Source organism: Agelaius phoeniceus, chromosome 5 (genome assembly GCF_051311805.1).
Source record: "Agelaius phoeniceus isolate bAgePho1 chromosome 5, bAgePho1.hap1, whole genome shotgun sequence".
Classification (NCBI taxonomy): domain Eukaryota; kingdom Metazoa; phylum Chordata; class Aves; order Passeriformes; family Icteridae; genus Agelaius; species Agelaius phoeniceus.
This window is the reverse complement of record NC_135269.1, coordinates 16,274,699-16,390,734: the sequence shown is the minus strand read 5'-3', so window position 1 is coordinate 16,390,734 and position 116,036 is coordinate 16,274,699. Positions and strand designations below refer to the sequence as shown.

Genomic DNA, 116,036 nt, shown 5'->3' with positions numbered 1-116,036 from the left:
CTGTCCTCTGCCAAACTGGAATTCCCTTTCATCACAGTATGAGCTCTGTCCTATGATTTACGCTGAATTCCTGGTCTGTTTCTTCCATCTTTGAACAAGTTTGAGCATTATTCAAGCAAACAAAGAGATGAATGACTGTTTTGATGTTAGGTTGAAGAAAGTCTAAGTGTTCTGGCATGGAGAATTTCCAGTTTTGACAATGCTCTAGGCAAAACAGGAGCTTAATTCCTTACAGAAAGAGCTGTATTTATGATTGTGTATGTCCCCTGTAGTGTGCTGTAAAGAAAGCTTGATCTCACATTAATGAGAGAGACTGTAGAAAACTAAAGTGCAGCTCTGGTCAGAAGTGTAAGAAACAATAAATTACGAGATTCCTCCTCTCAAACGTGAACTGTTAACTTTCAACACAGGAGAATGAGGAGAGGGAGACTAGGGAAGGGAGAAATCATGTTCAATCTTAGGAAGCTTAACAACCTGGCCAAATTTCACAGTAATGTTAACAGCAATTAATTCAAATCCATTTGTCAAGGACATTCAGAAGATAAAGTTTATCCCGGTGTTATGGTCTTACAATCCTACTCAACTAATCTAAGTGAACTAAAGTTAATGAGTCACAGACTGAGTGAAAGAGTACAGGAAGACTTGGCGTCGATCTGATTATATGCGCACTTGCATAAGAAACACGGCCAAGAGGAAAGTACTGTTTTGCAGCCCTACCCAGTGATCCAGAGCCCTTGCTGTCCTCGAACCAGGCTGTCCCCGGGGACAGCGCTGGAGGCACAGCAGTGATGAGAAGGGCAGATGGGAGGGAAATGCAGAAACTAGCGGCGAAGGCAAAGGCTGAAGGGACGAAGGAAGGTCACCGTGGTGGCTGCTGCCTGGAACTTGACATAGCTCTCTGTCTAAAACAAATAAATCCGAAAGATAGGCGAAGGCGTGAGTACCAGTTCTGATACTGGGCGAGAACCGCGTAGCTCCGCGGAGAGCGGTGTACCCAAACCAGCAGTGCCATGTCAGAGGTTGCCCCTGTCCTTGAGCCCGTGCCCGGGGCAGCTGCGAGCCCGGCCCGGCCCCGAGCGGGCGCTCCCGGTGCCGCAGTGCCGGCGGAGCGCACCGCGCTGTGCGGAGCCGAATCAGCGCCTGCAGCGATGCCGGGCGCGGAAAAGTCCCGGACACTTCCCGGGATCTGTCAACTCTCTCCCATTTCGCTTCGGGAAACAACATCTGCTTATTCACGGTGCCCCGCAGTGGAAACGGGACACGGACGCAGTGTTATTCCCGCCGCGCCCTGCCACGTTCCGCAGTGCTCCTGTCACGGTTTCCTACACTCGGACACCTGGCTGACGCTGCGGCCGGGCGGGCCGGGCAGCCGCTGCCCCGGGGGTGAGCCCGGGCGGGGTCCGGGGCGGTCGGAGCCCCCCGGGGTGAGCCCGGGCCGGGGGCGGTCGGAGCCCCCCGGGGTGAGGGCTGGGGGGCGGGGCCGCGCGTGTGGCTCCGGTTGTCCCCGACGGCCACCGGGGAGCGCGCGCTGGCCGCGGGCGCGCGCACCGGCCCTCACCGCCCCCGACGGGGAAGCGGCGTTGATTGGCAGTCACGAGGAGCCAATAGACGGCGGTGGAGCGGGAGTTTGCCCGCGCTCTCGGCCAATGGGAAGGCGGCTGGGCGGGCGCCAGGGGGCGGGCGGGGGCGGCGGCGCCGAGCGGAGCGCAGGGGTCGGGTCGGTTCCGCCGCGCTCTCGCCGTCTCGTCACCCCCACCCCCGCCGGGCACGGGCGACGGGCAGGTCCCGGCGCTGCAGGTGAGGGCCGCTCCGCGCCCCGGGGCCCCGCCTTCGGGAGAGACTCGAGCTGGCGGCCGGGTTGGGATCCCCGTCGGAGCCGTTGGGCAATGGCGGGCGGTGGGTCCGGGCGGGGGGAGTCGCCGGTGCCGCGGCCGCGCCGGCGGCGCTGCCCGTGCTGGGGTCAGGCCGAGCGGGCCGGGCCGGGGCACGACCCCCGGGGAGCCCGCTGGGTGCGGGTCGCCCACCCCACGGCGCTGCGGCGAGCGCGGGGAAGGTGAAGCTCTCCTTGCACGGCGCCAGGCGGGGAAGGGCAGGGCTGGGGCTTGCGAGGGATGACGACACTGGCTCGGTTCCTGTAGGAGGGGAGAGCTCCCTGCTCGGGGAAGTTTAGTGACCCACTCGGTGGCGGCTTTGGTTTGGGGAGAAAAGAAAGGCGAGGATGGAGTCCTAAACTTGAGCAGCTGGGTTTTGACTCGAGGCTTTGAAATCCCGGCGCCCCGGATGGTGGCAGGTAACGATGCTGGTTTGGTGGGAGATGTTTTACGGGGGAGAGTGAGCTTTTAGGCAGCTCAGTCCCTCCTGAGTACTGGTAATGACCCAGCTCAGTCAAGCTTCTTGGTCTTGCCGTTGCCGCCTTCTATCGTGACTTTGCCTTTTTTGGCTTATGGAAAAAATCTCCTCATGTCCCAGAGCGAAATGTGTGTGTGAGAGACAGACATCTCTTTATGTGCACTGAGGCTACCTGGTTAGAGAAGAACAGGATGGGTACAGTGTCTGCCTGGCTCGCTGTATCTGTCCTTCTCAGCTGTCTCTGCTGCGAGTGACTCAGAAGCTGATAGATTTAGTCATCCTTTTGCCTGAGCACTAAAGGAAGCCAGAAAGACGCAAGTGCCATACACTGTCCTTTGTAAACTGAACATTTTTTAAACTAAACGCAATCTTGCAGTTTTAAATGCTTGAACTACTTTATTAAAATCGTAGATTAGCTAGGATAATTTAAAGCTAGTTCACGTTTCCTGTACCTGTTTGTGTAAGTTTGATCATTTGATACACACTGGGGTAAAAAAAATAAGCCATGGATGTGCAAGGCACTTTTGTTTCTGTTGTGCTCCACAACCTCCTGCTGAAAAGGCTGTCACGAGACTGTTCTCTCTTGCTATTGGGGAATGGGTGAGGGATTCCCTTCTGCTAATTGGGATTTAATGCCAGCATCTGTTCAGCTCTTCTTTAAAGCCGAAAACCTTTCCCTTTTAAAAGTTAAAATGATAGTAGTGCATTATTATAAGAGCCAGTGTGAAGGCTGCATTATGTAAGCAACTGAGTTTTCATTCTGGTTTTAGTGCGATAAAAGGATCATTCTCAAACTAAAAGAGTTTGACAGCTGTGTTTCAGTTGGTCAAAACTTGTTAATTGCATTCTTTACTATTAAGGTTATTAACACTGAACGCTCATGTGCTCTCTGTTTTATACCTGTACCTGCCTGAAATTATATTTTGTCAAACTTGCAATTTGCCTTCAAAGATAGTAGTTATATTCTGCCAATTATGGCTGAATCAGCTTAAACAGGAGCATATATTAGCATAAGGAGCATGTCTGCTGAGCACAGTGCAGCATCATTTTAGAGATCCCTGATCTCTGTTCACCATAGCTTCAGTGTGGTGAGCAAAAGAGGTGTGCAGGTGCCACCTTGCTGTGACTATTCTGTGCTGAAGTGCTCCAAACTCCCTTTGGGAAGTAGTTTACAAATCTGGATCAATTTTTTCCTTTTTTATGCCTTTGAAATACCATCATAATAAAATGGCTTTTTGATTGTGGTCTAGATCATCATGGTCTATGAATGTTTTTAAACAGTGCCTTCAGAAAATACCTGGATGATATATCTTTCTAGTGGGTAGATGTCTGCTTTCTTTTTTTGTGACAAGCCACTTGAATGTTGGTCTGGAATCAGTGAACCTGTTATTTTTACCAGGTGACATGTTTGGATGATTTAGTGTCGGGAATGAGAAGTTTTGTTCTCGTGGTCTGTTTGTGGAGCATATGGACGCCTTTTCCTGCTCTAGAGCTGAGTGGGCTACGTGCTTAAAGATATCCACATGTCAATTCTGTGCTTCCCTGATGGTGGTTAAAATGAGCCTGGAGGTGACTGTGGGTTGAGTGGGTAGCCTATAAATGAAGGCTAAGAAAATTCTGTGTTCATTGCAGGAATTGGATGAAATGCTTAGTAGTGCTGCCAGTCAAAAATTGCCTGTGCTTGTACAAATCTATGTTGTAATGAAAAGTAGCTAAAAGGTAGCTTTCTGTTTCAGACTTGGTGTCTGGTTTTCTTACTGTAGCAGCTCCTGGAAAAACTGCATCTTCTCATGCATTAAGCCAGAAGAATAGATGCAGACTGAAGGTGGTTTTTGGTTTGGTTTGGTTTTTTTTTAATATATGTTTTAAACATCCATATAAACTAATACATGAGTGCCTTTTTAGTTCTTAGAATCTCTGCTTTAAAAAAAAAATACTATGATTTAATGACTTTCTTGTTGCCTGAGGCCTGGAATGAAATGTCTAATGCCTGAATTTAAGACTAGTCTGTGAGATTAACAACTTCTTTGTAACATGGGATTTAATTCAAACTCTGTCATAATCCCCAGAACTTCAGGAGGTGACACCGTTCTTTTCAGCTAAACCCAGTTATTGATTTTTGACTTAATGAAACGATGAACTATTCCCAGGAGATGAAAAGGAAGAAGTAGGAACTACAAGAGTGATGTAACTGTGCTGAGGTAAACTGAGCCAAGTGTTCTGTGATTGAATAGAATGCTATGTTTAATATGAATGTTATGTGGCTCACTGGGGTTGAGAAGAATAACCTGGAGCTGCTGTACCCTGTGGTTGGTTCACAATCTCCATAGTCCAATATGTCACAAGACTTGAATGTTGTTCCTTTATGTGTTATCCTTTAAGGTGCCTTGCTTAGGGAAGGGGAATAATCCAAATTTCTCTAATGGTATTGGTCTAGAATCTGTCTTGATGAGTGCTCCTTGGAGTGTGAGGGATTCTGCTTAAGCCACTGGTGCACTTGCTTAGAGTCCTGTGGATCTTGGTGGACAGGATGTGTCAATATTTGAGGAGGTTCCCAGCCCTAATTAGTAAATAAGGGTAGAACTAACATGGCTATTGTAACGCTGCACAGTAATGAGCTCCAAGGCAAAAAGAAAATGTCTCTCAGGCTTTAAGTAAGGTGGTTTGGCTCAAGTTTTTAGATTATGCAAATATTTTAAAACTGTTCTGGCTTACACAAGGTATTGTAAACATTTTGATAGTATTGGAAACCTGTATCTCAAACTGTTTGGCTTTGGGCCAGTGCTTATTGTTAATCTTTTCTGCTTGAGTAGGACTCTGCTTTAAAGAACTAATTCCAAGGCATCTAAAGACCAAAAATTTTAAACAACATTCTTTGCCTTTTATCACATACCCTAGAGCAGTGAATGACAGACTACAGTATGAACAGCTGAAATGGTGTGAATGAGAAATCTCTATGGTATTATTAAATATTTCTTTGACAGAGTTTTACTGAAACCAAAAAGGATGGATTTTATGTCATCTTTTGACATAAATGTAACCTAGTACATGCCCTGAAAATGGGCACCACTCAGACTTTAAGTGACACTGTGGATATGAAAGTATGTTCTAAGTATCTTCTTATGCCTGTTGTGATTAATGCATCATGGAATCCTGCTGTACTTGCAAGCTCTTAGCTTTTGATATAAAGTAATAAGTCATTTGCTACTAATAAAACTGGCTGCCCTTGGTGTTACTGTACTGTTCATCCTGAAGTCCTTGTTGCAGAAGTGTGATATTCTTTCTGTCTTATTTTACTGTGTCTTTGTGCATGAGTAGCACAAACAAGGCTCATAAGTCTGACTTTCATGTATGATTGTACATTAATCTCTCCCACATACCAGGTAGATCTATTGCCACCTGGTGATTGTAGCAACAAAATATGTATGTTGACTGGGCTCCAGAAGGCCTAGCAGAGTTTTTGTGCCTGGCATCTCACAGCCAGGGTTTTGGGTTACAAAACAAGCTTGCACAGAACTTCTTACCTAGCATAGCAATAGCAGGTGAATATCAAAATAAGAGGTTTTTTTTAAATATTTTTTTTATTCTCGATAGCAGAAGAGCAGCCATACTTGATTAACTTTAAAGTAATATGACAAAGAATATAATGAGCTGGGATTTTTTTCTAATTTCTAACTTAATAGGTTAAATAAAAGGTGCAGGGTGAATATGCTTAATATGCCCTTTTTAAAACGGATAATGTGAAGTACAGATTTCAATAAATAATCTGCAGTGAGTCAAAGGACAAATGGGACGTGGTTTTGGTTTGACTTAAACCTCTCATCCTTTCCCTTAATTAAGGCTTTCTTGGCAATTTGACAGATACCTCCCTCCCTGCTGAGTGGAACAATGCTGCTTTCTTTTTGGGAGAAATGATAAATGGATAGTAAACAGGTGAAGATCTGTTAAATGAACTCTGTATTTAATGGAACCACATGTATGCAACATCAACTTGTAGGCATGCTTACTTCCACAGTTCTTGAATAATATTCTCAAAAACATTTTTTCCAAAGTATTCAGGTTCTCTTCATCCCTTAATAATATTCTCAAAACCAGTTTTTCCAAAGTGTTCAGGTTCTCTTCATCCCTTAATAGCTAGAGATAAAAGCTTCAAAACTCATTTTTCAATTACCTGAAATAATCTAAGTACTCAAAGTAATCTGACATCTGGTCAACATATAATTGTGCTTAATTTCTAGGTGCTGCTGAACAGCTTGCTTTAAGGTCCAGAGGGAATTCATTTGAAGGAAATTACTCCTAAGTTCTTGATGTGTTGAGTGAGGTTACGATTCCATTCCAAAATGTGAACACTGTTCATGCTGTTTTGTGTAGGAGAAACTGGGTAACCATTTCCTTTACACAACTTTTCATTAGTTTTTGTGTGTTAGAGAGCTTCATATAAAGAATGCTGTCAGTCTAGTGTCATTCAGATACAGGTAGAAATAAATTGAGTGGTTAGCTTTCCCTCTTTTATGCAATTAAATTCTTAGAAACTGTTACACTCACACCTGGGAGTATTGCCTTCTCACTGATTATTATGTTAGTGCTCTGAGAGTTGAGTTTTTCGTTGTTTTCAAAAGTTGGTGCAACTGAAAGTAGTAACAACCAGCACATACGGATAAAGAATGATCAACCAAATAACTTCTGATTTGTAGTGCCACTTCCCAAAGCACAATTCCATGCTGTCTTAAGCAAACAGAGTTCTAAAGGGGAAGTTAAATGAAAAAAAGTTTTATTCTGTTCCTGTGCCATTGATGGCCTATGGTGAGATGACCACGGTTGGATGCCAGCTGCCCACCAAACAACTCTGTCACTCTCTTTAACTGGATAGGGCAGAGAAACTATAACAAAAGGCTCACAAGTTGAGATAAGGACAGAGAGAGATCATGCTCCAGTTACAATAATGGGCAAAACATACTTGATTCAGGGAAAAAAAACTCATTTTAAATCAAATCAGAGTAGGGTAGTGAGGAATAAACCCAAATCTTAAAACACCTTCAACCAATCCTCCCCTTTTTCACAGGCTCAGCTTCACTCCTGATTTTTCTGCCTGATTGGCACAGGGTGATAAGGAATGGGGGTTGAAGTCAGTTCTTCACACATTTATCTCAGCTACTCTTTGCTCCTCACACTCTTTCTCTCCTCCCACAGGACACAGCTCTCCACAAACTTCTCCAACATGAGTTCTGTCAAGCTGCAGTTCTTCACAAACTGCTCTCGTGTAGGTCCTTTGCAGGGAGTCGGTCCTTCAGGAACAGCCTACTCCAGTGTGGGTCCCCTACAGGGTCACAGGTCCTGCCAGGAGCCTGTTCCAGCCTGGGCTACCCATGGGGGGTCACAGTCCCCCTTGGGTTTTCATGGCTCCACTGTGGGGTCCTCCATGGGCTGCAAATTTGGCTGTATCCTCAGGAGCATGTTTTGGAGATGGCTTTAATGAATAGGCAGTTTTGGCATGTGGATCGTGCATTAGCATTCTATAGACATTTTAAGATGATATTATTTGATTAAACAGACTTTAATTGCTGCTTCTCTTAAAAGATGTAATTAGGTTGATTATCCAGTTGCTAATAGTATGCAGAAGAAATGCAAAGGAATGATTAATAAACTTAATCCAGGAAAGAAGCATTTGTAATCATCTGATCTTTTCTGAAAAACACCATCCCTAGGACTTGTGTGAATGAATTTGATACATCCACAGAGAAAATTTCCCCTTTAGGTAAAATGAGTCTACCACAACCCTGTTAGGTGCCCAGTTAGCTAATTAGTCCTGCTGCCCCTAACAGGGTAATCTCTCTGATTTATAGTCAGATAATATATACTTCTAGCTGCCTACCTAACAGCAGTTTATTTATATCCTAAAATTCATTGAGGACGTTCAGCTGAGTGTTCTGCTCCATTTCAGAATTCCTCAAACTTGTTGCTTAAAATATTAGTTCATATTTATGAGATAGGGAAATTGAATTTTGTCTTGGTACAGCCCAATGTGAATTGCAAATTAGGATCTTTAGGTTGTACTCATTTCAGCAAACAGTCTAGAAAGGTTTATCAGTACTGATTTTGTTCTTATTTTATATTTCCTCAGGCTTTTTTTAAATCTGTCTGGGCAGTAGATCAGTCACGATTCCTGATCTGTTCACAGGTCATCAATAATAATGGTAAATAGCTTAGCAGTAGCTTGATTAACACATCCAGCTTTGTAATATTTCTTGACTCTGTCTTTTCAGGGCTTAAAACAAATGTAACATCAGACTGAGCTTGTATTGTTCTGTGTCTTGATCAGAATAACTAAACCATCACTCAGGATGGTATCCTCATAAAAAAGAAAGTGATGCTAAGGGTTTGGTTGTATAGTATTTTTCTTTTTACTATGCAATAATAATTATCAACTTGGTATGCTCAGATGGAATCTCACTTGTTCTGTTTTAATTGATTTATCCTGGTTCTGGCCAGGACAGGTTAATTTATGCAGTAGGCAGAAGGGGCATGGCCAGGACCTGGAGGTTATTCTGTATCACATCAGGTAATTTTCCAGGGATGGGGGGGGAAGGCTCCCTTCAGGAGCATGAAGGAGGGAGTGTCCGGGCATTGCTGGGGTGTTTCTTTGTTCTGAGCCTGCTAGAGCATCCCAAATTGCATTTTAAAATTCTTGAACAAAACCTGGTTTGGGCTCCTAAGTCCTTTTAATTTCTAATTTGAAGGCTGAAATCATACCACTCAGATAAGATTATTTGTCAGCATTCATCTTCTGCCTTGTTACTACATTAAAGTGAGTGATAGCATTGTTGTGAAGGTTGTTACAGTAAGGATAATAAAGAAGCTTTAAATATGTTTGCAGTCTACCAATACAACTATATATGTGTTCATTCATACCAATACAACTATATATGTGTTCATTCTGAACTTCCCCTCTTTTCCACTTCACATAGAGGTGTTTCTGCCGGTAGTGTGGTTTTCTTCTTCTAATGTGGCTTTGGGGACAGCTATTAAAAAAAGTTTTGTGTAATTATCTCTTATTCTCATATAGTAATATTAAAATAATGCTGAAGTAATATTGTTTTATCAGGTTGCCGAAGCTGAGCTTCTCAGGACAGGATGACTTCTAGTTCTGTCACCCATTCTCTTTTGGGGGTATGGATGCATGGAGTTCCTTCATGGGGAATGCAATGTGCTATTGGAGTTAGGACACTGTCACCCATCAAATCCCATACAAATTTAGCAGTTGGGAAGGTGAAACATGCAACATACGTGGGTGGGACCAGGGGGCCCCACAAGCACGTGCCATTCTCCTTCCCACAGCAGCTCATTGCAGAAGGAGCTGTGTGTATGGTGTGTTGTGTAGTGTGCATTAGTGGCCTCTGGTGGATACCACTTAGTGCTGGTGTGGTGCAGAGACTCTGTGGAGTGTTAAGTGTTCTTTAAAGTTGCTAATATTTAAAATGAATACTGAATATTATTGCAGAAGTGTCACCACTCCTTTCTTGACCAGTCCTCTCTTCCTACATAACCACATACAAGCTTTTCAGCTGTGTGATATGTACAGTGAAGTTTCAGTGTTTTTAAATGGGCTTGATTTATGTTCCCAAAGGCAATAATCTCTTGTATGCCTGCTGCTTACACATAAACAATGAAAAAATCTTTTTGCCTTTCTTTCAGGGTGCCAGCCTTTTCTGAAGGGTATCTTGTGTGTGGTCTGTGTACTTACCTATTCTTTGTGTTAGCATAATGTCTTGTGGCTTGTTAGACTGGCTCCAAAGTTTGTTGCTGCTTCTACTCGCAGTGATAAGTTACTTCAAAACCAGTGATAGTCTGTGTTGTGACTAAAACAGGAAATCAGTTTTTCACTGTTATTCAGCTATTTATTCTTGCTATGTGCCTCGTGGTGGTGGTGTTTATCTGGCTGTGCTGTGTTTGGGGTCAATTCTTTGGTCCAGCAAGAAACTTTTTATTTTTGCAGAGTCATTTTCAGCTGGATAAAGCTTAGCACCTGACTTCCCAAAAAGAATCGATGGCATAGGGATAGGTCAGGAGGGATGACTGGGGATGTGGCACAAACAATATCAGTCACTGTCAGTGGAATGAATTTGTGCCAGAACAAAGTGAATAGCTGCGTATTGAGCTATGGAGTGCAGTGAAGGATTTCTGTAAAGTTGACCTGTAAAGTGAATGTTGAATGTAAACAGATGCTTTTATAATCAGATGCATGCCAAAGGTGGTCAGGTGTAATAAAGGAAGGGAATGGAATGGATATAAATGCAATATTGCTGTTTGCCCTGGCAGCTCACGCTGTGCTACCTGAACTGCTGAAATACAGCCCAGAAAGATGTGACTCTTCTTCACTCACACTCTACCCTTACACTGTCTACAGTTAAGAGAATTGCAGATATGCTTTACCTTGTTTCTTGAATTTTACCAATTTTAAATGCATGGGTGAATAGAAAATAAGTATAAAGTTATATTAAATTAATCAATTTAAAGGTAAACTTCTGGGTGTTTTCTGGATTTTTTTGCTTAAAATATTTTGGAGTGGAAGAAGACAATTGAAATACTTTTTAAACTTAAACAAGTTCCAAGTGGAAAGGAGCCAAGAGTCCTTGCCTTTTTACCTTTAGAATATTCACTTGTAAATAATGTAGATGTTTCTAAAGTTTAATGCTGATATTTTATTCTTATGTAATGAAATATAGTATTTACAGAAAAAAAAGTGAATGCTTAATAATTGTTTTGAAACTCCTAGGAGATGATTTAGATTAATCTGTTGGCACATTATTGTTAAACCAAGTGTTGAAGAAATAGCTTTGAATTTCAATTCAATATTTAATTTCCAAAATTGATGTAATTTTGTGGAAAGAATCAAGTGTGTTTTTATAATGTTAATATCTTCTTTCCTTTTTTTTTTTTTTTTCATTCTCCTAGGGTAAAATCTGGGTGTACAAAAACCCCATGCCATTGCTATCATTTCCTGGACTGAAAAACTGCTGCTTCTATACCCTATTAAAACCTCTTTGGGTTTGTGTTTTTGGGTGTTTGTTTTTTGTGCTTTTTGGTTTTGTGAGGTGGTTTTGTTAATTTGGTGGATTTTGTTTGGGTCTTGTTGGTTTGGAGGTCTTTTTTGGGTTGATTGATTGGTTGGGTTTGGTTTTGGTTTTTTTTAGAATTATTGGAATTTGAGAAGTAGATTTAGTTAGGTTACTTTGTTCTGCGATACTGTCCAATCTACTTTCTTGGCTATTCTGAGTGCACTACTACACCACCAGATTTATTTTTCTTTCAGCAGGTGCTTAGATTGGCCAGCAGAGAACATCTTAGAACAGTATTGCAGAACATTTTGTGGTTTTCTTTGTTTAATTGTTGTCTGCACTGGTAAAGGTGCCTGGGATATCCATGAATGTCTTGTCTCTTCATTGAGCTAGAACCAAATTTATTAGTTATGTTCGTACACAAAAATTTGAAGAAATTAAAGGACAGTCCATATAGTTTTAGGTGCTCTGTATGTGAACCTTAAAATTTATTTGAAATGAGATTTGATCATAAAATTGGTTTGAATTTGGCTAAGAAATTCTTTGTCCAAAGTAGTATATGTGCAGCTGCTTCTGCTTTGGCTTGTTGCATCCCTAGATCAGAGAGCAACATGTGGTTTAGTCTGTATCAATTGACTCCATTTTTAGCTCTTGGTTTAGAATAGGCTATTCCATAGTTTTTGGTAGAATGTAAATCCCATGGTGTGTGGTGCCATGAGTAAAATCTGTGCTGTGCAATGTTAATCCTTGTCAGGTCAGTCCCAAACAGATCCATAACTGATAAACACAAATAGATGAAACAAGTATCATACAGTGATTCTGAATTTATTTTGGGCTGTGCAAGATAACCTGTAGTTTCTATGCTTTATACTTTGATTAGTCTGATAAAACATGATGTGGTTTCTGTTTCTAGAGAGATACACTTTGCTGGGATTTTTTTACTAGCCCTGTACAGAAACTAAAACTCTGATTGGAGATCTCCCCTTTATCCCTCCTCCCCTTTCTTGCAAAAGAGGCTGGATAGGAAGCACCTTTGTTTCTACTTGTTGTTAGGCATTGCAGAAACACTTTTGTAATTAAGGAAAAGTAGTACTAAATTTAGCATGTAATTAATGTGTTGCTGAGCAAAATTACTAGTTTTACAGTAATAATTTTAGAAGCTTTTATGTCACTGCAAAGGTGTCTTATTGCACATCAAGAAAGAAATGAACAGGTTTGGAAGTTTTAAAGTACATCTAAAGGTATTTTATTTGGTTTGTGGGGTTTTTTTGCATTTGCAGTATTTATTTCACATATGGATTATTTCATACATACAGATAAAATACTATGTTTTCTGAGTGATTATTGCTATCCCAGTAAAATATCTTTTGATGTTATTTGATATGAGTTGTGAATCATGTTAGTATTTCAGTTTTGAAGTTCATAGTGTGTTTGGGTTTTTTGTAATTTTCAGGGTTGTGTAAAGCATCTAATTTATCTATACTCACTGGGATGCAATTTATTAGGTAGGAAAAATACCATCAAAATCTGTTGTACAAATTGGCTCTTTAGAGCTGAAGATTTTATAAACACACTTCTCAAAATATGTTTTGAATTTGCCAAGGAAAAATGTATCACATTAATCCTTCAATTTTTTTTATTGCAGCGAATAGTTAGAGAACAAAGTTATGTAATCTCATTTCAGGGAAAAAAAAGCTTTTATGAAAATCTTATGAAACGCTCTTTGTAATGCAATACCAATTAACTTGTGCAGTGTTCAACCCTGCAAATGGGGAGAAATAAGCAATGTAGAACTTATAGCTCTTGTTAAATTGCTTTGTCAACTGTTGTTGCAATCCTCCAGGAATCTCCACATTGCTTCCCAGAATGAATTAAATTTGAGCTACTTTTTCTAGTTATGCAGCTGAAGCGGCTCAAGAGAACTATTGGAATATGCAAAGAATAGCATATTGCACCTAGGCTTTGACAATAGAATTTATGTTGCTGTGAATACTGAAAGAGCTCCTGGAAGTCCAACCACATAAGCTTGAAAAGACATTTATAGCTTGTTTCCCAGTTGGTTTTCTGTCCTAAGAGGGGGTGGGAAGATCATCTCAGGTGAAAGACAAGTACAAGTAGGGATTTGGCATATATATGTCAAATATATAAAATGAAAATGCAATGGAGTTTTGTCTAAAGCTAGGCTGCTGAAACTTAAATATTCAAGCAAGAACTTAGGTATTTGAAAATTCATTTAAGAATTTGTTATTGGATTCCTTCTGGTTTTCTCTGGAATTCAGAATGTGATACAGAATTACTTGTTATCTGTGTTAGGCTGAGTAAGCCTTATGGAAGTAACTTGCCTCCAAATCCTGAAATCATTGAATATATTCTGGAATATTACTGCTGAAATGCCTTAACTAGAGGAATGTAAAATATGAATTTTGAGGTTTCCAAAATTTGGATAAGCTTTCAGTGCCTTTATCTTATAGGCAAAAGTTCTGGCTTTGTACTTGGATATATTGGATCCCTTGAGCCTGAAGTTTTTCTCATAGCTAAAAGGACCCTTCCTGTGTAATTGTGTCATGATTACTTTGTATCAGTGACATTAGGAGGAACTTTTTTTCAACTTGTCTGTGCTGGCGCTGTCTTCCTTTGACTTTCACGTTTCCAGACACCAGAAAATGGGCAGTGGTGATGCATTTTGATTGTTAGTTGGAACCATGGGGGAGTTAGTAAAAGTAATTTTAAAGCTAATTTTGCTAGGACTTAGTCACAGCTGTGAGCCAGCACTAAACCTGTTCAAATGGCCTTCTTTATTGCTGCACTATTTTTAGGTTGAAAAGGCTATCTTTAGAAACGTCTTTATTTGGTGAATGTTGTAGGGATATAGTTCACATACTCTCCCACAAGCATCCAGGGAGAACTTTGAAAAAACTGTAGGACTCTTCTGATATTGCATAACAGTCATGCTGCAGTTCTAAATTGTTCCAGTTGGTACCAGGCATCTTTACTGAGAGCCTCAGAGTGAAGACCAACAGAAGATTTGTGTGGCAACTACTGTATCTTCTTTTAGAAAAAGTTCTTACAGCTGAACTGCAGGTGGATGTTAGTTCTAACAAAATGTTGGCTAGACCGGTTTGGTGTCGTTAAAATTCTTCAATTTGTGTATCAATAAGAATAGGCACACAAGTACTTCTGAAAGAACAGCTGCCTTCTTTTGAAAGGAGTTTTAGGTGTCAGTGGTAGAAATGCAAGTCTGAAATAGTTTGGATTTAGAGCCATGCCAGTGGATGTTACAATAAAAATATGTTCATGTGATAAGGAGCAGATAGTTATACCAGGATGTACCATGGCCAGGACAAAGACTAATTGTTGAGTATGTGTGTACCAAATGAGTGTTTTTTCTAGCCTAATTACCTGAGTATCTGCAGTTTATGTCATGCAGAATGGACCACAGTGAAAGACCTATGTCATTACATGAATTAAGTATAGTGTGAACTTTTTGTGTTGTACCAGTACCATAAAATTTTTCTTCGCATGTTAGAATTCATAGTTAAAGGATTAGTGAATGGCTTTGGCTGCAGCATTCATCTGTGTAGCCTTGTACTTCAGCATAAGAAAAAAGAAAAATGGACTACAGTTGTGTGTGTGCAGAAGGTAAAAAAGCAAATGAAATGTAACTGGCCATGAGAATGACCCTCTAGGTTTTGTCTTTCAGGAGTAATGTCTTGTGAATTGGTAGATAATTGATTGTAGAGTCCTCACCACTGAACACTTTGAAGCTGTGACTGGACAGGGTGCTGGGTGATCTCAGCAAGGCTCCCTTTCCCATGAAAGACTGGACTAGACAGGTCAGGCTGCTGCACAGTTCTGTGATCATTATAACTGGACAAATACTCTGCTGAAATATTTCTTGTGAGATCTGATTACTGTAGAGAAGTGTGGCTTTTGAACACTCTTTGAAGAGATATTGAGTAATCCAGCCTCATCTGCTCCCAGGACTAGTTTTCAGGATCCTGTGACCCTCACCATAATCCTCATCTTTTCCCACTTTCATCAGTTATTGTGTCAAACTCCCAATTAAAATCTGGCATTAAAAATGCAAACAGATCTAATGTTTATCTTCTGTGGGCCTGAAAAGTAATGGATTTTTTTCCTGATGAAAACAAAGTCTGCTAGACTGTCCTCTGTCACAGTTAACTAGATTATCAATTATCAGACTCAAATGAGCAGAATTTCCAATGCTAAAGTGTCACTGGTCCATGACAGGATCAATAAACTTTAGCCTTCCTTGGTTTGAAATTGGCATTTTCAGCTGGAATTATGGCTACAGGCTTCTTAAGGTAGTGTGATAAATACAAAGTAGATATGAAGGGGTTTTCCCATGAAATATACTGAATATTCAAATTCTTCGTAGCTCTTACAAGGGGAAAAGGTAGGCAATTTGTTGGAAGGTGCCAAGAGTTGGACATTTCATTTTCAGTTTCATAAATCACAGGATAGAGAATAAATGCATGTTGTCTAATGAATCAATGTTATTAAGCTCTTGAATACTCTACATAGCACATTCTTTACCAATGCTATTTTTTAGAAGTAAAATATAACTGGTTTTAAAGTGTATTATCTATTTTTATAATTTTGGGTGACTGATGCATCAACTAGATATTTTGCCTTGGTGAAGCAGCTCTTTTATCCTTCAGATATGGACAGTTGCACAGATTTTTTTCAGTATAAAATGAATTTCAAGTTAAACACAAAAGGAAAAAAAGAAACCTCTGTAGGAGTATTTGTCTGTTTATCCTTCAGATATTGTACCACAGGTTAATAATATTTAATGACAAGAAAACCCTTACAGCTACACTCACCATCTCTCTTTTGTGCCTTTAGTCTTCTCTTTTTAAATTACACAACTGTCTTAAACATGACTTTGCCTGTTCTGAGATAACCGTAGTAGATACTCCAAAGTATATTTTAAAAATATTTTTTACAGTTGTTCTTTCATGTGCTCTCTACCCTTAAGCTTTAGGAGTAAGGACAAAACAACTTTGAAACAGCTGTGGTCTGAGCCATGATTGTGTGAAGGTTCTTTGTGACCCTGACTCTTCAGCTGTTGTGCTGCCTTTATTAGGAACGAGTGTTAATGAGCTCATGGCTGGAGTTACTGGAGGGAGTCTCTGTGGGTTTGAGAAACTTCTCACCTTCTCCAGAAAGCTTGAAGTGACCAAGGAGTTGCCATGGGTACTGTTTATTACTAGAGGGGGCATTAGCTTTGTGGGTTTAGGAGATTTCCTGGAGGTGGGCCTACTTTTTCTCACAATGTTTATATATAGAGGCTTTAAGCCTTCAGAACCAGAAGTGAGAAGTGTCTGTACTTGAGTTTCACAGGTGTTCTCAGCTGAAATGCTCTTGACTTGAATTTTAACGCTAAAGAGTGTGATTATGAAAAGCATCATATGTGTTGCTTGTAAAATATTATCAATAATATCTTTCTGTATGCAATTTCAGTCATGTTCTCTTAATTGTCTAATGCTTTTCCCTGCAGTATTTCCAAGTCTTATATATCTATTTTATTCTACCATAAGATATAGTTCAATGTGGAATTTATTATTCATTGAATAAGCACATCACTTGGTTTTCTTATTCTTGGGGAAATAGAAATCTTATTTTCAGTTAAACTTGAAAGGTATTTTTCTATAATTGAAGCTTTCATCTTGCAGCTGTTTCCGCTGTTGAATCATTTAATCCTTTTTTTGATTCCTTTGCTGCTCAGCCTCTTAACTTACGAGCCATGTGGAGATACGGCTTTATAATGGCAGTCACACGTGGACAGGTGACTCATTTCAGTAACCACAAACTATTTTATAGAGCACTGGCTGAGATATTATTGTTAGCAGGGACACAGAGCCCTGCCCACAGTGTCATGGTGCAGTTCTGTCTGTCTGCACTGTCACTCCACCCTGGCCTTGGACAGGCCCTGGGGATATCCCAGCTGTCAGCTCAAATACAAACCTTGGGAGGCAAATGTGGGATGGAATCTAGTGAGACATTCAAGCTGAACTCAGAAGCACGAGATCACTTGCTAGTGATAGTGAAATCCCTTGGAGATGGACCCTGGTAGTGCCTTTTATAAGATGGCTGAAAATCTCAATGTGTTAAACAGTTTTAGCTTAAACTCTAGTTTATGTATGGGTTTATATATTTGTGTGCATATAGACCATTACATATATGGTTTATGCACAAAGTACATATTAGAAATCCAGCTCAAGCTCTTCCTTTTGAGCATGTACAAGTTGGATATTGTAATTCAGAATTATTTTATTACATGATACTGACTTTGGTCTATTGAGATTGCTTCATGATATTATGCATCATGCAAAAATATCATCTGAATTCTATTTTCACTTAAAAGATGATGTTGCATTTGAATATAATGACTCCAGACTTTCTGGAGTCTAACATTAAGCAGTTTTGTGATCATGTGTAGAATGATTTGCAGTAAACTAAATAGCTTAAGAAATTTGATCACTTTATTCTTAAGCTATTTGTGCCTGCTTTCTCAGCTGTGAGTGTGGGTGTTACTGACGTATGAGTTAAATTCAAAAAGAAAAAAAGGTGTGTTATTGTACCTTTAGTAGCAATTGATTGAGAATCCTTGTGTAACCATTTAAAATGCTGAAGTTAGCAGCATATATGACAAAAAAGGCAGTTGTGCAATTCCTGCTTTTACTAAGACTTTGTTTCAATACTGTGATCAACTTTAGTCTTATTTGATATTAGTCTTGTGTGCTTGAATTTTCAACAGCTGGGTTTTTCAGACTCTGGCCTTGAGAGAGCACTAAATTGAACTTGGTTGGGGTTATCTACCTTTCTTTTTTCTGTCTTCTGATTGTTTCCCATATGCAGGTTACATGCTGCTGTTTCAGTGCTCCACACTCAGTGATGGCACAGCTTTATTAACTGCAAAAACACAATGGTGATGGTGTGAGCAAGGACTGTCAGCTCGTGGGGCCTCTTGTCCCACTTTCCTTGAACTTCAGTCCAATTTAGGTTGCAGAGTCGATGGGTGACCTACTTGTACTTTGGTCAAGCATTAAAATAAAATGACATAAAAAGCTTTCCTTTTCCTGAAAAGTGGCAGCAGGGTAGGAAAGCCTACAGTTTGTGAGGTTAGTTGACCAAATTTAAGCATTCATTTCACATTCTTATGTTTAGGGATTCTACATTTGAGTGATTTGTGTGTATGAGAGCTGTGTAAGGTCACATAACATGTATCCAGATTGCTGAAAATCATGGGGAAGCCTGGCTGCTCTGCTGTGCTTTCTTTTCTAAACCCTTAATAAGATTAGTGAAACCTTTGTGAACCAAAGAAAAACTCTTACCTTGTCCCTTGCCTAACCTGGATCTCATGTGCCTCTTTTAAAGCAGCTCCTTGTTTTGCACACTGAAAACTCTTGATTTTTCAGTTGCATTAGGGTTAAAGTAGGTGGAAAGTGTACTGTATGTGTTTTTAAAAAACCCCAAACAAACCAAAACAAACAACTCCCTTTTTCTCTCTTTGCTTGTCAGATTGCATGTACAGGGAAGGCCAAAAAGATGATCTCTGATCCTAATATTTAAGTATGATACTTCCAGGTAGCTTAGACCAATGAATTTAGTACATGGTAAGGAGCCAGTTCATTATATTTATTACAAAAAAAAAAAAATACATGTTTTAGGGAATGTTTAATTCTACTAAGTCAGCAGCTCATGTTTTATAGATTACTAAGTTGTAAGTAGAGGTCTTCTGACCTTGTTACAGTAATTACCATTTCAGGACCAGAAAATTTAATTGCCTAGAAACATGAGAACACCTGCCTAAAGTTTACCTCAGATTCACTGAGCTGAAAATCTGTTTAAATAGAATTCAAGAGTTTCTTTTGTCAGTGACCATGTTAATGAAACTAAGTATTGAGTAACCTTCTCTCCAACTTTAACACAGCCAAGCTGTCACTCGTGTGCCGGGGTCGGGGCAGGAACGGGCGAGAGCAGGATCGCAGCAAAGGCAAAGAAGGCTTTATTCCACAGAACTGCGCGGTTTTTATAGAGTGGTACGATAGGTTCTGTTCTATTGGCTGGCTAACAGAAACATCTTTCTCACGCACTGTCCTTGAGAGGAACAGAAAAATAAAGTAGAAAAACAGCACCTGCAAATTGTTTATAGTCAACAAGTTATCACATCTTTTCAGCTCCCTAGAACTCCTCACAAGCCGCTGTGAGAAACGCTTGCCATTTCTCTCTCTCTATCCCATGGCATCCACACCAAGCAATTTAAATTCTCCTAATAGTTCTTTCGAAGCTGCATTCAGTTTGCTTTAAAATCTGAATTAATCTTATTTAATCTTAAATATGAAATACAGTCACATGCTCTCTTGTGCTGTTACAGTATAGCATTGATTTTAAACACTTGAATAGATCTTTTATTGTTCCTAAATGAATAATTACTTATTTAACTTACTGTAAAGAAGGATAGCTGAAGTTAAATGTGCCTGTGGTTTTCTTTCTGCATTTACGAGTTGTATTCTGAAGAGATCTGTATATTTTGTATCAGTTCCAAAAATGAAATTGATGAAATGGTGCATAATCTGATGACTGTCATAGCTGAAAACGTTGCTTTTAAGTTGTAAGGCCATCTTGTTTAGCAGTTGAACATTGATAGTGTTTTCCCCAAATGCTGAACTACCCTTCAATGTATTTTGAGAGTCAAAGAATGTTGCATGATGATTTGACCTGCTTTTTGTCAGCGTGGCTGTGGCAGTGAGGGGATAATGCCTGCAGAAAAAATTGGTAATTATGGAAACTACTGTTTAAAGCCTTTTCCCAGCTTTGATGTGGGCCAACAGTTACGGAAGTGGTCATTTAATTTCTGCTTTAGGGTACAAGTCCTGGGGTACAGTTCTTTGCCAGCTTTGGCTGTCCCTTGAGCAAAAGATATACTAGCAATTAATTTCTAATGTTATAGGCTACTTGTGTTGAGGATCTAGCTTAGAAAATTGCTGGGTTTGCTTACTAAAGAACAATCCATTCAGCTCCAAGGAGTTTTGTGTGGAAATGTGATGTCTCTGTATTGTTTATATCAAATACAACATGAGCACATTGTGGTCTGTTGTTTTACTGTCTGGGGGTCTTCTCTTTCACTTCAGCAATGTCTTTCTGAAACACTCCATAGGAAGGTCTGTTACTCTTTGTGTTTTCTCTTTATCCATGGTAAGGAAATCATCACTTCCCCTTTTCCTTTTATTTATATCTCCAAAAAGTGATAGAAAAATTCACTAGTACTTGAAGAGTTCACAGATTTTCATGGGTTCACCCATGCAGGTTCTCCTGCCCCAGTCAGCCTTCCTAGTTTTTGCCAATCATAGTCATCTATATCTCTCTAAGATAAGCAGAAAATAGGGTATTCTGGCATGCTGTTAATGCACAGATTTAGTTTCTAACAGTGATTTAGGCTTTGGAAACAAGTCTGTGTTAAAGACTAGGCTGAACTTGGTTCAGGTGAGGTATCTGAATTGGTTCTTTCCTCAAGTAAAGAAATTTATCTCCTCAGTGCAACCTTCAGATTCAGGAAGACTGCCCTGTTTCCCCTTGATTTAGGGGTTTAGATATACTTCTATTCAATGCATGTCAGTATTTCATTAATTAATACTACAGCTTTGTATTTCCTGAGATGGAAAAGTACAGCTTTTGACTATGAAACACTGAAACGACACATCTGTTTCCTAAGTGACGCATCTGCAAAGTGTGCCTACGTGTTTCACTGAAATATTTAAAAACACTCTCTTCCACTGAAGCCAGTTGTATGATTAAAAATACTTCCCCTTAAAATGGACCACCCATGATCTTACCTAAAGGTTATAGTACACCAAATATTCAGCTTTGCAGCTACACAGAAACATATGATGACTGAAAACCCTGTGTTATTTTGAGTGCTGCAGTGTGGAGGGGGGAGGAAAGACATTAACTTGAGCTACAAGGTTTTCATCAGCCCACAGGAAGTGCTAAAGTACACGCTGATGAGAGAATTGTGTTTGTGGAAATGGAGGTTGGGCAGTGCTGTGCAGGTACTGTGGTTATCTGTGCAGTTATGCTGCCCAGCTCCATAGCTGGAAAAAATACAAGTGAATTAAGGCATGTCTTTTCAGGTAAATAGCTTGTAAACAGAATGTGGAATGACTTTTCAAACAACTGCCATAGTTGCTTTTTCCTACCAAAATGTACTCTACTTTGTCACAGCTGATACAAAAGTATTTTTGGCTGAGTGTGATGATTTGTAATGTTTGTTTGAATGTAAGGGAGTGTGTTAATCATGTTTGAACTGATGGCTCTGGGCTCATACAGCCTGCTGTCCACAACACACATCCATTTCTAGAATGGTTATTGTATTGCTTTTTATTTATGTCCTTTTGTGAGGTTTCTGTTTTGAAGTAGAGCAGTGTTCATGCTGGGTGGTCACATAAGTAAGTTTTGATGTCTGAGGCAGTGCTTCTTTTAATGTCCTATTTTGCTTCTTAATTATAGGTTTTTTAGAGTAGTTGTGTGTGTGTCACTGCTCTCTGCAACTGTTTTGTCAGTGCAGCTGGAAATGCTGTTTCATGTTTCCTCTCCTGGAGAATCCATCAATATCCTGATCTGCGCTCTCCTTGTTTTTGCACCGTTGTAAAATTCTACTGAAACTAAATATGAAATATATATGCTTTAGACATTTCCCTTGACATTTTACAAAAATAAGTTTTCATTATGAGTGTATATAGCAAGCCATCTAATTCTACTAGATTAGGGAATTAAAGGGTCAGTTAAAGAGTCAATTATTTATTTTTAAAAGTATCTGGACAGTTAAAGATTTCTTGCTAACTAAATGCTTACAAAATGTAATTTGCAAGTTGAAGACGTGGTCTTTTGCTGCCTTCATGCTTTTTTTGAAACAAATGCAAAAGCATTTATATCAATTTTATTTATTTAGGAAGGATGGCAAGATATTATGGTTAATTTCATTTTGGGAGACTGACAGGACATATAAATTAGTTTGTGACATCACAGGCGTTACAAAAATGAACATTCTGAAAGGGTGAAGACCTGTAATTAAATTAAAATTCTTCCTGTATGTTATCATTTTAATCACTTGATCCTAAACAGTAGGAAACCTCTGATTTGAAAAATCAAAGAATATTTTTAATATTATTTTAATTGACAAATAATCCTCAGTTCTTCTGCTGGTTTTTTGGCAGTAACATTTACTCAAAGCCAAATTTTATGCATTTTTTTCCTTGCAGTGAAGAAAACATTAATGTGGATTTTTCCCTCATACCTCCAGATTAAAAAAAAGTATAGTCTGAAAATTTTAAGAATTGTTCTAAATAGATGCAAATATTTTAAAGCTCCCCACATCACTTCATCAACTTTGCATCTTAGCTGGTATATCTATGCCATTTAAAGCATGTATTTTGCAGTGTTAATAATTTCTGTGGTCAGTGTCTAACTTTAAATGAAAACCTCTGCAAAGCCTCTGAAGGCAATTAATAGCTTCCCTGGTTAGAACAAAAATTGCACAATTAAAATAATACACCTACACGCATTGGCTTGTCAAGCTGAGAATAAAAAATAATTTTTCCCCAAAGTCAGTGTTGCTATTTCAAGTATCTCCTGGTTAATTGGAAAAATGCAGAGGGAGGCTCTGCTGGCAGCATGTGGGAGCTCTTAGGGATGGTTAGGTCATGAATGTGCAAAAAACCAGCATGTGTAACAGCAGCATGTCTAACCAGCATGTCTGGCCACTAATTATGGGGAGGGAGGACAGGAGATAAGAGCTGCTAACTCCAGGGCTCTGCCAGTCTGCTTTGGAGTGTGAGAACGAGGTTTTGTTTTACATGGGTGAAACAAATTGTGCAGGCTAAGAGTCTTCTTGAGAATGTTGAGTTGTTGCCTCATGTTTCAGATACACTTCTGTGCTGTGTGTTACTCCAATTGTTTGATCAGTAATTTCAAGTTTCATTTATTTAATAAAATAATCCATAATGACCAAAATGTTTTTTTTTACTCCTTTTATTATGCATCGTGAAATGTATCTGCTGTAAGATTTCATCTCACAGTGTTAATATGCCTGAAGAGTTTAATTTTAGAGACTGTCTCCTCTCTAGAGTTGTGGGGGATTTTTTTACATGTGGTAATTATCATAGAAGTTTAATCTCTTCAGTGATCTTCTGATGTGTGCTGAAACTGTGGCTTGAATGTGTGTTCATGGCTTGTATATTTGGGGCAGTGAATGTGTGCTACTTTCAGTGGTTTCACGTTCAGCATTTAACAGACGTGGGCATGGGGAAATATAATCCAATACCAAGGAGGTTGTTGTGGACCAAGCAACCTAAAACTCAGGGTTTCCTTAACTGAGAAGTGCAGAGGGTTATGTTACTCAGGGTTATGAACGACAACTATGAACTGATAGCTTTTTGTTATTTAATGTCATTTTATGTTATTTGCTAATTGAAAAATGTCTAGGTGGCAAATTATTCAGTTACCCAAACTAGAAAATCTAGGAATAAGCATTGCTCTCAGTCTCAGAGGAGTGTGCCTGGTAGGAAATAAGTTTGCAGAGTCTGTAACAGCATGCATTTCCTAGATTCCTTCCTTTAGTGCTCACGGTTCACCAAATAGGTTGCTGTCAACTTCTTTCCAAAAATCAGTTGGTGCGTGGCTCTGCCAACTATAACATAGTGGCTGAATTCCCCGAGAAACAGTGTTTCAATTTCCTTTTATGGACTTTTCTCTAGTGTTTGTTGCTGTAGTTGTTTTCTCTTGTGTTTGTCTCTGATGGAGACTAAGGGATTATCTTAAATCCCTGTGGAGGAGGGTGCTATTCTGCCTATTTTATAGATTGAAGAAGAGCTAGGCCCAAGCCATCAATTTGAGACTCTACCTTTAAAAATCTAAAGCCTAACTTCTGTTAATAAAATGCAGTCATGTGTACTGATTGCAATTAGAAGACTTCACAGCATTGAGTAGCAGTGATTAATCATTGATGCATTTCTTCCCTTCACCCAGGGGCTGGAGGTTTTTTGGTGTCACTTGAATGTGTAAACCAAACTGTTCTTTTTTTCCTGTATTTACTTTTCATATTAATTCATGGACTTTACAGTGTCAGTAGCTATGAATAACAGCTTTTGTTACATGATTTCACAATATTGCTAAAGTTATGTCACTTTTTTTCTATGTAAACAGTAAACAGATTCCAACCCTGAAGAAACTGAGAACTCTTATAGAGCAAGTTCTTTGGACAAAATAGAAAAGAAAGTAAGATCTAAATTGCTTTATTTAACCAGAGAATGCAATTGGGCATATTCATGGCAGGTACACTTGGTAGCAAACCACAGTAGTTCACACTTAAAGCATAGATTGTATTTATTTCTGTACAAGGAAGTCTTGTTTCCTTCTGTGTGGAACAAAACCTGAGACTTCAGTGAATAATAACGAAAAATATTATGGCTGAAAGTTCTTAGGAGCAGCTAATTGGAAGTTGAGGCATGTCCTTATACATAAGTAATACCCCTTAGTCATGAAACTTGGACTCTTGATGAATCAGATCCATGGCGACAAATGCTGTCATTCCAAAAATAAGTTTAAAAGGTAATGTGACCAGGTGCTTTTCCTTTCTAGAGGCCAATAGACCATCTCTGTCTCAGCTTGCATCTCTAGAGTCCTTGGAGAACATGCATGGCAACACCATTTGGTTTTCTAAGTATGGATTTTTTTTTTCCTTCTGTATCTCGAGGATAGTTAATCACTGGAATAGGTTGCATAGAGAGGTTGTGCCATCTCCATCCCTGGTGGTTTTCAAGATCCATCTGTATGAAAGCTGTGAGCAACCTGTGCTGATCGTGCTTGGAAGATTGTGTCACTCTGAGATGTTTCTCTGTTGTGGACCAGTTTGTCACCTAGGGCCACAGTTTAGTGATGCTTTAAAGCAGCCTATTTTACATGGGACTGTAATTAGATTTATTTTTTTGTAATGCTGTCTTTTTGAGTATAGTGAAATATATTTTCAAAATAAACATCATCTTCCAAAAGAAGTCAGGATGTTAAAATCTCACTTTAAATAACCCTACCTGTTTCACAGTAAGAGTTCATCAAAGTTACTTGTTATTAAAAGCCTGAGGGATTTTAACTGAAGGATTTCTTTAAAAGCTTTTTCCCATCTTCCTGTTGAAAAATGCCTTAAGAGAGATTTTGAGATTCACTGCATTATTTTAGCTTCTTAACAGCATGCATTTGTTGCATCAAAAAAAAAAACCCAATTACTTTAACAAGAACAAAGCTAGGAATTTTGCAAATTGCTTTCAAAGTAATATCAAAAACCAACTTCTTGAGAGCAGAGGCAGCATCTTGTGTTCAGCTGCTTTTGTGTGTGGTATCTGAAGGTCTGCTTGCTCGTTATTAGTTAATATTTTCTAAAATCCTCCTTGTGTGTTAAGCCCTCAGGATGTTTATAGCACTTCTTTTCACACAGTGGGGCACTGGCAGTGAGGAAGAAATTCAAGGTCTGTAGCGTAAAGCATGGTTAGAATGTTCCCTAAGAGGAAGCTTAAAAAAAAAAGCCACATTCATTTATTGAGGTCCATTTCCTTGTGGCAAAGATCAATGTATCCTAATTTACAAGAATTGCTTAAAAGTCAGGGCCAAGAAACTGGAGCCTTGTTTGTTTGCATCATTTCCGTAGCTATTACAGTATGTGCTGTTTAGGATGGAGTTACTTTCTGCACTTGGACTTTGTGACTTATTTTTAGCCTGTATAAGCTCTTGTGACTAAAGTGTGTTTGTGACAAAAGGCAGCAGGGGCTCTGAACTGGTAAGGCTTTCTCTGGGCTGCTTTTTTTGATGGCTGCAGCACTGTGCTACTGTTTGCTTAGCAGCTGGGGGACAAGGAAAAGGCGCTAAAGAGATGGGCCTGGAGTTGTGGAATGAGGAGAAAAAGAGTGGATGAAGCCAAACTGTTGTGAGAATATAGGAAGTGGGTGCGGGCACTGTGCTTTCTATGGAGTTATTGGTTCTGCTGCAATCCAGCTGACCAAAGAACCCCCAGCTCTGTCTGTGCAGGTGAATCTTGTGGAAAATCTGTGCAGAACTCATCTTTCTTGGTGTATCCATCTAAATTTTTTAGATTTTATGTGACATCTGTAGTTGTTCATAGGTTTTCTTTTATAGTAAAATGGAAGACCCTGCAAAACAAAAAAAAAGTGCAGTGAACTTTACTTGTGAAACCTCTGCAAACTCTCTTGGAGGATAGGAGGACCAAACCCTGACGAAAAATGTGCTAAAGGCCTGGCTTCTGTAATAATTCTGTTTTGTGAAGATAGCATGACTCACACCACTTAATGTTCCTATCTCAGTATACAGTTTATTTTTAAATAGGGCTGTAAAAACTGTTTTTCTGTACCAGTTGTTGCTATGACTTCACAATGTTTCCCTAAATACGCTTGCTCATACTTTCTCACAGCATAGTATTTGGCATATTAAAACCTTAATTCCATCAGTATTTCCTGAGTGCTGATCGTTTTAATGCTTCTATGGAAAAAAAGGATAACTCCATGTATTATGTAGTTCTAGTTGAGGAGGAATAAAAGGGTTTTTTTAAAACCCAGTCACCACAACCTGTTCCTTCATTTAAGAAAATGTTCCTGTGTTGAGCTTTTTCAGTCCTTCCATGTAACTTTTCAGAGTAAATTTATAGGAATGATATAGTTTAAGCTATTTTGTTAAAGGTAAGTGGATGCTGTATTATTACTTCAGAACATTTTCATTGTCTTTTTTTTATCTGTAATTGGAGGGAAAAAATACTGCTAGTGTGGTTCAGGAGAGTGGGATGGATGACTGCATGGGATGGGCTGAAACTTTAAGTTTATACTTCAGAGTTTCTTTTTCCAAGTTGCTGAACTCTGCAGCTGTTTGACAGATCTCTTCCAAAAGGCAGTGAACACTTTGGTTGAAAGATCTTGCTGTAGAGGAGAAAAAACTTCCCTCACCCTTCCTGACAACCTTCGGAACCTCATTCCTGCCTCGTTCTGCATAGCATGCCCGGCTGTTTAATTAACTATTCTTATGAATTGGTCCAGCTAGTTGCAAGCTTACTGCAGTTTGGTTTCCTCCTTATACTGTCTGGTTTCCTCCTTTATAGCTGTCTAAAAAGGATGAGGAAAAATACACTTGTGTTATCACAGATGTAATCTTTGCTTTCCTCAATGTATTGTAAAAATTGCAAGGGATAAAATATATCTGGAAAGAACACATTCCATATAAAGGTGTGCTGCTAGAGAAACTGACAATTGCATAAGGTTTAAACTTTTCCCTCTTGACTCAGTAAAAGCAAGGTAGAAAAGCTGTTTTCTTTGGTAATTACTAATAACATAATTAAAGATTGTTACACTAATACGTAAAAATAATTTGCCTCTAAATGATTTTCCTTTCTAGTTTGTCATTTTGTAGAACCCTTAATATATTTTGGCTTTCTTTAAAAATAGAATTCTAACAATTGATGTTCCTGTTATGGTTTTTAGTTCCATATTCAGTGTAAGGTTATGTAAGCTTTTTGTGAATTGCATTACGTAAATGAATTGGGTGAAAAACTGATAAGGAGAAACATCTTGTCTTCCCAGCCAGAGTAATTTTGTTATGTTTGTGCTGCAACTGTCCAAAGAACTATTTTGTTTCAGTAGCTGGGTTTTGTTGTGAACAAGTGCCTACCCTTATGGCACGGTTATTCTCAGTGTATCCCAGAAATGCTAATTTAGTGTTGAATTTTCCTTGCCTGGGAGGCTTTCAGTGCTGTTTCTCTCAGCAGCTTGTCATAACCACTGGGCAGGAAGGTCAGATTTGGAGAGGTTTTCAGCCCCCTTTTGGAAGGGCCATGGTATTTTAGGGGAAGCAAGATTGACAAGACGAAAAAAAAAAGAGAGAGGGCTTCAACTTACAGACTACTGATAAAAGTATTTATCCACCAAGGAGTGGATAAAATCTATTTACCTGTATATATCCCTCATAGTGGTTAGAGATAAACTTGTCAGGAGACATCCAAACAGGGGAACCTGGTGAAATATCTGCTGAGATCAGACAGGGATTTGTGTGTGTGTTTTGGGAGGCAGCTGTTTCCTTTCTCTCCTACCTCTTGGTCTCCAGCCCACAAACTGCCTTTGTGGATGCAAGTGCCTGGATTTTTGTCTCAGTTATGTTTTTGATGTTAATCTTACTGTTAGCTTAGGGTAACCCTAACCTTTTTCATACCTAGTCATTCATAAAGTCATCTGCTTTGATGAAGATAGATTATATTTTTCTTCACTGCAGCTGTGTCTATAAAAGTGAAAATGCCTGAATTGTTAAAACAATGACTTATTTCTAATAAAGCTCAGAATTTGGAGCTGATGGGTTTTCTGTTTGTTTGTTTTGCTAAAATAGAACAATGACAAGAAGACATTTATTTTTCTTTAAATCATCAAATTTTGGCCTTAAATATTTTTGGTGGGTTTCATTGTATAACAGATTTCCAGTGGAAAAGGAGTAGGACTCAGTGCAGGTTACTGTTGCAGAAGCAAAGGTCACCTGATTGTCTTGTAGGAATACTTTGGAAGTGGAGTAGTTAATGAGTAAGCATCTCACTGCTCAATCTTTTCTTTTGGTTATGATAGGAAATTTTATCATTAAATGATATTTTGTCATTAAATTATCATTAAATGAACTCAAGAGTCTAGTGAAATGTGATAAAAGCAGATGGATTGAGTGTTTTCTGGACAACCAATGTCAGGATAAGAGCTACAAACTGTGGGGTAGAAGTTTTCTGTTCCAAAATGCCCTGTGTGGTTACCTCTTTTTATTTGGCATCTCTAGATATCAAAATACTGAATGAAGTTGCTTAAGATAATTTTTTTTTCATAACTTCAAAACTCCATTATTAATGCTCATAATTTTTTTTTTTTTACAGATTCTGAAGGTGTTTAAGCTCTGAATACTTACAAGCTCTTCATATATAACAATGTCTGGCTCATATGATGATTCCGTTGGAGTAGAAGTTTCTAGTGATAGCTTCTGGGAGGTAATCCAAATGTTCTGTTCAATATTTTGATTTTATTTTTTACTTGTGTTGTAGAAAACCTGATTTTTGTGCACTGTAAGTTGTGGAGAGAGCTGCAATACAAGACACATTTGTTATTGTGATCTGCAGAAATAGCCTTCAGGGTAAAAATTACCTTTTGGATTTTGACCTATTTCTTTTGAGGGCTTTAATGGGCGCAAACTTGAGGATCATCCACTTAGGTATGGTATGGAATTCAGAATTGAACCTTTGTCAATTTTTATTGTCAAGGAAGGCCTTATGTGAGTAGCTTTTAAAATGATCAGTTAAATCTGAAGTAACTGTTCCAAGCTACTGTAAATGTATATAAATTACAAAAGTAAGATACTGTGTGGATGTACTGCCTGTCTCCTCTTTGTATCTAGATAAAAGTATAAACTTTCTTGAGACAAGATATTCTTATCTCAGTGTAAAAGCATACATACAGAAAGAGAATATGAAGTACTTTGTAATATCAGCAATTTGTACTGCCCCGATCTGACGGAGACTTTCAGATGCTGTGATAATTTAAGCCCTGAAGAAAGGAAAATTCATAAAGCAGAAATACTTTTACAAAAACAAGTCTTTTTCTTTGAGTAAAGAGAAAGGTTTGGCAGTGTCAATACTGACACAATTGGAGGTAAGTACACTGTCCAAATTAGCTGTAATCCGTAGGACAAACTTTTGCCATTTGAGAGGGAGGTCTTTTGAGCTTGAACTAGAGCAAACATGAAAATGGCTTGGGGGAACCTGTCTGAATTTACTAGAGACCTATGTTACACAGCTTGATTTTGGTGACCTGATACTGTACTTCCTTTGAAATGTAAGCTTTTCTAGACTGCTGAACTGTGCTGTTTGTGGTGACAGCATATTACATTTTGGTGCAGATCTCCCATGTTTTTTCAGTATATTCTCTAAAAGGCCTAATGCTAGTGAGGATCTGTTGAGTACAGTTTTTTGAGGAGATGATTACTATTATGTTAAATATATCTGTCTTATTTATAAAGAAATTCTTTTAAAGTCAGTGTATTTTAAGCCTTGACCCTTTTTGTTGTAGGGGTGCTCTGTAGGATGACTGCAGACAGGCTGTGGGACCATTTGATGTATAACCACAAAGATTGTTCTTGTTGAAACGATAATTGGAAAGTCATGGCAATCAGGTGAAATTCCAGGTGACAGGAAAGAGTGAAACATTGTACCTGCCTTTAAAAGGGGTAGAAAGAAGAACCCTGAGAACTACTGCTCTTGGAGGTGACTCTCAACTGGCTGTGATCCTGAACAATCTGAGCTATCACACCTGCTTTGAGCAGGGGATTGGGCTACCTTATCTCCAGAGGGTCCTTCCAACCTCAGTTTTACTGTGTGGTTTGTTTTATGCTGAGGCAACTTTCTGAGCAGGCTTGCTTGCTAGAAGTGTTTCAAAATAAAATGAGGAGGCAGGCAGGAAAAAAGAATTCTGGAGGGATATTTTGATGTGTGTTGAGATATTTTGATGTGCGTTGTGCATCGTATACTTGGCAGTAGAACATGATTTCTGGCTGGCTGTTCTGTACCAAGCTGTTGTCTTCCATCAAATAATCATGTCTGGAAGAATAAAAGCTGAGTGAATAAGAATGAAATTTTCTGTAAACTAGGATGGTTATGTTTGGACAAATTTGAACTCGAGGAATTAAATCCAATAAAGGATGATCAGAAATGGCAATTACCTTAAATGAGGTCCTTCATGAAGGTTTGTTTAAATGTATGTGATGCTTATTATAGGTAGCTTATTTGTGTTTGTGCTATTGGTGACCTATTTTACATTATTTTGTAAATACTACTACTTAAGTCTGTTTCCTTGGATTTGTCTGTATATTCTTTCCAAAAGGTCAGGATTGCAGTCTGTTTCATAAGCAATGTGAGTAGACTAATGTATAGTGCATGAGCATACCTTTCTTTACCCTTGGATAAGGAAATTTTGGACTTCTGTATAGCAATCAGTTCGTTTCTTTATAGATTTTTCTATGCTTTCTCTTTTTTGATGTATAACCGCAAAGATTGTTCTTGTTAAAATGGTGCTTGGAAAGCTGTGGCAATCAGGTGAAACTCCAGGTGACAGGAAGGAGTGAAACATTGTACCTGGCTTTAAAAGGGGTAAGAAAGAGGACTCTGGTAACTACTGACCTGTCAAACTCACCTCTGTGCTGGGAAGATCATAGGACAGACTCTCTTAGAAGCTCTGGTAAGGCACAAGAAGGACAGGGAGGTGATTGGAGACAACCAAGGGCAAATCTTGCATGACCAACCTTATGGCCTTTTCCAGTGGAGCAGCTCCATCAGTGGGCAAGAGAAAGGGTACAGGTGTCATTTATGTGGATTGCTGTAAAGCCTTTGACATGGTCACCCACAACATCTTTCTCTCCAAGTTGGGGAGACATGGATTCTGTAAGTGGATTGCTGGATGGAAAAGGAATTAGTTGGGTGGTTGCATCCAGAGGGAAGCAATCAGTGGCTCAGAATCCCAAGGGACATTGGTTACAAGTGGTGTCCCTCAGGGGTCCATACCGGGACCAGTATCTAATATCTTCATTAATGGCATAGAGGGATCAAGGGCACCTTCAGCAGCTTTGCAGATGGCACCAAGCTGAGGGTGCAGTGACAATCCAGAGGGATCTGGACAAGCTCGAGCAGTGGCCCATGGGAATCTCATGAGATTTAACCAGACCAAGTGCTGGTGCTGCCCCTGTCTTGGGCACATCCCTGTGTGTGATGAATCCAGGCAGGGGATGAGCAGAGGGAGCAGCCCTGGCTGAAGGACTTGGGGCTGCTGTGGGTGAGAGCTGACCCTGCCCCAGCCCAGAGCCCCCCTGTGCTGGGCTGCACCCAGAGCCCCAGGGCAGCAGGGCAGGGGGGATTCTGCCCCTCTGCCCCTCTCTGCTGAGCCCCCTCTGCAGGGCTGCATCCAGCCCTGGGCCCAGCACAGGAAGCTGCTGGAGCCAGGCCAGAGCAGGGACACCGAGGGGATCAGAGGGATGGAGCAGCTCTGCTGGGAGGAAAGGCTGAGGGAATTGGGATTGTTCAGCCTGGAGAAGAGAAGGCTTTGGAGTGACCTCATTGTGGTCTTCCGGTGCCTGAAGGGAACCTACAGGAAAAAGGGAGAGAGACTCCTGACAAGGGCCTGGAGTGACAGGACAAGGGGGAATGGCTTCACACTGATAGAGAGCAGGTTTAGATTGGATATCAGGAAGAAATTCTTCCCTTTGAGGATGGTGAGGCCCTGGCACAGGTTGCCCAGGTAAGCTGTGTCTCATCCCTGGCAGTGTCCAAGGCCAGGTTGGATGGGGCTCTGAGCAACCTGGGATAGTGGATGGTGTCCCTGCCCATGGCAGGGGGGTAGAACTGGATGATCTTTAACAGCCCTTCCAACCCAAGCCATCCCATGATACTTCTGGTTTGGAGTCATCTATCCAAACTAAATTTGACTGCTATTTAGTCTAAAACCCATCCTTTTTTATATGTTCTGAATTGCTTGGTTTGTTTCTGAAGACTGCAACTTTGAATTCTGGTCTTAATCTTTCTCAAAAGGGTTAAACAGCCTTGATCAATGTGTTTTGTTTGATTTGATTAGAAAAGCTGTGGTGCCTATGGAGTGCCAGCTGAGTGCTTCATGCCTCAGGTCACAGGAAGTAAATAACTCTTAATCAGTTTGGAAGTTGTTTTGTTACTACAGATTCTGACATTTATACTCTTGTTAGAGGTTTTTCAAGATTTTTGACACAGCACGTTTTTTCTTTGTTTTTAAAGTCAGCTTGTAGTTTGTTAAAAGCCACCTTGATATTTTTTAGTGCCACAGCTGCAAGCAGTAAATGTAGTTGAACTTGGCTGTGGCACAGAAGTGTCAGTCTGGCAGGGTGAGCTTTCGAGTTTGTTCCCTCACACTCCAAAATAGTTCAGATTTATTTACCTTTGAACTGTGCTGCAAAGCCCATTTTTTTCTTAAAGGTATTTGGGAAAGAGTGAGGTGGCTAGCTGTGGGACCTAGCTGAAAAACTGACTGTCAAAGCTGGTTTTTGCTCACTGTATATCTGTTGAAACGAAAACATTTTTAGTTGTAGAAAGTTGGTTGTGCTGTTGAGCTGATGAGAACTGTACCTAATAAAATGTTGATAAGTGACCTTCAAAACTTTTGCCATTGCTGTTGTCAGAAATTTCATTGTCTTTAGGACGTGAAACACTTTGTTCTCTATCAGTTTGCTGACTCTAGAAGGCTTTGGTTTCTTTTTGAAATGTCACTGCCTTTGCTATGGTTTCTTACTAAAAAATGTAAATCAGGAGTCTGTAGTTGCCTGGTAGTAGATTTACTACTCTAACATTGTCTGGTTGCATATGCTCAGACTGTCCATGGAGCAGTTCAATGCAGGTTACTTCATCTGTTAAACTTCTTTTATTAAGTTGCTATTTCAATACTGTTCATGGAAATTTCCAGTTCTGGCACTTAGAGTTAAGTTCAATGCTGGAAATACAATACAAATAGTGACTTGTTTCCTCTAAAGGTTAGTAGTTTTTATTACAACATAGATATTGTTATCAGGTTCTGATTTATGGTTGGGAAATTGCTGTCTTGTTGAAAGGGAATTGGAGAAGTTGCTGTTTGAACTTGTGTTCATGGTGATGGCTTACTGTAGATCTGGCAGTCTAAAAATGTGGGTAGGTCAAGGCTTAGGCAGGGGTAGTATCTTGTATCAGAACAGCTGATATGAGTGAAAAAAACCAGGCTTTCAGAATCATACATGTTTGTTAAATGTGCCAAAGAAAAGCAGCAGCTTTCTTAATTAAATGGAAGTGGTTTTTTCATATTTCGTAAAACCAAGATGCTACTTTAAGGCTTTTTGTCTTCTAGCAGGATGACAAATCCTTTTCAGTAGAACAAATCCTTTTCTTCTCCTCTAATTTCTTTAGGTGTTTAGTCAATAAAAGTACTTTAGGAGTCGGAGAATTTTGTATGTGTTTTAATATAGCTTGCTTAGAGAACAAAGAATTGCAAAATACTGAGAAAAGACTTTCTGAAGGGTAATTCCCACAATAGCACTGGAGAATTTCATCAAAGTTTCAGTTGTAGTAGTGTCTTAAATTGCCTAAGAGATGGAAATTTCCCTCTCCTTATTTATTTTTCTGTCAAGCCTCAATGTACCTTGATGTGTCAGGTTAAGCTCATGACTCTTTCTGAGTGTGGAAATCCTAGAGACTGAGGAATCTTGTTGATATGCTCCAAGAAGGGATTCCTTCATCTGTTTTGATTGGATGACAAGGATCATGTGCTCTGGGTAATCAAAGATTGTTGCTGATTGCCTGAAGCGGGGTGGTAGCAGGTTTTCCAAGGGAAAGTGGAAAAGATACAGTTTGAAAGCCTTTCTATTTCTTTATGAGCTATCATATGGAGTTTAAGCATTTGCATGACTGCTGTAAATGCATCATAATCATCTAGGGCACTTTCTGCATCCAAAAATAGACCAGTCCAAAAACTGGTTAGTTCCAACATTGTGTTGCTTTAGTTAAACATGAAAAGTGGGCATGAGACCTATTGGCCTTGTCCTGCTGGAGTAGTTTGGAATGTCTATGAAAGAATTTGGTATATTAATAATTAACAAAATGCATCATAAAGTTTGCTTTCTGTTTATTAAGCTCCAGCCTTATGCTGGTAATCACTATCAGGGATCTATTAAAAGAAAAATGCCTTGGGCAAGATGAGACCAATGCTCTTGTTCAGTTGCATACCTGTGAAGGTAAGAAAGCCAATGAGTGAGTGTTCCTAGAGATCAAAGTGGAAGTGTATGCATATCTTGCAAGGTAAGACATCAAAAGGAGCAGCTCCCCTGCCTGTGGAGGCACTTACTTTAAATGAGCTCTAGGTCCCTCAGAGACTGTGTGCTTCCTTATCTCCCTGACTTTCTGCTAACATCAGCAGCATGGAGCCCATTTATTGCAGGGGTGTTTCAAACACCTACTTACCCAAACAGAAATAGTCACTGAACAGCTGCTAAACCTGCAGCTGGGATTATTTTAGCCCTGTGAGTGATTCCCTTGGAGGACAGGACCTGGTGTGCATTCTGAAGAGCTGAACACAAGGCTTTTATTGCATTCTGAAGGATTTGCTGACAATCCATTAGCAATATAAGACTTTCAACCTCTCAAACTGGAAGTTGATCCCCTGTGTAGTATGGATGAATTAAATTTAGCCTCTGTTTGCATTGCCATTGTCCCCTGCCCCCTCCTAACTACATAAAAAAACAACAAAACAAACAACTAAAAAACTCCTTCCCAAAACAAAAACCCCAACCAACCAAAGCAAGACCCCAATGCAACATTCTGGATAAAAATATTTGGATTCTGCAATAGTAGATTCCTGTCACATAGCTGTTTTTTAAATCTCCTCCTAACTTTGAGGAATGGAATATTTTTCGTTTATATGCCAGTGTTTGTTTTACTGGTGTATTTGGTTTAAGATTTTGTGTGTTTAAGAGCTTCCTCAGGATTTTTCTTGTAACCAGGGGTGAATTTGTATGCATAAACTTAAACTTAGTCAGAGATAATGCTCATAGGTGCTTGGACTGTGTGTGCTAATTATGCACCAAGATAATTATTCTTATTTATAAAAACCACACAGTGGTTGTAGATGTTTAAGCTGGTTGAAATGTTTGGAAACTTCCCGTTTGACGTAGCTGGAAAGAAATTTTCCTCGTGGTTAAATGGAATGCTGGAAATAGTGTGTGTCCCTGTGTTGGCCATTGGTATGTGTGGGTTTGACTATGAACCTTGAAAGCTTATTATTCTGTTTCATACCTAGGAGTATTTGTCCCTAAAAATACCTTGCTGAGTTTCTTTTGAATGGTTCCAGTTCATAAAGGCTGATTTGTTATGAATAAGCTCTGCAAGCTTGGAAAAAGAGTTGACAAATCTATCTTCAGGCATTTGAAACTCCTGAAGTGTTTGTGGTATAATGTTTGTCATGGTGTGCTGAAATTACCTAACAGGAGTTTAGCAATAGCTGAATGTTTGCCACCTTCTGGGCTGCTAACAAATGAAAATACTCTTCTTTTTTTCTCTCAGTGTACCAGAAAAACCTGCAAGGTGTGTTTAACACTCTAGGCTTTTTTGCTGCTCTATGAATATGCCTTAAAATAAAAAAAGAATCTAACAGTTGAGGTGAAGGAGCCTACATAATTTAAGACACTCCTTTTGTGTTTAGTGCTGTGAAATTGTAGAATAATGAAGTTGCAAACTCTTAGATAAATTCCCACTCAAGATCCTATCAGTGGCAGTGCTTGGCTCCCTTGGTAAAAGGCAAGCTGCCTGCACTGCCAAGTATAGGATGATCAATGCCTCATCAGAGGGTGCCTCTGGGGTTTTTTCTGGACCTTGCAGATTCCCTAAATCTTAGATTTGGCAGAGGATTTGAAGTGACATTGCTGTGCTCATGCCTGAGAGGAAGTTATAAAATCAGAAGGAATGCTTTCTTGGTTAAGCTACATGGAGACCTGACAGCATCTATAGTGCCTGTAAGAGATAAATGGGGCAAAATAGGATCAACTGAGATTTATTAGCAGCAAAACTCAGTTATTGTTTTTGGTGGTTTTTTTTCAGTGGAAAAGGGTTAAAACTGATGGTTAGTTCAAATTAGAACAGGTAGAAAGAGTGACACAAAACTATGAATCACAATTTTCCCAGAATGAACTGATTGCATCCAAAAAGTGATCATTATAATGGTATTTTTAAGAAATAAACTCTTGATTATTTCCTTTTGAAGTGTTTCTGACAACTAAGGGTAAACAGCAAGTGAATTTGATATCATGTCATAAACTATCTCTTTCAGATGGATGTATTGTTGATGCTAAAATGAAAGTGGGGTATAGTTTTTAAATATCTATTTTTCTACTTGAAATGGTAAGAAAGTTGTAGTCTTACAAGTTACTTTTCTGACACAAATATTTTATGTGTAGGACATGAAGACTTAGAACTTCATGTCATAACTTCATTCTTATCTTAGACAGTTGTCTGCTGTCTGTTTAGCAAGAAATAGTGCAATGCTCAGAATGATCAGGAAATTATTCTAACTAGCAAAATCATGTATGTTCGTGTACTGTACAGGGCTAATTGAGAAGTCTGAAAATTGCCAGGCATTATGTAAAATGGCTCTGGCTGAAACAAAGCACAGGATTTTTTTGTTTGTGTTGTTCCTGGTGAGTTGCTACAAATAAAAGAATTCTTCATTTTTAATTTGCTCAAATACTTCTTGTGAAGGGGAAGAGGGAAGTCTTGCAGAATTTACCATTTACCTCGGAAATTAGAGAAAAGAGTCTTGAATAAACAATGTATAAGATCATGTTTTTCAGAGTTCAGAGTGTCTTGAATGTGTTTCTAGGTTTTTAATTATTGTTTTAACTTCTCTACAGTTAATCTAGTAGTTCCTTGACAACCTAAAGACTGAAGTTATTTTCCCTTTACTTGGCTCTATGGTCTAAGGACCTTGTGTCTCAAATCTTATGTCCTACAGTGACAACCTGCACATTCCACATCTCTAAAATGCCTCATTGCAGTGTCCCTAACTTAAAATGTAATTTTTAAAAGAAGCCACTAGGTTTTCAAAATATTATGTGCCAAGTTATATAACTTATGTTCTCTATCATGGAACACAGAAAAAAGCCTTATTTTCAAAATTCTAGCATTCCTGATAGGGCAAATTTCAGTGTAAAAGGCTTTCTTTGCGATACCAGGTTATTTTCTAGTATTGTGGGCCTAGTTCCTCTTTATACTGATTTTAAACTGTGATGCTGAGTTCCTTCAGTCCTCCTGTGAGGAGGAGGAGGTGGGTGAATTATGTGTGGTGTGCATGCAGATCTTTAAAGGTGCTCTTAGGTGATAACAGTGAATGGTCACAGGTAAACTTAGTTCAGTTCTCTGAATGCCTGCCTGAAATTTGGCAACTGCTCGATGTTACCATGAGTTAGAGTTTGCTCAGAATGAAAGGATTAAATATGGCACAAGGCAGCCAGCTCTCATTCAATATTACCATTTAAAATGCTAATTTAATAGTGAGAATTTATGAAAGGAAATGTTCATGCTACAGACATAAATCCCTGGGCACATAACTGGAGACACAAATTGATGCTAATATAAGGCTTTAGTAGTTGTGCCAAGCTAACATAACCTGTTTTGAAAGTCTGCTTGATTGTGAACCTACAGCTGGAGTAATTCTGAGCAGATGAATGATTTGTCTTTCATTACAAAGACTGTTGGAGGTATTTAATTCCCTTAACACTTTGATTACATATGTATAACTGCCTACTTCTCCATTTCCATTTATCCTGAAAATAGAAGGTTATTTTTCATGCTTTCTTGGTAATAGATGCAATCAGTTGACATGGATGCATTGACTCTCTCTGGTAGCTTCTTATCTTCAGTTATAGTATGGCTTATGTTTAAATGGGCAGGGGGTGTGTGTATGCATTTGTTTACGTGATTTAGACAAATCAGTGACTGCTAACTAATGCCTTACTTAGATGCTAACTAAATTCCTTTGATCTGTTGAAATGGATCTAGTCCAAACCAAAAAACATGCTCAGATGAATTCTTTGGAGCCACTAAGAGAAATGGTTTTGTCATATCATTGATGGTTTTGATTTGATTTTTTTCCTTGGATTTGATGAGAAGACCTAGCATATGTCTGTATTTATAGTATAGTCATTTATTCATCCAGCACTTAGTATAGGGATTTTTTTTTCGCTTTTAAGAGTATTCCCCTGTATACCATTTTTCTCAAGCAAATGGCTTGAATGTGCATCTGCTGACAAAATTCTGAATAAATGTGAACCTAAAAGTTGGATGTTTTTCTCTGTCAGATGTGAAGCAGATATGATTCAAATGTAAAAATGACTAGCACACTTTGAGTATTTGAATATTTAATCAACTAGCCTTGCTGCTAATCTTTGTTTTTCAGTCAGGTGGTTTGGGCAGATAAGAAACTGGCTGTGATATTTAATAGCCTGTGCAAGTTCTCTTAACAGAGTTCTTAGGTCTTGTTTAATGTTTACAAAAGCCAGCCTGAGTGACCTTGAATTCAGTGGAAATGTTACTCTGGGAGCAGTGTAAGGCTTTCTTCCCTTTCAGACATTTAGATTTGTTATTCCACGTTGCTGTGTGCACAAGAGTGAAAGGGGAGTGTTAATTATATAATGGATGTTCATTATATGGTGTACATTTTGCTCCATGTCCTCATTTTATTATAGGTTGTACATTGAGCAACTGTGGTTTTTTTTTTTCTTTAGTATTTACAATTCTAAGTATGGTAACTCCACATCCTTGCTGTCAGTATCTTCCCACATTAAATTCTAGAGTACACTTTGGAAATAATTGCTATCTGGTTTTTCAGCAGTGACTGCATTCTTAAAAACTATTATTATGGTTGATAAATATGTTGCAATGCTCCTTTGCATGTCTCTGCAGTTTTATTAATCCTGAAAGATTAAACACAGCATAAAATTAAAGTATTAGGTACTTGATAATGAATATTGAAGGGGGAAAGAATACTCTATTATTTTTCTTAATTTTCTTCACTATCCTAGAGCATTACTAAGAAATAATAATGCAGAACAATTGTGGTGACTGCCCAAAATTACATTGCAGACTTAATAAAATGTAATAAAGCTTTTGCTTTTAAAATTAAGAACTTTCTTTTACAGGGCAACTTGTACTTTACAGGGTAACTTTTCTGCATTGTTGCAGTTAGGTTTTATGATTAATTTATGATTAATTTTAATGTTTCAGTTAGGTTTTATGATTAATTGATTTAAGATGAATGAACCTGATTCCATAATTGATTATTTCCTGCTGTATTATCTTACTCTTAGTTTACAGTATTTCTGTTAATTAAAGATTTATCTTGTTTTCAGAGCTTTCAAGCAGAAATTAAGTCTTTGTCTCTTGGTAGGTTGGAAATTACAAGAGGACAGTAAAACGAATTGATGATGGCCACAGACTTTGCAATGATCTCATGAACTGTATTCATGAACGGGCACGGATAGAGAAGGTCTATGCTCAGCAGCTCACAGAATGGGCTAAAAGGTGGAAGCAACTCGTGGAGAAAGGTAATGCTGAGTTTGAACTCTGACAACTTTCTCAAATGGAAAAAAAATGTTTTTGTATAACTTTGTTTTGGTAAGTACAAAGTAGAAATACTGTATGTTTTAGCCTATAATGGAGTTTTTGCAAGAGGCTCGGTAATGTGACAAATGACCAAGCTTTTTTGGATAAAAACTCAACCAAGCAAAGCCCTGCTCTTTTGCAAGTTCACGTGCTTCTTGCTGAAGCAGATGAATCTTGCCTCCAGTACCAAGTTATGTTCTAGAGAACTGTCTGTTTCTCGATAATTACCAGTACAGTTTGAAAAGGGATCCTGAATAACAAGGGGGCAGTGACTGTGGGGGAAAAACTGGTAATTAAAGACCTAGGCATTGCTCTAATGGAAGGCTAAGGTGATGCTATTTGATATATTCTGGAATAGTTTATCCTTCCATGGTTATTCACCCTTCAAAAAGTATGTTGAGAAACAGAAGGCAGTTCAAAGGGGAACTCACATGTGGAATACTGAGAATTGTGGTACAGGGCTAAGGACTCCAGACTAAATGAATATTATTGTTTTCTGGCTTAAAAGTTTGTAATACTCTAAATTTATATGAAAAGAAATTGTTCCCTTTTCTAGGTTTGCATCAACATTGTTTACAAGTGAATATAAGTCAATAGTTTCAGGTAGTTTCTTGGGAATATAAGTTCCATGTGGGTGATGGTTACTGAGAATGACACTTTTTGTTGTGTTTAGGCCCACAGTATGGAACAGTAGAAAGGGCTTGGTGTGCTTTTATGTCAGAAGCTGAAAAAGTGAGTGAACTACATCTAGAAGTAAAAGGTTCACTGATGAATGAAGATTTTGAAAAAATCAAGAACTGGCAGAAGGAAGCCTTTCATAAGCAAATGATGGGAGGATTTAAGGAAACCAAAGAAGCAGAAGATGGATTTAGGAAAGCTCAGAAACCCTGGGCAAAAAAGCTGAAAGAGGTACAGCAGTAGATTATGTATTAGATATCCTGTGTTATAATATACTAATGTTTCAAATCTCTATACGGGAGTAAACTCCCTATTCTTTCTGCTGGACCCTCCTTTCTCTTAAAGATCTCTTGCTTTCTGTCCTCTTCTGAAAATAAATATTTTTCTCTTGGTCTCTCTTAATCTTGGTGAATTCAGTAAAAATCTGGGAAAAGTGAAATTTAAACTATCATTTTAACACTATCTTACTTCATGCAATGAAAGTTATGAATTGCTCAAATAAATGAGGGAAAATGTGTTTGTGGGTTTTTCCCTCCTCTCATATAACATTATTCTTAAATAAGAGGTTGGTAGAAAAAGGGGGAGCAGGTGAGCATGGGCATGAGTGAGAAGTGTTTAGTTGAGGACTTTCTGTAAAGCTTTTGTTGAGTCTGTTCAACACTTCTCTAAGCTGTATGAGTGACATTTCTTGTATGGTGAAAGAATGCTCCAATGATTTCCTTATGTTGATTCTTATGTGTTGTTCATTCTTTGGCCTAAATGAAAACAATTTCCCCCTCTCCCCCAAAAAAGAAAAATCATCCTGAAAACAAAATCTGACCTTTTCTTCATTGCAACATGATTTTATGGCTAAGTTTTTATGGTTGCTATAGACTGTTCCAGATGCAAAGACTCAAACCCCTTTTGTAGGTGGAAGCTGCTAAGAAAGCTTACCATGCTGCCTGCAAGGAGGAGAAACTGGCTATATCCAGAGAAACAAACAGCAAAGCTGATCCAGCACTGAATCCTGAACAACTCAAGAAATTACAAGACAAAGTGGAGAGAAGCAAACAAGATGTACTAAAGGTATACTGAATGTTTTTTTGGTTTTGTTTTTTTTTATGCACACCTATAGCTTGTACGTGTTTAAGCTCTTTTTCCTCCCGAATGTGTTGTGAACACCAGTTCACATAGCATAGTCAGTTCCAGTTCTGTACCAAAGTTTAATTTTCTCCCAAGAATGTGTTCTTGCCAAATTTTTCTTCTCTGAAGATGAATAATGTATGGCCTCTATTTCATTTAAGTACTTTCAGCAGGGAGCTAAGCACAGTAAGTCAGCAAACTTCTAGGGCAGAGTTCTACTTATTTACTAGTGAGGGCTGAGCTATTTCACTCAAGAAGCTGAGAGACAGATGCCTAAAACTTGCTGACAGCTAAGTATGTCATCATTCTTGACTGCAGAATGCATTTATAAAAAATGAAGCTGATATAATCCACTTAAGTAAATGTTGTCCTGTTACACAGTTTGCTTTATCTCTTCAGTGTGCTGCTACTGAGAGGCTTTTAATGTGTGATTCCTCAAGGATGTCTTTTTCCCTTGAGAATGCTTTTCTGGGATCTGGAATGTTTTATTCCATCAGTTGGGATTTTCTAATTCCTGCCTGTGGACTACTTCTGTAAATTAGTGCAGAGTCTGAGGTTGTATCTGTTAGCTGAGCTCACAGTGCATGCAATTGATGTTCACAAGGATCTGAACATAATGTTTGGGGTTTTGATCATAACTCACAGTACACTACGTAAATTACTAAAGGAGAAAAGACAGCACTTTAAAAGATCTCCAAATACTTTCAATAACTTGAAAGACTTCCTGCTCTGATTTACTCTGTAATTCCTTTAGTTTTTAACTTTAGAGTTACATTAACATTTGTCATGGTTTCTGTTAAAAAGCCAGAGAAGAGGCTTGGAGGTGTATTGTAACTGTTTCTGCAGTTTACTTAGATAATTCTCTTTGTGCCCTAAGATGGGTACAGTAGTCATGAGAAGAGTTTGCAGCCTGGCAACTTGTGGTCTAAACCTCAGCCATTACTGCATTGATAGGTCTGTGTTGCAGGGCACTAATACAAAATATTGCTAACAGTTTGGTTTTGTACTCCCAGACAAAAGAGAAGTATGAAAAGTCACTGAAAGAATTAGATAATGCCACTCCTCAGTATATGGAGAACATGGAGCAGGTATTTGAGCAGTGCCAGCAGTTTGAGGAAAAGCGGTTGCGTTTCTTCCGAGAAGTGTTACTGGAAGTCCAGAAACACCTTGACTTGTCCAACGTTGCAAGGTAAAACTGCTAGACTTCAAAATTAATGCTTAATATACTTTTCTGTGGAAAGTAATAAATGCTTCAAGTAGATCAAAGTTCAGAGTTCTGATTTCTTTCTAATGTGTTGCTTCAGTTTAAAAGTGTAAGTGAAAGAGATTAATTCTTTGTTTTGTCTAAAATGAGATTAGCACCTATCTCTAACGCTTGCCAGAAACAACAGACCCTCATTCTTATGGTGTTTTATAATCAAATATGGTTGAATTAGAAGGGATTCAGCATTTAGAACCAAAAAACGCTGGATCAAAAATTGGGAAAAGAAGGTCTCGGTTTATTATGTGTCTTACATGTTTATTAGAGAACAAACTGAAATTTATTAGTGTAAGACAGCATGAAATTTGTAGTCAATACATTTATTGTTAAAATATTAGAGCTCAGTAATGAAATTACCTTGATCTGGGGATGAATTTAAGATCCTTAAGTTAAGCACTGCTGAACTCTTGTCCACCTTAATTTCTAAGTCTGCTTTTTATCAAGAATGTCTTGTATTTTGTTCTTTCTGCCTGAGCCCTCACTGTATTCCAAGAAAGCTAAACTTTTGCTAGGGAGCTCCAGACACAGGAACACTTGCAATGAGTGCTGTAACCATGGCAGTATTTTACATCCCACTTCTAACAGCAGAGGTCATGTGCACTCTGCTTAGCACTTCAAGTGCATGGAGAAAAGGAAGAACTGATTTTAACCTGAGCAGTGTCCCAAACAGGCTTGCTATACTGTCACACAAATATTAATGCTGACATGAGGAAAGAGGGTGGCACAGAGGCAAGAACAAAAACAGAGTAAGGAATAGGTAAGGGCAAAACCACTTATTTTGGCATCGTTACCATTTTGGGTGGCTTCAAAGTTCTTATGGACCTGATGTGGGAGATAGATTCATTTTACTGTCAGAGTGGATAGAGATAGAATTGCTGCCCATTTGATTCAGTTTCATCAGGTTAAATGAAACTACAAATCAGAAATAAATGAGAAGTAGTTGACTGAATGGACAAGGTTGGGGGAAGACCACAGAAAATGACCAAGTGGAGAGGCAATGATTTCCTTTTAAGATCCTTAGAATTCCAGGAGTGGTCATAATAAACATCAAAGAAAGAACAGAACTATTAGGGTGAAACCGGGGAAAAAGCAGCTGTAACTGTTGATCTGTTTCCTTATCTTTGCCTCTTTAGTACAGAGAAAAAAGATGTAGAATTAGTTATGAAAAGAAAGTTTGATTTTTAACTGTAATGATGCTAAAGAGCGCAGTCCAGAAGATATCCTGCCATGCTTTTCAGAGATGGAGACCTAAAGTTTGTTGTTGATTTAACTGATGGCTGGTAATGATGTATTCCCTTTCTCAAAATACATGCCTCTCTATTGCTTAAATACATTGAAATGACTGCTGATGTAGGAAAAAACCCATACTGTGTATATGTTAAAGCAGTCAAGTATTGTATAGAAATTGAGAAATATGGAAGTGTATTTTGAGAAAGTTTGACTCCTTGACAATGTAGCACTAATGAATTCTAATTCTAAATTTTGTGTGATCTGGTCTGGAAGGATTTTCACAAGTACTCTATATTGAGTATAATAGCAGCTTAACTATATATAAAATCATATAATAGCAGTTCTGTGTCTCTTATTTTAAGCCTTGTGACTGTTGTGTTGAGATTTTTTTTAAACTCTGAGTTCCATACTGCACCATATTGGTGGCTTTGATATAAATGTATTGTCATGCACATTAGCATGTGCATGGTCTAGGATCAGAGCTGTATCTGCAACATGACTTCTGTTCTGTTAATGAAAAACAACTAGAGTGAGAGATAAGAAAAAGTAGTAAGGTTCTTCTTCACAGTGTTTGATTCAAATAGTACAGTTAGTAAAATCAGACAGTACCCAAACCAGTAAAAGCAGCTTTCAGATATTATACCTGCATAGGAAAATGTTTAACCCATTTACCTCTGCTGCAGCTTTGGGGGCTTTATTTTTATAATTGCTTACAATCCTGACTGGATTAAAACAGAAGTTTGTGGACTTAGCACTAAACCAGTTTCTACTGTCTTGTAGATAAGCTTTGAAATTCAAGAAACTTCCAAGACTGCATTTCAGTTGTTTAAATATAGTCCTATGTATATATATATTTTAATGACAGCCAATTAAATTACACAAGAGTCATAGTTTTAAAATCTGGTAAACAAGGATTTTATGGTGTCATGAACTTTGAGCAAGTTTACTTGTTGGACTACTCTTCCCTTTTTACAGGCAGTTAACAGGTCTGTGAGTTTTTAAAAGTCTATCTTGCTATAAGTTTCTTCAATACTATTGTGAACTTTAAGATAGATTTTTTTAAAAACTGCTTAGGGATTTGCCATGATTCTAAATGTGATACTAAATTAGAAGACAAATTTGTTTTTTTTTCAGTTACAAAAATATCTACCGTGAGCTGGAACAGAATATCAAAACAGCAGATGCTGTTGAAGACTTGCGGTGGTTCAGAGCTAATCAAGGTCCAGGGATGTCAATGAATTGGCCTCAGTTTGAGGTAAGGTCACAGTACTTAAACCACTGAATTGTGTTGTCTAGTTTTTTTCCTCTTTGCTTTTTGTAATATATCATTCTGGTGTAATTCTTAACTTCCAGCTTCCAACACTGAATCTTTTTGTTTTGCAAGTCATAGTGTTTTCTTATCTCCGTTTCCACTGGGCCACAACTTTTGGGGGTGATTATATTGAGCGCTATTTAAAGAGAAAATGGCTAAACCAGAAAACTACAGTGCCTTTTTCTAAGCTTAAGTGATTACTGAAGTTCTTAGCCATTGTTCAGTTGATACCTCTCTGACACCTGCATATGTTATCCTTTATCTTTTACTTTTCCTCTTTGGTAGAAGACTTCAGTTTGAATTTCCTTACTGTTAGCAGGTAATTGTAGCGTCTGCTGCAAAGACTCTGAAAAGTCTGAACTAAACAGTTCAAAATTTGAAATTTGATACTTAAAATTCAATACTGCTCTATTAAAAAAAAAAGTTCCACTTTTACCCAGTTAGTCATTTTATTGCTGGATGCCATTTTTGAAAGAAAGAAGTTTTTCTAAGTGGTGGTCTGTTACCATAGCCTACAAGAAATACGTACAAAAATGTGTCAGTGCAGATCATACTACTCATGTATGATAGCTAGAAGTGGAATGAGTTGGACCAGAATCATGGGTTTAGTTAAAATAAGTTCTAGAGATTAAATTAATGGAGTGGAAGTATAAACTCTGGAGTGTTTCACTGTTCTCTTATTAACCATAAAGGAAAATAGCACTTGTTTTGAAAATACTGAGTAACTTTAGATTGGAGGTTTGAGGAAGAAAATTCATAACAGTCCTGTAGAATTTCTTTGCCTGAAACACTGAAGTGCAGTTACTTCTGTGTGGGGAAATTACTATCCTTTTTCTTAAACATTATAATTAACAAATTAAATGCTCCTGTTTCTGTTTTCCTAATCAAGTTTTTTCTTGTTTACATGCTACAAGGATGACGTAAGTAAAAAAGTCATGATCAAATGACTCTGAAATTGCATTGTAAACTGCAAATATGCATAGGTCAGTGGTCTTTTAACTGTGGTAACTCAGAAATCCAATATGTATTTTACAAAGTTAAAATAATGAGGTATTTGAAGAACTGTGCAGAATGCACTGGACTGACTCTGCTACATGGGAGTAATAGCAACTCTGAAAACTTCCATTTCTTGATAAAAATATGTATCTCAAATGTCATCTTTTGTATAGCAAACTCTCTCCTGACTTCTTTTACTTTTAAGACTTCTGAGGAAACATGTCTCAGCATAGGATGTTTACTTGCATCCAGTTTGTTTTCTGTTGGTTCCCGCTTTGTATCAGTATAGCATATATAGTATAACAGGATATCAAAGCTTAACTTTGACTTGATGCAGGAGCTGTGTTTAGGTCTCACCATGCCTGTCCCATCTGCCTCTGAATGGTTCAAAACATCAGGAAGGGTCTGCAAGGGGCATCATTAGTCTAGTCAATACTTGTGTTGATTTGAGCCTTAACTCCTATATATGGCTTTTTAGGACAATGAATTTCACTAAATCCAGAATGAAGTACTTGTAGGGCTTAAATCTTAGGAACAGATTTAAATTAGCTGCTTCTTTGTAAGTCATCTGAGAGTTCTTGAGAAGTAAGCCCTGTCTTACAGTGCCTTTTTTAATTGAATGTTAGAGTTATCTTTTAAGGCCAGATGTCTTGGCATTATGTGAAACTGTGAGCCCTCACAGTACATCTTTTAAATATCTTTACTGGCCAGCTCTTTTGATTGCTCCAGTTGTGTGCCACACGTCTGGTATTTTAAGTCTTTTCAAGGGGTTCAGAATACTAAACAGGGAAGTGCAGGTAACTGGGATTTTGTGAGTAGCACAGACACCTGTTTGCGTTACTGGAGTAGGAACTAGATGAGAATTGTACATGAAATGTTTGGAGTGACTTGTCGTTAATAATTATTGATAGTGTTGTATATATAGATGTGTATGTTCCATAAGTCAGTCTGGAAATGAAATGTGATAATTACTTGTTCATTTTAATTTCTCAATCACGTTTTGCATTCGTTGGTAGGAGTGGTCTGCAGACCTGAATCGCACTCTCAGTAGAAGAGAAAAGAAGAAGGCTTCTGATGGAGTGACTCTGACTGGCATCAATCAGACAGGAGACCAAGTTTCACAGCCTAACAAACATAGCAGGTAGCTTTTTTTATGCCTAAAAACACTAATTGGAAGATTGTTGCCTTCAAATGCACTAAGCTCTACAGGATCAAAAAGTCACTGTCCAATCAAATGATAAATGATAATTATCTGCGAGCATTTTTAGTGATGTCACTGCATTTCACAAATTAATTTGGAAATTATTCTTCATATATAGTTCTCTTTCCATTGGGAGCTGAAAGAAACCAAGCTTCATGAGAAACTGAACTTTCTGTACTTGATCTGGTGGTCTCTTCCTACCTTCCCATCTCTAGAAATGACAATAATACTTTGAGGTCTTAGTTTGCAAAACATTTAGTCACATCAGAATTCTGGATGTGATTAATACAAAACTGTTAACATCAACTGCTTTAAAAAGGAATGAAGCTGGCCAGAAAAATTGCATTGCCTTTTATTGCAGTCAGTAGGAAAAAAGAAATTGTGGTCCACAAAAGATATTCTAATTGTGGAGGAATGTTCCATATGTGAGAGTTTCCAAGCTTTCTTGAGTCTTTTGCTGCATTTGATAGATGTTTTGGTTTTGTTTAGTTGTTTATTTAAATTTTTTTTGACTGAAGGAGGGGTCTGCTAAGAAACTGCTTAGTGGGACACCAGTGACAGTGTTCTCTTATACAGATAGGGTCACCATAATGCTTTTTCTTTTCCAAATTAGCAGTCTTAGTGTCCAGAGTAACACAGTGCAGTCAGTACAATCAAGTTACAATCCCTTTGAAGATGAAGAAGATACTGGGAGTACTGTCAGTGAAAAGGAGGACAATAAGATCAAAAAGTTGGTGAAATGTTGTTTTTTAATTGTTTTCACATTTGCACTGTCTCTATCCAGGGTTTTCTATTTTCGGTTTCTATAACACTACGCTGGTCAGTGCATGATGAGTTTTTAAGCAGTTGTGTAAGCAACACTGTAACCTAACTTGTCTTTCCTAACAGATGCCATATCTGTTGCTTGATCTTTGGTTTCAAACCACTGTGGTTATTGGCAGTTGCTAACAGAACTGCTGTTGCTTTTTTTTCCTTCCTTTCCCAGTCCTATAAAATGTTAAAACTGATGTGTTTTTCTAGTAAAACTGCTTCTGGAGCTTTACTGCTCTGTGTCTTCTCACTGAATAAATCTGCTTTTAAGATGCTTTCTTTTTTTGTTTAGGACCTTCTCGAGCAGCTGCCTGTTGCTTCAGTGTACACTCTAGGGATATTCCACTCTATTAACTGGCATGTGCATGCTGAACAGTGAACTTCCCTTTAAATGATTAAGTTGTTGCAGTATAATGAAGTTTTTTATTGGTGGATTACAATATAGAAAAAGTGTTGGAAGCTATTGTAGAGGTGCACAGTGGTTTGGGAGGAAGGTTCTGCAAAGCAATTTAAATGTCTTTCCTAAACCAGGTAATCCCTCTCATTGACTGTGGCATCCCTTTTACCTTTCCAGAGTAAATAATCCCATGGATTATGTGGATTTTTTTGAGAGAGAAGTCCTTTGAGTTTGTGGGGAGATTGACGTGTGTATTAGTTTTTCCTTTTTGTAACTTTTTAAATGCTTTGCAAGAATGTTTTTATTTTTTAATGGGGCATTGTCAGTTAAAGATAGATGAGAAGATACCAGAAGGAAAGTTTGAAAGCTGGGCTTTAGAGTGGAGTTTAATCATATTCAGGGTTGTCTTAATGGTATTTCTAGATTCCTATTTTAAAAGTGAAAAATAATAATTTCAAATTTGATTTTCAGTGTTAGCAGCTATGAGAAAAACCAAAGCTACCCTACAGATTGGTCTGATGAAGAGTCCAACAACCCCTTCTCCTCCACTGATGCAAATGGAGACACCAATCCCTTTGATGAAGACACCCCTCCTGCCATGGAGGTGAGAGTACGTGCACTCTATGACTATGAGGGCCAGGAGCAAGACGAGCTCAGCTTTAAGGCTGGTAAGTTTGCAATGTTCACTTTAAAATATTTATCAAAAAGGAGAAAGGCGGGAGATTTTTTCTCTCTTCACCTTTTATTTTCTCTGGATGTACAATTCCACATGCAGGATCCTATCTAACCATCATCCCTCCTAACAATACTTTTTGGTCTCCCCTGTTTGGCAACACTGACTCCTAAACTCTTTGAAATGTGTTGGGTTGCCTCTGAGATGCTCCTTTCTTCCTATCTTAAGTGAAACAAATCTATCTGCAGAACTGAAAATCCTCTCTCTCCCTTTTCTTCCTTGATGACAGTAACAGCTGCTGCTTTTAGCTGTCTGGAAATGCCAACCCTACAGAGTTGTTTTTTAAAGGAAAATACCGCAGCAGCTATTCTTGTATTAAATCAACTGATATCTTCTCTGTTTAAATAGAAAGCATCCAATTTTTGGCATCCAACTTTCTGCACTGCTAACTTTTTAGGATTGAAAATTCAGCCATGGACAGATACCTTTTAAACTGTCTCTGTTCACCCCTCTTCAGTGTATGTTAAGCACAGGTATTATCTTTACCTGAGTTTTTTCAGTCTTGTGTTGTATTAGGGTACACTTAGTACACCTCTTCCTTCTTAAGGTGTTGTATCTCCCTTGAGCCCTAAACCCTTTTTTCCCCTCACTGTTACAGGAGTTGAGAGAACAGAATGGATGCAGCTGATGGGGGAGACCCATCACACACTGTTTCCACACACAGGAAAGTGACATCAGGGTGTGATGGCTGCACACCACAGGTGCTGCTGCCTCCAGCTGAAATCTACCCCCTGTTCATGACTTTCAAGTCAATTGTTCAGCTGTCTTGCCCAGAATTGCAGGAGACATTTTCCAACCAGGAATTCAAGAACAAGATTGCAGGAGTAGTTTAGCAAAAGCAAGCAGAACTTCAGTTTGTGCAAATGAGAGAGATAGACACTCTTTGAGTTTGTCTCTTTTCCTATTTGCTTGTCATTTATTCCCATCTCCTGTAATAGAAAAACAGGATTCAAGTGTTGAAAAGAAACTCCAGAAAGCTTTTGTTTGCCTCCCTTTCAACTAGGGTTACTTAAAGTTAGTGCTACTTCTATACCACCTGCTGTGGTTCTAGGTGGATGTTAGGGCTTAAAGTTAGGAAACCAGACCATGTTGTAGCTAATCAGGGAACTGCAGGATGTCTGTTCTGCTAATGAAGGGGCTGCTCAGAATAGTGTGTCATATTCTAAATGCAGTTTGTGCTTTCTGAACCAAAACACCCCCCAGCTCAGGTGGTGGTACTGTGCCATTAACTCACCACCTTCCTTTTTTGTTAGTGAAACCATTGAACATCTGACTTTTCTTCTTTGTAGACAAGTATTGTAGGCTTCCAGAGTGGAGGAATGGGTTACTTGTCCATGAACTTTGCTAAATTGTGCCTTGACAGAAGTTCAGTAGTAACCAAACATCTGGTACTTCTATGGAATGCACACAAGCCAAAAGTTACTTTTCATTCTATAGACTTCACCTGCTCCGTTTTTTTCAGCAGGGGATGGAAGCATGCTAATCCTCTTGAAATATATCTCTGGTACCTGTGAAAGCAGCAAGGGTTTACAGTAATGAGTCTTTCCTTGGCAAAACCATGCAGTGTTTATATACACAGATATAATGGTTTATATACACAGATGTAACGGTTAAATACAAAGTTAGGTGGTGTGTGCTGGAGTATCAGCTGTGTCACTTGCATTGAACCATTGAACCAAGTGGCTCTCACTGTGTGAGGTCTGTAGAAATAAAGCAGAGGAGGTATGAACTGTGAGATATATGCAGACTTCACTTAAAAAGAGTTCAGTACTTTGAAGGAAGAGCATTAAAGAATATTACACCACCAAATGATGTCATTGATACAATTGTAGGAAAGGGATGATGTGCTAGACCATGAATTCCCTTAGAGATGCTAATTAATAGGATGGCTACTTAGTTATTAGGCAGAAGTGTTAGTGTGACTAGCTTTACATTGAACATACAAAAAACTAAGGAAAATAACTTACTAGGTCAGGTGGGAGCCAATTTAAAATGTACTCAATCCTATGTTCCTCTGTAGATATCCCTAGGCTCCTAAGCAGCTGTCAAGAGAGGATTAATACATTTTAAGGATTTGTTCAAATGTATATGGATATTCTCAGATAGGATTTCCTTGGGTATTCAAAGAATTTACCTACAAAATGCTTCTAAATACATCTTACAGAATATATGCTGTCACGGTTTGACTCTGGCGCAATGCCAGTGTCCCCATGAAAATATATTCTCCCTGGTGTCTGCTGTGAGATGTGACCAGGAATAGAGCAAAGCAGGCTCCAACTTAGAAATAAAGAAGAAAAACTTTATTAACCTACAACTATATATAAAAAGAAACACACACAGAACTCAGAATGAAAACCAAACATTCCTCCTCCCCCCACCAAATTTCCAATACCCCTCAGATCATCAACTCTCAGTCCATCACCACCCCTTAGATAATCAATTCTCAGTTCATCAAGGAGAGAGGAGTCCCTCTTGTGCCATAGGCTTCCCCTGGAAACACAGTTGAGACCTCTTGTGTTTCCATGTCACACATGGCACCGCCCAGAGATCATTTGCCATGGTGACATCTTCCTTCCATGTACAGTGCTCTCACCACTGCGCATGGACCAGAGCTGCTTCTAGGGTTCCCCTTTTAAGGATGCTTTGCCCAGTTCCAAAAAAAGCACAGTCTCTCACTTTTGGGACACCAGTCCCCCCGCAAATTCACCCCCTGGGGCTGAGGGGTCTCAAGAACAGAGATCTTCTTCTTCTTCCCTGAAGATGGAGGGCACCACCACCCTCCTCACCCGTCATTCACGCACTCCTTCACATAACATCACTGCACTCTCTTGGCTCCAAGCCATTGCCTCCCCCTAAATCCAGTCTCTGTGTCACAGGAAAAATGGTTCTGTCCTTGGCTATACAAGAAAAGTCCAGCCAAAGGCCACTCCATCATCCCTCCCACCTAAGATTCTTCTCAACTTCTCTTGTGGCCCATTTCCTCTTATCTCATCTGTATCTCTCTTCTCATTCAGCTCCAGGAGGATCCTCATTTGTAAGGTTTCCATCATTCAAGAAAAGGGTTAAAAATCTCAGGCTCTGCCTGTCCAGAACTCCCACCTGCCCTGCGGGGCACCTTCTTGCCACACCCCCCCCCCCTTCTCCTCCTTGGCCGGCTGTGCTATCAAATTTCAAGGTGGCACAAGCACCATATTTCCCTCTCCCTCTCTCCCTCTCTCCCTCTCTCCCTCTCTCCCTCTCTCCCTCTCTCCCTCTCTCCCTCTCTCCCTCTCTCCCTCTCTCCCTCTCTCCCTCTCTCCCTCTCTGTCTCTCTGTCTCTCTGTCTCTCTGTCTCTCTGTCTCTCTGTCTCTCTGTCTCTCTGTCTGTCTCTCTGTCTCTCTGTCTCTCTGTCTCTCTGTCTCTCTGTCTCTCTGTCTCTCTGTCTCTCTCTCTGTCTCTCTCTCTGTCTCTCTCTCTCTCTCTCTCTCTCTCTCTCTCTCTCTCTCTCTCTCTCCCTCTGTCTCTGTCTCTCTCTCTCTCTCTCTCTCTCTCTTCCCCCCCCCCCCCCTGCGGGGGAGGGGGGAGTGGCTGCCTGATGCCTCTCCAATGTTCCTCCACCCTTCCATCCTGCGGGGGGCCTTCACCTCCCCTCTCTGCCCAAAGCCCGGCCTACCTCACCCGGCCACATGGCCTCCTCTCCCCCGCCCAGCCCGCAGCCGGGCAGGGGAGCTCTGACCTCTTTCACCAAGAGAACCCAAGAGAGCTTCCCCCTGGGGGTTCTCTGCTTTTAACTCCCTGTGTTCTCAGAGGCGTATCCATGTCCTCAGTGGCCACACCAGGTGCCAATATTCAACTCTGAGCACCTATTGGTTTGACCACAACATCTCAAAAAAACTCACTTCCTTTTCAAACCAGGACATATGCTTTGCACTGTGTCCATTAAATGTACTTTAATACACAAAACTCGTTTTTTTAGTAGAGTACCTTTACATCTGTTGCTTTTTGTTTTGTTTTTTCTCTTGGCAAACTCCTTGGAGGCTTCCAAGGAGCAAGGATAACTTTATTCATATCCTATGAGAGGTTTTATAAGCACGTAAGAGGATGGGACATAATTATTAACAATATGTCTGTCTCGCCCTCCTGTAGCCTTCAGTGGCTGAGAATAGTCATAGTAAAGGTTGTCCCTGCAATGTTGTCAGAGTATGTTATTGTGTGTTCTTGTTTTATCATCACAGTGGTTTCATTGTAACTGCTGTGCAGATGACACTTAAAAGTGTTAATATTTTCTTAGACCTCCAGGATCACCAAGTTTCCAAGCCCAAGCTTTGATACAAATGCATTTGTTAGGGCATACTGACATTGAAATGTGAAATTTGAATACTCTTTGTTTCTACTCTTTATTAACACACACTTCATGGAAGGTTTGAAATTGTTCACTTCCATTCTGCAGCACTAGAAAAAGTGGAAAAGTTGTAACATATTTCCATAAACCAAATAGATTCTGAAGTGCCAAGCATTTGTTCACAATGGGTATTTATTAGTTTTCTGATAAAAACTAGAAGAGATGAAACTTTAACTTTTTTATGGAAGAGAAAAGCTATAAAGATAAGTATCTTGAGAAGATTTAATATGAAGCTTGTCTATTTCTACCAAAAAAATTACATTCCCTAGCTAGTTTATATTCTCCTGAATGACACCAAGACTCTCTACTATTTTAGACTGTAATAAGTGATTAATATCTTCATCACCTAGTTCCTATTGCTAAGATAAAACACACATCAGTTTTATCTAGGGAAAACATTTGACACAAATTAGTTGCACAGGAGGAAATAATTGTTACTCAATGTGGCCTTTTTTGCCTGGCTGAGGTGGAACTTCCTTTGCTCCTATGGAGCATCTTGGAGTCTGCAGACTCCAAGACTTTTGAGACTTTTGTCTCAAAAGTCAAAGTATTCCCTGAGGATGTGGAATATCAGATGTGCGTTGCAGTCAAAATGAAGTTAACTTATAGTTCAGACATTCATGAATGCATAATCTGGAAGTTAGCAAGCAAATTCTGAGCTATTTAATCTTTGCAGCATTTTCTTCCATGTTTCCCTTAAAACCTTAATACAATAAGCCTATTGAAACATCTATTTGACTTTCACTGAGTTGGGGAAAATGTTCCTTCTTTTCTTCAGGGGATGAGTTAACCAAAATAGAGAATGAGGATGAGCAGGGCTGGTGCAAAGGACGCCTGGACAATGGACAAGTTGGTTTATACCCAGCAAACTATGTGGAACCAATCCAGTGACAAAGGACAAAATAAACACAGAAGTGTCACAAGAGCTCTGTAGGCCTGTACAGTGTATTTAGGTGAAGTGAGAGGAAACTGAATGGATGTATAGAGTGTATATATTTTAATGATAAGGTGAGAGCTTGATACCCAAATAAGGCTGAATGAAAGACAAAAGCTTGACATTGTTCTCACAACTTGTACCCAATGCAAAGGAAAGGAGTAAGGCTGAAAAAATAGTATGATAGGAAAAATACTTTTTAAACTTTTTCTTCCCACATGGTCTGTTATTGTGGATCCTAAACATTTTTGCATTTTCTATGCTTATGCCTCATCCTACCCCAGGTATGTGGCTTACGCTCACTTTTGTTTAATCAGTTATTTTAAGTGACCTTTCAGTAACTTGCAACTTGAATTTTAAAGATTGATAAGAACAAATAAAGAATTAACTATAATAATGTCTGAAAGATGCAGTATTTTTTTATTTAAATGCTATGTAGTTAAGCACCTTTTTTTATGCTTTATCAATTAATACTTAAATTATGACATAGATTTAGTTACCACTTGACTGAATGAAAGCTTTTTCCATGTTGTAGTAATCTTTCTGTGTTGTCAGCATGGCTTGAAGTTGTAAATGGAGTTGTAAAACAAAATACTGTATTTAATAAATATCTGTTACAGAAGGTTATTTGTAGCAGAGATATCTGCAGGTGTCATGGGTTGGGATTCTATTACAAATGTTCTTTATGTGGGTTGACACTTGAACTAAGAGTTTTTCATCTAGATCTTAAGTGGCATTCGAGAGAAATATGAATTATGCATAAGCCCCAGAAGAGTGGCTATTTCCAGCACATGTTTGCAGGGAAAAAAAAATCTCCTTTTAACTGCTAATGATTTTTGGGTGATTTGAAATGTTCAGTCTTTGAAAGCTGATTATCCTGAACAGAGAAGACTGTAAAATAGACTAAATGCTTTTATTAATAGCCTATCTATGTTGTGTATATGTACATATAATTTGATATTCCAAAATATGAAGAGCATGGCTATTAGTTATCAAGCCTTTTGGTGTCAATAAGATTTAGACTATTTTAAGAGTTTAAATTATCGGTATATTTAAATCTGCTTTCCTGCCATATTCATTACTGTACCATAGACAAAGTATTCTGTGATAAGATTTTTCAGAAGTACAGTAAATACACTAATATACTCAAAATCAGTATTTGTGGATAAATTAATAAGTCAAAGTATAAACTAGCTTTAGTCCAAACATGGATTATTGTAGCAGAACACTGTAAAATCTACATTTGTTTGCAGTTGCAACTTGGCCAGCTGTAGTCGTGTCAAATATGCACTTGTGACATTGAAAACTGGGTTGTAAAACTACAGCAGATCTGTGTTAAAACTAAGTATCAGGTAAGTAGATAATGCCATGTTAGGAAGCTACACTGTAATGAAGTTAACAAATCTTTTTTGAGGTAACTATAAAACACTGTTGGTAATCTTGGACCCTATCATTTTTGAGCTTATAGATATATTTAGTCATCATTTTCAGTGAATCCAAATGTGCAAGCTTAGAAAGTGGATGTATGTATATGTCTGTCAACAAAAACTTACCAACATATTTGTTCATCCACAGGACAGTTGCTAAAATTGTCAGGAATTACTGGTTTGGGTCTCTGTGTTGTAAAATATTTTAGAAAACAATAAAGTCTGTTAATCTCTTAAATACACAGAATGCACCTTTTACTATTTCACTGTGTGTCAAAGCACAAATAATCTCTGCATTTCATTGCAATTCATAGTGACAAAACCTGCATTGTGTAAAAGAGCCACAAGCAGGAGTGTGACGTGGGTGACATTGTGCCGTTTACAAAAAAGGGAGGAATTCTTGGCAAAACATTCCAGCAAAATCTTCATGGAAGAAGAGGAAACTGTCTTTTATGGGTTACAGAGTCCACTGTGATGCTGCTTTCTGTGGTGTTGTCAAGCCTCAGATAGAATGGGTGAGCAGCTAAGCTTTTTATTTCTTCTTAAATAAAGTATCTGAATATTTTCTGCCTTTGAGTTTTCTTGTTGACTGGCAGTGATTAATGTAGTGCTGTTTGTGACAGCTGGCTGAAGGTTTTCTGTCATCTCCCCCATCAACACCTGCTGAACAGCAGATCTCAGGGGTTCATAAACACTGGCACAGGGTCTGTTTGGAGGCCTGTCACCAGTGGTGTCCCCCAGGATTAACTGTTTAATATATTCATCAGTGTCTTGGGGTGGCTCAGTGGTGGCACAGAGCTGGGAGGAGCAGCCAGTCCCCCTGGGGCTGCACAGCCCTTCCCAAGGACCTCAGCAGGGTGGAGAGATGGGCAGAGGAGCTGTCTGAAATCCAGAAAAGGAAATGCAGGGTCCTGCACCTGGGGAAGAATAAACCCGGGCACCAGGACAGGCTGGGGGTCACCTGCTGGAGAGCAGCTCTGAGGAGAAGGGCCTGGGGGTCCTGGTGGGCAGTGAGCTGTCCCAGAGGGCAAGGACACCAGTGAGAACTCTGTAAGGGACTTCTGCAGGTGTTTCACACTTCTGTGATCCTAAGTAACTTACTAAATAATAAATAATCAACTGCCACCCTTCTACTTAAGCTTAATAAATCTACAAGTCCATTCAGGAATCCCTCTGGAGGACACACAGGTATCCTCCCACTTTTTATTACTGTAGTCACTACGTGATTAAATGTTCATTTATTTCATAGCAGTTTACTTCAGCTTTTATGACGGACATTAGCAAGAATTCTTTGAACATCCAAGTCACTTGTTACTTCAGCTAGATCATCTTGACACATGAAATCTCCAAGCCTGCAAGGTAGAACACAGATCAATTGTGAAGCATTGTGGTGATAGACATTTCTACAATGTGTATGCAGAAAACACTGAAATCTGACTGCCCTGGCAGAGATAAAACATGGCAAAGGCAGGTGGGTTTTGCAGTGGGGTGCTATGTGCAGCTGGAGCTTTGTGAGTCCCTTTTAAATCCCAGTAAATAGCAAGAGTTCGGCTATGCACTGGGCACGGTGTTAGGATGTAGACACTTCCAAGAGTGGAGAGCTCCATGAAACCTCACCTGTTTGAAGTGGTTATGCTTCATGATATTATCAGGAAAAACACTGCATTAGTACTAAATAAAAAAGTTGAACTGTTTTCATCAACTGGTTTTTAATTTCATTTCCATGTGCTGGGAGAAACACTTGAATGCTTGATCCTTCTCTTCTAGTGAAGGCTTTTTCTGTATGAATTATTTATACTGCAGTGATACATCTGTGGCTGCTGTCCCTTTGAGGTTACCATTTGCAGAGGGCTGGCCTGAAACCTGCTGAACTGCAGTTGTCATGAGGCAACATTTACAGCATAGCTGTGAGCAGGGACAAACTTTGCTTAGTGTGACTGAGCATCAAGGGGCATCAAGCAGAATTTGTACTTACCTAAGGGACCCTTTGGCACTGAAAAGCAGTGAAGATGTAGCTGGCATGGCCTGGGACTGTACCTATATTCCACTATTTCTCAGCAGCACCATGAGGAGAAACCAACCAAGGAGGGAAGCTTGATAATAACTGGCAAACAGCACTGATAGAATTTTACAGAACTAAAAGCTTTGAGTATTGGAAATAGCAGCAAATGTTTTGGAGCTTTGAGAAAGTAGGTGTTCACTGAAGCTGTAATAGCACACAACTCCAGGCAGATGCAAGTGCCAATTTCTGGTTACTAAATCAGCCAAAGAACAGACTCTTCTCAGGAGATAATCCCAAATGGTTCTCCCTTGTATTTAGATACCCTGACAGGGCTGTCTGGCCAGCTGCAGGAGCCCAAGCCTTGCTGTGGCAGTTGGATAGGTGAGAGTAGGAGAAGGTTACTTTTCCTGTGCTTCATCAGCTCATGGAGCAGTCCTTGTGCCCAAAACGTGCCCAAATAATATAGGAAGAACCCCTCCATATCTGAATGGCTGTGCAGAAAAGGGGGGGTTAGCACACGATCAGTCAGGGAGGAAGGGCTTCCAAATGTCTTCAGTCCCATCTCTGGCTCAACACTGAACTTGGGACAGGTTGCTGAACGTTGCTGACAACCTCCCAGGAGAGAGTTTGCACAGCCCAGCTGCTGTGGGCAAACTGCTCCAATATGTGACTGTCCTCATCATGAAACCGACTCCTCTTCGTATCAGATTGGAACTGTGTTCTGGGTTAGTGTGAATTCAGAGCCCTTGGCTTTTGATTTGCAAACCAGCACACCCCCATCACACTCTGGCAGTGAATTGCTCTCATTTACACCTGATTAGAGGGCTCCTAATGCAGGGCAGGCTGCACTTCCCAGGTGTGTATTTCTGAGCATACACATTTAACAGTGTTCCTCCATATATCTGTTTGTCAGACCAGCTGGCATGGAAGCAATTCCCTTGTGCTCTGGGAATACAAATATGTGTTCTGGCCATTCTTGGAAACCACCAGCAAGATGTGATATTGCCACACTGAGGTACAATGGGCAAAGTAGCTCTTGTGGGCCACTTTCCCACCACTGCAGCTGCTCTCTCTCTCTCTGTGCCTTCCCTCTTTCTGCACTCCACTCAAATCACAAACTTGCTGAAGAATGAGACACCCACCTCTATTCCCTAGAAAAATTAATCACTTTTGAGGGTTTATTCTGTTGGCTTCCTTTAGATCAGTTTGCTTCTCCCCTGGGCCTGGACAATCACCATTTGGGGAAGAACAGGATATTGGGGGTATTTCCAAAATGTCTTGAACAAATTGGTGTTCATTCTCATGGCAAGGAAATAACAGCACAACATACCATGGATAGTACCTGGGAAGGAATCTGTGGGCCTTGGATTGATTTTGTCAAGATGAAACTGCTGAGAGTTTAGGACATAAACGGTATCAGGCCAGGGGAGCCAGTGATGCTCACAGTGCTGGTCTGCTACTGGGTCTGAGTAAGAATCTGCATTGCTCACCAAATTAGAGAACACTCAGTGCCTAATCCACAGCCACCCTTGAAGGTAAGTTGTCTGGTTTGGGAGTTTTTTGTGGTTTGGTTGTTTGGATTTACTTTGGGCTTTTTTTCTATTTACTCAATGTGCAGAGCAGCCAGTGAATTGTAAGTAGTGCCTTTTCCTTGCTGGAGATGGGCCAGCTCATCCCCTCCTTCATGTTCTCCATTCTCTATGTTACCTGTCTTCCACAACCTGGAGGCTGCTCTGTGATTGCAGGACTTGCTGACCTCCTTCTAGTTCACAGACAGAGATGCTTTTATTCCATCTTGTCCAGAACTCATCTCCTGGCAATCAGCTGAGCTTGCAGTCTGCAGCAGGAATCTGCCACAGAGTGAACTGCAAACCTTGGGACAGAAGTGCTGAGTGTTTCTGAGCGCTGCCATAGGCTCATTCCCCTCTGGCTGCCTGCATGGAGACCTGTGGGCTGCCTGCACAACGTGGCTTTGAACAGCAGCAGCTTTTTGACATCCCAGCTTGGGACAGAGAGGTGCCACTTCCTGAGACAGGTCATCAGAGATATAGGGACAACCCCCCTGTGGTGTTACTTGCCTTTGGCTCCCAGAGATGCATTTTCAAGTCTCAGGACACTGCAGTGGCAGCACCTTGGTTTTTTTATGTTAAAAGTCCCAGTTAAATGGCAAGATTGTACCACTCCTTTCTTTTCTTTTGTGGGTTTTTTTTTTTTTTTTTTGATTGGTTGATTGGTTGGTCTTGGTTTTTGTTATATTTTTATATCCTTGCCAGGGTAACTAGTGCCTGACTCCTGTGGATAAGCCAGGAGCTGCAGGGTCAGGGCACAGCTCTGGGTTGCCAGTGTGGGGCCAGTGTGGGGCCAGCACTTGGCAAACACTCCTGCAGAGATCCCTGTCCAGTGCTGGGGACTGTCCCAGTGCCCCTCTGGGGCTGCCCTGAGCGGCGTGGCCAGGACTGGCAGTGACCCCAAACAACTTCCCCAGAGACCAGCAAGAACTGGGGCTTCTGAGCTGCTGGGGGAGACCAGGAATCTGCTGATGTAAGGCAAGGAAGGTGCTGCAGAGTGGAGGCTGGGGGCAAAGCTTTGGAACTGATTACTTAGACAGCTGGATGGCCCAGTCTGTGGAGGGGGGGGGAACCCAAAACTTGTGCTTGCAATGGGGTAGAAGGTGTAACAAGGAAAGGGCCTATCACAGAGAAGATATTTTGCAAGCTCCTGAAATTCAGTGGCACTGAAGAGACCAAGTAGTTCTGTAAGGCCATTGTGATGCTTTTTCTGTATTGGTATCAGAAAAGAATTAGAAAGTGTCTCCAACACCTGGTGAGGGTGGGAAGCCTGAGGATTGAGTGCCTCAGACAGTTCCCCTGTACTGAACTCACCCCCATGCAGGACTCTGCAAGGTGGGTTGGTACCTGTGGTTGCTCAAGCAGGTCTGTCTCTTGTCACAGCAGATGTCACTCACGAATTTAGTGCTGATATCAACAAAACCACATCAGCACATTGTGCACTGCCACTCTCAGGGAGTCAGTGGGACAGAACCTGCTCAGGCACAGAGAACTCCATTACACTGCAGGGAAGCCTTGCTGGGCTGCAAAGACAGAGAGGAAGGAGAGTCAGAAACATCAGCAGCTTTGATCTCACAACTCTCACATGAATGAATTAATTCTGTATTATTCATGTTACAGACAATATAGCTCACATCACCAACTTCAGGGAATATTTCTTTTGACTTGTTAAGCATCTTTAAGGGTAAGACACATTTAAGTAAATACAATATACCATGTGCATTTAAGTTGATGGTAAGTTCCCCAACTGGCACTTTGAAGAACTGTGATTATCTTGCCTCACTTACACATTCCATCCAAATTTTGATATGGATTGTCAATTTATTATTTTAAAATTTTAGTAAAGATACATTTTAGTTACATACTGCAAGCTTAAGTGATTGTGTGGTATCTAAATTGCTGAATTAAATAATTCTGCTAATTGGACTTAGTACCAACTGTCCCCTCTCCTGTGGCATGTTAAAAAATTCCTTGCCTAACTTAATGATTGTGTTCATCCCTGAATTGTGAGGTGGGCTTGTAACCTTTTTGATAGAGTTCATCATTTTTGGTTGTTTATCTTTTGCATGTAGTAGGAAAAGCCTTGAGAGATTATTTGCCTCAGAGTAATCTTGGAGAGCAGGTTATAGTCCTGTCCTGCACAGTGCTAAGAGTGATCTGTGGCCCTGTGGCACTGCCACCCACCTCCCCGAGAGCAGGCACTGCTCCAAGTTTCTGAATCAGGCACAACTCTGCTTTAACTGTAGCTGAGCTTTTTGGACTCTGAGATGAGGTGGGAAAATTGGTCACAGGACCAGAACACACAAATACAAATCTGAAAATGCTTTCCATTGACTGAGAGTGCTTTGTTTTCAGCTGGGTTTGGGTTTGGTTTTTCTTTTCATTTCCACCTCACCAGCCACATCTTTAGGGTAGATAAACACTAAAGTGCTCATAAGGAAATGTGCTTTTAAAATTCTTATTATTCACAAAACTCATAAGAAAATGAAGCATTTACAATATTCAGATGCTAACAAGACATTTCCTGTGTGCACCTGAGCAGCAACAGCCAAGGCCCCTGCCCCTGCTGTAGCATGGGAAGTCCAGGTTTGCCACTCTGTACTTGAGGGAGAGCTTGGGAGCCACCTCCTGGAGGATTGTGTCAGAGGGAAGCAGATGCCATCCTCCTCTGGGACAGCAAGACGAGGAAACCCAGACCTGCTGGGCTCTCTCTTCCACCTTTCCATTCCATCTCTGCTCCTTGCCCTCCTCGTTGCACTTCCCAAGTCAGGAATGAGTCTATAAGGACCTTGCACCTTATGATGGGACCACAAAACTGACTTTGCCTGCAGAGAAGGCTTGAATGGCTCTGTCTGTACATAATACAAACATAAATGTACAGAAATGGAGACCAAAACCAAATGGCTTTGATATTTCCCTGCAGCTGTCCAGGCACTTACACAAGCTTCAGGGTAGGATTTGCCATTCAGCCACAGCCCTTGTTCCTGCGCTGTCACTTAACCTCAGGCAGATCCAGTTCAAATGCAAACCTCGAGCCCAGCCCCACAAGGATCTCCTGTGATCCACACCTTAGCCTGGTATTCACTTTTAACACTCCTCCAGAGCCCTGCTGATCCCCAAACTTCAGAAAGCACCTGGCAAACAAAGCCACCTCCCCAGCAGAGAGCAAACAGAACCTGGTGACAGGAGACAGGACACTGCTGGTATTAAATATCTGTCTGGGAATGCCAGTGCATTCCTGCTTTACTCACTGCAATTCATGTTTTAAACAGGCACAATGCAAAGTGCAGGTCAGACATCACATGAGCAGCAGATATTAGATTTTTACTGAGCCTGGGATGGGCACAGAACTGTGTGAGTGATGGTTGCCAGTGAGTGGCTTAAAGAGCTGCCATGACTGAGACTTTCCCTGCCATTCAAGAGCTTTTTATTGGCCCAGTTACAGGGTTTTATCAGATTTCTCAGCCCTAAAAGAAAATTGAGTGATTTTATTCGAGTTTGAAGTTAGCTCAGCTCTAAGCAGGGAGTGGAACTTGTTGACTTTCCCCTGCAAATTTTTCTGAGGCTCTCAAGTGGTGATGGTTGTGAAAAGGAGAGGAAAAGGATCAACAGGATATATTTAGACTTCTAATATATTTGAATTCCAGTAACTATATTGATTCTCTGTTTATTATATAATAATTGCACTTTATAAAACTGTGATCTATGCCATGGCTGGAGCATGATGCTACATGGGATAATCAGAGGGCATTTATAAGGTGAAAGGTGGATCAGAGAGTTCTGCTCCCCAAGGTTTGGCTTTGTATCAAAGTGCACAGTTTGGGTTTTGACCACCACACTGGCTCAAGGTCCCGGGATTATTTTCTCTGTAAAATTCAATTTATTAATCCAAATGCTACCCAGACATTACTGGGGATGAGTAGGTGCTCAGTTCCTTAGCTGGCTGTGCTCATTCCACTCTTCCCTTTCCCCATCAGCTGTTGTGCAGCTTCTGGATCACCCCCAACAGTTGCTGCTGAGGAGTTGACCTCCAGCAGCTCATGTGTGATCCTGCCTGTGGATTGGGTGCTGTGCTTGCAACTCCTCTTTGGGGAATCTTCTTCCTGGGGTCAAATAGTGAAAATATGAATTTACTGGGCAGAAGTGCTGGTGTTTCCTGTGTGCCCAAAGCACCCAGGGACACAGGCATGAGACAAAACAAAAAGGGCTCTCCAAGAAACCATTCCTTTGTGCCTGGAAACAGGGCACGGCACCAGCATGGGGAAGCCTCGGCAGTGAAACGAGAACCCCACCGGCTGTTTTCCAATTACGGGTTGGATTTTTTTCCTTATTCCCTATCCTTTAGTGCCATCTAATGGCTCTGACTGAAGAGCTTCTTCGTTGGCCCTGGAATAAATACCTTTGGTGTACTCTATTCACTTAAGAGCTACAAGTTTTGACAAGGGACCCTCAGAGAGGGCTTTGGGGATGAATTAACTGAGAAACATAATTAACTGAGAAACATAACACTTGTGGAATAGTAAGCTCAGACCATAATTGGGAAGAAATAATGGACAAAGAAATGAGAAGACAATTCTGAAAAGTCAGCCCTTAAGTATTGCATTTCAGCATTTTGAAAACAAGTAATTTCGGGTTTGTTTGTGTATTTATTTTGAAGGAAAGCTTTTGTTTGGAAAACATCCCCCCAGAACCCTCCCAATGTTTCATTTTAAACAGGTCTACATAAAAGGGGACAAAATGCATCTTGAGAGTCAATTACATTTTTGTGGCCTTACCTGCAGCCAGGATTAGCAGAGTGACTCCAAGAAGCACCTCAAAGCTCTCTGGGGAAGGAAAGTAACCTCTTGCTTGGACAAGAGTATCCTGCAGTTTGTTTCTCTCCAAATGTGCTGCAGGTATTGGCTGATTCATGGCTCCAGGAAACTGCAGGTAATATTATAACTATCAGTGTCCTGTAAAGGGTCAGATGGGTATTGAGTCAGGCAAAATTAATTAATTAATTAATTAATTAATTAATTCATTCATTCATTCAAAAATCAATCATTCCTCAAAATCTTTGATTTTGCTGTTGATATGAGAAGGATGTTTATCATGGCTGGGCCTTGACAAATGTCCTCTCTTCTTACACACAGCTTCTGGGCAAACCCACCTGCATACACCAATGCTCCTGCTCCCAGAACAGGAGAGGAGGGAACGCTCCAAGTGCAGCCCTTCCTGTTGCTGCAACACAGCCAAGTATTGAATCACAGCAGTCAGCAGGTCCCTTCTGCCAGGAATGACCTCCCATGGGCAGGTACCATGTGGGCCAGGATTATTGCTTTTATTCCAGTACATCCTTTCCCAAGGAAAGCACTGGAGCAGAGCTGAGCATTGGATGACACCCATGTGGAACAGATCCTCCCCCTCCTTTGTCCAAAGTCCAATGGCAAAGCATGGAATAACTCACAGACAGGGCCTGGAATGAAAATGGTTCTGTTAAAATTAGGCAAAGAATGCAATAAGAAAAAATGGGCATCCTTTTTGTATATGAAAAAAATGTAGGGAAAATTTTTGAAAAAGGGCACTTTTATTTGGTGCCACCTCTCATTTTTTATGGATAAAACCCTATAGTGAGCAAACAGAACAGAAGTGGGAAAGCCAGGAGCCTTTGCTTTTCACAGTGGACTTAATTTCCATTTTCTCTTCTCTTTCAGGACAGGGAAAATGACTTAACTCATCCCATCTTTGCCAAGAGCTTTGGTGTTTGAGCAGCCAAACCCAACAGGCTCTAGAACAGCTGGCCTGTACTGGAGGGCCCAGGTCCTGCCTGTGGTGTGGGGTGAGTCCCCATTTGTCCCCAGAGTGTCCCAAAGGCAGAGGGATCTGCCCTGGTTTCAGGCTGTCCTTGCCCTGCTCCCTGCAGTCCCCAACACCTGGGACACAGAGAGAGCCCTGTCCAAAGGGGCCTTTGGCTCCTTGTCAGGAATGTGGTGGCAGCCCCGGGAGCAGGTGGGAGGTGAGGACTGGGGCAGTGTCTGGGACTGATCCAGGGCAGGGCAGTGTTTATCTGGAGGGGTTTGGCCCCACACACTGAGTTTCAGCAGGATCAGGGTCACAGATGCTGCATTTTGTGCATCCTGGGATTTTCTGTCTCCGCTGGAGATTTCCTGCTGGATTGTGGCAGTGCAGGGAGCAGAATTAAACCTGCAGCTCCCATGGGCATTGCTGGCCTTTGTCTCCCTGTTGTGCCATCAAACCATGGGAATTTGCTGCTGTCACTGCCACCCTAGCTGGGGGCTGTGTCCTCCTGCAGCCCTTGCCAGCCCAAACACAAGCTCCAGAGGTGCCTCTATGCCATGTTGGGAGTGTTTGCTGGCAATGTGCCTCATCCCTGGGAGGATCCTTTTGTTCCTGGGTGGCCAGACAGAGCTTTTGGGCTTGTCAGCTTCAGTTTGAAGGCAGAAGTCACTGAAAGGGAGAAGGACAAGGAGGTTTGTCAGAGTGGTGCTGTCAGACCCCACCTGACAATCTGTGCTTGGTGTGTGAGGTTGTTGTGCATTTGCAATGCAGGGAATGAATGTCCCCTTCCCGATTCAGCCCAGCAGATCCAAGGGCTCTTACAGGAATATTTATCCTTTACTTCCCTTTGTGACAACTTCATCTACACCCTGCCATGAGCAATTCCTTGATTTCTCCTGGAGAAAACCTCATGGCAGAAGCTGCTTGCAAAGCAGCCCAGAGTTGTGTTTGGAGCAGAGAGTGCTGAGAGCTGCATCTGCCTGTGCTGCCCCCGCCTGGCAACATCCTCATGGAACAGCCTGGGCAGATGGGATTAGATGGAGCAAAATCCCTTCCTGGAAGGGGTTTTCTCCTAGGGAGATCAGGCATGGGGCGCGAAGTAAACTTTGGAAATCAGCAGAGTTCCCCCAGAAAGCATCACTCACATCATCATGAATGACATGACTTGCGCCCACTGCTCAGGATTCACCCAGCCAAAATCAAGAGCAAAGGTTGGTCTAAGTTTGAGAACTTGAAATAACTTTGAAACACAATAAATCACCTTTTTCTTCTTTCTTTCTTTCTTTCAGATGCTGGACTTGTCTCTGTACTGACGTGTACTGAGCTCTGCACTGTCAGGCCTTGATGGCTGTGAGTTCATGTTCTTCTCACTGGGGAATTGGAAATAATTATTCATTAATAGCAGAAAAGTTTTCTGAAACCTTTCCCCTTTTGTGCCCCTCTGTGTGGATCAAGGGCAGAGAGAGCAAGCAGAGGAGCGACCTTGGGCTGGAGAGGGGCAGGAGGAAGGCAAAGGGACTTCCCTGGTGTCACCAGGGCACCTGTGGGGAACAGAAGGGACACTTTGGAGGCAAAATGGAGGTAATTCATGGCAGAGTTGGGGGAAGACCTGAGTTCATCTACAGGGACCAAGAATGGGGATCATTTTGAGGAAAAGCTGAGGTGATGTTTAGGGAAGAGAAGGAGTCAATATTTTACAGGAAGGAAAATTTTGGGGGTAAAACTTGATGTAATCTGTAGGGGACAGAATGAATATTTTGGGGTAGAAATGAGGTACTCAGAAGTGGACAGATGGGGAAAATTTTGGAGGCACAACCTGACCAAACCTCTAGAGCAGAGAACGAACACTTTGAGGCAAAAATGAGGTCATGAGTAGTGTGTGTGTAAGAAAAATTTGGGGGTTAAATCTGAGATAATCTCTAGGGGAGAGCACAAACAGAGTAAGGTAACATGAGGGAATCAGTTATGGGCAGGTAGGGAAATTTTGGGGGGTAAAATAATAAGAAATTATCTGTAGGGCAGAGAATGAACATTTTGAGGTAAAAATGAGGTCATCAGTCATAGGCAGATGGAAAATTGGTGGGTAAATACTGAGAAAAGCTACATGGTAGAAAATCAGTATTGAAGTAAAATTGAGGGAATCCATGGTGGATAGGTAGGGGAATTCTGGGGGCTAAGTTTGAAATAATTTAAATGTTTACAATGAATATTTTTAGTTAAAAATGAGGTAATATGTTGTAGATAGGTAAAGAAAATTTTGGGGGTAAAACTTGAGTAAACTTCTGGGGAGAGAGTGAACACTGACAAACTGAGGCAGGCACTGGGCGCAGGCAAGGAAATTTTGGGGGGTAAAACTTAGGAAAATCTCTAGGGCAGAGAATGAACATATTGAGGTAAAAAGGAGATGATTGGGGAGAATTTGGCAGGCAAACCCTGAGATAATATGTCAGAACAATAAATGTTTTTAAGAAAAACTCTGATGTGATGTGTAGGGGGCAGAATGAACATCTTGGGGATAAGGCAGACATAACTTGTGTGGGTTTGGTTTTAAAATCTAGTTAGTATATAGGGTACAAAATGGATATTTTGGTCATAAAATCTGAGTTATCCTGTAGAGCAAAGAACGCATATTTTGAGGTAAAAAGGAGGTAAACAGAATTGGGCAGGTAGGGAAAATACTGGGGAGAAATAGTGAGGTAATGTCCAGAGTAGAGAATGAATACTTGCTTGTAAAAAATGAGGGAAGCAGAAGTGGACAGACAGGGAAAATCTGGAGGGGAAACGTGAAATAATCCCCAGGGAAGAGAATGAAAGCAGAGGTAATCACTTGTGGACACATAATGAAAATTTTGGGTGTAGAAAGTGATATTTTCTCCAGGATGGAGAATTAATATTTTGAGGTGAACAGGCAACAACTAGTAGTGGACAGGGAGGGAAAACATTGGGGGTAAAACTTGCAACAATCTGTAAGGCAGAGAATTAACATCTCGAGGGAAAAATGAGATAATCTGTAGTGGACAGAAAAGGGAAAACTGGGGGTAAACCTTTAGGTAATCTTTAGGTGAAAGAAGGAACGTTTTGAGGTAAAATGAGTTGATCAGTAGTGGACATCAAGGGAAAATTTGGGCAATAATGTGTAAGGGTGAGAAGTATTTTAGAGAAAAAAATCTGACATAATTTCTAGGGGACACACAAAGATTTTGAGGATAAAACAGAACCAGTATGTTGTTTGGTTTTAAAAATCTCAGTAATACATTGGGGATAAAATGGACTTTTTGGTCATAAAATCAGAGTTAACTTGCAGGTGAAAGAATGAGTGTTTTTGAGGCAAACTGAGGCAATCAGTAGTGCACAGGAAGGGAAAATGTTGGAGGTAAAATCCAAGGCTATCTCAGGTGAGGGAATGGCTGTTGGGAGGTGAATTCGGGACATGCTGTGTCCTCCTTCTTTGGCAGCAGCGGCAGGGAATGGAGAAGAGGCCCCGTGTGGGACGAGGCTGGAGAGGGGCAGGAAAAAGGCAAAGGCACCTCCCTGGTGTCACCAGGGCATCTGTGGGAAACAGAAGGGACACTGTGAGGGCAAGTGGAGGTGAGGAATGGACAGTTTGGGGCAAAATCTGAATTCATCTTCAGGGAAATAAGCAGGGGATATTTTGGAGAGAAAAGCTGAGGTGATGAGTTCACCCAGCTTAGCCCAAGTTGTGTTTGCACAAAGTGGGACCAGAGGTGAAGGTCAGTCCAAAGCCAACCCTGCTCAACCTTTAAGTCCCAGAATAAATTCTGCAAGCTGCCCATGGAGGGTCTAAAAATATATAAAAACAGAAGCAGGAGCATTCCAAGAGCAAACCAGAAGGTTCCCGGGAATCCCATTACAGTGTTGTCATACCCTTTTTCACAGATCTTTAAGTTTTTTATGACAACACTGCATTTTTCTGTTGGGATCACTCACTCCATGGGCTGTGAGCTTTTTTTGGGTTTTAACTTCCTCGCAGTGGCCCTGACACTGCTCAGCAGCTGGGAGAAAAGCAGAGTTAGAGCTCCTGGCAGGGCCAGGGTGTTTTCCCCTAGAGCTGCTGCCTACCAGCCTGGCCAGGAGGGATCTGCTTTGGTTTCTGCAGGGCAAGAATATTTTCAGTGATTCAGACGAGATTCCAGCAGCCTCATGTCCCGGCGCTCCCTGGGCAGCCGCTCCACTCTCCCGCCCCTCCTGCTCCCAGCCTGGCCAGCTGTGCTGAGGGGAATTTGTCCGGCCAACAGCAGGGGAAGGACATGAGCTCCCACCCTGGCACTTGGATTGTCCCTCTGGGGGATGCTGGGATTTACTTACATCATTCCATACATTTAGCTGCTGAAATTTCCCAGCCCAGGCACTTTAGCTGACAGGGCAGCACAAAGATTGTTCTCTGTGTGGTGCCAGATTTGGGGTTCAGGATCAGCTTTGCTACTTCACAGGAATTATACCCACAGCCCCAAATTCCCTGCTGAATTCCTGCTGGAATAACCTGACCGTGCCTTGTGGAGTGTGGACATTCCCATGCAGAGCTGCCACTTCAACACCAGCTGTGGCAGGAACCAGGAGAGGTTCCAGGGAAGCTCATTGAGATCAGGACAAGGACAGGTTTATAATCCATAGAATTTGCTATTTATAACCCTCATCCCCCAGCCCCACTGATGTCCCTGGGGGACACTTGGCAGAGTTCCCTGGAATTCAGCTGATTTCATCCCCCCTGAGGTCAGGATCCAGTTGATATTTTAAGGCAGGAGAAGAAGGCAGTGGCCAGGAGCACTCCTTGCCCATGCTGAGGCAGCTCCCATGCCCAGGAGAGGACATCTCTCCCTGCAGAAGCTGAGTTTATTTCAGAGCCTCAGCAATGCCTCTGCACGTTCTTTTCCCTCAGGAAAGGGATGCACATTCCTGCTTTCAGCACACCTTCAGTGAGAAAGTCTGGGAGCCCAGGAAATTCCTCTGGCTGCCCTGGAGGACTCGAGCCCCTGCTCAGGGGGCTCAGAGACCTTGGCACAGAGCCCAAGACCTCTGTGCCTTTGATTTAGCCCTTGGAAAAAACAATTACCAACCTTTACATGAAGGATTGCATGCCACAGCAGTTTAAGTAGAAGGATAGTGAATTTATCACGGGGTGAAAAAGTAGATTTTGGGGTTTTTAGAATGGGGGTTCAGGGGGCAAGATGGAGGAATCTGCGCGTGTCCAGCCTTTCTCCTCCTTCTTCTTCCTAGCTTCCATCTTCTGCTGTGATGTTGGCACTTTTAGATTGGTTTAGAGTAGAAGCTCACTGTCTAACATAGGTGATAGGTATTGGAAAGTAATTGTAAATATTGTACATGTAGTTTTTAGTATAAAGTCATAACACAGGCAGGCAGAGTGCCCCAGACTGTCCTGCTGAGCGGACCTCGGTGGGACAGGAGAAAGAATTTTATAGATAAGATACAATAAACTGTGGGAACTCAGCACATCACTTCGGATGTCCAGAGTTGCTGAGAGAACCCTTGGGGGGCTCGGAAATCCTGGAATGTTGCCAGGAGCACCTGGTGGCTTGACTTCAATCCCTCTAGGGATGTGCCACCTGTTTGAGGACATGAGAGTCACTTGGGAGTGAATGGTGCAAGAAGGATATATTTACAGGGTGAGATATAGATTTTAGGGTTTTTGGTACAGGAGGGTTATGGAGACAAGATGGAGGGATCAGGGTGTGTCTTGTCCTCCTTCTTTCTTCTTCTTGTCATCCATTTTCTGTGGTGATGTTGGCACTTGGGGATTGGTCCATGGTGAAGGTGCACTTGCTAATATGGGTGAAAGGTATTGGGAAATAAAGGTAAATATCATGTACGTAGTTTTTAGTGTAAAAAGACACGACCGCCCTGTGGGTGGTCAGAGTGCCCTTGGCTGCCTTGCAGGTCAGACCTCAGCTGGGCAGAAAGAAAATTCTGTAGACAAGAAATAATAAACAATCTGAAGACCAAAAAACTGAAGAGTCCAGACTTGTCCTTTGAAGCGCGGGCGGCCCCAGAACCACCCTACGCATGTCTGGGCAGAGACAGACAGCTGACCGGACAATAAACAACCTTGAGACTGAGAAATGAAGAGCTCTGACTCCTTCTTTGAGCTGGGCTGGGAAAAGAGACTTTCTAACACATCTCGGGGTCACTCTGAGCAGCTAGAGACCCCAAGAGGAAAGCTTTCCATCACTTCTGTGGTTCCAGCTGGCTCCCTGAAAAACTCCAAACTTCATGCAAACAAAACTTCATCCGACTCTGACCTTTTATTTCAAGGGCATTGCTTGGGGTTTCATTTCTGTGAGAGAAGATTCCCTTGACTTTAACACTGCTGATTGATGATGTCCCCAGTGCAACAAGTGATCCACAGGAGCTGTGGGATGTTCTGCTCCTCCTGTAATGGCATTTATGGCTGAGCAGGTCAGAACAAGGCCTGAGAAGACAGGACTGGAGAATCAACACCAAGCAATGACCCCTGTGCTTGGCAGGGGACTGGAGCATCCCAGTCCAGGCTCTGGGCTTCTTTTCCCTTTTTTTTTGTTGCAATTAACTTGGCAGGGGGACTTCTGAATCCATCCAGACACTGAGACATTTCCTGAAACGGATCCTCCATATAAATGGGGTATAGAAAAGACACTTTGGCCTGTTCTTGTGAGCCAGCAAAAGCTTCCTGATGATAAGGAAAGCCCCGTATCTCTCCTGAGAAAGACACCATGGTTGTCACCATGCAGACGTGATGAAGGAGAGAAAGTGAAAAGATACGGACTCTAGCTGGCTCACAGAATGACATGGCTCCTTGTTCACCTACTGAGAACTTTGTTTCTTTCTTATAACCAATGGGCAGTGACTGTGTATGTTGAGTAAATGTAAGTATCTTGCAAGAGTATAAAAGCAACATTTTGCTATAATAAATCTCTCTTGCACCCTTCTGATGCAGTCGTGGTACTTTGTGCTGTGTTGTGCTCTATAACGACGTCTGGTGACCCCGACGTGATTGCAACTGGACTGTAAAAAAGGGGGGGGGGCCGGGGGGGGGAAGAGAAAAAGAGAGAAAAAATTGAAAGGTACCCTAAAAATGAGTGAAGGCAGCAAAGACGCTGTGGAGGTCTGGACCTAATTCAGACGTCTGATTCGAGGTGAGAGATTGGGAAAAATAATGGGAAATAATTTATCAAATGAGGAAAAGACTGTTTTGTCCACGTGGAAAGCTTTACTGAAAAGAAAAAATGCTCAAACTTCTGATTATGCTCTTTGTAGCTTACTGGTATGGTATAAGTCACAGGACTTTGAAGCTGATGCCAACACTGCCTTCAGTGTCCAGGCATGGAAAAAGGTTGGGAAGAGACTATGGGAAGTGATATCTAAGGGGGATAAGATACCTAAGGGTTGTTGATTTGGCTGCTACCTGGAGACTGTTGTATGAGGCATTGAAGGAATGGAAAACGGAACAAGATAGAGGTGAAGAATTGGAGGAGCAGGAATTAGAGCAAGAAACTGAAGTAGAGGAACAGGAGGAAGATGAGGCTGAGCCTGTCAATGAATCTCCTCCTGAGGAGGCTGCTGCAGCTGCTGTGGAGGTTCCCCAAGGGTTTGCTATCATGAGAATCAAACAACAGGCTAAGACTGTTCCTTGGTATTTATCTCCAAAAGACTATGTTAAACCTGTGTATACTTTGCCTGCTCAGCAGTTAATTGAACTGAGTGCTAAACCAAAGTCTCTTACACCTGCACAGCAATTAGCAAAAATGAAATTACAGAAGCAGTGAAGTGAAAAACAGGCTGGGTCATCAGCCCTTCTGTCTCTCCCTGGGCTGTTTGCTCCCCCCTCCCCTGGGTCGGCTGCTCCTCCCTTACCCTCCCGTGTTTCAGCTGCTCCCCCCCTGCTTTTCCTTGAGCCGTCCGCCTCTCCTCTGCCCTCCTTTGCCTCCTCTCCATATTCCCTTGAGCCATCCACCCCTTCTCTGCCCCCTTTCTAGTCGTCTGCCACCGCTTCACACCCAGCTGAGCAGTTTGCCCCCGCCACCACCCTGAACTGGTTGAACAAATGCAATTTTTAACATTGTGTCCTTCCTTGTCTAGTGATAGTTTTGACGAGAACTGCCAGTTATAAGTTGTCCTAGGGTGACGTTATGATTTCGTGTGTGCTGTTTATGCTGGATATTATGTTCTGTGCCTTCAGGACTGGCTCTGAAGAGTGAAAGTTTTGTTTGGGTTTCTTATCAGCCTGCTCCCCCACGGCTGGCCGGACACAGAGAGGGGGCAGTACATAGTGCTGCTTTTGCTTTTCGCTTTGCTCTTGCTTCTCCTTTGCTTCTGCTTGCTCTTGCTTCTGTTCATTAGTTGGTTTAGCTAAACAGTCCAAATTTCTTTCTGGACTGTTTCTCCTTTCCTTTTTTTGGACCTACTTGAACCTGCTCCAGACTGGGACCTGGGAAACACCGAGAGTTTGCACCTTGTGGCTGCAGCAGCTACCCCAGCACTAGAGGGACTGAAAACAGAGTGACCACCCCCAAGAGAGACTTTCTGAGTTTGTCACCTTTTTCAGAGCGGTGTCATCCAGTATTGTTCATTTTGTGTGCTGGGGGGTGCTGTGCCTGTTAAATAAACAGGTTCTTTCCACTTCTCTCCGAGGAATCCTTCCCGAACCGGTTGGGGGGAGGGGCTGTGTGGGCTTGCTTTCTGGAGGGGCCCCCCTTTGGAGATTCTCTCCCAATTTTGCCCTAAACCAGGACATAAGTACACCTAAAAAGACACAGGAATCTGTTTCTGTTAGACCTCGTAGCAGATCCAGGCCTGCTGTTTCTTGGACTCTGCTCCCTGCCAGGTGGCTGTGACTCCTCAACACCTTTGCAATTTTGGGAGCATGTGAGAATGAAAGCAACTGAAGTGGGAGATTGGAATTTGTTAGAGAAAATAGGTCCACCTAAAAGGATGGAGATGGCTGCTGCTGCTTCTGGTGGGCCTGTGGCTTTTCTTGTTTTCAAAGCTGCTCCTAATTCAAGATAGTCATCAGGTTTTTGCATGGAGGGTTGTTCAGGACTTTCAGTCAAAAATAGATCAGTATGGTGTTAACTCTTCGCAGGTGATGCAAGTGATTCGTGTTCTAAATGCTAATGTACTTGCACCTTATGGTACTGTTCACCTTGCTACAATTCTGTTTCAGCCAGTGCAGTATGCTGTGTTTCAAGCTACCTGGAAACAAATGGTTGAAAGGGTAGCATTGGACAATATGCAGTTACCTCAGCATGATCCACATCACACTGTAGGAGTTGATGCCTTGCTGGGCAATGGATCGTTCTCTAACCCAGATTTGCAGGCAACATGGGATCCCCTGGTTCTTGCACAGGCCCAGCAGCTGGGTATGAGTGCCTTACTTAAAACAATGGAAATGGCAGCTCCTAAACTGAGGTATATTACCATCCAGCAAGGGGTGAAGGAACCTTTTCTGCAGTTTGTGGAGAGGGTTGCTGCAGCCCTTGAGAAGCAAGTAGAAGATGATAGGTTGAGGCAAATTTTATGCAGACAGCTAGCATGGGAAAATGCGAATGATGATTGCAGGAGAATTATTGATTCTTTACCAGGAGATCCCTCACTGTCTGATCTTGTAGTTGCTTGCTCAAAGGTTGGCTTGGTTGAGCATAAAATGGTTGCTTTGGCAACAGTCATGAAGTCCTCACCCAGATGTTCTGCTTGTGAAGAATCAGGGCATGTGAAGACCCAATGCCCTCAAACTGCTGGACAATGTGTACACTCTAGCTGGTTTGGTTATCACCCGGAGAAAGTTCAAAGACAGATGCCTTGGAAATATTTGGGGTTGATAATCACCAATACACAAATTGTGCCTCAACCTGTAAAACTGGACATTGATATTAAAACCGCTGTTGACATACAGAAATTGGTTGGTGCAATAGGTTGGCTTAGGCCATACTTGGTGATAACCAATCATCAACTGCAACCTTTGTATGACTTACTGTCAGGGATAACTTCCTCTACTGATGAGAGACATTTGACTGCTGCAGCAAAAAAGGCTGTACAAGAAGTTGAATTGGCCTTGACATCTAAATTTGTTACCAGGATAGATGTTTCTGTTGGAGTGCAATTATTTATTTTGAGAGATGATGAAATACCATGCGGATTGTTGTGTCAATTGAATGATAAATGGGAAGATAAATTGCATATTTTGGAGCGGATATTTTTGTCTTTCAAGTCCCGAAAAACAGCTCCAGGTCTGTATGAGCTTTTTGCAGACATCATTATCAAAGGTCGCAGAAATCTTAGGCCGTGATCCTGTAACTATTGTGATACTGGTACAACAATGCTATTTTGAGTTGTGTTTTCAAAACAATCACGAGCTGCAATCTGCTTTATCTTCCTTTACAGGTAAAATAGCATATCATTTACCTTCTCATCCTATTTTGAATTTCACTAAGAAGATTCCTTTTCAGGGGAAACAACTTTGCTCTTCTGTGCCAGTGGAAGGTGCAACAGTTTTTACAAATGGATCAGGAAGAACTGGAAAAGCTACTGTAGCCTGGAAGAAAGATGACCGCTGGGAATATGAAGTAATGGTTCAACAAAAGTCTCCCCAGTTAATTGTACTTTGTGCCGTACTCTTGACCTTTACCTTATTTTCTAGTTCTGTAAATATAGTTACTGACTCTGTTTATGTTGCTAATTTAGTGAAGCAGTTGGATCAAGCTGTGTTGTATAATGTAAAGGAGAAACCATTATTTGTTATGTTGCTGAAATTGTGGACCGTTATTTGTAATCGAAAGCATTCTTATTTTATTATGCATACTCGTAGCCATACATCGCTACCAGGATTCTTTGTTGAAGGTAACGCCTATGTGGATTCCCTTGTGGCTGCCTCAGCAGTAAAAACAGTGCCTAATGTGTTACAACAAGCTGTTCTAGCTCACCAATTTTTTCATCAGAGTGCTCAGGCACTACAACAGCAATTTAAATTATCACATAGTGAAGCAAAGTCAATTATTTCTTCTTGCCCTGATTGTCATATGTCTCATGTTTCACAATATTACAGTACTAATCCTAGAGGTTTACTCCCTTTGCAGGAATGGCAAACAGATGTTACAAAAATGCCTGAATTTGGCCGTTTAAAATATGTTCACGTTACAAACTGACAGCTTTTCTCATGCCATGGTTGCTTCAGCATTGGCAGGTCAAACAGCTCGGGATGTTATTCATCATTTTTGCCACGCCTTTTCCATCTTAGGTGTTCCACCACATGTAGAGATGGATAACAGCCCGGTGTATGTTTCAAAGAAATTGCAAGTGTTTTTTCGTGCCTGGGGTGTTGGTCATTCTACTCGTATCCCTCATGCTCCAACAGGCCAAGCAATTACTGAATGTGCTCATGATGTGTTGAAGCGCCAGGTACAAAAACAAAAAGGGGAAATGCAGAGGGAGTCGCCTCAAATGAGATTAGAAAAAGCTGTCTATGTCTTAAACTTTCTGCATCCTTTACCTGACTTACAAGTGTCTCCTATATTCTGTCATTTTTTGTCTTTGAATTCAAAACAGCCAAACTTTAAGAAAGGTATTAAGGTATGGGTAAAAGATTTAATCATGGGAAAGTGGACTGGCCAGTGGAATTAGTAACATGGGAAAGAGAATATGCATGTGTTTTAACAGAAAATGGCCCTCATTGGGTCTCTGCCCCTTGTGTTAAACCTTATTTGGAGCACACAGAAAAGGACAGGATGGGTGGTTCTACAGTGGAAGAAAAATGAGTAGGTAATTGTATTGACATGGAAGCATTGACCCTCAAGGAACGTGTGGTAAAGATTGCGGTTGTGCTGGTTAGCAGGTGGAGAGGAGGTGCCCGGCGAGCTTACCAGCCCAGCCCGCAGTGGTGGGGCGCTTGCCGAACTCGAAGTTCAGTCCACGCCTTGGTGGGTCCACGGACGCCTCGCGAACACAATCACGAACCACACGAAGGAAGAAGGGAGGACTCCGAAGGAAGGATAGAAAACTCGACTGGTTTATTGACCAGTAACAGAACACAGGGGGAAGCTGACGGAAGGGAGCCTTCGGAGACAGGAAAACTCTGAAGGGAGCGAGTTTATAAATGCAGGGGGTGGGCAGGGGTGGTGACATACAAGAACCAATTGAAACAAAGCAGGGGTGGAGTCGGCTTTGGATGACAAGTGAACCCAACAAATGAACCGAACTTAGGGGAGGGGCCCCTGTCTCCTGACCAACCACCCAACGCCCTGGAAAGAAGTTTCTGGAGATAGGGGATGGGTCGCCGGGTGACGGGCAGGGAGCTTGGGGTGGACAGAACCTGGATACATTGAAGTAACTATGGAAACAGGGGAGGGATCAGGAGACTGGCATATAACAAACCAGGGTAGGGGATTTCCAGATCGAACCAAAGACCAAGGAATGGGGGGAAACTGGGGCAAACCAAAAACAAGATACCACAAAAGATGGTAATTTAAGACAGAGTAAAGGGAGTTATAGGCTTACGCTAAAAATCCAAATTTTAAGTTAGTGGACATTACTTTTGCTTCTTTTCCTTGAATTCTCCTATAGAGAGGTTGGTAGTACTGAGAAATGTGTCTTGTACCATTTCCTTTTGCAGGGCACCGATGGTCCCAAAATAGGGGAATTTGATGCACCTAAGGGAGAAGTGTTGCCTTTGCACAGGGGTTGAATTAGTAGCTGAAGTCCACACTTTGAACAACTAGGTTGGTTGCCCATTATGATAGCAGTTGTAAAGTTAAGTGAATGCTACTTGGTTCTAAGTGGTGACAAGGCAGATGACTTGGTCTCTGATCCTGTGTGGGAGAAAGTTATTTGATTATAGGTGAAGGTGTCATTCTGCTACAAATGTGTCATCTGGAAATTCCGAGGTCTGTAATGGTATTTGAAGATCTGTTTTTATGTGCCTTGTTTGTACATGAACATTAGGATTGTGAGGGTGTGTGTTGTGGAGTTGGTAGAAGTTGGTTATCTGTAAGTGAATGAAGAATGGATTCTCCATCTGCTTGGATTTTTGCAAGGGCCCTGCAGAAGTCCTTAGCAGTTTTATTTGCGGGTCAAATACAAAAAGGGGGAATTGTAGGGAAGACATTCTGTGCTGTTCTTTTGAGCCAGCAAAAGCTTCCTGATGATAAGGAAATCCCCGTATCTCTCCTGAGGAAGACACCATGGTTGTCACCATGGAGATGTGATGAAGGAGAGAAAGTGAAAAGATACAGCCTCTAGCTGGCTCACAGAATGACATGGCTCCTTGTTCACCTACTGAGAACTTTGTTTCTTTCTTATAACCAATGGGCAGTGACTGTGTATGTTGAGTAAATATCTTGCAAGAGTATAAAAGCAACATGTTGCTATAATAAATCTCTCTTGCACCCTTCTGATGAAGTCGTGGTACTTTGTGCTGTGTCGTGCTCTATAACAACAATGGGGAGTACAGAAAAGCTCACTGCCACATTCAGAAACCCTTCAGCAAAGCACTGGAAAAGCAAAGGTGGTGTGGGATTACCTGGAGTGCCAGGGAGCGGAAGCCAAGGTGGGAAACCAGCACACAGCAAACAGCTGCCACTGCTTCTCTCTCCAGTCACTACAGCAAGCACAGCTTCCCTGGAATTTCACACTCAGAGTCTCTTCCAAGCTCAGCAGGTGAACAAACAGGAACTCCAACATCTCCTTGCTCTGTACTTTGGGCAGCACAGACCCACCAGGAGGAACTGGAATTCAAGGGTGGATCCAAACATGGGACTCCTGCTTGCCACTCTCCACCTTTTCTCCAGCTTAGCCCTGGGCTGGGAAACGAGAGACAAAAAACATTTAAAAAACATCCCTGAGGTGTTTTGAGGATGCTCAGGCCTGGGAGAAAGCCCTTCCCAGCACCCTCCTGGCCTTTTCCCACTCCGAGAAACTGTGAAAATGCACATCCAGACCCAAGTCAGCCTGGGATGCTTTCTGCACACCAAACACCACAGTCCCAGGCACCAGGAGCTTCAACATGCTCTGGATGCAATTCCCAGCCTCAGTGAGCCCTAGGGAGTTAAACCCAGCAGAGAGGAGAAGAGGAACCCTGTGTCCCTCTGACCCACCCCACAGAATGGGCAGGAGCAGGGGCAGGCCAGCAGGGTCAGAAGCTGCTGGGTTTGGCTGCTCAAACACCAAAACTTTCAGCATTGCTGGGGCAATTAGTGATTTTTCCTGTCTTAAAAGAGAGGAAGAAAAGAAAATTAAGTCCCCTGTGGAAGTCACAGACTCCTGGCTCAGTTTGAGCACACAGATGCTCATCCTCTGCAGCACCTGGAAAAAACTTGGAAAAGGCAAAAGTAAAATGACGTTTCCCATCAGAAATTGGTGTCTACAAACATCAGTTTGTAACAAATTTAATAAGATCACTTTCCTAGACAAACCCCAGGCCATGGAGGTCTCTCCAGGCAGGAGAACTACAGCGAGCACAGGCAGACACAATCAGGGATTGGCACTTCCTAAAGCCCCCTCTGCACCTTTGCCCTTTCTTTGTAAAGAAGGGGTGGCAGCTGTCCAGAAATGCTGCTCAGAGACATGGAGCACATGGGGGAAGTTGTGAGGACTGAGGTGGAGAGAGCAAAGAAACAGAGCCTGTTTTCCTTGTTTCTGCTTCTCAGTCACGGGAACTCTGAAAGCAGGGACAGATCCAGGCTGTGAGCACTGCCCTGGCTTTGATGGATCATTTTTGCTCAGGACCCTCAGCTCCATCCTCTCCTGAGAGCAGCAGAGAACTGCTGCAGGGGAAGAGCTGAGTTAGTCCCAATCCAGGGATGCAGCCATTCCCGAGGGAATTGACAGGGACTTTTATCACACACAAAAATCCCACACCATAAACACCGAACTGGACTTCACTGAGCTGCAGCACAAAGCTGCTTACAGCAGGCAAAGGCAAGAGCAGCACACAGCACCACTGAAACAGCCCCTGGGCTTGGAGGAAAACAACCCTATGGAGTCAGAGGGTGGCATTTGGGAACAATCCTGGCTGCCTGGAGGCAATTCAGGCCCCACAGCTTAGGCTGCAGCACAAAGTCAGTGCAACAAGTGATCCACAGGAGCTGGGGGATGTTCTGCTCCTCCTGCAATGGCATTTATGGCTGAGCAGGTCAGAACAAGGCCTGAGCAGACAGGACTGGAGAATCAACACCAAGCAACGACCCCTGTGCCTGGCAGGGAACTGGAGCATCCCAGTCCAGGCCCTGGGCTTTATGTGCCTGCTTCTACTGCAGTGAACCTGGCATGGGGACCGGTAAATCACAGACCCTACAATGAAACACTTCCTCAAGCAGAATTAAAATCCAACAGTGGCAAAGCCCACGGCCTCATTTAGAAACCCTTTAGCAAAAAAAAACCCTTGGAAAAGCAAAGGTGGTGTGGTCACCTGGAGCTCCAGGGGACTGAGGGGAAGGTGGGCAAACAGCTGCTAGCAAACAGCTGCCACTGCTTCTCCCTCCGACCACTGCAGCGAGGGCAGCTTCCCTGCAATTCCACACTCAATATCTCTTCCAAGCTCAACAGGCACCAAAAGGCACTCCAAGATTTACTTCAGACTTTTTTAGTGCTGCTCTTGCCATGATCCTTTGGGCACAAGGAACCTTCCAGACTGTCCCACACCTTCACATCCCACTGGCTCGTTTTGGCACAGCTGGAAAAGTTCACTGTCCCTTCCAAAAGGATCTTTCTGCAGCCTCTTTCTGAAGCCAGAACATCCCCAGCTTTGCTTTCCCCTTAAATGTTTTGTTCCCTGCACAGCCAAGGCCCTTCCAGTGCTTGGCAAGTGTCAGCCGAAGAATCCAAGCCCAGAGCCTGCCTGGGAGGGAGGGACGTGCGTGCCCCAGGAAGAGCATCCCAAACCTGTCACTGCCAGCCCTCCCTTCTCACCAGGGCTCCAATGGCACCAGAACTGTCCCTGCAGGCAGAAATCCCCCTTGGGAGCAGCATGAGCTGTCTCCAGTGTACCACTGGGCTGGGAGAACAGACCAGCAGCTCCCAGGGACACCAGGGGCACCTGCTGAGTCAACAGCAGCTGTGAGAAAGGCACGGAGGCAGCACCTCACCAAAACTACAGTAAAACAAATGCCAACACCTCGGGAGTCACTCCAGTGTTGAATTCCTAAAGCAAAACCAAAAGGATTTTTATTTTTAGATGCGTAGGAGAAGTCCATCCCATTTTAACCCATTTCTGTGTCTTGTTTCCAGCCCGCTGATGTTCATTTCCCAGCTCTCACCCGGCTGCCACCGCTGTGGCTGGTTCCACACAGACACACGAGGCTGCTGCCAGCTGCCATTTCAGCAGCTCCTGGGAACATGAACACCCCCCACACCTCCCAGCTCCCCGGCCCGAGTCCGCCCAGCACTCCCAGGGAGCGGCTGGCAGCGGGAATTCTTCCTGCTGGCCCTGCCTGGCAAACCCAGCTTCCAGCTCCGGCCGCCACCTCGCACCTCCTGCGAGAGAGGAGCTGCATCCTGCTGCCAGCTCCCGGCGCCGCTGGCCAACGGCCCGTGTCCCTACAGAGCCCGTGTCCCCACAGAGCCCGTGTCCCCGCAGAGCCCGTGTCCTCGCACGCTGCTGGCCCACAGCCCGTGTCCTCACACCGGGAAACGCCGTGGAAAATCGCGCTGGAAGCGCGGGGTGGGGTTCAGGTGACTGAACACCTATCTCCGAGAGGCGCGCGCTCCTTCTAGGACCCGATTTCCTCCCCTACCCAAAGCGCATGCGCAAAAACCCACCATCTTTGGAAGGTCAAATAGGCCTAGTGCCGACAGCCATCTTCGGTGTGCCGTCACGTGACTTCCGGTGCAGTCCGCTACCTTGGGCGCTGGCAGAAGTCACTTCCTGTTAAGACGCCCTCTTTAGTGGTATCACGTGACTTCCTGCTCGTGCCACCACATTGGATACTGGCAGAAGTCGCTTCCGGATGAGACACCATCTTTAGTGCGGCATCACATGATCACCGGGTTGTTCCGCCATCTTTGGCACTGGTGGAAGTAACTGCTAAGTGAGATGCCATCTTTGGTGTGGCATCACGTACACACATCCCTTCGTCGCCATCTTGGGTGCTGGCAGAAGCCGCTTCCGGCTGGGCCGCCATCTTTGGTGTGGTACCACTGAGGCCTTCGTTCCTTACAAAGGTGTCTACTCGGCTGCCTGACGCTGACCGCCCTGCGATGCCGACCTGGCCCCAGTGTCCATCCTGGCCCTGCCCCTTCCCGCCGTCCCGCCTCCCGTAGTGACACACAGACCGTCAATTTGGAAAGGATTGCACAGCCCAGCAATGGCTTCAGAAAGAACCATGAAATTCAAGGGAAAGGCCATTTCCAAGAGAGGTGCTGGAGGGGCGAAGGCAGCGTGTGCGGTTCTGGGCTGAGCTGCCCACGCCAAGCCCTTGCCTGGGCTCTGACGTGCAGCTGCTCAGCTCCCACCAAGACTCCCCGCAGATCTCTGGTGGCTGCTCGCAGCTCACCTTGTCTGCCCTGACCGAGCAGGGAGGTGAGGGGGCTCTGCCAGTCTCCGTTTTTGTTCTACAGTGCAGGCGCACGTTCAGTGCAGCTCTGCGTGTGGTCTCTGTGCTATTCGAGTCCTTGGTAAAGATGTGGTTTGTGGTCAGCGTGAGCGGCTGGGGAAAGGATTTCTGAGGTGAAATTTAGGTACTACACTTGTTTGTGACTATCCCCTAAATTACCACTTGCAAAGCCCTTTGCAAACACAATCATCCAGTTCCTTTGCCTCCTCACAGAGCCAGCAGCTGGCTGACATCCAGTATCTTTAAAATGGTAAATAAACAAAGGTCCGGGAGCAAGCCAGTGTGATTCCCACCACACAATTCAGCGCTCCGGAGAGCTAATTGTCTTCATCAGGTCCTTCCAACTATACCTTGCACTCTGCTAGAACAACCTCCTGTGCACTTGCCTTATGTCATCTTAACCCCTCAGATGACACCAGGAGCCTTGGCAGGAGCAGGGACACAAAGCAGCAGGCAGGGAACAGGATCATCATCATCATCATCATCACCTTTCTTTTCCAATTTCATATCTTTCAGCTCTGGCCTGGAATCAGGTTTTTCATATATCACAGCCAGCCAGCTACTCAGCATTAATTTGCTCAGAAGCTTTTCCTGTGTTTTGCAACACACAAATCCTTGTGGTACTCCTTTAAATTCTTTGATCTGAAAGGATCCAAAATTGTTTATGAACAATAATTCTTGGATACCTCAAGTTTGAAACATATCCTCTGTGTCTAGAGTGAATTCAATCTGACAATTCCCAGGTCAATGCCACGCTCTGGGTTATTTTGGGATGAATTGTTCTTCATTTCCCACAATGGAGCAGGTGTATGTAGACCACCATGAAGACTCACTTAACATATCCAAATGGATCTTTTGACAAATTTTGAAGTATTTTGTTAATTTATTTCGCTTCAAATGCTCGACTAGTGTGATCTCATTTCACAGACTTCTCTCATAAATTGTCCACTGGAAGTTTTATTTCCCAGGCTCACCCTCTTAGAGAGGGCTGGGAGGTGCTTGCAGAACACCATGGAAATCAAGGAACAGTGACAGTAACTGTCAGCTCCTCTGCCAGTAACTTTGTTACCTTGTCCCACATCACCTCCCACTGCTTTCATGGGAAATGTTTTTTATCCTTTACCTACGCCTTATGTCTTACTCTGAAGCATTCAGCTTGGTGGAACAGCATTTTGCATTTGACTGCTGGACCCTGCAGATACTTAATCTAGAAACCATTTTGATTCTTTTTAGATTAAAGAATTCACAATACTTCCCAATAAAGTCAGTGTCAGGTTTGGGGTTTTCCCCCTTAATGAAAGTCTTCAAAAAAAAACCCCAACCTTTAAACAGTTCAGTAGATTTTGTAAAACTGCCTCCATTCCAATATTTAAGATGTTCTTTGAGAAACAGCTCTTGACAATATAAAATTAATATGTATTACACACTATACTGTAAAGGAAAAGAAAAAGAATTCGGCGTTATTTTTGTATTAGTATATTATATACACATTACAAATATATTATATATACAAATATTTGTATATTATTTGAAAAAAATTTGGTACATGAAATTATTTGGAAATGCTGTTCTAAATGTTAGTTTTTGCAATTGTTGAAACAGAACTTTTCTTCTTTATTGAAAGGGGTCTTTTGTTAGTTAGTTTGTTTTCCCCAAGAAATACAATTACAGAAATTGATTTGTATCTGCAAAATGTTTATGTTTTGATCAACACTACATTTTGTAGTTGCAGAATCTGGTAGTTCAATCTGTCTTTCCATTACCTTATGGGATCCGTGTGTCTTGCTCCAGACCTGCTGGCACCTTGCATATCCCCTACCATGTAAAACCTTCATAATCCTGTTTTTCCCTTCAGATTTCTCAGCTGAGCCTGAGGCCCCTGAAGAGACACCTTATAAATAGAAAAAGTTATTCATATCCATAAATCCTCAAATAAACTGTACCTACAGGATCCAGAAATCTTATGGGATGCTTTTGCCAGTTCTCAGCACTCCAAATCCACTGGGGTTGGTTTAATCCCCACAGGATTCTGGGGAAAGAAGGGAACGAATAATTCTGCATCCAGTCTGAGGGCTACATGAGATGGTGAATAATTGCACACCAAGTGAGGAGGCAAACCAGCTCATTGTGATCATCTAATTAAGAAATATGTAATTATCCCTGCACTTCAAGGGGTCTGAGACTCCAGTTTACTTAGGAAGGAAGTCAGCCTCACCTAGATCCATGGGAAAGGTATGGAGCAACTAATCCTGGATTTCCAGACACATGAAGGACAAGCCAATCTTGACCAATCTATGATTCTGTATTGCTCTAAGTTCTATGAAATAGTAATTTACAACAAGTTGATGGGAAATATTCAGAGAATGTAGAGAGGCAGAAATTACTTAGCCCATGCAAAAGTTTTTGTTACCTAAGTTGGTGGATTGATTTCTTCCAATATAATTCTTGAAATGACTTTGAATACTGAAGCAGAGGAAACGTATTATATATTGGAAGCTAGAAAAGGAAAAATAAGATTACCCTATTTTTTTTTTTCCATATTAAAATAAAAAACCCAGGGGAAAACATTGTCAATTTTCTGTCACAGTATATTTCACAGCTTGTATACTGTAGGTTTTTTTGTTGAATGGGTTTTTCAGTAAACTCTAAAATTAACTTGAGGAAGAAAAAAATCAACTAACAACATCACTGAAAATAAATTTGATGTATCAAGTGCACATCAGTGTCTTGATTACACATTTTCCATAACATAATTAAACTATCCTCTTGAAATTGATTCCAATGAGCACCTTCTTAGAAATTTTCATCCTGAAAAATGAAAAAGGAAACGGAGTGACATATTCTTAAAGTAATGTAATGAACACAACATTGGGATAAAAAATATTTTTTGTCTCTTATGTATACAGAGGCATGCAGTGAGAACTGTAATAGCAGCGGGCTTTGCTGTCTCAGGCATGTTCAGCAAAGGATGCTCTCCAAAGACATCTTTAGCTGCAAGAACTATCAAGGAATTATTGAGAAGTGGAGATCAGGAGGGCAGATAAAGGAGAAAACAAACAGGACCATGCCCTTGAGTGTTCAGGTATCAGAGAAGTAAGGAAAAACTTTGTGTGTACAGGAACACGTTATTTCCTTGCCTGTGGAGGAAATGGAGAAGGCCATGTCCCCGATGCTCCAGTTCAGGCATCCATCTGAGAGAAAATTATGGACTAAATGGGGAGAATGTGGAATTAAAATGGGGTGCTGCTGAGTGCAAACTGCAAAAGAGAGTAGAAACATCACCAAAGCTACACTCGTGAAGGCTGTACAAAAATTGGGAGAAGGACAGGGAAAAGGAAGAAGACACAGGCAAGAAGCCGAGAGAGAGATACGGGCAGTGGCAGCGAAACGAGGCAGCAGCGGGACAGCAGCGGTGAAAACGAAATGCCGTGGGAGGGTGGGAACAGGAGAACACCCGGGGGAATGAAAGTGCAGACGGGAGAAAAGTGGGAAGAAATAGGGGTGACCGCGGCAATGCACACACCCCTCGCAGCCCCCAGCGAGCCCCGCAGCCCCTCAGCAGCGCGCTCTACCTCGCACGGAGCAGCCGCACCCCAAACCCGCCCGCTGCCGCCCCCGCGCTATCTCCCTGCAGCGCCGCGCCCGCGCAGCGCTCCGAGCGGGGCGGCCTCAAGGACCGCGCACACGGACACCCGGACACACGGACACACACACCTATGTGTGGCCACGGACAGGCACGGACAAGCGGCCGGAGAGCGCCTACCCACGCCGTGCAATGCCATGTCCCCGAATCACGGAATACGCCCTGCGCTGGAAACGACCCACAAGGATCATCGAGTCCAGCTCCCGGCTCTGCGCGAGACCGCTCCCAACAATCCCACCCTGTGCATCCCTGAGAGCGCTATCCAAACGCTCCTTGAGCTCTTCTGGCAGCCTTGGGGCCGTGACCATCCCTGGGGAGCCTGTTCAGTGCCCCAGCACGCTCTGGGGAAGAACCTTTTCCTGATATCCACCCTAACTCTGCCCTGACACAGCTCCAGCCGTTCCCTCCGTCCTGTCCCTGGTCACCAGAGAGCGGAGATCAGAGCCTGCCCCTCCGCTTCCCCTCACGAAGAAGTTGTAGATTGCACGCGATGAGTTGTAGATTGTAGATTCTCTCCTCGTGCCCTGCAGTGCTATTCCACGCCACGCCACGCCACGCCACGCCACGCCACGCCACGCCACGCCACGCCGTGTCATGCCCATGCCCATGCCCATGCCCATGCCCATGCCCATGCCCATGCCCATGCCCATGCCCATGCCCATGCCCATGCCCATGCCCGCACCGCCACAGGACGCACACCCAACACCGCCCGCTGGCTGCCGGCGCGGCCCCTTTAAATGCTAATGAGGCAGCGCGCGTGCCGTGCCGGCCCCCGCTGACTGTGTTAAAACTTCGGCGGGGCCATTTTGGGGGCAGTAAGACCGAGCGCGGCCGAGCACCCAACACCTCCGCCCGGCACCATGAGCGAGGCGCCGGAGACCAGCGCCGCCAGCCCCGCGCCCGCCGCGCCGCCCGTCCCGGCCGCGGCTGCCGCGCCGCCCGCGCCCGCCGTCCCGGACGCCGCTCCCAAGAGCCCCGCCAGCGCCGCCGCGCCGAGTGCGGCTGTTGCTGAGGCGGCCCCCGGTGCCGCCGCCGCAGCCACAACCGCGGCGGCCGTGTCGGCGAAGAAAGTGCTGGGTGAGTACCGGGCCCTGCTCGCAACTTCGCGGCGCACCTGCAGCGGGCCACGGGGTCCGCCGGCGGCCGCAGCCCGGGCCGGCGCGCTGCCCCCCGCCCCACGCCGTGAGTCAGGCCGGGCCGCCTCCTCCCCGCGGGCCGGGGGAGCCGCGCGGCGCCGGCCGTGACGCGCTCGGGAGCTGGGCGGGAGCCCGTGTGTGCCTCATCGGCCCGGAGCGTGCGGGACAGCGAGCGCGGCACGGCCGGCTCAGCCCCTTCCCGGCACCTGCCGGTGGCGTCTCCCCCGGAAAGGGCTGCTCGAAACCCTGTGTGCCTCTCCTTAATGTTAAGGTCCTGGAACAACTTTTCTATCCATAAAGAATCTTGCTTTAGTAATGCTTCCAAGTTTAGTGGGGTTTGTTTGTTTTGAGGCTTTTTTTGGAGGGGCGGGGTTTGGTTTCTACTTTACTATCAGTAAGAAGACAAACGAAATGTCATGTTGCCATCTCTCTGCTCAAGCCCAGTGCGTAGCAAGTGTGACTCGTTTTCATTGCGATTAAATAGGATCAACCTGTTGAAAAGGACAGGACTTCAAATCTGCAGGCTGCTGCCGATAGGGGTGTACTGTTTCTAACTGTGTAACTTCTGAGGGTTTGGTAAAGGCTAAGTTGAAGCTGACTTACAGTGTAGAGTCCCAGATTTGCTTAAGGATACACGGGACCTTCTCTTCTGAAGGGGAGAACTGAGGTCTTGCTGCAAGAAAGTGAAGTCAGGTAAAGGATTTCTCTGGAGTGGAGTTAAAAAGAATTCTAGCAAAGCAGAGCTTGGAGGCACAGCTTGTGTAATTTTTTTTTTTTCCCGTTACCTCATTTGTCAGTAATTAGTACACAAGAATCAGCACATCCATATCTGCTGGTATATCTGGCTGCTTCTTGCCTTAATGTGGCTTATTTAATTCCTGGTAATGCTTTTACCTTGTTCACCTATTCCTATTGCTTGGAGAGAAGGGGTGAGGGGAAGTGAAGGTAGAAGTACCTTTCCTGAACTAGTAGGAAAATGAAAACCACCGTAGTGATGGCTTTGTAAAATGGCCTTATTGCTAGGCAAGCTTTTTATTAGGAATGATGAGGAAAATGATCACTGTAAATGCTAATTGAAAATTGACTTATAAATAAAGTCCACCTCAAATGTCTCTGTTAATGGTCACCTGTATAGTTATGTTCCCTTAAACCTTCTTTTACAAAGATCCCATTAGAAGCAAAATGTTTTGCTTGCTTGAGGCATCCAAATGTCTGGCTTCTAGGAATTTGGGTAAAGGTTACTCAACTTTCTCTTTTTGCTCGGTCACAGGAAGCTTTGGCTCTCCTTGTTAAAAGGCTATTTTGTTATGGGTAGGAGTGGCTGGTGATTGTTTCCTCTGATAGAGTCAGAGGACAGCATCTTGTAGAAGTATGTGAGCTTCCACTTGCTGGTGGGATGTACGTCAGCACATCAACTGCCTTCTGTGACTCATCAGTTTAGCTGGTTACTGTGTTTTCCTCTGGGCTTCTCCTCCTCCTTGCCAGACTTCCCTGCTCAGGCTTACCAGTGACTGTGCCATGGATGTTTGGTGTCATGCTTTTGTCTGAAGTTTTTTTGGCCCACAGTGATACTTAGGGGAGACTGTAAATGTCTAATTTTGCTAGCACACTGTTTTAGGGGGAATATATTGGAGTGTCCCCCATGGAACAATGTTGCTTTTAAACTTTGTGCATACTCCTCCACTTAGCAGCAGCTAGCTGGCCACAGAGTGAGTTTTGACAGCCTCTCCTTCCCCAGCCTCTTGACCCCTCTGAGGGTTTTTGTCATGCTTCCTAGACTTCTTCCTAATCTGGTTCAAGTAGGCTGACAGATTCCAAAGCTGTTTTGCAGAGGAGGGAAGGGATGATGTTGAGAGAAGCAGTGGTAGTGGCATTGTTTCTCAAAGCAGGCTGAAACCTGCAGGTACTGTTGGCACTATTTCTGTGTTCCCCTGTCCCCTCCTGTTGATTTGTGTGAGTGCAGGGAGCTCTTGTAGCCAATGCCATTGTGGTAGCAGGAGGTGTCTGTATGTGGTGATGTCCCTATGAAACTAAACCTAAAAGCACAGCTATAAATACTGGTGCTGAACACTGTTTACTGAATTAGTTTGGCACTGAAGGAATGTTTTTCTGTTCCAGTAAACAAGAATTCTTGGGAATGCATGTTGTACTAGGCAGAGTCTTTTTTGCTAGGTGATATCTCAGTCATGTGAAGACTTCACTGCTTCTGAATAAGAACATTTTCTACTAAAAAGTATATTAAAGAAGACCAAAAACTTCACTTCTAAAAGGGCAATCAGAAAGGGCCTGTTATTGACAGTAATAACAGCAGCAGTGCTACAATGCACTGCTGTTGTCAGATGCTCTTACTTGAGGGGTCGTGAGCCCAAAGGTCTGGCTGGCTCCGTCATCTCCTTGTGAATATTTAGAGAAGAATACAGGTGTATAGTGGATGAAGGTAACAATTTACAGTGTCTTCTTGCCTCTAGCAGAGTGGTGTGGACTTCTAAACTGGAGATTCTCTAGCCTGTTTTCCTTTATTGCCTCTTGAGTTCCTGCCACCCCCAAAACATGTATGTGAGGTTTTTAGCAAGCAGTTGTCTGTAGGTGACTAGACCCTTTTCAAGTAAGTATACGGGTTGCTTAAGTAGCTGTAATTGAGCTGTGTTAACAAGTAACAGCTCTTAAATTATAGAGGCTAGAACTCCCCTTTAACTAGGGGTTTGAAAAGTACAAGTTGGTGGTGTCCATCCATTTGCTGTGAGGTAAGGAGAGGTTGAACTGCCTCCATCACTGTCGAGTTCCTCCTACACATTCCTACAAGTTGGAGAAACAGGTTTTGCCAGGTCCTATAAGACACTGTAGTGTGGCTTCTAAGTAAATGCTGTTTTACTGGGGAGACAGGAGCTTGCCTTGATACTGAAAGTCACGGAACATGAAGTTGGTAACTTTGTAACTAAACAGTTGATGCCTAGAGAGGCTAACCTGGAGCAGAGGCTAAACAGTTTTAAAGGAATAAAGCAGGTATTTATTAAAAGTCCTTCAAGGGATGCACCTTGGGCAGTACAAGAATCCTGCTGTGGCTCTACCCAAGATGTATGACTGGTCACGAGTTTTCACACTTTAATAAGTTTTGGTCTTATTTACATATTGGGATTAATTGTCCAATTACAGCTTCAGGTTATGAGGTCCCATCCTCTCACACTGCTCTCATCAATTTGCTGTTGTTTGTACTTTTTGGGCCTGAAGCTGTAACCTGAAGCTTGGTCCTCAGGCTGGAAAAGGATTGTTTTGTCTAATTCAGCTGTGAAGAGAAGCTGCTAACATTTTATATGAACTTCAGAGTTACTAAGACAGTACGGAATCTGAAAAATATGAAAGCTACAACTTAAGGCATCAAAATCACAGATCATCTTAGCAATAGGAGTAATAAAAAAAAAAAAAAAAGTCTTGTGGGGTCTTACTTGGTTAGTGTGATGCTGACAATGCAAGAAGGAGTTTTTCCAGAATAAGGATGTGCTGCCTTTCCACTTGAGAGGGTTGCACAGTATTTGATACTGCTTCTTTGGGCAGTTCTGGTTTCCAAGGAAGAAAGAAGGGTAACTGTAAGTAAAAGAGAGGAATTGTAGACAGTTTCCTTCAGGTGTATTTCATGTCTAGCTACTAATCTGAAGAGAACTGATGAACTGCAGTGGGATTTTCAGCTTTGCTGCCCATTTCTGGGATAGAGAATAAAAAAAAAGGAATAGATGTTCTATTCTGAAAATAGGGCTAGGTTTTGTGGTGTGTGGTAAACCCTTGAGTGAAGAATAGTTTGTTAAAGTACTGTGTCTTGTTACTCCATTAGAATGAGCTGAACTGGGAGATGAAGGCATACTTTGAGTGTTAAGGGAACAGAATAAGTCTGGTTGCAACTTCATATGCAATTATAAAAGTATTTATGTAACATTATTGTACTTCCTTATATTTTAGATTAACTTCTTTAATTTTCTTTCCAGCCACCAAAGTTCTTGGCACAGTCAAGTGGTTCAATGTCAGAAATGGATATGGCTTTATCAACAGGTATGTTTAAATTCTGATAGTTGTATTTATGCTGTACTAAGACTCGTAGTACACAAGATAGGCCACGTGTTACTGATTGCAACAGAGACCTCAGGACCTGACTACAAGCTCATGCAGTTGATAGTCAGCTTAAGCCAGGCACTCAGCAAACTTTCTTAAGCACCTCAGCCCCCAATAAAAGGTTATGTGTATGGGGAGAAAACAGAAAGGGTCAAACTCTACAAATTTGGTCTGTTACCTGTTTCTCATGTTTACTTCCACTACACTCTTAATGAGCTACATACTCGTTAGTGACTGCCTGGCTTTTTTCAAAGGCCTGAGAAAGGTAGGAGGATGAGGGGAAATACTTTTGGGTAAACTTTAAGTGTTAACTGCTTGGTCAGAATACATCCAGTGGATTCTCATTGAGATTCCCTGATAGTATCTCACTGAAAGTATGCCAGGCCTGAGTTTCATAGAAATTGTCTCTTTGTATCTTTTGTTTTTTTCCCTCTTCTCTGGGCACAAACAAATCTCTTAATAGCATTGAGAATCCAAACAGCTGTAGGTGAGGTTGGCCATTTCTAGGTGGACATATGTAACCTTAGGTGCAGAAGACCCATGCTTCCAGTTTACTGGAGGAAACTCTGGCTTTTAAGGCTGAAATATCTTTGTGGTTGAGAGGCTTAAATGTTTTGTGTGCTTTTTTGAGGAATGAAACTGCTGCATGCTGAACACTTGTCTTCCAAAAAACATAACTGACAAGTTATTTCACTTTGCAAGTCCTTGAGCTGTTACACATCAGGCAGATTTGGGTGAGTTGGACAGTGCAGAAAGGGGTGGAAGACCCCACGTTCGTGGATCTGAAGCCAGTCGTGGTGTGGTATTAATCTCAGTCTCTGGAGGTTATTATCCAGTGTTACATAAGCTTAGAAGAAGAGTTTTAATTAGGAAGTCCTCTTAAAATCTGTAATAGCAGTTGATCTAAGAGCCTGGTTGTGGTGTAATAACTTGTTAGCTTTCTTCCTAATGTGAAATCTACTATTGCTTCAATTCAGGACAACAAATTTGGGATTATGCATTATCTTCACAAACTCTTCGACCCACCTGTTGTGTTTGTTGAGAAGGAATTGAGGGAACAGATGGCAGGGCTTAGGCTCTTTTTTGTTGTATGGGAACACAGATTCAAGGTCTCAGACTTATCTCTGTGTTTTGTATGTGGAAGCCTGAAGTGTCTGGCCTAATCCAGAAAACCTCACGTTCATATCTGGGTCCTCCTCCTGTGGACTCTCCTAACACCTCTTGTGCCTCTTTGCTTTGAATTTCACTGAAAGGAGATCTCTGTTAACAGCTGTGGCCAGTCCTGTTGATAGTCTTGTTTGACCTCTGGGGTAACAGCTCAGGTTGCAGTCCCTCTGGAAGTGTTTTTGGGGAGTTAGAGTAGTGAAAAACAAGTAGTCCAGTCATCAGCTCACCCTGCATAAAAGAAAACATGGAATATTTGCCAGAAGATTACAGAGAACCTCCCCCATCTTCTCACCCTTTTGAAGGCCTGGGAACCCTTTCTGTTCTCAAGCAAATGACCATAGAAGTTCAGAGCAGGGTTTTGGTAGCATAGGCTTAGACAGAATGTATGGAATTCAGGGCATGTGCTACAGGCTGGGAGAAGGAGGCTTTCACTTGAAAAGCCAGGAATTTCTATTAAAGTCTCTTAAGTCTAAACTCTCATGACTTCTCACTTTCTTTTCACAGAAACGATACCAAAGAAGATGTGTTTGTTCATCAGGTAAGACAGCAGGAGTTGTGCTTAGACATGTGTGCTACAGTAGGTTTCTAATGTAGCTTCCTGCAACAGCTACACAACCTTGTCCTGGCTTCTCCTTAGAGTATTTTCTGCAGATAACTAGAGTGGATGTGTATGTTGAAGTTTTCAGGGAGAAATGTTGGGTTGTTTTCCTTCTCTATGAAGGGCTAGGTATTTTAACCCTTCTTAACCCTTTTTGTCTGCTCTAATTTGAACACTAAAGGTGTTTTTTGGTGTGGTTTTTGTTTGGTTGTCTCCTCTTGGTGAGATGATTCCTCTGTGAATACCTTGCTGCTGTTGTCTGTCCTTCCCCTGTTTCCTCATGCTCCTTGTGCCTTTTGTTTCTTCCTACTCTCTTCACTTGCAGGTCTGTTCTGTCTGCCCTCCCTGGTATTGGAGAGAAAGTGATCTAGTCTGGCTCTTAACCAGCCTGGGTTGCCATCAGCTGTTTCTGCACAAGGCAGCTGCTCTTAAGCAGAAGAGGAGGAAGGCTGTGTGCCAAGTATGCCCAAGCAGAGAGAGCTTGCCCAGCAGCTCATTATTGGTTAACTTTCCTTGAGCTGTCAGGAGGCTGTTCTAAGTTTATACTGTGACTCTCAGGTTGCAGGCAAATAATGGCAAGACAGAGGATGCTGTCTCCATGCTGATGTCAAATGATTAGTTGGCTTAGATCTGGTTTTGCATCATTCACCGGAAAGTGCAATCTTGCCCCTAGGAGTTTGTCCCATATAAAATGTCTGCAGGCTCATGTGATCTTTGAGAGCATGAGCTTTCTCTGTGGTGTGACAGTATTTCTATCAAATGTAACCAGGAAGTTTGTTCCCAGAGCTGGTCACTGAGAATGAGGATATGTGCATATATCCTTAGCTGGTGAGTCAACACTGAGAGTTAGTTTAGTTCATGTGTCTTGATGACTAAATAGTGGTAACTGTGGTAACAGTGGTAACTGTTTCTCTGGGTCATAGGGTGTACACCCATTTTCTGAACCTGGCTGAAGCTGGAAGGGGATAAATCTAGTGCATGTTATGAGAGAAAATGATGTTGGGAAGTGTGCACAGTACATGTTCTTGGTTCAGCTGGTGGGCTTGAGAGCAAGAGCTGTCAGTGCATATACGGATTTTTGATGGTCATTTTCCTTCCTTAGCAGCCTGTGCTGTGGGCATGCTGACACATCTGTGGTCTGGTGGGATTGTGTCCAGAGGAGGGTGGGAACAGTTCTGGAAGAGAAACGTGTTCTTCTGGATAGGCAGCACTGCCTTAAAGACAAATGAGGTTTCCTTGATACTTGTGAGACAATATCCTGGAAAATGGCTGTTGTGCTGATGACAGATAACATGGATCAGTGTTATTCTGCTTGGGAGGGCTGCCAGCTGAGACCCAAACAGAAAGGTAGTGTTATCTGTGCTGTTTTGTCTCCTTCACCTGTAGAGGAGATTATTACCCTAAATGTAAACTGGTGAGTGTGTCTGGAGAGGGGTGGACACTTCCCATCTCCTGTGGCTGAAGTCCTTTTGGTGTGAACAAAACTGGCTTTGTTTCAGAAATGCCACATCATGTGCAGGCCTGCATCAGATTAACCCTCCTGGCAGGCTGCGCATGGCAGAGTAGAGCCTTCTAGTGCTGCTCTGGCTTGGCAGCAGTCAGATATTCCTCATCCTGTACATGGATGTGCTCGCTCCCAGACCTGGGACATTCTGGCCAGAGCTCCTGATGAGGTTGTCTGAGGAGGGAGGCAAATCCATGCTGTGAGCAAACATCCTGCTTCAAGCTCGCTCTGTGCTGATAGTGCCCTCGTGCCTGGGAGGGGCTGGATTACACTCCTAATCCCTTCAGAATAAGGCTGACCTAGTTGAATAGATACAGCTTCTCCCTGCCTCCCCTGCATGGAACGGCCGATCTCATGATTGTAATGGGGGGTTAGTGCTTGGTGTCTGGCTATTGGATGCTATTTATAACTAGTACAGATTAAAATGCTTTTCTTTTTAGGGCATGCATGGCTTGCTTTGAGTTAACCCTTTGTCTTGCAGGGGCCCCAGGCAGTGTTTTTGGGAAGGGCAGCTCTTCACTTTGCATCCCTGTCTGGTTGGTTGGTGCAAGGTGCTGCCCAGGGCACTGTGTCAGTCAGCTACAGGTGCTGTGAGCAGAAGGAATCCATCTGCCTCATGGGCTGCAGTGTGTCTCACAATTTAACAACAGGAAAAGTGTCAGCAGCCAGAGTAGTTACATTTAATTAGGTAGAGTTGAAATCAATGAGCTGTGAGGAGGAGTTAATCTTTCTCTTCACTGGATTATGTTGATCATGCACAGCCTGAAGTACCTGCGCTAGGAATCAGTGTAACAAATTTTGGCTGTTACTGGGACAAGGCTGGATGTGCTGATGATGTGGTGGTATGAGCATATGGAAAGAACTCTTTCAAACAAGAATCTGAACTAGCTCTGGAGGCTCTTCTGGTTGCCTGTTCATCAGCGGTCCCCATGGGAAAGGAAAGGCTTTGTTGTTGAGTGTTTTCTGTTAATATGAAACATCTGTCTTCTGAATCAGAGAAGCTGGAGCCTGCAGCATGCTGGTAAACAGTAAAAGGGAGAAGAGTGCTCTCTTCCCTCTGGATACACAGAGTAAAAGTCTTTTCATCAAGCTTAGAGCTTAGGCTTGTTAGAGGCTTATTTCAGTGATGTTTATCTGCAGCTGAAGTAGTAAAGCTTTAGAGTTTCTGCTTGGATTTCTAGGATTTACTTAAAGTTGTCCTGATTGCCTTTATAAAACAAGCTCCAGCCTACTGCAGCCTCTACCTTCTGCTGGCAGTTGCAGATCTGGATTCTTGAAGTTTCTGCCCATAAAGCTGGGAACAAAACATGTGGAATACTGTTGCTTTTATTTTCATTATGCTTTTTGAAGGGTATTTGAGGAGCTTCATCTATCTTATGTATACCCTCTGCTGAAAAGAAATTTTTTTTTAGTCCTTTCTTCTTTTGCACTTACAGAGAAGGGGGAAGAGTTTGAAGTACAGGTTATTGACATCTCTGTCACATGCAAAGCACAAGTTCAGAAGTTTTAGTCAAATAGTATTTGTTTCAGTACAAATAGTACTAAATCAATAAGTTCAGTGCAGATTAAGGGTTTTAGTAGTAGTAAATAAAATTTATGGAAAAGCAAACACTTTGATCTGATTTTTAGAAGTGGGACAGTTACACTAAAAAGTCAGGAGAAAGCAAACAAAGTTGTTTGGGATAATTGTGGAGTCTCTGCTTGCTAAAGTAATTCCCAAAGGAATTGACTTGAACAGGTCATTCTGTTTCTGTATTAAAAAACTCCAAACCTCTTGGAATATTTTTGCTTTGACAATTATAGTATGTACACTCTTGCATCCTTCCTTAGGCTGTTCAGGGATGCTTCAAGATATAGGGAAGGGTATGGCCAGAAGGACATGCTGGTCTGTGGCCTGAAACACAAAGGAGACTGTATTGAGCAGCAAGGAAAGTAAGTTTCCTAGAGTAGTCAAGATGAGCTTTAAACTGAATAAATTTTTCCTTCAGTTGGAAATATTTTGGGGCTGTTGTTGACTAAATATTGTTGCTATGCAAAGGTAACAGCTCCACTGATGGTCATTCTGCAGCTTTTATTGAACTGCAGACAGAACAGGACAACTGGCTCTCCTGTTTCTGCCGCACATCCAATTTCTTAAGCCAGGTTTATGCCCTGTGTTTCCATGTGTGTTTCTCTTTGCTGGCTCTGCACCTCCCTCCTTGATGCTAACTAAAGGTTCCCACATCAGGAATGTGAATTGGTCTTTAATAATCTAGTGCAAGATAATAATCTTTCAGTGAGAAAATAGCGACTGGATTAGCTTGTTCAGCGCACGTCTTGGTCTTTTCTCCCTGGCATCTTCCAGTTTGCAAAGCCTTGCCTAATGAGCAGACCACAGGCTTGTCTTGATAAAAGCCTTTTGTGGAGTCCTAGAAGTACTCCACAGAGTACAAGCAAGGTATTTGTTGACTGAAAATTGCTCCAGGAGTTTTGAGTGTTTCCTGTGAGTCTGAGGAGGTGTATAACTGGCTTTGATCCAAACCCATGTTGTTATTTTTATGTAACAATAATAGTATTATCATTAATAGCTATTATTGTCCTACTTTGGGGTTTCTGTTGCAGAGATGGCTAAGATTCCATCTGTCTGTTCTGGTACTATTCTGTGTTATTACAGACTCACCTAATATTTGTGGTCTCATTGACAGTGCTTAGATAAAATGCTAATTTGTTACACCAGAGTTACAGTAATTCTTTTCTTGCTATGACTAAGTTGCTGTGACTTGCCATGATACCATATAGTTAATACTTCTACAGAAATGCTCTGGGTCTTGAGTTCTCTTTAGATGGTCTACTGCTCTCCTAATGAGAAGGCAGGGATCACACTTGCTGCTAGTGCTGCCTTGGTACAGCTTGGAGGAAATCAGGCACTGAGTATGAACTCTGTTCATGCAGAGATTTGCAATAATGTCCATATCCAGTGTGCTGCACAGAGCGGATCGTGGAGCAGCAGGTGATTTATGAACTTATAGATAGTGAGAGGAGACCTTGAAGTGAGTATTGGTGGGCCTGTGAAATAAGAGACATCAGTCTATTTGAAATACCTTAGTGCAGTGAGTGCTCTAGTGTGTAGAGTTGGAATTGTAGCAGATAAATACTGCCCTTCCCTCATCTGTGGGGCTAAGAATGTGTAACATAAGTAACATAAAATAATATATTTTTATGCATTTCCTTTCAAGACGGCGATAAAGAAAAACAATCCACGGAAGTACCTGCGCAGCGTTGGTGATGGAGAGACTGTAGAATTTGATGTGGTTGAGGGAGAGAAGGTGAGAGATCATGAGCTGCAGGGTGTGGTCCAACAGAGATAATATCGCACAACTTTAGCTGTGTCTTTGATGTCTCTGTCTGATGTGTTAACCACTGGGTTGGTGGCATTCATATAGCTTTTCTGGGGGAAATCTGTTTTTTAAAGGTGTCATTAAGGCATATTTCTAGATATGTATCAAAGCTACTAGGAAACTGCATCCTAGTGCTTCTGGAATCTGCAGTTGTTCCTTGAGAGAACATGGGAAGCCTACAGCCTGCCCAGTAATTATGAACTGAGGCCTATATTGCCCTGAACAATTTGTCTTAGAGTCTGATAGCTTAATAACTGAAGAACTTTCAATTTCCTTATGCTTCTACTTTCCTGAACATTTTTTGAGGTTTATTTTTGACTGTCAGTTCCTTCTTGCTTCCTCCTCTGAACTCAGGCTGTTGGATAGGATTTCAGTCTCTTAACTCATGATAACTTTCTTGTTTAAGGGGTTGGGAATAACAAACCTCCTTTTGCCTTGTGCAGGAGAAAGTTCCAAGTTACAGTGATTCCTTATGCAAATAAGCCTCTTTCCTGTTTCATCTTCTCCCTGTAGCTGGTTGTTCTTTTCTCACACCACCCTGGCTACCTTTCCTTTGCCCTTACAGGGGGCAGAAGCAGCTAATGTCACTGGTCCAGATGGAGTCCCTGTGGAAGGCAGCCGCTACGCTGCAGACCGGCGCCGCTATCGACGGGGCTACTTTGGCCGGCGCCGGGGCCCACCTCGGAGTGTGAGTTCCATTTCCCTGCATTGCTGCTGCCACACACGGTACTGACAGGGCTGTTTCTTACTTGACTGTCTGAGGCGCTTCTGATCATGCAACGTAGGTCTATAGGTCTAATAAACTTTCAAGTTATGGTGTACAAGGCATCTTGACAAAACCAGAACAGTTTGGTATTGCAAAGTGGATAAACAGTATAAAGCTGTTGTAAACTGAGAAGTGTTATTTTTTTGAGTTCTTAGTCTCTCAATTATACCTCAACTGCTCTCAGATACTAACTGTTCCTACTATCTATCCTAGTTCTTTTGGATACTTAGTTATCCTGATCATTTTTATACATGAGAGAGAACATCACAGATGATTGCAGGGTTTTTAATTGTGTATGGTCATGGTGGTTGTGCAAAATGGCAAGGATACCTGTCAAACTTAAGGTAGACTACTAAGGGCTGTTAGGACGCCACAGCTTTTGCTTCCTGCTGGATCAGATGCAGAAGGTGCACCTCTGTTTCTAGGTATCTTGTTAAATTCCTTCTTTTGAGGGGAAGAATAATACACAAGAAACTCTAACTCATGTAACATTTTCTAAAACAGACATTACCAATGGCTGGCATTTAAAACACAAATTACAAACAAAAATCAAACCAGAACAAACACCCAAACCAATGTGCACCTTTATCAATTAACAACTAAAGGGGAAGATAACCACTGCATCTCTGAAAGATTGAAAGGACTGTGTAGAAAGATAAACTGTATTGCATCACATCAAACACTCTATATTAAAACATCTTGATATTGTTGTGTGGGGTTCCCTGTGTAGAATGTGAAGTGGTCTGTGGCAAATTTCTGTGTGATGTCTTTGTTAGCTTTTCAAATAAAGAATTGTCCTGATCAATAGCTTCCTTGCCATAACATGTACCCCTTACACTGCATTTCATGTAGTGAAATGCAGTTAATATGTTCAGAGAGAATGTTTCTAAGAACAGCTTCTTAGTCTGAGGAGCAGGAGCAGCATTGATGGCTCTTGTTTTGTCCTCATCTTAAATTTGCCTAAAATTTAAGCCTTTTGAGAATCTGCTGCTTCTTTTTACCCAATATGCTGGGATTTCTGTACTGATATATTTGTTTTGAGCTTGCATTCAGTGTTATGGTTAATATACTGCCTGTCAAATACAACACTTGTTTTCTTTTGGTAGCAGGGTGGTGAGGGAGAAATCAAGGATGGGGTCACAGAAGGAGGACAACTTCAGCAAGTGCACAGGAATCCTACCTACCGTCCCCGCTATCGCAGGTGGGTACAATTCCTCTGCTCGGTCATTCAGGTGCTTTTCTGCTCTCTACAGGCTTCCAAGTGGGGGAGCACTTATGCAAATGGTAGGCACAGTGGGAAGCATTTTAATTACTTGGAGAAATTTGTTTCATGTGCTTGTATGTTCAGAACCATAATGGCCTAGAAAGGGCAAAGAATTCTTAGCATCCCATTATTTCTCACAACTGAGCAGCATATTGAAGTGAGCTGCAGTGTCCATGTCCTCCCAGATGAACACTCATACTTTTCTGGATAAGTAATAACTTATACTTTATCTGGGACCCTGCTGGGGGTGCTGGTGGGTGAAAACTCGTGTGAGTAAGCTGGTAAATGTGGAGTTGCAGCCCAGAAAGCCACCCATATCCTGGGGTGCAGCAGGAGCAGCATGGCCAGCAGGCTGAGGGAGCTGACTGCCCAGTACTTGAATGGGGCTTATAAGAAAGATGGAGATTAACTTCTTAAGAGGGCCTGTTGTATTAGCATGAGGGGTAATGGTTTTAAACTAAGAGATTTAGTATAAATGGAAGGAATACTTTTTTACTATGAGTGTGGTAGAACACTGAAATAGTGTTCTACTGAAAACGTTGCCCAGAGAGGTGATAGAAGCCCCTTACAAGGTCAGGTTGGAGAGTGCTCTGAGCAATCTGATCTAGTTGAAGGGGGTTGGACAAATGGCCTTTAAAGGTCCTCAAGAGACTGGTTTGTCTGCCATTCACTCAGTTGCCCCTCATCATATTGTCCTTGTTTATCAAGTAGCTTATGAAGTCAAATTCCAATACAGAATTTAGAGATGAACTATAAAAATGATGTAATCCCCATTTTTTCATGTGCATGTCTGTTCAAAAACAAAAAGTAGGAGGTGCGTAACAGTGCAAGAGCAGCATCATGCTCAATTTGATAGGGATAACAAGATTGTTCTTAATTGTAATGACTTGCCTGTTCAATGCACAATGGATCCATCCTTTTGGAATCTGGGTATAAAACCACAAGCCTTCCACCTCTAGTTTGGGCTCTTCTGTTTATGCATATTCATGTTCAATTTGGCTCTTTTATCTAGGACTGTGGGAAATGGGATACTACTGATGCTTGCTGCTTGTTGGCATCCAAGCTGAATAAATTTAATTCCTGAAAGTCTTCATTAGTTTTGGGCAGTCAGAGATAGTGCCATAGCAAGCCCAGTGAGGCTTTTGCATGTCATGGGGTTGAATCACAGGCTGAGTAACTTGTCCATGACTAATGGAAACTTGTTATTTTCTGATGCAATTTTCCTATGAGAGGAATGATACAGCCTATCAGTGCACAACGCTTCTGTTTGAGTTCACAGATATTGCTTTTGTTTACAGGCACTCAATCCAGTGACTGGCACTTTTGTTATGTTCCTTTGGAAAAGTTAAATTGGCTTTTGGGACTAGGTGGCTGTGGATTAGCTAATGGGAACTGGATTTTGGCTGTGTTTTGACAGTTTATAAACATTGTTTATACTAGAAATCAGGTGAAATGCTCTTGTATACATCAAGAACATGGACTTGATAGCTTAGTGTTAATCAGGTCCAGCTCACCTGTGATAGGTGCTTTTCCTAATTGGTTAAGAGGGTTAAGAGGCAAAGAGCCAAGATCCAGGAATGGTTTTCAGGTAGAAGTGGGGAGGATTGCAAGGACTCCACCATTAATTAGGAATAGAACTAGGCTGGTAATTAGCCATGCCAAAGCTAACTCAGCGCAATCAGCCTGTGTGGCCACTACTGGCTTGTTTCTTCTGCTAGTTGCAATTCAAAGGGGCTAGCTGCATCTTCATTGTGGGATAGACAGCAGAATATGGTGATGTAGCTTCAGCAGTGAAGAGACACCCACTTTCCTTGTCTTTTCTTTCCAACCATATGTCAGCCAAACCCTGAAGGGATGGTTTGCTAGTTGAGGATGATTCTTGGTTTTGGGAGGTTTTGCTAGGCTAAAATTATTGTAGTTTAACCTTTCTTGATTTCATTCTTACCACGTCTTTTTGTCCCTCTCAGAGGGCCCCCTCGCCCACGCCCTGCCCCGGCGACTGGAGAGGCTGAAAACAAGGAGAACCATCACGAGGCCAGTGCCATGAGCCAGCAGCCGCTGCGCCGCGGCTACCGGCGCCCCTACAACTACCGGCGCCGGCCGCGCCCAGCCAGCGCCCCGGCACAGGAGGGCAAGGAGGTACGGACAGCGTGCTGCTCAGAGGCACGAGCACTCCCCTGCCAGGGAACCCTGGGGGAATTGGGCTGCCTCAGCCTGGGCAAGAGAAGGCTTTTTGGGGGACCTCATTGTGGCCTTGCAGGGCCTGAAGGGAAAGATGAGGTAAGACAGTTGCAAGGGTCTGGAGTGACAGGACAAGGGGGAATGAGTTAAAACTGAAAGAGAGTAGGTTTAGATTGGATATGAGGGAAAAAACTTTTCCCTCATGAGGATGGTGAGGCCCTGGCACAGGTTGCCCAGGTAAGCTGTGGCTGCCCAGTCCCTGGAAGAGTTCAGGGCCAGGTTGGATGGGACTCTGAGCAGCCTGGGATAGTGGAAGTTGTCCCTGCCCATGGCAGGGGGTTGGAATGAGGGGATCTTCAGGGTCCCCTTCCAACCCAAATGATTTAATGATTGTATGTAGCAGAGGTTTTAATGGGGTGAATGCCCAAGATCTTCTGCCCTGTGTGAGTTTTTAATAAATGTATTCATGTGCTGGATAAGTCTGATGACCAAATCTGACATGCTGATTTCCTTGCCTGCTTCTTCTGACCCTCTTTGAGAATAAGCGCCTGATCTTAAAAGGAACTTAAAAGGCAGTAGGATAGGGAGTGCTTCTGGATAGTTCTTAATTGGGGTCAGACTGTAACAATTATTTTTGAAGTGCAAACAGTTGTGTTTTCCTGCTTCCATAAACCTTAACTCTGTATGTAGCATGAGAGATGGATTTGAAAACTCTAGATCCATTTCCTGAACTGTTTGAACCAGATAATTTCAGGAAACTGTTTGCAAACAGAGATTCTACTTTAATGAGGAAAGATTTTCTCATTCAGTCTCTACTTCAGGTATTCCCTTGACAGAATCTGCTGTGTAATACTCAATTACAAGAAATACACTAAAATTAAATATTTTCTGGAGATGCATTTTTCTTGATTGTTTTAAAACCTGCATTATGCTGGCTGTACTGCTGAAGAGAGGAAGGGTGTGGAGGTCAGCCTTTGCCTATAATAAGAGTTTGTTGTGTCTCAGGCAAAGACAACTGAAACACCTGCTGAAAATCCTGCTCCAGTGACAGAGCAGAGTGGCGCTGAGTAATGTCCGGCTCCCCAGGCACCTTTACCACCGCTCAGGTAAGGAATATGGACAGTTCTGTTTCCCAATGAAAGCAGAGTGTGTATGCTTCTAGATTCTGGCCACATCACCTTGTGTAGAGCTTGATATTTGTGATAAGCTCTGAGAATGCTGTATAGGCAAACCAAGATACTGCTTTTCTCTTCTTTCTTCCCTCTGCCTCTGTATTTGTCACAAAGTAAGTTTTACTTTATAATTGATTTATTTTTTTCCAGGAAGCTCTCTGGTCTGTATAGTAACAGCATCTGCTGATGAGTTATTTTATTTTAGGAAGATCCTGATTATGGACAGGATAAGCCAGTTGTCAAATGAAAAGAATTATAACAGGCAGGATAAGCACATCTTGTCTATTTATTGAGACAGTGAAACTTAAACTGCATTTTTTTAACATGTGGCTCTTCAACAGGTGTCCTAAAGTATCACTCAAAAGTAACACCAAAGAAACACACAAGCAATAAATTGTCAACAGTGACGACGAAAGCAAAGATTTGAAATACCAAAATGTAAAAGAAAATTTACCAGCAGCTGAGATCCAGGGAACGCCTACAAGATAGATGCATGAAGAGAGAAAGAGAGAGCGATTCAGAAAGAACCACCTCCCTAGTTTTAACAGCAACTGTGGAGCTATTTGGTTTTGGGGGTTTTTTTCCCTAGAATTTCACTGTTTTGCTAGTATTGATTTTTTTCAATTTTTCTTTTGGTATCAAACTGAAAAGGGAAAAAAAAAACAAAAAACAACCAAAGAACTAAAATTGAAATAAAATGCTTTTTGTATTGGATGCTGGTGCTAAACCTCCCAAGTGTGAGTTTTTTTTCTGTGCCAGTCCTGTTCACTGCAGGACATGGGGAGGACAAACTTCCGCTTTCCTTGTTAAGATCTATTTGAAACTGTGCAGCATGGGTGACGTTCCTCACAAATAAAAGTGATTTCAACTACCAAAAAAAAATCTGGTTTAGAGTATTTTTTCATGTTTGTTTATAAAATAATTAATTATTTTAATCTTGTTCTTGTTCCTTCAGCACTTATATGTGAAAGAGAGCTTCCTCTTTGGTGTGTCTTGGTGGATGATACCTGAGCATGGTTATGTGGATATACTTTTGTATATTGATTTCTTTGCAGAAGTTTGTACTAAACAGCTATAATTTACAGTGTTCCCTCTGTTCCTTTCGCTCTAATGATGTTTAATAGTTGGGTTTTCCTGTTACTGTCTTGTGGCAGGAGTTTGGGGGATGTGGAGTGAGTTCCTGGAATGTTTTTTTCTCATCTGTTTTGCTAGGTTTTTGTGTTGTGTAAACAGTAGAATCCAAGTTTTGAGACTCTGCTCAAGGACACTTGTGTAGTAACTACCACTTTATCTAAGCTTCTGTTTTGAATAATGTTTGACTGGCTTCTCCACTCTATTTCAAACCAGTAAAATCTCTGTACCTGTGACATTTGTGTTAATGGGCAAAGTACTCAGCTATCTTATAATGTCAGTGGTGTTTTAATGTTTCTCCCTAAAATTTGGCTGTCTTCCAGGTGTTGAATCTGGGTGCATATCTTGTGTCCTTCATTGTCTAGTCCAGCATTTCTCACTGTCTCGCAGTTGCTGTTGCCCAAATCCTAGATAAGCATATTTGTTTCTCAAACAAATAATCCTGTTATTCTTCAGGAATTGAGTGGAGAGTGCAGGGCATAATTGCACTCAAAAGGTTTTTGCTTCCAGCTTCTGGGAGGTGAGGAAGGGCCCTTGCACCCTATTGCCTTTGCCTTGGGGACAAGGAGGGTGGGAAGAGGCTGAGTGGTGTCTGAGCTGCAAAGCTTACAGCTGCCTGAATTGCAAGGGATTAGGAACCTTTTAATGGTTGTGAAGTGAAAGCCATAGGCTTGGTTGAGGAAGAAATCTTCACTTGGAAGATCAAGAAATATGTCTGTTTTGACACAAAATGCAATAAGGTGAGGAAAATATAAGTAATGGTACCTTAAAAAAATTCTTAAGCAGGATAAATTCTTTAGGCTTAAATTTTGCTCCAAACTAAATGTGCAGACATACTGGGGAGATGTTGATAATTTCACCATAATAAGGAGATGCAAGATATTCATAAATACTGAAGTGTTACTGCAGAACTTGTCATAAAAACTACTTTAACTGCCTTCAATAGGTGTTTTTCCTTGAGAGATTTGACAGGCTGAAGACAATTTTCTTAATCTCTGCAAAAATGTAGGTCAGATTGAATCAGGTTAACAAAAGTACCTAACTAGCCTTTTTTTTTTTTTTTTTTAATGAATGGAGAAAGTGAGAGAGAGAGGCAAGTAATGTCCTGGCATTGAGTTCTATTTGTTATTTCTTTCCTGCCTCTAGTAAGAATGTTTGCATAAAACAGAAGCCAGTGACTGACATAACCTACTTCATCCCTCTCGGTTACCTGGTTATGAAAATGTAAGCTTAACTCTAGCAAAGTTTAAAGCACTTACTGAAATTACATCTTAGATGTCTTGGGCTGTACATAAGTTGTTCCTTTACTAAGCCTCTTAGGCTCTTCTTAGCTGAATTTCCCAGAAAAAAAAAATAAACCTGGTGCTTAATAATGAGGGTCATATCTCTTGGCAGCTGGTGCTTGTGCTGTAAATAAGACTATGGGTTATTTGCCTCGAGCAGAATTTCAGATGAGAGCTAAGTTTGTGTTGTGTTGGTTTGATTTTTTTAAAAAACATTTAGCTCCATGGATTTTGAATTTGCGGAGTAGCTAATGTGCTGCAAAAATATTCCCTGTGGCTTGTGAACTTTTGAGGAGGATAAAGAAAGGAAGAAGACAGTTCTGTAGGCCTTCCTTTGTGCATGGTTTCATTTGAACATAATTGCAATACAAGGCATTCACAGCCTGGTGAGAGAAATAAGTGTACTGTAAGCTTCTGTCTCAGACAGTGTTGCTGCCGTGGGAGAACTATACAGGTGCAACAAGTGCCTTGGAAGTGAAACACTTTCTGTTGGAAAAAGCTCTGGAAATCAAGCCTGTGCTACATAGTTTGCTATGAGGCCTATGAAATCAGCTGTGGATGTCTGACTCTGTTACTTGTGGATTTTTTACAGAGTCTCTTTGCAGATCCCGAGTTCAAAGCCATGGCCTTAGACATCATTCTGCTTTCTGCTGGTTTGGCTTTTTGGAGAACCAATGAGCCTTCAGCACTGCTGTGGTTCTGTAGAGAATCTGTAGACAGAAAGTCCATGCTCTGAAGTCCTCAGAGCTGTAGGGAAAATCATCTGCTGGAGCCAAGTGGCAATGGGATCCTTCCACAGGTGTAAATGGGATGAGAAGATTTTGGAGGCCATGTCAAATAAGTGGTAGCTTAAACTTTCTGGTTTGTGCTGTTTGCAATAATGGAGCAAGGCTGCTATGACTGAATTTTGAGTCCTAGAGCAGGACAACGATGTACTGAGCAGAAAATAGATCTTGATGACTTAGTACCACCAGCTGATGAGTAATTGATATCTTAAGGTTTTAAAATGTGATAGAAAAGACTCAGAGCTTCATGATATTTTCTGACTAGTGTCAAAATACATTATTGTTCAATGTTTGGCTGTAAGTTTTGACTTGTAAATAGTGACTTGAGTAGGACCACGAAGGTCCTTAGAATTAATCAGTTATACACTGCCATTTTCATGCCAGTAGTGCCTGTGGTACAGTTCTTGTTCAGAAAAAAAAAAGATTATTTTAATAGTATGTGTAAATAGATATATTTACATATAATTTTATATATTTTTTATATTTAATATATATAATAAATCTGTTACAGATTCAATTTCAGGAAAAATTGCTGCAAGAATGTGGACTGAAATTTTGAACATATGCTAAAACATAAAACAGCTCATATGTATTCTTGAGCCTTTCTGAGGTAATTTGGGCTATAATAAAGATATGGAGGGCAGTAGTAGTAAATGAAATAAATATTCTAAACAGAGCTTTAGGACACGTTCTGACAAGGTCAAGATGCCTGAGTGTGAAATGTTCTCCTTTCAGCACTCTTTCAGTTGTTTTACACTGGAAAGAAGGGCACAGTTTGAACCAGAAGAATTTCCATCAGAATTATACAGGAAGCTTTGTATAAGTCTCATCTGTTTCTTGGTAAGAAACTGTTAATGGAAACAATACTCCAAAATATTCTCAATACTCTAACGCAGAGTATTGAGAATATTTATGGCTCCACTTGATGGCTCTTGGATAGGTTAGTCTTGGACATCAGCCTCTTGACCTGCCAACAGGTGCAGTGCATAACTAAGATCAGTAAATTTTGCTGTGTCATGAACGGTGAAAGCATTGCAGTGTTACACCCCACACAACTGCTGACACTTCACATCACAGAAAATGGGTGCTGGGGAGTTAAGAGATGTCAGCAATCTAGTTTACTGGTACAGTTATGTGAGCACTAGATGGGGCTGTTACTCCACTTAATTTTTTCTGGAAATTCATGGACACACCCCTCTGACAAGAAATAAAGGTGTTGCAATGTGAGCTATCTGGGTTCTGCTGCAGGCTCGAGGGGGGCTGAAATAGGGTAGATGGTAACAACCCAGTAAATAAATAAAGGATAAAAATAGCAAAGTAAAAATATAAATATCTTGCTGTATAGTTTTTCTAGAAATAAGCATTGCTGCCTATCCCTAACTTTCCTCTCATAATCATCACATAAATGCAAAGAAAATCTTGGGGAGAAGTGAAGATCTACCCATGGGAATGTCAAGTGTAGAGTTCAAAGTTTGTTCTTACCATTTGTATCTCTAGAAATACTTGGTATTAAAAAAAAAGCAAACACCCAAAGTTAAATTGCCTGCATATTTTTTACTTCAGTGGATAAACATTTTGTCTGAATTTAGATCAACCACTCTCAAAGAAATACACAGCCTAAACATTGGCAAACTTCAGGGATTATTTAGATGTGATTTAAATCATTACCTCTTCAGAGGAGATGGAGGTGCTCTCACTTGCTGCATGATGGTTACTTTCTAGTTAAAAGAGACTGATTTTAATGAAAGGGAAGGTCCTTAAAACTTAGTGCAGTGAATTCCATCTCTGATAAATTACTCATTTATGTAAAACCAGAAACCATAAGGTGCTGCTCTTAATCCACATCCTGACTAAAGAAGACATTTTTTAGTCCTTTTCTAATATTTTACAGTAAGAATGTATGGAGAAAAGCATATTTTATAACATGATTAGTATTTTCTGCAGCAATGCCACCACACTCACTGCAGTCTATAATGGTAAAAAAATTTATTTCATGCTATCTTCAGAGGGTTTGAGAGGAACAATCTTTCTGTGGAAATGAGTTCAAAGAAATGGTTAAAAATCTAATGGAAGAAGATGCAACAACTGTAGATGATCTATCTAAATAATAAAACTATGTAATTGAACACCTAGATGATAATACTAAATAAAACCATCTAAATCTATCTGCAGATCTAGAATTTAACCTGTGTTTCATTTGGGAAAGTAAGCAATTCTTCAGTTTTTGAAAGGCATGGGCTAGTGCAATGCCATTAGGCTGGTCCTCTACAGCAGCTTCACCATCCCCCCAGTTTGTTCAGGTTTCTAAGAATTTCAGTTATGCTGACCATGGAGTATGATCTTCCAGGGAAAAGGTCAGAGGGTGTGTCAGTTGTGTGTGCAAACTCTGCAGGGACTACTGATGGGCATTATGCAAATACACCCATTGCTGCCTTTTACTCTCAACTATATGAAGCTATATGTGTAATCTCATTAAAATAATTCCACAGACATTCACAAATAAGTAGTTCTTAGCAAGAGGAAAGCCCATTTCCCACAGTGCCTGTGAAACCTCCACAGCTGGGAGAAAAAAGGACTTAAGTGATTTTCCAAGGAATGTCATTCTGGCAGCATGACCAAGTTCAATTTATTCCTTTTTTTCCCCTTCACCTCTAGATTCCAGTAGCACCTCTTGCCATTTCTTCTCCATCTGCTCTTTGCACATCAGGAAGACATCTTCCAAGTGCTGCATGGCGTTGGACAGGTCTGGGTTGGTCTGGATGGCCGTGTAGTCGAAAGTCATCCAGGTTGTACGCACTGCAAACACAACACGTATTACTATTTTCTGGCCAGGAAAAAGCAATGACTGATTCAATAAATAAATTCAATAAGCAAATTCAATTAATAAAATGAATTATTATCAGTTGGGATCTCAGAGAAGGCTGGAAAATAAAATGGAAACTGCCTACAGTAATACTAGATTAAACAGAGTGTTCAGTATTACTTCTTATAAATGTCTCAAAATAGTTCATAATGAAAGTACACTGATGTAAATTATGAAACAAGGATGGACACTTCATCTAAAAATGACAAAAAAACAGGTAATCAAATGGGAAGCGTCAAGAGAGTGTTTTAAAATATATGAATATATATAAGGAGTCCTCCCTCCAGACCGGTTACAGCATGTGTTAGGTGAGGAAGAATAAGATCAAGGAGATTGCAACAGAGATGAAATATTTTAAGGACAACTTAAGTAATGAAATTAATCTTGAAATAATCAGTACCTTAAATAATGGAATTGATTTTGAAATAATGAGTATCTGATAAAACTGAGCAAATAGTTTTAGCACTTATGCACTAATGTACAGTTACTTACTTCCCCTTTTATTTTACCAAGAATTCACTATAGTACACTGATCTGAGAGGTGATATGTATCCATGTTTTAGAATTAAGTCTCATTTTATAGACTATATTTTAACAATTGTACATTAAAGACCTTAGTAATATTTCTTTTTTTAACCAACACTCTGAACTAAGCATGCGTCATCACCTATTGATTTTTAATTCTGAGCCATCTGAACCACCTAAATTATTTGTATGCTTTTTCACAATTAAGAACACGAGGGCATTAGTTGATGGTGATTGTTTTAATTACATTTCTATCACACAGAAGTTTACAGAATTAATATAAAAATAAATCTTCAGTGTTTTTAGTACAAAAATCCATATCATTCCTAACAAAGACCTGTACCTGTTAGTTTTTCCATTTCCTCCAGAAGTTCCTCCATATCTGTTTTAATGTTCTCCACCATCTTTCCCCAGTTATAATAGTTTCCTTCCTGAGATTCTGATTCAGCCATCTATAAGGAAATCAGGAATTTCCTACTTTATTTTACTCTAAAGTGAGTTGATTTTCATAGTTGAGACCAAGTAACACAGCAATAAAAAAATAAAAGCATATACTTTTTAGATTACATGTGAATTCAGTAAGAATCTGACTTTAAGGTTACTGGTCATCTGTATGCTGCATATTACTTGTGACTCATTTTGAAATTAGTAGAAAGAATAAGCTAAAATATGCTGTGCTTGTGCAAAATAAAGATTTTTGGTATGAGTAATAAAAGATCATTGTGTCAAACTCTTCACTAGCAAACTTCATTACCCTGTTACAGTTGTCTTCCAGCTTCTCTCCCAAATACTCTGATCCAGGGCAATTCCTTATTTTCAAAGTTAGTTGTAAAATCCCCATTTGTAACCAGTATTTATTTCACAATTGCAGGCGCCAGACAGGTTAAGTACAATCACAAAGTTCTGTCACCATAGAGGCAGATAAGTGATTATGATTCCCTAAGTTCTGATTAGTTGTAGGGAATGAAATTCTAGGATGTAAAAGTGCTTGGGGCAAAAATAGAGTTTTAGAACCTTTAGAACCTTCACCGAAAATGTAACAGAAAGTATTGCCTTTAATTTCCTTTTCTGAAAACCATCAATGGATAGGACGGAACTTTGAAGAAAGAGACGGAAGAGCTTCAGTGTAGTGACTTTATACATCACACTGCAGAGTTTTTATCCCATGATTTCTCAGACTCAGTAGGTATCTATTTTCCGGGGTTTATTGCCGGTATGTGCGGAAGGAACGCGATCGGTGGTTTGTAGTGGCCTTACAGCATTGTAAATCGGCGGCAAACCTCGGACGCTAAGTGTTCCAAGTGTCTCTTCGTACAACGAGGTAAAACTGAAGTTAACCGTCCATCCCCCTTTAGAGCCCAAGCCGGGGTGCTGTCCCACACCACGGGCACCTTTCGGCCGCCGCCACGGCCGCGTCCCCCGGTGCGCCGGGGCCGCGCCGCCGACCGCCCTCAGGGACGGGGCGGGCGGTAACGGGACACCAAACGCCGCCCGGCAGCCGTGCCCGCCCCTCCCGCCCGCTCATTGCCCGGGCGCACGAGCTCGGTTGATTCTGTGTTTCACGAACACAATCGCTTGGGATAGCTCGGCGGCCGGGAGGGCGGCGCGGTTGGCGCTCCGCGGCGCCGGGCTGTGGCTGTGGCTGTGGCCTGGCACCGTGTCCCGGCTCCGGCTCCCGGCTCCGTGTCCCAGCTCCGTGTCCCGCCTGCCCATCGCTTCCAGCGCCGCCGCGGCCGGCTCTGTACGGCATCACAGACAGAATCACAGAATCACTAGGCTGGAAGAGATCTTCAAGATCATCGAGTGCAACCCATACCCTAACGCCTCAAGTAAACCATGACACCGAGTGCCACATCCAGTCTTTTTTTAAACACGTCCAGGAATGGTGACTCCACCACCTCCCCAGGCAGACAATGACAGTACTTTATCACTCTTTCCATAAAAAACTTTTCCCTAATATCCAACCTATATTTCCCTTGGCACAGCCTGTGTCCTCTGGTTCTGTCAGTTGCTGCCTGGAGAAAGAGACCAACCCCACCTGACTACACCCACCTTTCAGGGAGCTGTAGAGAGTGATAAGGTCCCCCCTGAGTCTCCTTTTCTCCAGGCTAAACACCCCCAGCTTCCTCAGTCATTCTTCACAGCGCTTGTGTTCCAAGCCCCTCACCAGCCTCGTTGCCTTCCCTGGGTGTGCTCAAGCCTCTCAACGTCCTTCCTAAACTGAGTGGCCAGAACTGCACACAGCACACAAGGTGTGACCTCACCAGTGCCGAGTACAGTGGAAGAATGACCTCCCTGCTCCTGCTGGCCACGCTATTCCTGATACAGGCCAGGAATGCCACTGGCCTTCTTGGCCACCACTGCTGGCTCGTGTTCAGGTGGCTATTGACCAGTGCCCCCAGGTCCCCTTCTGCCTGGGCACTGTCCATTCACACTGTCCCCAGCCTATGGCGTTTCAGGGGGTTACTGTAGCTAAAATGCAGGACTCGGCACTTGGACTTATTAAATATCATCTTATTGGGCTCTGCCCATCCATCCAACCGAGCCGGGTGTGTGGTCTGGGTGGTTTCTACGTGTGCTACAGCTGTCCTGCAGATAGAGGATGGTTATGTTAATAAAAATGCCAGTCTGCTGCCTTTCAATGTGCTTAACCATAAAGAAAAAGCAGAGAAGGACAGAGGATGTCAAACGGGACCGGGCTGGGCGTGCTGGGCAGCGCGGCCTCCCTCCGCCCCGTGCCCGGCGCGGTGCCACCCCTGGGCCCGGAGCAGTGGAGGTGCGGCCCTCCGTGCCCACAGCCCCGGCGCAGCAGGGCCGCCCTCCGACCCGTGCCCGGCCCTGCCCCGCCCCCGGGCGCGGCGGGCCGCAGGAGCTGCCGTGCCAAACGGGCTGCGGTGGTTTTAGGGGCTCTCCTGACAGTAACGCAAAAGTACTTCTTAACCTCTGAGTTTAAAGCTGCGTGGAGCTTCTGCTGCTTTCCTCAGGGAGTCTCTCCCTGCCTGCGGGATGGAGGGAGACGTCAGACCAGGGCCGGCAATGACAGCTCAACGAGCAGCAGGTTTATGGCTAAGGAGAGTAGGTTTATATTGGATATAAGGAAAAAATACTTGCCAGTGAGGGTGGTGAGAAGTTGGAACAGGCTGTCTTGAGAAAGTTGTGGATGCCCATCCCTGGAAGTGTTCAGGGTCAGGCTGTAGGGACTAGTGGAAAGTGTCTCTGCCCACGGCAGGGGGATTGGAACTGCATGGTCTATGAAGGTCCTTTCTAAACTGTTCTGTGATTCTATGATCTTTGCATCATTGAAACCAAAAAAGCTGGAGAATGTGTTTGCAGCACTAGGCAAAATCAGGTTAGATTTTTTTCTGGAGAAAGAGCAACAAGACTCAAGGTTTGTCAAGAGTTAATAGATAGGAATTATCTGGTTTATAGCAGAGTCCCATTTCTGAATTGTCCATGGTCCAAGTCATGTCCCATTCCAGATCAATATCCAAACGTTTAACGGTTTGGGCTGTCTCTTGTTATCCTTTTTCATCCTCACAAACACAAACTTAGTTCTGTTTTTAAATTATTTGGTATATTAGTATTCTCATTATGCAGCAGACTTGCTCATCTCTTGCCATCACCGCTCATTTCACTGCCAGCTGAATAGCTGGTTTGAAGCTGAGACTCTATCTTCAAAATAAAATTAAGTATTTATTCACCTAAGTTGCATGAATGCAAATTTATCACAGAGCATTGTGTTGCTAAAGTTTTGCAGGGGTTCAAAAGCAGCTGAGTAAAATCCCTGAATAAAGAAAGTGCTAGCAAATTACTGGACCTTCAGCTGGCTGATGAATATTGATTCCTAATCATTAGGTCATTTCAGTTTTCTACTTTATTTATTTTCATATGGTGCAACCTTTGGAAATTTCAAATAACAAATACTGCAGGGCTGAACTGAAAATCATAACAGAATTGCCATTAAACAAAAAAGGCTTGTAATTTTTCTTGATTAAGGAAACCTGCTACTTTGAGAGGCAAAGCTCATGAAGCAGAGCAGACGCTTGGGATAATGATGGGAGGTTTTCTTTCGCTTTAAGATAATTCCTATGCTGTGCCATGTTGTGCTTATCTGCAGAAACTACATCAAGGGTGTGTGTCCCAGAAAGGTGCTGTCCTTCCTCTGCATGGCCCCTTCCCCAGCCACATCTTGTTCTTTCTCACAGTGTGTTGTTACCAATGATCCTTGCTTGGCTCTGCAGTTGCCTGGCTGTTGTTGTTTGAGACTTAGACATTAGCCCCTTAGCTTCTGAGTTTCTATACCTCTGTGGGCTTATGTTTACCAAAAGATCAGTCACAGCCTGTCAGCTATAAGCCACAGTTTTACGTCTTATATTAGAAGGTGAAAATAAGAAGTTCACTGCTTAGTCCCAGAACCCATCTTGAGGCTATGGTGCTGCAGCCGTGTGTGGTTAGGATGGTTTCTACG

At 41.9% G+C, this 116,036-nt stretch overlaps 3 protein-coding genes and 1 long non-coding RNA gene across 15 annotated transcripts; 2 read left to right on the top strand and 2 right to left on the bottom strand.

Annotated features, from left to right (window-relative positions):
* Positions 1 to 1,640: 1,640 nt before the first annotated feature.
* Positions 1,641 to 57,748, top strand: PACSIN2 (protein kinase C and casein kinase substrate in neurons 2). Of its 4 annotated transcripts, none has more exons than XM_054631779.2 (11): positions 1,641 to 1,797; positions 29,383 to 29,493; positions 40,475 to 40,631; positions 41,363 to 41,598; positions 42,277 to 42,432; positions 43,503 to 43,678; positions 46,115 to 46,235; positions 48,305 to 48,429; positions 49,103 to 49,219; positions 50,168 to 50,364; positions 55,590 to 57,748. In XM_054631779.2, the coding sequence occupies exons 2-11, from the start codon at positions 29,434 to 29,436 to the stop codon at positions 55,700 to 55,702; spliced, it is 1,458 nt and encodes a 485-aa protein (XP_054487754.1). In that variant the 5' UTR covers positions 1,641 to 1,797; positions 29,383 to 29,433; the 3' UTR covers positions 55,703 to 57,748. The 4 variants fall into 4 exon arrangements, with proteins under 4 accessions (XP_054487754.1, XP_054487755.1, XP_077034514.1 ...); XM_077178399.1 differs by lacking the exon at positions 1,641 to 1,797 and adding an exon at positions 2,155 to 2,290; XM_077178400.1 differs by lacking the exon at positions 1,641 to 1,797 and adding an exon at positions 27,151 to 27,172.
* Positions 57,749 to 58,332: 584 nt separating this feature from the next.
* LOC129119870 (uncharacterized) lies at positions 58,333 to 83,272 on the bottom strand. 5 transcript variants are annotated; one of them, XR_013182311.1, is made up of 6 exons: positions 80,043 to 83,272; positions 67,782 to 67,890; positions 65,892 to 67,189; positions 65,518 to 65,694; positions 62,090 to 62,265; positions 58,333 to 58,524 (listed from the first exon to the last, which is right to left on the bottom strand). It is a non-coding gene; the product is annotated as an uncharacterized LOC129119870 (long non-coding RNA). The 5 variants fall into 5 exon arrangements; XR_013182313.1 differs by having other exon boundaries at positions 58,333 to 62,265; positions 80,043 to 80,322; positions 82,991 to 83,272; XR_013182310.1 differs by having other exon boundaries at positions 58,333 to 62,265.
* A 5,184-nt stretch (positions 83,273 to 88,456) lies between these two features.
* YBX3 (Y-box binding protein 3) lies at positions 88,457 to 105,695 on the top strand. Of its 3 annotated transcripts, none has more exons than XM_054630819.2 (9): positions 88,461 to 88,792; positions 92,829 to 92,892; positions 94,624 to 94,657; positions 99,437 to 99,526; positions 100,164 to 100,286; positions 101,471 to 101,565; positions 103,596 to 103,767; positions 104,815 to 104,915; positions 105,323 to 105,695. In XM_054630819.2, the coding sequence occupies exons 1-8, from the start codon at positions 88,576 to 88,578 to the stop codon at positions 104,878 to 104,880; spliced, it is 861 nt and encodes a 286-aa protein (XP_054486794.1). In that variant the 5' UTR covers positions 88,461 to 88,575; the 3' UTR covers positions 104,881 to 104,915; positions 105,323 to 105,695. The 3 variants fall into 3 exon arrangements, with proteins under 3 accessions (XP_054486796.1, XP_054486794.1, XP_054486795.1); XM_054630820.2 differs by having other exon boundaries at positions 88,465 to 88,792; positions 101,474 to 101,565; XM_054630821.2 differs by lacking the exon at positions 99,437 to 99,526 and having other exon boundaries at positions 88,457 to 88,792.
* SYCE3 (synaptonemal complex central element protein 3) lies at positions 105,250 to 113,024 on the bottom strand. 3 transcript variants are annotated; one of them, XM_077178397.1, is made up of 3 exons: positions 112,622 to 113,024; positions 111,912 to 112,020; positions 105,250 to 110,976 (listed from the first exon to the last, which is right to left on the bottom strand). In XM_077178397.1, the coding sequence occupies exons 1-3, from the start codon at positions 112,709 to 112,711 to the stop codon at positions 110,807 to 110,809; spliced, it is 369 nt and encodes a 122-aa protein (XP_077034512.1). In that variant the 5' UTR covers positions 112,712 to 113,024; the 3' UTR covers positions 105,250 to 110,806. The 3 variants fall into 3 exon arrangements, with proteins under 3 accessions (XP_077034512.1, XP_077034513.1, XP_054488356.2); XM_077178398.1 differs by having other exon boundaries at positions 112,826 to 113,024; XM_054632381.2 differs by having other exon boundaries at positions 112,323 to 112,726.
* Between the last annotated feature and the right edge of the window lie 3,012 nt (positions 113,025 to 116,036).

Excerpts from the sequence above, each read along its gene's own strand:
- PACSIN2 (XM_054631779.2), top strand. The coding sequence starts at position 29,434 with ATGTCTGGCTCATATGATGATTCCGTTGGAGTAGAAGTTTCTAGTGAT. Across the intron at positions 49,220-50,167 it reads GAGGACAATAAGATCAAAAA|TGTTAGCAGCTATGAGAAAA; the intron begins GTTGGTGAAATG and ends TTTGATTTTCAG. Across the intron at positions 50,365-55,589 it reads CGAGCTCAGCTTTAAGGCTG|GGGATGAGTTAACCAAAATA; the intron begins GTAAGTTTGCAA and ends TCTTTTCTTCAG.
- YBX3 (XM_054630819.2), top strand. The coding sequence starts at position 88,576 with ATGAGCGAGGCGCCGGAGACCAGCGCCGCCAGCCCCGCGCCCGCCGCG. Across the intron at positions 92,893-94,623 it reads GGATATGGCTTTATCAACAG|AAACGATACCAAAGAAGATG; the intron begins GTATGTTTAAAT and ends TTCTTTTCACAG. Across the intron at positions 103,768-104,814 it reads CGGCACAGGAGGGCAAGGAG|GCAAAGACAACTGAAACACC; the intron begins GTACGGACAGCG and ends GTTGTGTCTCAG.
- SYCE3 (XM_077178397.1), bottom strand. The coding sequence starts at position 112,711 with ATGTATAAAGTCACTACACTGAAGCTCTTCCGTCTCTTTCTTCAAAGT. Across the intron at positions 112,021-112,621 it reads TTCAGAAAAGGAAATTAAAG|ATGGCTGAATCAGAATCTCA; the intron begins GCAATACTTTCT and ends ATTTCCTTATAG. Across the intron at positions 110,977-111,911 it reads GGAAATGGAAAAACTAACAG|TGCGTACAACCTGGATGACT; the intron begins GTACAGGTCTTT and ends TTGTGTTTGCAG.